The 144,179-nt window shown below is 33.9% G+C and overlaps 13 protein-coding genes, 1 non-coding gene and 3 pseudogenes across 15 annotated transcripts; 6 read left to right on the plus strand and 11 right to left on the minus strand.

Moving 5' to 3' along the window:
- Positions 1–4,783: 4,783 nt before the first annotated feature.
- Positions 4,784–5,368, minus strand: LOC145557335 (uncharacterized). The gene has a single exon (XM_081618525.1). It carries the CDS (start codon positions 5,366–5,368, stop codon positions 4,784–4,786), a length of 585 nt encoding a protein of 194 aa, XP_081474651.1.
- A 5,687-nt stretch (positions 5,369–11,055) lies between these two features.
- On the minus strand, positions 11,056–11,640 carry LOC145557336 (uncharacterized). The gene has a single exon (XM_081618526.1). The coding sequence runs from the start codon at positions 11,638–11,640 to the stop codon at positions 11,056–11,058; it is 585 nt and encodes a 194-aa protein (XP_081474652.1).
- Positions 11,641–30,380: 18,740 nt separating this feature from the next.
- On the plus strand, positions 30,381–36,158 carry LOC145558281 (26S proteasome non-ATPase regulatory subunit 11 homolog pseudogene; annotated as a pseudogene). Its single transcript, XR_014092423.1, has 2 exons — positions 30,381–30,522; positions 34,571–36,158. The product of XR_014092423.1 is annotated as a 26S proteasome non-ATPase regulatory subunit 11 homolog pseudogene (transcript).
- An 872-nt stretch (positions 36,159–37,030) lies between these two features.
- Positions 37,031–37,594, plus strand: LOC145557338 (cytochrome b561 and DOMON domain-containing protein At5g47530 pseudogene; annotated as a pseudogene).
- A 92-nt stretch (positions 37,595–37,686) lies between these two features.
- LOC145558282 (GCN5-related N-acetyltransferase 9-like) lies at positions 37,687–42,541 on the minus strand. The gene is made up of 6 exons (XM_081619476.1): positions 42,302–42,541; positions 40,157–40,228; positions 39,974–40,061; positions 38,660–38,792; positions 38,520–38,558; positions 37,687–38,101 (listed from the first exon to the last, which is right to left on the minus strand). Exons 1-6 carry the CDS (start codon positions 42,474–42,476, stop codon positions 38,021–38,023), a joined length of 588 nt encoding a protein of 195 aa, XP_081475602.1. The 5' UTR covers positions 42,477–42,541; the 3' UTR covers positions 37,687–38,020.
- Positions 42,542–46,671: 4,130 nt separating this feature from the next.
- On the plus strand, positions 46,672–48,080 carry LOC145559427 (cytochrome b561 and DOMON domain-containing protein At2g04850 pseudogene; annotated as a pseudogene).
- A 302-nt stretch (positions 48,081–48,382) lies between these two features.
- Positions 48,383–48,463, minus strand: TRNAL-CAG (transfer RNA leucine (anticodon CAG)). The gene has a single exon. It is a non-coding gene; the product is annotated as a tRNA-Leu (tRNA).
- A 1,067-nt stretch (positions 48,464–49,530) lies between these two features.
- Positions 49,531–56,722, minus strand: LOC145558283 (heterogeneous nuclear ribonucleoprotein 1-like). The gene is made up of 5 exons (XM_081619477.1): positions 56,148–56,722; positions 55,885–56,015; positions 55,403–55,628; positions 53,980–55,180; positions 49,531–50,169 (listed from the first exon to the last, which is right to left on the minus strand). The coding sequence occupies exons 3-5, from the start codon at positions 55,622–55,624 to the stop codon at positions 50,156–50,158; spliced, it is 1,437 nt and encodes a 478-aa protein (XP_081475603.1). The 5' UTR covers positions 55,625–55,628; positions 55,885–56,015; positions 56,148–56,722; the 3' UTR covers positions 49,531–50,155.
- A 2,591-nt stretch (positions 56,723–59,313) lies between these two features.
- Positions 59,314–66,486, minus strand: LOC145558284 (heterogeneous nuclear ribonucleoprotein 1-like). Its single transcript, XM_081619478.1, has 5 exons — positions 65,912–66,486; positions 65,649–65,779; positions 65,167–65,392; positions 63,744–64,944; positions 59,314–59,947 (listed from the first exon to the last, which is right to left on the minus strand). The coding sequence occupies exons 3-5, from the start codon at positions 65,386–65,388 to the stop codon at positions 59,934–59,936; spliced, it is 1,437 nt and encodes a 478-aa protein (XP_081475604.1). The 5' UTR covers positions 65,389–65,392; positions 65,649–65,779; positions 65,912–66,486; the 3' UTR covers positions 59,314–59,933.
- Positions 66,487–69,078: 2,592 nt separating this feature from the next.
- LOC145558286 (heterogeneous nuclear ribonucleoprotein 1-like) lies at positions 69,079–76,254 on the minus strand. Its single transcript, XM_081619479.1, has 5 exons — positions 75,677–76,254; positions 75,414–75,544; positions 74,932–75,157; positions 73,509–74,709; positions 69,079–69,712 (listed from the first exon to the last, which is right to left on the minus strand). Exons 3-5 carry the CDS (start codon positions 75,151–75,153, stop codon positions 69,699–69,701), a joined length of 1,437 nt encoding a protein of 478 aa, XP_081475605.1. The 5' UTR covers positions 75,154–75,157; positions 75,414–75,544; positions 75,677–76,254; the 3' UTR covers positions 69,079–69,698.
- Positions 76,255–81,388: 5,134 nt separating this feature from the next.
- LOC145559428 (thymidine kinase-like) lies at positions 81,389–83,142 on the plus strand. Its single transcript, XM_081620848.1, has 4 exons — positions 81,389–81,625; positions 82,000–82,144; positions 82,399–82,520; positions 82,610–83,142. Exons 1-4 carry the CDS (start codon positions 81,462–81,464, stop codon positions 82,884–82,886), a joined length of 708 nt encoding a protein of 235 aa, XP_081476974.1. The 5' UTR covers positions 81,389–81,461; the 3' UTR covers positions 82,887–83,142.
- A 1,424-nt stretch (positions 83,143–84,566) lies between these two features.
- On the minus strand, positions 84,567–87,000 carry LOC145559430 (putative serine/threonine-protein kinase WNK11). The gene is made up of 3 exons (XM_081620849.1): positions 86,910–87,000; positions 85,738–86,296; positions 84,567–85,269 (listed from the first exon to the last, which is right to left on the minus strand). Exons 2-3 carry the CDS (start codon positions 86,239–86,241, stop codon positions 84,841–84,843), a joined length of 933 nt encoding a protein of 310 aa, XP_081476975.1. The 5' UTR covers positions 86,242–86,296; positions 86,910–87,000; the 3' UTR covers positions 84,567–84,840.
- Positions 87,001–94,841: 7,841 nt separating this feature from the next.
- Positions 94,842–96,700, minus strand: LOC145559431 (uncharacterized). Its single transcript, XM_081620850.1, has one exon. The coding sequence runs from the start codon at positions 96,499–96,501 to the stop codon at positions 94,996–94,998; it is 1,506 nt and encodes a 501-aa protein (XP_081476976.1). The 5' UTR covers positions 96,502–96,700; the 3' UTR covers positions 94,842–94,995.
- A 1,696-nt stretch (positions 96,701–98,396) lies between these two features.
- LOC145557339 (putative B3 domain-containing protein Os04g0346900) lies at positions 98,397–105,050 on the minus strand. The gene is made up of 3 exons (XM_081618527.1): positions 104,627–105,050; positions 104,353–104,495; positions 98,397–98,888 (listed from the first exon to the last, which is right to left on the minus strand). The coding sequence occupies exons 1-3, from the start codon at positions 105,048–105,050 to the stop codon at positions 98,397–98,399; spliced, it is 1,059 nt and encodes a 352-aa protein (XP_081474653.1).
- Positions 105,051–109,553: 4,503 nt separating this feature from the next.
- Positions 109,554–112,672, minus strand: LOC145557340 (putative B3 domain-containing protein Os03g0621600). The gene is made up of 5 exons (XM_081618528.1): positions 112,577–112,672; positions 111,335–111,830; positions 111,008–111,132; positions 110,458–110,635; positions 109,554–109,738 (listed from the first exon to the last, which is right to left on the minus strand). The coding sequence occupies exons 1-5, from the start codon at positions 112,670–112,672 to the stop codon at positions 109,554–109,556; spliced, it is 1,080 nt and encodes a 359-aa protein (XP_081474654.1).
- Positions 112,673–129,817: 17,145 nt separating this feature from the next.
- Positions 129,818–135,722, plus strand: LOC145557341 (uncharacterized). The gene is made up of 9 exons (XM_081618529.1): positions 129,818–129,845; positions 129,944–130,051; positions 130,187–130,283; positions 130,389–130,513; positions 130,696–130,873; positions 130,971–130,987; positions 131,580–132,305; positions 132,394–133,780; positions 133,868–135,722. The coding sequence occupies exons 1-9, from the start codon at positions 129,818–129,820 to the stop codon at positions 135,720–135,722; spliced, it is 4,521 nt and encodes a 1,506-aa protein (XP_081474655.1).
- A 3,121-nt stretch (positions 135,723–138,843) lies between these two features.
- On the plus strand, positions 138,844–140,813 carry LOC145557342 (replication protein A 70 kDa DNA-binding subunit B-like). Its single transcript, XM_081618530.1, has 9 exons — positions 138,844–138,987; positions 139,072–139,333; positions 139,426–139,525; positions 139,611–139,741; positions 139,814–139,892; positions 140,024–140,135; positions 140,225–140,385; positions 140,466–140,586; positions 140,676–140,813. Exons 1-9 carry the CDS (start codon positions 138,844–138,846, stop codon positions 140,811–140,813), a joined length of 1,248 nt encoding a protein of 415 aa, XP_081474656.1.
- The last annotated feature ends 3,366 nt before the right edge of the window (positions 140,814–144,179 follow it).

Raw genomic sequence — 144,179 nt, forward strand, 5'->3', positions numbered from 1 at the left:
AGTTGTTGCTGTTGAAGGATCTGGTTGGCTTGCTGAAACACCCTTTGGCTTCCTTTTTGTTTGCTTCTTGGCTTGAGATTGTGATTCAACACCCATTGCAGCCTTCTGTTTACCAATTAAGCCACCTTGGCAAGTTTGTGAGTTATGACCAAATTGTTGGCATTTACCACATCTCACAGTCCTTGATCTCTTGCCCTTACATTGCTCTCCTTCCTCTCTTCTCCTGTTTCTAGCTGGCCTTCCAATCCCTCTTTTCATAGCTGGTGGAGCTAATTCTGGATACTGACTATCAGGCCACTGTTCCACATCAGGTACAGCCTTGATGGAGTTTCCATAAGTGAGCTTATACCTCCTGACTGAGTACCACTCACTGATGTACTTTCTGGGGTCATCATTGGCATGTAGTATGACCCTCATTGCATGTTTGCAGGGTAGGCTAAACAGTTGCCATGCATTACAAGCACAAGTCAGTTCTTTAAGGCTCACGGGAAGAACTGACCTGCCATCCAACACCTCATACTCCCCATCTCCAAAACTTTAGGCATTTACAACTCCTTGATTCATGGCTTATCACCTGCATCCTTTTCATGATGTTAGGACAGATGTCATCCACCCATCCCTCACAAACTTCCCTTCTTGTAGCCATCCTTACCATTGTCACCCTCCTAATCCCTGCAATATTTACATTATTAATAAGTTTGCTCAAATAAATGCAATGACAGAAACAAGCTAATAGATTGCACATGAACTGTACCTTCTAGGAGAGTCAACACTGGTCTGTACCTATCAACCCCCAAAGTGGAATTGAAGCTTTCCACAAAGTTAGACTTGTTTGTGTCATACTTAATAGCTGGGTTAAAAGCATGTTTTGACCAAGTTGGCTGTGCTCCAAGTTTTGATAGCCACACTAGTGCTTTGGGATTGGCCTTTTGCAGTCCTTCCATTGCTTTTCTGAAGGTGAATGGGTTGTATGCCCTAGCTGCTTTCCAAAAGAGCTGGAACATCAAAAGTCCAGGGAAGTGCACTTTGAAATTCTTCACCAAATGCTTACAACAATACTTTCTTCCCACTTTTGGCCATAACTCAGTCAAGGCAACATCAATACCCTTAGGAAATGAACAAGTATTAGACATGTCAAATAAGCTTGCAATGAGGGACAAAATAAGACAATTAAATCAATCATAAAGTCATACCTTTTGCCTATCAGACATTATGCACCAATCATCACCTCTGCCAGACTCTTTTAGTGCATTCTTCAAATGCCACATGAAAAATTTCCAGCTATCACTGTCTTCTGCTCCCACTATTGCCCATGCAATTGGAAATATCTCATTATTTCCATCCAAACCAACTGCTGAGAGTAACACTCCCCCATAATTCCCCTTAAGATGAGCCCCATCCACACCAATTAGGCTTCTACATCCAGTTGTGAACCCATCTACACAACCCTTAAAGCATATGAAAATGCTGCTAAACTGAATAGGCCTCTCTGGACTTGGTTTTGTCCAGGCACAGTTTGCAAAGGACCCTGGGTTTAATTCTTTCAGTACATCACAATACTTGGGCATATACTTATATGAAACATCATGGCCACCATGAATGTCAATCAATGCTTGTGTTCTGACCCTATATAAGGTGCTGAGAGCCATATGAATGCCATACCTCTGAAATAACAAATCATTAAGAGACTTGGCAGGGATATCATTATTTGCCCTGATGTCATCTAATAATACTCTCTTAGCCCATCTCACATTCACCATGTTATTCCTTGAGTCAAGCCCTTGGCATGTATGTTCTGGGTTGTGAATGGTTTTGATGGCCCATGTTGTGCCATCTGCAAGTAATGATGCATGTAGCTTCCATTGACAATGAACATCTGAGCATCTAGCACCATACCTTAAGTTGCTAGCATAGTCCAAAACAACAGCAAACCCACACTGAATGCAATAATCTCTTACAACATCCCTGAGATGTTGCTTATCAGTGAACAGTTGCCACTCCTTAAGTACAATCTTCCCAAAACCCTTATCTTTGTACACTTCACCATTATTATATAACTTGGTCAGGTAATTATCTTGTTCATTCTCACAGTCAAAATCAGGATCCTCAAATGGATCATAACTGTCTTCAATCCTAGGCATATCATCATCCTTCTCAAATATGTCTTCTTCTTCAACACTCTCATCATCTGTCTCATCTTCCAAAGCATCATCTGGGGTATATGTGTCATCTGCATCATCACCATAACCTCCCTCATCATTCAACAGCACCATACTTCCTGTCTCAGTGTCATCTCCTAAGCTAATAGACAGTTCTCTAGCAATGTCATTCCCACCACCATTGTTCATATCATTCTCCCCCCTACTAGTACTAGTGCTTATGACAATGTCTCTCCTTATGGCAGTGCTCCTAGGAAATCTACTTCTATTATCCCCAGTAGCACCCATATTGTTCACATCACTCTCCCCTCCACTAGTACTAGTGCTGATCATAATGCCTCTCCTTTTGGCAGTTGTCCTTGGTAATCTTCTTTGAAAAAAAACTGAAACTCTAGAAGAGGTAGAAGACACTCCAGTCCCAAACTCTCCAACATTTTTCAAGGGTGGTATAAGTGTTTGAGTTGATGGTTGGGGTTGTGAGTCTTGGATAAATAGTTCAGTTGGGGCTTGGTACTCAGGGACTTGGGTATCAGCTTGGTCAGTTTGGTGAGGTTGCCATGGGGTTGGGGAGATGTTAAACCAATTCTCTAGTGCATTCCCCCTCCCTCTCCCTCTCCCTCTCCCAATTTCTGTCCCTCTCCCTCTCTCTCTCCCTCTCCCTCTCCCTCTCCTTCCACCTCTCCCTCTGCCTCTCCCAGTATCAATCCCTATCCCTCCCTGAATCCCTATACCTCCCTCAATACCAACTTGTGTTTCAATCTCATTTTGTGCACCTATCTTAGTTTGTGTTTCAAGCTCTGCCTCAATCCCAGATTCTCCCTCAATCCCATATTGTGTCCCAGTTTCTCCCTCTCTATTACTACCCCTTCCTCTACCGGGCACCCTCCCACTACCCCTTCCTCTAGTAGACCCTCTCCCTCTACCACTTCCTATCCCTCTACCCCTTCCTTTCACTCTCAATATGTCTAACTCCTTATCTTCCTCTAGTCTTTGTTCAAGTTCAGGCCAAGTTTCATCTGGATCAAAAGTTAGAATCTCAGTTTCAACTACTTGTTTTATAGGTAACCCCTGAACATGCTTATCAAATTCAGCCTTAGACACCACTTCAGCTTCAACCAAATTAGGGACTTTCTTCTTCCTAGGGGTTACTTTTTTACAAGCAATAGGTTGGTTAGGTTGAACAATTAGACCCTTTTCCTTAACAAGTAATCTAGTTGCTGCAACAACCTTAGTGTCCTTTAAACCATCCCCTATCCATATATAAATCTCTTTCTTATCAGGCAAGTTTACAAACATTTTCATCAAATCACTGTCACTCTCAAGACTCACATGTTTCATTTTGTACACATAATTAAATGTGGGATTTTGGGGTGTTTCTACATTGCTTTCATTTGCTTTTTCCCAATACTCCACAATAAGGTCTATCAAATTCACCTTATCTACATCATCAACCAACACAGGCACATCTTTACCCCTATATTGAAACTGTAGCAATTTTTTTTCATCCATTCTGCAACAACAACAACACAAACGAACAACATATAATCACTACTTAGGTAAGAATTATACCCTAAACAGAAATCACATCAACAAACAAATACAATAACTTTTACAACACAATCATGCAATTCTAAGAAATACAACAGTAACAATATCAACTTCAGCAATTAAGATTGTCAACGTGCTATAATTCACAATCAAACATTCAAACATTGAATATTAAAACCCAAAAACAGAGCACAACATAATGTAAAGCAAAATTCGACACATACCTGACTTCAATTGCCACTATTAGAGGTCTCAAGCTTCAAAAGATTGAACTTTGTTCACCAACAACCAATCGTCGACGAAAATTCACCAAAAAAACCCAGCAATTTCTCGCAATTTGTATGTTAGAATTTCGAATTGAAAACCCCGAAAAAAACCCTCGACTATACCCTTTACCATACAAAAATTTCTTCAATAATAATACCCAAACCCAGAAAATCCCAGCCCTAATGCAAAGAATTCATCACTCTCTCTCTTTCGATGCTTAAATTCTTTAAAAATGGAAGGAGATGAATCAGTCACGCATAAATTTTGATTAGACATAAGTGGGTGGAGGGGATATAAATGGGGGTAATTTGGTCATTTCATTTTTTAAAAAAAATAAGCCTTGACCATGGTTAGATGAAGGATTAAGTGTTTACCATTCGCTTAACATAATAATTTGAGGTTTACCATAGATATTTACAAAAAATACTGTTTACCACTGAGGAAAGTAATAACTTAAGGTTTACCATTGAGAATTTCCCAAAAAATTTTAATTCCCTCTAGGTTTTGGGAAGATTTCCCCAAGTCAACAGTTTCCACATGAGATGCGGATATTGCCAAATCATCTCCTTCCAAATCAATCAAAGGAGCGTTATTTTTATCATTATTTTCCTGATTATCCTCTGTTTCCAAAACGGCAAATCTTGAACCTTCAGCATTTCCATTTTGAGCTTGGCCAGTTTTTGAATTCTTGCCATGGTTATCCTTCCCCGCAAATTGCGTTCCTTTTTCCGGCCTCGGTGGTGGTTTCTTGACAACCATCCAATCGCCATAATCTTGTTTCTCCATTGTTGTCCTGATTCTTTCATGGACTATTTTTTGCGGAATATTTTATTCACAATAGAATCAGAGAGATCCATGTCTTCCTTCTCTTTACTGGAACAATTGTTATCTTGATGACCAATCTTCCCACAATGAAAACATATCATTCTTATCCCTTCATACTGAATTTGCCACACACGACCTTTCAGCCAGAATTTCGAGAGCAGCGGTTTTGTAAGATCAAGCTCAACACTTAATCTGGTAAATTGACCTCTTTGTGCTAAAGCAGTGTTATTATCAACTCTGACCACCTTTCCAATCTTACTTCCTAGTTTGTGTAAAAACTCCTTGTCAAAATATTCCACAGAGAGGTGCGGAATACGAACCCAAGCAGTGAGATACCTTAGAGGAGCATCATCTGGAACGAAATTGGGGGTCCACTTGCGGATAGTAAGATAATTATCATCTAACATCCAAGGGCCTTGGGTTAGAACATGATTGTAATCAGCAATATTGGAGAACCTTGCTATGAAATAATCATGTCCAATATCAGCTAGAACAAGACCTCCTGCTAATTCCCATTTCTTCTTGAGTCTCTTCATGAGGGACATGTATCCAATCTTGCTATTAAACATCTTGATTATGAGAGTGTGCTTCCAAGGTCGGCGTAGCCTAAGTTTTTCCTCTTTCGAAAGCAAAATAATAGGACATTTTGGATCATCAACTACATTTCTGGTAGTTCATCATCATCAGAAAAATCATCATCTTCTTCTATTGATAGGTTAATGCCTACATTGCCCAGTCCTTGGGTAGAATTAACCATATCCTTGAAAGAAAGATTGATAGGGATGGCAGGGTTCCCATTTTTGTTAGGCAATGGGGGAAATTGTTGCTGTCCCTGGGAGTCAGGAACAAATTCTTCATTCTCATTCGAAAAGATTAAATTGGTGATTTTGCGTTTGGATTTTTTTATTGATTGATCAGAATTGGTTTCCCTCACTAGAATTGGTTTTAGGTTTTGCAGATTTTTAGAGAGCATTTTTAGAGTGAATTTCAATAAGAATAATTTTGTTTGTACAGTACTACCATAAAAGTATTGCTTATGATTCGAACCCGTGACCTTGCGTTTGACATGAAGTTTGTATTATCACTGATCTACTGAGACTTATACTATATAGCATATTGGATAAGTGTAAATGGTAAGTTATGTTCGAGTTTCTCCAAATAAGTTGGTAATATGTAAGTTAGAGTCCAATCAAATGCAAATTGTTATGCTTTTACATTTTTAAAAATATACTCCGTATGGAAAAGCAAAGGACTTGAAATTCAAGAAATTGTCAAATTTTGAATTATAAGTGGACATTACTTAAATCTATCTATCACTTAACATAATATTTTATTCTCATGCAAAATAAATAACAAAAGTACGAGTCGTGTTACACTCACCTATGTATCGTTCAAAATTTACATGTGCCCATCTATACATTTTATAGCAGTTTGATGATGAGCATAAATTAGTTATAGTGTTTAAAGTTACGACAATCAGCTTCATCGTTAAGATTAGAATTTTAGTTGTGGTGTTAGATGATCCTTGTTACTCACTCTCATTTGGGGCATGGTATTCCACACAAACATTTATCAAATCCTTCTCAATATCTACTACTTGATCCGTGTGGTTTTGACTTCATATTATTATAGTGGTTGATGCATATATGATCACTATGATGTTAACCAAAAAAGTTCTAGAGATGGGTTTAATATATGATATCTTTATTCTTAACTAAGGTATACAATAAACTTGTATGTCCTAACTAATTAAAGACCATATAATTACCAAAATTATTGTGTAGAACGGACTCATGTGAGTCCGTTCTATTTACTGGCCCGCGCTCGGCCCGTTTACTAAATATTAGCCCGCGCGTGGCCCTATACTTAAAAAGGTCTTTTTTTTTTCCGTCGTTCCGCCTTCCTCCTTCTTCTTCTCACCCACGATTTCTTCTTCCACTCCATTTCTAACAGTTACACTCCATTACTATCGACTTAATTTCACGTTTCCGACTCCCCATCTCCAAAACTTTAGGCATTTACAACTCCTTGATTCATGGCTTATCACCTGCATCCTTTTCATGATGTTAGGACAGATGTCATCCACCCATCCCTCACAAACTTCCCTTCTTGTAGCCATCCTTACCATTGTCACCCTCCTAATCCCTGCAATATTTACATTATTAATAAGTTTGCTCAAATAAATGCAATGACAGAAACAAGCTAATAGATTGCACATGAACTGTACCTTCTAGGAGAGTCAACACTGGTCTGTACCTATCAACCCCCAAAGTGGAATTGAAGCTTTCCACAAAGTTAGACTTGTTTGTGTCATACTTAATAGCTGGGTTAAAAGCATGTTTTGACCAAGTTGGCTGTGCTCCAAGTTTTGATAGCCACACTAGTGCTTTGGGATTGGCCTTTTGCAGTCCTTCCATTGCTTTTCTGAAGGTGAATGGGTTGTATGCCCTAGCTGCTTTCCAAAAGAGCTGGAACATCAAAAGTCCAGGGAAGTGCACTTTGAAATTCTTCACCAAATGCTTACAACAATACTTTCTTCCCACTTTTGGCCATAACTCAGTCAAGGCAACATCAATACCCTTAGGAAATGAACAAGTATTAGACATGTCAAATAAGCTTGCAATGAGGGACAAAATAAGACAATTAAATCAATCATAAAGTCATACCTTTTGCCTATCAGACATTATGCACCAATCATCACCTCTGCCAGACTCTTTTAGTGCATTCTTCAAATGCCACATGAAAAATTTCCAGCTATCACTGTCTTCTGCTCCCACTATTGCCCATGCAATTGGAAATATCTCATTATTTCCATCCAAACCAACTGCTGAGAGTAACACTCCCCCATAATTCCCCTTAAGATGAGCCCCATCCACACCAATTAGGCTTCTACATCCAGTTGTGAACCCATCTACACAACCCTTAAAGCATATGAAAATGCTGCTAAACTGAATAGGCCTCTCTGGACTTGGTTTTGTCCAGGCACAGTTTGCAAAGGACCCTGGGTTTAATTCTTTCAGTACATCACAATACTTGGGCATATACTTATATGAAACATCATGGCCACCATGAATGTCAATCAATGCTTGTGTTCTGACCCTATATAAGGTGCTGAGAGCCATATGAATGCCATACCTCTGAAATAACAAATCATTAAGAGACTTGGCAGGGATATCATTATTTGCCCTGATGTCATCTAATAATACTCTCTTAGCCCATCTCACATTCACCATGTTATTCCTTGAGTCAAGCCCTTGGCATGTATGTTCTGGGTTGTGAATGGTTTTGATGGCCCATGTTGTGCCATCTGCAAGTAATGATGCATGTAGCTTCCATTGACAATGAACATCTGAGCATCTAGCACCATACCTTAAGTTGCTAGCATAGTCCAAAACAACAGCAAACCCACACTGAATGCAATAATCTCTTACAACATCCCTGAGATGTTGCTTATCAGTGAACAGTTGCCACTCCTTAAGTACAATCTTCCCAAAACCCTTATCTTTGTACACTTCACCATTATTATATAACTTGGTCAGGTAATTATCTTGTTCATTCTCACAGTCAAAATCAGGATCCTCAAATGGATCATAACTGTCTTCAATCCTAGGCATATCATCATCCTTCTCAAATATGTCTTCTTCTTCAACACTCTCATCATCTGTCTCATCTTCCAAAGCATCATCTGGGGTATATGTGTCATCTGCATCATCACCATAACCTCCCTCATCATTCAACAGCACCATACTTCCTGTCTCAGTGTCATCTCCTAAGCTAATAGACAGTTCTCTAGCAATGTCATTCCCACCACCATTGTTCATATCATTCTCCCCCCTACTAGTACTAGTGCTTATGACAATGTCTCTCCTTATGGCAGTGCTCCTAGGAAATCTACTTCTATTATCCCCAGTAGCACCCATATTGTTCACATCACTCTCCCCTCCACTAGTACTAGTGCTGATCATAATGCCTCTCCTTTTGGCAGTTGTCCTTGGTAATCTTCTTTGAAAAAAAACTGAAACTCTAGAAGAGGTAGAAGACACTCCAGTCCCAAACTCTCCAACATTTTTCAAGGGTGGTATAAGTGTTTGAGTTGATGGTTGGGGTTGTGAGTCTTGGATAAATAGTTCAGTTGGGGCTTGGTACTCAGGGACTTGGGTATCAGCTTGGTCAGTTTGGTGAGGTTGCCATGGGGTTGGGGAGATGTTAAACCAATTCTCTAGTGCATTCCCCCTCCCTCTCCCTCTCCCTCTCCCAATTTCTGTCCCTCTCCCTCTCTCTCTCCCTCTCCCTCTCCCTCTCCTTCCACCTCTCCCTCTGCCTCTCCCAGTATCAATCCCTATCCCTCCCTGAATCCCTATACCTCCCTCAATACCAACTTGTGTTTCAATCTCATTTTGTGCACCTATCTTAGTTTGTGTTTCAAGCTCTGCCTCAATCCCAGATTCTCCCTCAATCCCATATTGTGTCCCAGTTTCTCCCTCTCTATTACTACCCCTTCCTCTACCGGGCACCCTCCCACTACCCCTTCCTCTAGTAGACCCTCTCCCTCTACCACTTCCTATCCCTCTACCCCTTCCTTTCACTCTCAATATGTCTAACTCCTTATCTTCCTCTAGTCTTTGTTCAAGTTCAGGCCAAGTTTCATCTGGATCAAAAGTTAGAATCTCAGTTTCAACTACTTGTTTTATAGGTAACCCCTGAACATGCTTATCAAATTCAGCCTTAGACACCACTTCAGCTTCAACCAAATTAGGGACTTTCTTCTTCCTAGGGGTTACTTTTTTACAAGCAATAGGTTGGTTAGGTTGAACAATTAGACCCTTTTCCTTAACAAGTAATCTAGTTGCTGCAACAACCTTAGTGTCCTTTAAACCATCCCCTATCCATATATAAATCTCTTTCTTATCAGGCAAGTTTACAAACATTTTCATCAAATCACTGTCACTCTCAAGACTCACATGTTTCATTTTGTACACATAATTAAATGTGGGATTTTGGGGTGTTTCTACATTGCTTTCATTTGCTTTTTCCCAATACTCCACAATAAGGTCTATCAAATTCACCTTATCTACATCATCAACCAACACAGGCACATCTTTACCCCTATATTGAAACTGTAGCAATTTTTTTTCATCCATTCTGCAACAACAACAACACAAACGAACAACATATAATCACTACTTAGGTAAGAATTATACCCTAAACAGAAATCACATCAACAAACAAATACAATAACTTTTACAACACAATCATGCAATTCTAAGAAATACAACAGTAACAATATCAACTTCAGCAATTAAGATTGTCAACGTGCTATAATTCACAATCAAACATTCAAACATTGAATATTAAAACCCAAAAACAGAGCACAACATAATGTAAAGCAAAATTCGACACATACCTGACTTCAATTGCCACTATTAGAGGTCTCAAGCTTCAAAAGATTGAACTTTGTTCACCAACAACCAATCGTCGACGAAAATTCACCAAAAAAACCCAGCAATTTCTCGCAATTTGTATGTTAGAATTTCGAATTGAAAACCCCGAAAAAAACCCTCGACTATACCCTTTACCATACAAAAATTTCTTCAATAATAATACCCAAACCCAGAAAATCCCAGCCCTAATGCAAAGAATTCATCACTCTCTCTCTTTCGATGCTTAAATTCTTTAAAAATGGAAGGAGATGAATCAGTCACGCATAAATTTTGATTAGACATAAGTGGGTGGAGGGGATATAAATGGGGGTAATTTGGTCATTTCATTTTTTAAAAAAAATAAGCCTTGACCATGGTTAGATGAAGGATTAAGTGTTTACCATTCGCTTAACATAATAATTTGAGGTTTACCATAGATATTTACAAAAAATACTGTTTACCACTGAGGAAAGTAATAACTTAAGGTTTACCATTGAGAATTTCCCAAAAAATTTTAATTCCCTCTAGGTTTTGGGAAGATTTCCCCAAGTCAACAGTTTCCACATGAGATGCGGATATTGCCAAATCATCTCCTTCCAAATCAATCAAAGGAGCGTTATTTTTATCATTATTTTCCTGATTATCCTCTGTTTCCAAAACGGCAAATCTTGAACCTTCAGCATTTCCATTTTGAGCTTGGCCAGTTTTTGAATTCTTGCCATGGTTATCCTTCCCCGCAAATTGCGTTCCTTTTTCCGGCCTCGGTGGTGGTTTCTTGACAACCATCCAATCGCCATAATCTTGCTTCTCCATTGTTGTCCTGATTCTTTCATGGACTATTTTTTGCGGAATATTTTATTCACAATAGAATCAGAGAGATCCATGTCTTCCTTCTCTTTACTGGAACAATTGTTATCTTGATGACCAATCTTCCCACAATGAAAACATATCATTCTTATCCCTTCATACTGAATTTGCCACACACGACCTTTCAGCCAGAATTTCGAGAGCAGCGGTTTTGTAAGATCAAGCTCAACACTTAATCTGGTAAATTGACCTCTTTGTGCTAAAGCAGTGTTATTATCAACTCTGACCACCTTTCCAATCTTACTTCCTAGTTTGTGTAAAAACTCCTTGTCAAAATATTCCACAGAGAGGTGCGGAATACGAACCCAAGCAGTGAGATACCTTAGAGGAGCATCATCTGGAACGAAATTGGGGGTCCACTTGCGGATAGTAAGATAATTATCATCTAACATCCAAGGGCCTTGGGTTAGAACATGATTGTAATCAGCAATATTGGAGAACCTTGCTATGAAATAATCATGTCCAATATCAGCTAGAACAAGACCTCCTGCTAATTCCCATTTCTTCTTGAGTCTCTTCATGAGGGACATGTATCCAATCTTGCTATTAAACATCTTGATTATGAGAGTGTGCTTCCAAGGTCGGCGTAGCCTAAGTTTTTCCTCTTTCGAAAGCAAAATAATAGGACATTTTGGATCATCAACTACATTTCTGGTAGTTCATCATCATCAGAAAAATCATCATCTTCTTCTATTGATAGGTTAATGCCTACATTGCCCAGTCCTTGGGTAGAATTAACCATATCCTTGAAAGAAAGATTGATAGGGATGGCAGGGTTCCCATTTTTGTTAGGCAATGGGGGAAATTGTTGCTGTCCCTGGGAGTCAGGAACAAATTCTTCATTCTCATTCGAAAAGATTAAATTGGTGATTTTGCGTTTGGATTTTTTTATTGATTGATCAGAATTGGTTTCCCTCACTAGAATTGGTTTTAGGTTTTGCAGATTTTTAGAGAGCATTTTTAGAGTGAATTTCAATAAGAATAATTTTGTTTGTACAGTACTACCATAAAAGTATTGCTTATGATTCGAACCCGTGACCTTGCGTTTGACATGAAGTTTGTATTATCACTGATCTACTGAGACTTATACTATATAGCATATTGGATAAGTGTAAATGGTAAGTTATGTTCGAGTTTCTCCAAATAAGTTGGTAATATGTAAGTTAGAGTCCAATCAAATGCAAATTGTTATGCTTTTACATTTTTAAAAATATACTCCGTATGGAAAAGCAAAGGACTTGAAATTCAAGAAATTGTCAAATTTTGAATTATAAGTGGACATTACTTAAATCTATCTATCACTTAACATAATATTTTATTCTCATGCAAAATAAATAACAAAAGTACGAGTCGTGTTACACTCACCTATGTATCGTTCAAAATTTACATGTGCCCATCTATACATTTTATAGCAGTTTGATGATGAGCATAAATTAGTTATAGTGTTTAAAGTTACGACAATCAGCTTCATCGTTAAGATTAGAATTTTAGTTGTGGTGTTAGATGATCCTTGTTACTCACTCTCATTTGGGGCATGGTATTCCACACAAACATTTATCAAATCCTTCTCAATATCTACTACTTGATCCGTGTGGTTTTGACTTCATATTATTATAGTGGTTGATGCATATATGATCACTATGATGTTAACCAAAAAAGTTCTAGAGATGGGTTTAATATATGATATCTTTATTCTTAACTAAGGTATACAATAAACTTGTATGTCCTAACTAATTAAAGACCATATAATTACCAAAATTATTGTGTAGAACGGACTCATGTGAGTCCGTTCTATTTACTGGCCCGCGCTCGGCCCGTTTACTAAATATTAGCCCGCGCGTGGCCCTATACTTAAAAAGGTCTTTTTTTTTTCCGTCGTTCCGCCTTCCTCCTTCTTCTTCTCACCCACGATTTCTTCTTCCACTCCATTTCTAACAGTTACACTCCATTACTATCGACTTAATTTCACGTTTCCGACTAATTCGCATAACTACTTCATTTTCTAGCTTTAATTTCCGACTAATTTTTACTTCTTTATAAACCCTAACATTCTTCATTTTCGACTCAATTAATGTCGTCGATTAAAGATACTTCTCCCTTAAAAGTTTATCAGAAACGAAGTAAAGAAGCTCGAAAAAAAGAGAATACAGTTGCAATGGCTGAAAGGTTTTTATACTTCAGTTATTTTCTAGGTTATACTTCAGTTATTTTTTTCTAAACAATCATTTTTATAATTTATTATTCCGTTTTGTAGGGTCGATTCAGAACCACCATTGAAGAAGCGTGGTCCTAAACCTGGGTCTAAACGAAGTCGACCTGTTAGGTGTGAAATTGTATTCTATTTATTTCGCAAAAAGACATAGCATTTTGTATTTGTTGTTTCATGTTGAATACTTGTATATTTTATTGGGAAATAAACACACATGTGGTTATAATATTGTATTTTAGTAAGTCGGGAATAAGATTATTATTTTTAAGAAATTACAGTTTTTTAGCCAAAAATTATGATTGTTTAGTCATATATTAGATAGTGTGCTTAAGGAATTGGTGAATTCAAGTCAAACATATATTAGTAAATTTATATCAGGAATTGATCTAGGTTTATCAGTAATAAAAAAATAAATTAATCAATTGATGATGTCAATAGTTACAGTTTTGTATTAAAAAATTTGAAGCCAGAAATAAGATTATTATAATCAGGAATTAGTTTGCTTTCTTCATATATTAGATAATTTAATTAAGTTCTTTGTCTATTCTGGTCTAGCATAACATTTTTATTAGACAGTAATTAAGATTGTTTAGTCAGATATAAAATAGTGTGTTTAAGGAATTGGTGTATTCAAGTCAGACATATATTTCTAAAAGTTGGAAATTATCAAGTTTTAGTTAGATGTTAGCAAATTTATATCAGGAATTGATCTAGGTTTATCAGTAATAAAAAAAATAAATTAATCAATTGATGATAACAACAGTAATTGATCTAGGTTTATCAGACATAAGATTAATATAATCAGGAATTAAATATTATTAGTCAGGAATTAGAATGGTAAGAAAATAAATTTCATGCTTTGGTGAATTTTATTCAAGAATTAGTACATTTTAGTCAGATATTACATAAATTTTTTCAGTTATTAGTCTTTTATTTTACTTAGAGTGTTTCTCATTACTGTGTGATTTGGTTAAAGATTTTTATCTTAAATCTTTATTTTTTTACTTTATAAACTTTCAGAATTCTTAGTGAAGATGATATTGAAGACTTAGAGCTTGGTAATAAATTTGGTCCTAGTCATCTTTGTCAAATCATGGAAGATTTAAGTGATGAGCAAAAAAAGGATGTGAAAGATAATGGGTTTGGTGGGTTGCTTAATATGAACTTGAAGGATAATATCAGTCACCAGTTGTATGGTTATATGGTAACTCATTATAATCCTAAGGCAAGAAATCTGATTGTTGGTAAAAAAGAACATGCCATTCATATTGACAGTTCTGATATTGCTGATGTTTTGGGCATTCCTTTTACTGATATACCTATAAAAGAGATTTCCAAAAACAAAAAAGGTTTTAATCCTGATGATTATTTGAAGTCAGAGTGGAGAAAATTTTTAGGTTTGGATGGAGATGAAGATTTGGAAAGAGAAAATGAATCTGAAAGTAACAAAAAAAAGAAGAGGAAAACTGGTGATGAATCTAAAAAAGGTATTCAAAGCAAGAAGAAGGAATATGAAAGACCAGCTCAAAGTAAGAAGAAGAAGACATATGTTAATTTTCTTACTTATCAATCATTGTTTGAGAAATATAGGGGTGGAGGTTATGAATTTAAGAAACTCTTTGTTATGTTTGCTGTTTCTAATTTTTTGGCTCCAATTGGTGATAAGTCCCCTAATTTTAATATCATAAAGTCTTTGGAAGATGTACGTTTCATAAAGACTTTCAACTGGGCTGGATATGTGATGGATTGGTTATGTACATCTATAGCAGAGTTTCAGTCCTTTGTTTTGAAGAAGAAGGAAGGACAAGAATTGAAAAGTAAATCAAAACAAGTAAATGGCTGTTTGGTTGCCTTTATAATTGCTTTTTTGCAAAAGTTTGAGTTTGGTACCACTTTAGATATGAAGCCATTTGTAATGAATTGATCATGTGAATCTCTTAATGAGCGGATTAAAGCGGTTGCTGAAAATATTGATTATGGTTCTGTGAAATTGTATCCTCAGACATTACCATTACAGTATGCTGGCAAAAGTGAACAGGAGATTCTTAAATCTTTTCAGCTGGATAAGAATGAGTTTAAACTTGAAGATACCGATGATGATGAAGATTCTGTTGGTAATATGGAAGGTCATGGTGTACAATCTGGCCTAATTGATTCTGGTAAAAATATGGTTGGTCAGGGTTTACTATCTGCTCCAATTGAGTTCAAAGCTGATGATGACAAAGCTAGATATGTCATGTACAAAATTCCTAAAGAATACCCAACTGATGATGAGATTGATAAAATGGATATTGATGTAAGTTTAAATGTTTTTTTTATTTATTAATTTATTAAAGCTTTTAATTCAACAGTTCATTATTTATTATCTGTTATTATGCAATAAATTCTGAAAGCTTTTTTATTATAACCTGTCATTAAGTTTAGTTTAGTTTAGTTTTATTAGGAGTAAGAAATTTGATATCATTATTAATATGAGAATATTGATCAGGAATATTTTTTTTTTCAGGAATGGAATAATTTTAATCAGGAAATAACTTATAATTCTAAAAGTTAGAAATTATTAAGTCAGATATAAGAATATTTTTATCAGGAATTTATATATGTTTATCAGTAATAAAAAAATTAAATACCTAATTGATGATGTCAATAGTAACTGTTTTCTAATTAACAATTTTATTCCAGAGATAAGATTATTATCAGGAATTATATATTATTAGTCAGGAATTAGGTAAACATTATTTTTCATTAGAAATTATATTACTTTTAACATGAATAACATTATTTTTGTCAGGAATGTGTTATTTTTTGTCAGTAAATAAGGTATTATTTTCAGGAATAATGTTGTTTTATTAAGAAATTATTTAATTTTTATCAGGAATTAGAATATTCAGTGTCTTTTATGTTGGATATGTTATTATATTTAACTCATTCATTTTTTAAACTCAATTTTTTTTATCAGCCTGTGAAGAAGAAAATGATGAAATTTGGTCGTGACTTGAAGATTGTATCAGAGAACCAAATTCACTTTGCTACTAACTTGAAGGATGAGGCAATAAAAAGTTCACAAGAATCTCAATCTCAAGGAGAAGATATATATTCCAATCCACAGTTCTTAGCTAAAATTGATGAAATAGTGTTAGCTGCTATGAAGAGCAAAAAGTTAGCCACTGAATTGGATAATTTTGATCTTAAACTTAAGTCTGATGAAATTGTAAGTTTAATTACCTTTATCTTTAATTTTTATATGAAATTTAACTTAATTTTTATTTTTTATATTAATGTTTATTTCATACAGGTGAATAATGTTATTGCTGATCTTGATTTGTCAAAAGTCTTTAGTCAAGATATACCTGAAGAAGATAGAAATGAAGAAAAAGAATCTGAAGAAGAAGAAGAATTTGATGTACCTGAAACTGGTGTCCCTGAACAGATACCAGAAAAAAATGAAGATGAAGCTGATGTTTCACTAGGTTCAGAAGCTGCTCCAGTTCACCAAGGACCTGTTGCTGATTTTTCACTTGGTGCAGAAGTTTCTGCTGTTGACAATGTAATTGATGTTCCTGTTTCAGATGTTGAAACTACTGCTGTAAATTCTGATCTTGTCACAGCACCAGGTGAAAATATGGTTAGTTCAGTTGATAAATAGGGTGTTTTTGGTTCTTCAACATCACCTCCTAGGACACCAAGAAAAGCGAGGGGACTCAATGAAGTTTATTCTGCGGGTTTGAATGATAATCAGGCTAGGATTGTGCAAGAAGGTAGAAGTTTTTCAATGGGAGATCAATCTATGCCAAAATTTAATTTAATTACCCCTACTCCTCCTTCTCCTCAACCATCAGAGGAGCAAATTGCAGAAGTTACCGAAAAAGAAGTTTCGGTAACTGTTGAAGAAGAAACAAAAAATGACAAAGATGATGACAACACATCTAAGGTCTAATATTTGTATTTTATTTGAATAATTTATGAAAAATACTAGTAATTATTGTATTAAAATTGAATATTTTATATAAATAAATTATTTATTTTTTATTTCTGTCATACATATGTTTTCAGGTTTTTACTAAGTCTGATGATGTTGGTCAGAGCAAAGTTATAGAAGAACATCAATCAACTATTGATGCTGTGAATCAGGTAATTTTTTTTGTTATTTTTCACGAGTTAAATTATTCTGGTCAGGAATTAGAATTATTTTGTCATATATTATTTTAGTTTTGTCAGTAATTAGAATATTTTTGTCATGATTTAAAATATTGTTGGGTATTTAATTAGATTTACTGTATCAGGAATAATTATATTTTATTCAGTTATTAGATGATTTGTGCAAGAAATGATAAAATTTTGTTCAGATGTAAATTTTAACTCTAGTTGTTCATCAGGAATAAAGTTTTCATTGTCAGTTATTAGAATAATTTAGTCAGGAATAATTAATTTTTTATCAGAAATTTACTAATTTTTTTCAAAATAATACATTCTTAATCAGGAAAAAGATTTATTCAATCAGCTATTAAATTAATTTTGTCAGTAGTAAGAATATTCTTATCAGGAATTAGAAATTTTAGTTCAATAAAGTTGTCATTGTCAGTTATTAGAATATTTTAGTCAGGAATAATAATTTTTTGATCAGAAATTACTTCTATTTTTCAAAATAATACATTCTTTATCAGGAAAAATATTTATTCAATCAGCTATTAGGTTAAATTTGTCATTAATAAGAATATCCTATCAGGAATTAGAAATTTTAGTTCAATAAAGTTGTCATTGTCAGTTATTAGAATATTTTAGTCAGGCTTAATAATTTTTTGATCAGAAATTTACTTCTTTTTTCAAAATAATACATTCTTAATCAGGAAAAACATTTATTCAATCAGCTATTAGATTAATTTTGTTTGTATAGGTTATTTTTGTTTGTATTTAAGTTATTTGTTTTTTATTTTAATACTTTTTTTTTTTTTTTTTTGTAGGAAGCTCAGCCTAGAGATACAACTGAAGTTTTAGATTTGTTGAGAAATAAATATGTTGAAACGGAAACGGTTGCTAATGAATCTGTTCCAACTGAAGTTGTAAAATCTCCTAGTGCTCCTCTTTCTACCCTTATTGTAATAGACAAAACTTCTACTCCTACTGCTGCTGAATCATCTCAAGATGAGTTTATGGAAATAGGACCTCAGCCTCCTAAAACTCAAATTTAGTTAATTGATGTGGACAAAGTTTCTACTGATAAAAATGTCCCTCCTGAAATTGAATTTATTGCTGCTGATGCATATCCTGAAAAAAAGGCTGAGAGATCACAATATCTAAGAGATAAACAGCTGTTGGAATTACAGGCTAATTTGGAAGAATCTAGTTTGGATTCAGATTGGGTAGATCCCCCTATTGATAAGATTCCGATTCAAAATCGAGAAATGATTGTCTCTAGGAGTTTGCAGAAAAATAAGCCTTTGTATCTGAAAAATTTTACTGAGCATGAAAGATATATGTGTTACTTCCTCTTTTTTAGAAAATATGATGAGGAGTTTGAGTTAGATCCTACAGATGAAGATGAGGGTGTTAAGGCGCGTAACAGGAGACTGTATGTGGAAGATATAGGTGATGTTATATGTCAGTTTAAAACTGAAGATCTATCGCAAAGCGATATTATTTTGGTGAAAGAGGAGTTTTGTTCGGTGCGCCCCTCTGTCTGGATTAATAGTGCTATTCATGATACTTGGGCTTCTGCTTTGAATCTTGAAGAGAGCAAAATAACTGACAGAGAAATATTTCAGTACAAAAGATTTGTTTTTTTTACCGGAGTTGTTGTAAGTTTATTTTATTTTATTTTTTTTTATATTTCTACTGATAATGTTTATAATTTATATTTATATAACATATTATATGTTTCAATTTTTTTGTTTTGTAGGATTCTGTACGGAGATATTTAATAAAGAGAGAAAATTACAAAAACAATGTCAAGGAGATAAAAGAGCAGGAAAAAAAATTTGGATTCTTTGGAAAATAATCCAGAAGAATATGCAACTTTTAAGAAGAAGTTGAAAAAATTAGAGCTCAATATGGAATTGAAAAAACATGATGCTAAAGATATTATTGTTGCTATTCAAAAATGGGTTGATCGTTTTCCAAATTTAAACATAGCAGAAGCAGAGTTGGTAAGTTATTAAATTTATTTTTTCATGTATAAAGATATTTAATGTAGTAGTTAGACAATCTTAGATTTTACACTGTTGGATTAACATTACAATATTCTATCATAAATTTTATAATTATAATCAAGAATAAGATTTTATTAGTCAGGAATTACTATGCTTAGTTAGATATTAGATGATTTATATCATGTACTGTTGTATTTTGTCAGACTTAACAATTTAAGTGTTGAATATTATTATTCTATTCAGGAATTAAGGTATAATGATTAGGAATTAAATTTTAGTCAGATATTAATAATTTATACTGTAAGAGTTCAACTTTTGGATTTAACATTGTCAAGTTTAAGATAATATATTATTATTATATTTAGTCAGAAATTATATTATTATAATCAGTTATTAGATATTTTTAGTCAGGAATTATCAAAGATTTCAATATTTTGTCAGGAATTTTATTATTATAATCAGTAATTAGATATTATTTGTCAGGAATTATCAAGTATTAGATTATTTATGTCATTTATCATTCAGTCAGACATTGTAATATAAAACACATATTTTTTTTTTTGTTTTATTGTTGCAGTTAATCTTTCCCATTTGGTACAAAAATCACTACACTCTGATGGTTTTCAATTTTATTCCTGATATAACTCCACGTATAGATTGGATTAATAACAGGACTGACATTGTTCGATCTGACTTGGATTTAATTGATAAATATTTGGTAAGTTTGTTGTCTAGTAACTATTTCATTTTGTTTCTTTAATATTACACTTTTACATGTTTATATATTAAAATATATATATATATATATATATATATATATATATATATATATATATATATATATATATATATATATATATATATACATATATATATATTTACATATCAGAGTTGTTCATCTTTTTTTGCAAAGTAAAGGTCATCCTTTAGCAGATAAGGTTCCTACCTTGACATGGAATACTCCAGTTTTTAGTTGGAAGACTAGCCATGAAAATTATGATTGTGGGCTTTTTGCATTAATGTGTATGCAAAAATACAATGGATTTGATGGAGCACTCATTGATTTAAAAAGCGTAAGTGTTTTTCTGTCTTTATTTTTTATTTTATTTTAACTAATTTTTTTTTAGTGTTTTTATTTCTTTATTTTTGTATAAATTTGCAGAAACAAAATCGGAAATTGTATAGATGCAGGGTAGCATATAATTTGGTTAATAGAGAAGACAATTTTTTGCGCAAGCAATTATGGAATTCTTGCATTGAATTTTCTATTAACAAAGACAAAATTTTAAAAGCTCAACCTGCAAGGAAGAAACTTGAGGCTCAATATAAGAAGGATGTGCAAGCTATAAAAGATGAAAAAGATAGGACATACAAGTTGGAGCAGAAGAAACTAAAGGAAATGCAAAAACAGAAAAATATAGACCAAAGTTAGATAATTTTATTTTGTATATATATTACCTTTTTGTAGTTAAATATTAGGTTTGTTTTGGTTGATAAACTTTGTTTATACAATTATTTATATATGTATATATTTTGCTTTTCCTTAATATTTATCAATTAGGTGTACATGCGTGTTTTTGAATAAGTTAGCTTATTTTTATCAAGGAATGAGTGAATATTATCAGGGAATAAATCATATTAGTCAGTAATATCATTACTATGTTCAGAAATTATATTTAAGAAATAAGTAATGTCAATTATATATTTATTTTCTTCAACAATTATAGAACAATTTGATTTATTTTAATCAATTTTTAGAAAATATTTATCAGGAATTACATTATATATTAGGAATTAGCAAAGTTATAGTAATTTCTTAGACAACATAAATCAAATAATTTCATTATATAGTCAGATATTAGATATAGGCAAGCCAGTAAAAGGTGGTGGCTTGCAACTGATATTATGAGGCATAATGGATATGGCTTTCATAATTCAATGGTTCAAGATTGGGCTGAATTTCTAGATGGGTTGCGATGGCTATTTAGGGATGAGGAAGATATGTGGAGTAAGAAAAGAAAGAGAGAGGAAGCTATTCAACCTGGAGGGCCGCAGAAGAAGATTAGACTAGCTTAAATGCCCTGTAAATATGTTTTTCTTTAATTAAAAAGCAATGTTTTGTATAGAACTGTTATGATCATATATAGTTAAAGTGCCAGTGTTCATTTGTTTTTGTAAGGCATTGTCATAAGTATGACAAAATATTATGAAGAAATATATACTAAATTGGACTTATGCTTTTGTTTTTGTTAATTTTCTTTTATGTACATAATGTTATTCAGCTATTATTATATTAAAGTCAGATATAAAATGATTATAGACAGATATTTCTATATTTTAGACAGGAATTAAATATTTTCAGAATTTAATTAGTGTTATTTGATTTATCAGTTATTAATCTCTTTTTGCCAGAATTAATAATATTTTAGTCAGTTTTTAAATTATTTTGATCAGAAATTACATGAAATTTTTAACTCAGAATTAACGTTGATGAATAGTAATATTTTTAACTCATAAATAAGCTTAACTTAGACAGGAATTAGTGTTTATTAGTCAGTTGTTACATTTTTGGATTATTTTTGTCATGCATTATAATATATTAGTCAGCATTTAAAGTATTATTCGCCCGGTTTAACTCAGTTTTAAGTTATTCCATTGTATTTAAAATATTTTAACTCAGTTTTTAGATTATTTTGATAAAAAAATTACATGAAATTTTTAACTCAGAAATTATTTTGATGCATAATAATATTTTACTCAAGAATAATAATATTTTAGTCAGGAATTAAAGAGTAACAGTCAGATATTATATATTTAACGTTAGTTATTCTTCTATTTTTGTCATGCATAATAATATACTAGTCAGCATTTAAAGTATTATAGTCAGATAATAGATTAATAGTTTCATATAATAGGAATTAACGTGATTAAAGTTATTCCATTGTATTAAAAATCAGAAATAATATTATTTCTTTCACGATTATTATATTTTTACTCAGGTATTATATTATTTGATTTGTCAATTATTAATCTCTTTTTGTCAGGAATAATAATATTTTAGTCAGTTTTTAGATTATTTTGATCAGAAATTACATGAAATTTTTAACTCAAAAATTATTTTGATGCATAGTAATATTTTTAACTCAGAAATAAGCTTAACTTAGACAGGAATTAAGTTTTATTAGTCAGTTGTTACATTTTTGGATTGGTTGATTTATGTTAGTCATAATAATATTTTACTCAAGAATAATAATATTTTAGTCAGGAATTAAAGAGTAACAGTCAGATATTATATATTTAACGTTAGTTATTCTTCTATTTTTGTCATGCATAATATTATACTAGTCAGCATTTAAAGTATTATAGTCAGATAATAGATTAATAGTTTCATATAATAGGAATTAACGTGATTTAAGTTATTCCATTGTATTAAAAATTAGAAATAATATTATTTCTTTCACAATTATTATATTTTTACTCAGGTATTATATTATTAAGTGCAGGAAATAAATTATATCTCTCAGAAAATTATTTTTGTTGTGTTTTTCTAAAGAATGATAAAATTTTATTCAGCTATTATTATGTTAAAGTCAGATATAAAATGATTATAGACAAATATTTCTATATTTTGGACAGGAATTAAATATTTTCAGAATTAAATTAGTGTTATTTGATTTGTCAGTTATTAATCTCATTTTGTCAGGAATAATAATATTTTAGACAGTTTTTAGATTATTTTGATCAGAAATTACATGAAACTCATAAGGAATAACATGATGTTCAAATACTTTCTTCTTATAGTCAGATATTAAATAAGTAATTGCAGTAATTAATATATTTTTGTCAGGTATTAAAGAGTCAAAGTCAATTATTTTATATATCATATCAGTTATTAATCAATTTTTGTCAGGCATAACAATTTGTTAGTCAGGAATTATAGTGTTTTAATTACATATTAAATATATAATGTCAATTATAAAATTTATTTTCTTCATCAGTTTTAATAATATTTTCATCAGATATTACATGATATTTATTTGATATTAGTAAAGTTATAGTCATTACTTAGACAGAAATCAAATAATTTCATTTTACAGTCAGATATTATATAAATCATGGCAGTAATTGACTTATTTATGTCCGGTATTAAAGAGTTAAAGTCAGATTATTTTATTTGATACAAAACATATCCTAATATAAAATACAGAGACTGCTTACCTCTGGTATGGCGTTGCTCATTGCAAGATCTTGATCAGTGAAGATTGTTTTTGGTTCAATTCCACACATTGACTTTTTGAAGATTGAAAGCAGCCAAACAAATGTATCGGTCTTTTCATCGGTTATGAATGCACATCCAAACATTGCTGTTTTCCAATGATTGTTTATACCAACAAATGGATCACATATCAACCCATATTTGTTTGTTCTGTATGTTGTATCGAAGATTAAAACATCACCAAAAGCTTTGAAATCTTCAAGCATTTGGGAGTCACGCCAAAAATAGCTCACAACATTATTTTCTTCTCCAAATTTCAATCTATAAAAGAATGAGGGATCTTGATCTGCTCTTTCTTGAAGAGTGTCTAACACATTCTGCATGTCTCCTCCTTCAACCATACTCATTTTCACCCTTGATACGTAATTAAGGTGATCTATCTTAGTATGACCTACACATTCTTCTCCTCCAGCTTCATTGCTTATATAATTATAAGCATCCATTGGTTTAATACCACTCTCAATCATGCTCTCAATTAGTTCACCCATTGGCGCTGATATTTGCCTTTCTGATCTTAGATGATGTCGTTGAACTGCTATAACCAATTCATGATTATGCTCCAACTCATGTGTAACAACTTCGAAATTTCCTTCTTTGTTTTTCTTGAAACGAATATGGGCTTTACATCCAGTTCTTGTCTCATTTACCTCCCTATCTTTTCTCTTTTTTGCATCAGTTTTACCCAATAAGGGTATTTCCACAGCATTTTGTTCAACTGTTATCTTCATTTTACCCTTTGTATGTCCTTCCTTAGAACATCTAAAATAAAACTCATACATTTTATCATTGGAATCTCTTCTCTTTGTTGATTTTCTGACACTGAAACCAACAGATCTTGAATGAGCTTTGTATAACACATATCCCTCATTGTAGTTTGATACTGTATAACTTGCTAGACATTTACTTATGTTTTCATCCTTGTCATATTTGTAATAATCTGCAACAAAAGTATACAAGTTGTCATTTATCTTCATATTTGTAATTATCTTCAGGAATTAGATTATTTTTGTCATTTATTAGATTTGTTTTGTCATGAATTAAATTCTGTATGTCAGGTATAAAAATGTTTTGATTAGGAATTAATTTGAGTATATCAGATATTATATTATATATTTCAGTAATAAAATTGTTTAAATTAGAAATTAAATTGAACAATTTTATTAATTTAATTTCAGTGACAAAAAATAGTCAAAATATTACTCAAAAAATAGTCAAAAAATTGTTTGTATTAGAAATTAGATTATAATAGTCAGGAATAAAATTTATAATACTTATGAATTACCATGTCTTGATCAGGAAATAGATTATTTAAATCAGGAATTACTAAATACTAGTTAGGAAATAAATCATCTCAATCTTGTTTAGGATTATATTAATCAGGAAACAGGTAATATTGGTCAGTAATAAAGTTATATCATTCAGAAATAGTAATATTTGTATCTGATTATATGTTGTTCAATGTTCATTATCTTCAAGAATTAGATTATTTTTGTAATTTATTAGATTTGTTTTGTCAGGAATTAAATTCTGTATGTCAGGTATTAAAATGTTTTGATTAGGAATTAATTTGAGTATATCAGATATTATATTGTATATTTCAGTAATAAAATTGTTTCAATCAGAAATCAAATTGAACAATTTTATTCATTTAATTTCAGTGGAAAAAAATAGTCAAAATATTACTCAAAAAATAGTCAAAAAATTGTTTGAATTAGAAATTAGATTATAATAGTCAGGAATAAAATTGTCTAAGTCAGGAAAATAGATAATAAAATACTCAGGACATAAATGATATAGTCAGGTTTAAGAAATTATATTCAGAAATAAAAAAAAAAAAAAAAAAAAATTATTGCACACAAGAATTAGAATTTGAAAAGTCATGACCTTCCCTCTTCTAAAACATCAACACTCAAAAGACTCAAAAAATACGTAAAATCATTTAAAAGACATAAAATTAATTGAATAAAATTAAATGTATTTACTAGAACCGAGGTTAATTATAAATGAAAAACACATATTTGAAAAGGCATGACCTTCCCTCTTCCTAAACTCTGCACTAATTCACGTTCTAAACACTATATATAAGATACCACAGTGTACAAGAAATTATACTAAGAAAAAAAAAAAATCATATAAAAATATAAATTGCTTCAGTTTGAATTTTAATCATTTTTATAAGAATATAACTACTGCTATTACAAAAGGTATATTTTTTTTCATTTTATGATCTTACATTTGTTAGTTTATTTTATTTTGTTTTGTTATGATTTATGTGTTTATTTTTTTTTTTGGGTTAGATGGCTAATCATATTGCACACCCAGTTGATGCCTTAGAAGATGCACATCCAGCATTAGCTGTTGAAGAGATATTATGCATGCATATTTTTCCTAGGTGCACCTTCAAAGCGCAGGCAATGATTAATTGTACATGTAAATATTATAATGAATTATGGTATTACAAATTTTGGATTCCAGAAATAGTAAGAAGAAATCATAATTCAAATGAATGGTGGGTTGCATATGACATTATGAGGCATAATGGTTATGGTTTTCACAATGGAATGGTGCAAGACTGGCTGAATTTCTTGATGGATTACGTTTAATTTTTGAGGAAGAAGAAGCCAACAAGAAAAAGAGAAAAAGAGAAGAGGCAATCCAACCAGGTAGAGAGGAAAAAAGAATAAAAATAGATGATGTTATTAGTAGTTTATGTTCAATGTTTTGCAGTTTATTATATTTGAATTAATAATCATAACATTTCAGTAATATGTAATTTATTTTTAAATTTTAATGATTTTATTTTATTTTTTGTTTTGTATGACGTTATTAAATTATTAAATGTTTTTTGAAGTTTATAATACTCAGGAATTAACATATCTTAGTCAGGAATTAGATATTTTAGATCAGGTATTACAATATATTAGTCAGGAATAAAATTAACTCATTCAGGTTTAAGATAATAATAGTCAGTAATTTTATTATCAAATATATATATAGTAATTAAATATTTTTAAATTTATAATACTCAGGAATTAAGAAATGTTAGTCAGGAATTAAATAATGTTATTCAGAAAACTGATAAAGATAGTCAGTTTTAGGATAATAATATTCAGATATATCATAGCATACAAAAATTTTATTTTTTTATCAAATCAAAAATTTTTTTCTGGTCAGAAATTACAATATATTAATCAGGAAATATATTATTTTAGTCAGGAAATAGATAATGATAATTATTAATTATAGGAATTGGAAAGAAAAGAAATAATATTAAACAGGAAATAGAAAATGATAATCAGGTTTAAGTTAGTAATAGTCAGTTTTAAAATAATTATAGTTAGGTTTACATTATTTTCACTAATTTTTTTTTAGGAAATAGGTTTCCATAGGAATAAAATTAATTCAGTCAGGATTCATATAATATTAGTCAGGAATTATATTGTCTGCAACAATAAATTACAAAGCATTTAATAAATTTACAGAACATAGTATACCTATTATACTTGCAGCATCTTCATCTCTTTCTTCATTTATATCGTCTCCTAAAATTACATTATCTGCTGCATTCATCATTAGTGTTAGTATATTTGGATTTCATTCTAAAATTATCAAAAAACTGGATTCAAATTAAAATTTATTTTTCTGCGACATGTAACATATACAATTCGTGAAATATAAATTAATCCTGATTTCAAATTCGATTGGAATATAAATTAATCCTGATTTCAAATTCGATTGGAATATAAATTAAGCCTGATTTTCAAATAAGTCGAAATTAACTACGATCTGAAATTCGATTGGCATTGATTGCTTATAATAAGTCGAAATTAACTCGAATTTAAATACGATCTGATATTAAATCGAAATTTACTACGATTGGAAATTCAATTTGGCTTGCATGCGAATTATAAGTAGAAATTCATATTTCAATTCAAATTCAAGAACTATATAATTTTGAAATACAATCTGAAATCATTAACTATATAATTTTGAAATTCTTAAATATGATTCGAAATTGCATACAATCAAAATTATGAACTAAATTGTACCTTTTTCAGCAGTAATTGAGCTAGAAATTGATTCAATAGGTGAATCAGAATCTCCTTCAATCATCATTCTATTATTTGATTTCTCCATTTTTTTTATGAAATTTGAAGATTTGAATTCTTTGAAATTTGAGGAAATGAAGTGGTTGAAATTCGACGAAATGAAATTTCAGTAAATGACGACGCACGAAATTTTATAAAAATGATGAAAACGAAATCGAAAATTCAGACACTATATAAAATGGCGCGCGGGCTTTGGTCGGGTTGATCAGGCCTGCGCCTTTTTAAATAAGGAGCCCGAAGGCCCGCACCTTTTTAAATAAGGCCCGGACTCACGTGAGTCCAGTCTCACGCAAAATGCTTTGATATAATTATATCAAAAATTTAAGTAATTGAATTGGTTTGCCATCGTTATTAATTCAATTAAGAGCTCTTATTTTATTTTCACTTATTTCAGGTGTAAAAAGTTTAGATAATAATAGTTAATTTTATGTTAGTTCAGTTCAGAAAAAATAAGTTCAAATAAGGTTATCTAAGTACAAATTATAACTAAAATAAGTTTTTATAAGGTCTAATAAGTTTAGATTTTCTCAGATAAGATTAAATAAGTTCATATAAGTAAAAATCAGATGAATATATAGAGCACACCCTTGATTGATCATATGTTAAAAGAAAGACTATGTTCAAAGTTGTTTCTCCATGACCCATCTTAAATCCATTGTAATTACTAATCTTTTTGGGAGCATATATTGTCGATGAATCGATGATGCTTGTACAATTTCTATAATCGCTTTTCCTTTGATAAATGAATGTATGCATCCTTCCTAAACCTCCTATTTGCGCTGTACATTGGTAAAATTGATAGTTATATTCATCCTTTTTTCTTAAGATTGGAACAAACTAGCAACCTTGATGTTCTGTGGTTCAATGTTTGTTTTAGACGAGATTGCTCAAGCTAACATATACAACTCATTCTCTTCTTTGGTTTTTCTAATTTTTTGTGATCTCTTCCTCTATGGATTATTAGTGGAAAATTAGTTTTTGACATTCCAAATATAATATTGGTAGAACTTAAGACTGGAATTGAGAGTTGGCTATCATACTCGTACAACCTAAGAAGATTCTTAGTTGTTACATAAGGGTTGAGTAATGATCTTGTCATCGCAAAATAGACATTTTATTAAAAATTAGAGTACAATCCAAGATTCCAAGTACGGAGTACAATGACTCCGAATTTCCAAGTAGAATTAATTTACTAAATAAAGAATTCCTTACTAAATAAAAGATTCCAAATAATTTAAAATAAAATTACAAATATTATGATACTTCATTACGTCACGCATAAGTATAATAATGACCAAGTAACTCCTGTAACATTAACCGAGTAACCTCTATAACACTAATCAATTAAGCCTATAATACAAACGAAGTAACCCTTTAACATTGATCAAGTGATCCCTATAATGGCTAACCACACCCCCACATATAACAATTTGTGGTAATCAAGCTATTTCTGTCAAACTAGTGTATTGACATATATGTCAGTTGTCTAGTTAATTTGGGACGAAGGGAGTATTATCGGTTTAAGAATGAGACCACAATGCAGAAGAAATGCCACCATGTGTACAGTGTACGTACGCCACGAATATAAAAAGAGCGTGGGAAGTTGACCTGTTAAGCGGTTTGGGAAGTAGGTGCAACCGATAGAGAAGTTGGATTTGGGCCCAAGTTCTTAATATTTATTCTAATGTGTTTACGCGTACGTAGAATGATTTGTTGAATGAATCATATGCGTTTCGCTTTTCCAGGCTACCTGCGTGTTTTATTGTGTTCCCACTTTTGTGTTCCAAAGTTTTTTAATCATACTCACATAGTCACATTATATCTGTTAAGTTATATGGTTATAATCTTAACTTCTTAAGTCATGAGCCTAAATACATCAGTAACTCAATGGCAAGGTTAACTCGATCTTATAAAATTATTGGCTTCTACCTAATTTGTACCCCAATGATTAAGGGCTAGTTTGCTTATCACACATTGATAGACGATTAATTTTTTCTTTTGGTATAGACAATGGTATTGGCAAGATTTTATCACAGATTTAGCATAGAACCCCAATTAACTTTTTTTTTGAAACCACAACCCCAATTAACAAACTAAGCTACAATTATGAATTATTTCCATTATATTTTTGTTAAATGTAGTTTATGTTTTGCCGGACCCAAAACTTGTATTAGATTTTGATGAATTTTTTTAATTTTCTGCTAATTTAGGAGTATAAGTTTTTTTTTTTTTTTTAATATTTTAAATGAGCAAAAAAAATAATCTTGAATACATATCTTTATGCACAACCGGATACATAAAATATTACTACCTCCGTTACATGTCATGTGCAACTATTTGACATAAAGCAGAGAGGGAAAATGTCTAATCGTTGCACATAACCTGTAACAAAGGTAGTATTTTGACCGAATCGAGATCAAATAACTCGAGACAGCCCCTTGAGACATGCCAACAAACACAATACACAATTGGGCTTATATTTGGGTATTGTATTGAAACAAATCTCTATCTTCCCATTTAGAGCCCAATCAAAGTCCAATAATACTACTTCACTGCTTTCATCTACAATTGTACATAGTGAGAGAAAACTCAGCAGTTGCTCCTTCAGCAAGAAAACTTGACAAAACCCAGAACAACAGGAGAGAGAAAAGCGGCACACGCACTATCGACGAACAACTCGATTTCCTCGAATTCAGGTATTTCATTTTTCTTCAATTCAGTCTTTCATTTTGATTTCTACTGATTTTTCAATTTTAGTGCATCTTTGTAATCTTAATTTACTTGTTAGATCTATCATTTGTTCATTTTTATTTTCCAGAAATTGTGATTTAATTGCATGATCTTTAGGGTTTAAGCCGCAATTGAATTAATGTTGAATGTTATTTTGTGAAATTTAGCCGAACTTCGTAAAATTTGCTTTAGAATTTTATAATTATATTATTTATTTTTCCTAGATTTTGTTTTTGTCACATATGAAATTGTATTTGTTTGAATTGTATATCAAATCTATTGAATGTTAAAGTATAATATGTCATTTTCGAATTTGTTACTAGTTCACCTCAAAAGATATGGTCACATTTTTATTTGGGATTGATTGCTTTACGAATATCATTTGGTTTAAAAGAGGAGGAATTAAGTTGTTAAGGAGATTGCAAATGTCTCAGTTTAAGGGGAGGGGAGTCGCGGATGAAGTTTCGGCCATCTTGTTAATCTTCTAATACACTTTAGACATTTGACCTAAGTTTTTACTTCTATTTAGGTTATTGGGTACTTTGAAATCAACAAGTGATGTATGAGTTCTGAGGAATAAAAGATGGGCCTGATGGTGGGTGGTAATCTTTAGGATCTTATATAACTTTGGATTAGGATAGCTCAAAGGAGAGCTAAGACAAGCTCAGATTAGTTTACGAAGTATTTGATTATAAAAAGGGATTTAAACTTGTTGATGTTGTACTGCTAATTTGATGTCAAAATCACTCTCCATTTGAAGCTATTCTCAACAATCAACATCTTCCATATTTCCATCATCTTTCAGTTAGGGACCATTGGTATGAGTGTCATATAGGGGAATGACTTGACGTGGCTCAAACTTAGGATATGGAGAATTTCAAGTAAAATTGGATACTCTTGTTGGACACAATATAGTACTCCGACTACTCCCTCTATTCCTAAATAATTGCTACAATGACATTTTTCAATGCACTAGTCTATGCCCATTAATATTTGTAATGAGTATAATTGTTAGTAACGTACTTGAAAAATATGTATTTAGACTAATTCAATACTTGTTACTCATATATTGTTCCCCCTAAGCTCTCTTCTTTTCTTTATTGACTCTTCTCTCGTCTTTGCTAGGGATTCATAGTTGCGTCGTTGCATGAATTATCTATTTGTAATGTAAAGGGTTGAGCATGGGTTCATGAAACATTGCTTTGAGAACAACCTTTATAACAGTGTATTGGACATACAAATGTGTAACAGCTTTATAACAGTGTATTACATCAATATCTAATAGCTTTTTTTCCCCTTCTGATTTCCTAATTCCTACTGATATTGCTTTAATAAGCTGCTACTGGGCCACAGTTTTAAATATAAGTAGTGAGAAGGCTTTATGTTATGAAAAGTTGTGTACATAGTATACATAATATATGAAGTTTGTAGATATTGAGATTGTTGACAATGTGTAACATTAACATAATAACAACTGCTAATGTTTCTTAAACTTCTACAACTTTATTTTGAAAGTGTAGCATAATTAGTTTGCAGTTAAGGATTATCCTTGTCTTCCACTAAAACTTGTAGTTCTTGGCTTTTTGGAATTATAGAAATCTTTTACATGAAATGCCTGAAATGCGTTCGAAATGTCCCAAAATATGCCATCTTGGCATCTCAAACATATCTGGTGTAAAAAGATCTGAATAAGAGTTTGTTGAAACAATCTGAATAAGTGTAGCATAATTTACCTTTATGCTTGCCAATTTGTGTGGGGATGGGAAAACCTGAACCTTACACGAAATGGGTTTTGGCTGAAATCTTCAAATGTCAACCCAAACCCAGCCTAAAAATTAAATGGGCTAGGTTTAACATGAAAATTTTTTAACTCACTAAGAGCATCCCCATCAATTAGCATTTTTTTGCTCATGAGCAAAAATGATGAGCAAAAATGGTAGAAGATGTTCCCCATCAATGAGCATATTGAAAAATGCTCATGAGCAAAATGAAAATTGCTCATAGGATGAGCATTTTTTGAGATGAATAGTGATCATGTGGGGTCCACAATGCAAGTAAAAAAAAGAATTAAAAATAATATTGTTGAGAGAAATATAAAAGGGTATTAGTAAAAAGTAAGAGAGAAGATGTACTAGAGAGAGAATGAGGAAGAAATTTTTTTTTGATCATTGGTGGGATAAAAATATGATCACAAAAATGCTCATGGCTTGAAGGAGAGATAAAGTGGGTAGAGAGAGAATGAGGAAACCAATTTTTGCTCATTGTTGGGAATGCTCTAATAACTTGCTTAAGAAGTGCCTAACCCATTTAACTTATTTGATCAGGTTCAAGTCGAAATCCCGAACTCAACCCGTTGAATTCACCTTAGTGATATGACTTGTGAGTTGTGACCTAACCTATATTGGCCTTGATTTTAAATTTAGGGCCAAGCCAAATTCCTTATTTTGTACAAGTATTATAAAAAAATTAAAAATATATATATGAAAAAAAAAAAAAAAAAAAAAAAAAAAAACTTACTGTACAAGACTACGAGTATACCCTAATGTCTGGGTCATTTTTCCGCTCTTGTGCTTCTAGCTCCCCACTCTCTCTCTTCCCTAGTTTCAATTTCTAGATTTAAGATTGATCAAGTGAACTAGCTCGATTTGACCTCTGAATCGCTACCGATTATCTTGAATTTCACTGTAAGTTCTTCAATTTTTTGTAGTTTTCGTCCCAAACTACTGTTTTTGGGTGTGGATTATGATTAATTTATTTGTATAATTCGTTTGAATTTCATTCATTTAGCTTGTGAGGCTGAAAATTGATTTATTTGTTCATTTCTTCTATTAGATCTTGTATGTTTGTTCATTTCTTGAGATCTGAATTAAGATTGTTGATTGAAATTATCGCCGTCTGAATGTGTGTTATGGTTTTGCCGGTTGATTTCCACATATTTGCTATCTGAATCTGAGTAGTTGTATGGTTCTGTTATTCCGTCACTTTGATGAGCAATTGCTTTAATCCCTTGAAAGCCCTAATTCTTCTAAAGCAACCCAGATTGCGATTACCCAGAAACGAATTCAACAAGTCCATTTCTCTCCTCTAATCAGCATGAGAATTATTGGGTTTTAAAGATGATTTGAAGGATGAACGAACACTTCATACCCTTTGTGGGAGGTTAATCAAGAGTGGTTCTGTTGTTGATTTGAATGTTGGGAACTATGTATTGAGTCAAGCAAAATTTAAAGAATTTAGATTCTGCCCAGAACCTGTTCGATGAAATGTTTGAGAGAAATTTTCGTACTTGGACAGTTTTAATTTCGGATATTTGCTCCAATTGGGTTGTTTTGAGTTGGGTTGGATATTTTTCTTGAATGCTGATGGAGGGTGTTTGTCCAAATGGGTTTACACTGTCTAGTGTATTCAAGTGTTCTTCTATAGGTTTGGTTTATAATGATAAGGCATTAAGGCAATTGTTAGCTTTTCTTCTTAACTGAATTCAGCTTTTCCAATTTACTGCCTAACAGGCTATGGTTTCTGTGCTATTGGGGGATTCCTGGATTAAAACTTTTATTTTTAATTTTATTTGATTTAAAAGCTTTTTTAGATGACCATGCTTTGAATTCAGGATGATGATGGAGCAGAACCCTGCCCGGGGGGGTGGGGGGTTACTTGCCTGTCTTGTTTATGATCCAACAATATGTTTCTTATATTCTATGGTCCACAACTTAGGCTTTGGAAAGTTTATAGTTTGAAATCAGTTATTGACCTCCTTGCCAACCATTTTTTTTCTCTATCTTCTATTGTTACTTTGTTGCCATTTTAATTGATATTTATTTCTTAGTATCTTGTAATGTAATGCAGAATTAGTTTTCCTTGCTCACTCATTTGAAATTCCACTATGTATTGCGCGTACCCCAGCCTCTTTCTTTCTCATTTTTTTTTTTGGGTGTGCATGGGGATTGTACCTATACGGCTATACATATATTGTTAATAACTTAATGCTAATATTGCTTTATTTTGTTGTCACAGGACTTTATTTGATCACCAATACTAAACAACAATGGCCAATTTTCTGCCTGCAACCACAGAATCCCTTGAACAGGCTCTGGAAGCAAATAGCGCTGCAGAGTCTATTACCATTCTGCAGCGAGTGCTTGCAGATCCATCTTCTTCACCTGATGCTTTGCGCATAAAGGAACAGGCAATCACAAAGCTCACTGATTATCTTAGGCAAGAAAACAAGGCTGAAGATCTTCGGATTCTTTTGACCCAGTTGAGGTCCTACTTTTCTATGATTCCCAAAGCTAAAACTGCAAAAATTGTGCGAGGAATCATTGATACAGTGGCTAAAATACCTAATTCAACTGAACTCCAGATCTCCCTTTGCAAAGATATGGTACAGTGGACTCGTGACGAGAAGCGAACTTTCCTTCGCCAACGGGTTGAGGCCAGACTCGCTGCTTTTTTGATGGAGATCAAGGAGTACTCTGAAGCGTTGTCTCTCCTTTCAGGTCTGATAAAGGAGGTCAGAAGATTAGATGATAAACTTCTCTTAGTGGACATTGAGTTACTGGAGAGCAAGCTTCATTTCTCTTTGAGAAACCTTCCCAAAGCAAAGGCTGCCCTTACTGCAGCTAGAACAGCAGCCAATGCCATATACGTGCCTCCAGCTCAGCAGGGGACAATAGACCTGCAGAGTGGGATACTCCATGCCGAGGAGAAAGACTATAAAACTGCCTACAGTTATTTCTTTGAAGCTTTTGAGGCCTTTAATGCTCTTGAGGATCCCAGAGCAGTATACAGTCTGAAATACATGCTTTTGTGCAAAGTCATGGTGAATCAAGCTGATGATGTTGCTGGTATAATATCTTCAAAAGCAGGCTTGCAGTACTTGGGCCCTGATCTTGATGCGATGAAAGCTATTGCTGATGCTTATTCAAAGCGTTCTCTGAAACTCTTTGAGGCTTCATTGGTAAACTTTAAGGATCAACTGCAAGAAGATCCTATTGTTCACAGGCATCTATCATCTCTTTATGACACTCTGTTGGAGCAGAATCTTTGCAGACTGATCGAGCCATTTTCAAGGGTTGAGATTGCCCACATTGCTGAATTAATCGAACTTCCCCTTGATCATGTGGAGAGGAAACTATCTCAGATGATTTTGGATAAGAAATTTGCAGGGACTCTTGATCAAGGTGCAGGATGTCTTATTATCTTTGATGATCCCAAGACTGAGGCTATTTATGAAGCTACGCTGGATACCATTTCCAATGTTGCAAAGGTTGTCGACAGCCTTTTCGTCAGATCTGCTAAGATTATGGCGTAAGGGTACAAGCCTTAGGGTCTCAAAATGCTCCTGTTGTGGTTCTATGAAAGCTATTCGGAGTTATAGTCTGCCATTGTCTTTAAAAACGAAAATTTGTAGAAACTTTTTTTGATTTCTGTGTTTGCATATCGTCTCAAATCTAGCTTGAAATAGATATTTACCAGTCGATGTCTAATTTTGTCAACGGCATTTGAAGAATTGCTTTTGTTTAATAGCAAGGGCAATAAATATTTGTAGGTGATGCTGCTTGACGTTTGCTTTCTATTTGAATTGCTATTATTTCAGGTGTTACATCTGGTATGCTGATGTGCATATAAATATTTCACAAATGGTTTCAATTCTTCTTTAACAGAAGAATTATGAATTCTGTGTTACATTTGTCATTTCAAAATCACCAATTTTTTTTCCCTGAGACATTTGAAGTTCAGACCCTAATTCATCCTTTACTCATTGATGTTATACCAGTTAATGTAGTATTTCATTTTAGGATAGCTACAACGTTTCAGAGATTATCTCCTTGTAGTACATGATATCACTTGAAAAGTTGAAAGGAAAGGGAATTAATTTCAGCTATCAGAGTACAGCTTGTTGTGTAACTGTTATTCGGTAGCACTTACGTCATCTGTGCAGCTGTAGGAATACAGAATACTCCATAGTCCATATTACTACCTCTATTAATTTTTATGTGCAACTTTGGAGTATTATTTGTGAGATATAAAATATTCCAAAGTTGCACATAAAAATTAACGGAGGTAGTATTAGCAAAGGTAATAATCTGTGGACTTTCCCACATTTTGCAAGACAATGATAAAGACATGATAAACAACAAATAATGGAGCATGCACCCAAGACTGAGTTTTTCCAAACTCGATGACCATTTCTTGCAGTGCTTAAACTATGAAACATTCAAATTGAAGCAGCCAACTACTTCAATTTTAAATTCTTCGTGATATTTATCACAGCTTTGATTTATAAAAAAGAACACACCACCTTAACATGAAAAAGATAACCTATACTTTGAATTCTTAAACCATGAAATCCTTTTTATAAACAGCATTTTCTAAACATCAGTAAAAACTTTCGATTTTCCATACTTTCCCATCAGAAAATTCAAAAATAAACGTAAAAAAAAAAATCAGTATAGAACTATAGAAGTAGCTATCATGGCCATCAAAAGAACCATTCTGATAGTCTGTACCATTGCTTCGTTGTCTCTTGTGTCTTCGGCACAAACTTGTAAAAACTACAAGTTTTCCGACCAGAGGGATTTTCAGTCATGCGCTGACCTTCCAGTTCTAGAAGCCTATCTCCATTGGAACTACAATTCCACGGCGGAAACAATTCACATTGCATACAGAGCAAGCCAGACACCTAGAGGATGGATTGCATGGGGGATTAACCCAACTGGAAGCGGTATGGTTGGAACACAAGCACTGGTTGCCTTCCAGGATCTCAAAGGCAATATGAAAGCCTATACTAGTCAAATCAAAAGCTACAACCCTAGCATGAAACCTGAACCTCTTAGTTTCCCGGTCTCAGAGCTTTCAGCAGAGTACTCGAACGATGAGATGATTATCTCTGCTCTTCTTGGCCCGCTAAGCAACGGAACAACTTTTAACATCGCCTGGCAAGCTGGGAATGCAGTGTCAAATGATATTCCCCAGTCTCATCCACATTTCGGACCATATGTTAGGTCATCTGGAACACTGAATTTCCTGTCAGTATAGATCAAGCCTCGAGGTAGTAGCCCTAATATAGGGTTTTTTTTTAGCAAATAAATACTGTAACATACCCTTAGTAGAAGAATTACTATAAGCACTCCTTGTAATTCACACACAGCATATCCTATTCATCACCAAAAACACTAGTACAATAAAAATAAAAAAAAGTTCAAATATGTAGTGTGTAAAAGCTATCTATTCCTCATTTAATTTCCTTGTTATCTGGCTGGACATTTTTAGCTACACTAATAGATAAATTAATTCATATAGTTTCTACAAATGTTTGAGAAATTGCAGACTCCTCAGTGTGTCATAAAAAGAAACCATCTCTTTCTTGTCATTGAGTTATTTTTTTATAAGTCATGACCAAGAGAAAGGGAATTTGCAGTTTCCCTGCCATTCAGAAGAATGTATCCAGTCAAGCGATGAAGGCTAAGAATGAGTGACCATATTACCAACGCTTTGCAGCAACTCATCCCTCTTGGCGTTCGTTACTGGCATCTCTAATGTCCACTGCAAAGTCACAAAAGAAGTTGAGTGCCAGTTCGCAGAAATGATATTGTGAAAAAAACAATTTACATCAAAATGGATACTAATTGCCAGATTTGGTGAAACTTTTATAGTTCTGTAGTGAAAATCAACCAAATAAATCAAGATCTGTACTACTCCAGCCAAATGATTTAACAATCCTGAGGATACAGTGACGACTACTACAGTTTCGGTTACCACCCCAACGTCCCAAATTACAGCAATTGATTGACTGCCAGCCATCTTATGTCACTATATCGACCAGATTTAGAAGAAAGAAAACAGAAAGTAGTAAAGTCTAAATCCAAAAAACCCTAACCGATAACCACCAAGACTAGTAATAAACAATTTGAAAATTAGTTATAATCATGATTTAAGATCTCAAAGTTCCCCCTGATCTCACCTCCTTAAAAGCTTCACTGAACGAGGAGTCCTGAAAACCCTGGTGCCAAAGAAGATATCAACCAAGTAAGAGGAAAAAAAAAAAAGGTTGTGTGAAGGAGTAATTAAAAAAGATACGCAAGTGGCAGTAAGAGGGCAAACCAATTTGCGGAATAGAAGAAGTGATGCTTGATTCGACTCTCCGATTTTGGCACGAAATGTATGGATCCCAACATTCTCAATAGCAAAAGCCATCATCATCATGACTGCTTCCTTTCCTAGTCCTTTGCCACGACTATGCTACCAAGAGAGATTACATAGCTTAAGATATATTTGTTGTGAATTTCTCTAGTTAATAAAATAAAACATTTGCAGTACTTAAGTGATTTCTACTTTCTAGTATTACTCAGCATAGCCATTTTGTTTTGCTTCTTGACTGTTAATTTACAATTTTGCATTATTTTAGTGTCAAGTGAAACCTGACAGAGATGTCATCGCTCTCAGTAATACAAACTGCAATTAAATATACAAGTCTGTAGCTGCATAGTCATACCCAACAATCCAAGGCAGCACGGTGATCTAACACTCCCAATCTATATGCCAATACACATAAAATGCAAGTCTATACTGCACAGTCATATCCAAAGCAGCATGTAGACAACAGAACACTCTCAATCTATATGCACATATACATATTATGAGGTAAGGCAAGAAGACAACTCAATTTATTCTAGACATAGCTTACTAGTCAGAAGTATTGTGATTAGTTCTACTACGGAGATAATTACCACAATTTCAAGCAAATGGATATACTGAAGAACCCCAGGTGGGTACAAACATAATACATTGAGACAATGTTTTCATGTATTAAGTAACGAAAACATCATATGCACAAGATAGCCACATCAGAATACGTTTCACATCAATCATTTCAAGTATAGATATTTGGGTTCAGATATAATCAAAACTTCCAAGATTTTTCATCTATAGGCTGTACCAGTCTTGTATGGAGAAACAGACAACCTGGGTATCAATTATAAGGCCTTCCAATTCTAGAGATCTAACCTTCACTTATTCTTGTTTTATACTTCAACAATTACCTTTCTTATGTAGAAATCATCATCCTGAAACTACCTTAGATTTTACAGTTATTCGCACTGTCTTAAAGAATTCGCTCACCTTTCAATTAGGGTTTCTCCCATTATATTCTTTTCAAAGGTGTATAACCTATTTCTAACATTGAATTACCAAAAACAAGTGATACAAATCATGCAATATATATATTTTTAATATCTATACAGAAGACTAACAATTGATATACATGCACAAGCCTCAACTTTTTTGGACATCATGTCACAAATAACAGTCTTAAAAAACATCTATATACTGCTATTAAATGGCATTTAACTTTTTGCAGGGGTCAACCAGGAATTTCCAAATCTATCGAATGTATTGAGTAAATAATTAAGGACACACCTTTTAGGCTCAGCAATCATTATCTCAATCTCCGCAAAACGAGGGTCCTCAGGATCATTCATATATATATTAACATCACCTACCATAGCTGAAGATAAAGAAAGAAAAAAAAAAAAAAAAAAAAACTCAGGATTCAGGAGCATAAATGTTCCAGTCATGAGAATAATTAGAGATTAAATCTACCTTCAATATGGGGTTGGCCATGTACAATTTTCCCCTCAATCATCTGCTTATCCAGAACAATGAAAGTGCGCTCTGAAAGATATCCATACCACAACTTAAAAAAATGAATGGAGTATTATGCAACAGAAATGCTACCAAACATCACAGCACGACAAACCACACAAAAAATAACAGAATCTATCAATTAGAAAAGAACTACAATAATGTGTTTCTTTCTCCTTTTTATATAATGTCAGCCAGGGCTCTTTATTATTTGACTCTTCAATTTAAACTTGCACATATTATCAGAATGTCAAAGCAGCTTAAGTACCAAAAATCCGAGATTCCTTTCTCTTGTACCCTCTTCTTTCACCCACACAACTTCTTCTCTGCTCCTATAACTCATTGAAATTCATAGATGGCCTGCATTTGAAGTATCCTTTTGTATTATCTACTCAATATCTGTTGTACTGTCTGTCACAAGTTCACAACATGCAGTGCTGATGCCTACCAATTTAACCTCCATTTCTATTTACTTCTTCAATACCAATGATCTCCATCAAAGTTTGCTCTCTATTATGTAGCCCCTCACATGTTTTCCCAGTGTTCCTTTCTTTGGGTATAACCAAATCTGTATTTACCCTAAATCTTTCATTGTATATACACTATTCATAAGGGCTATTCTAGCTACTCAAAAGATCCATATACTCCATAACCATTACTATGACTATTTGTTGTATTTAGAGTGGGTCATCTCCTATAATCAGAAACATGCCATTGCTTCACTATTCCATCTCCATACTTCTAGTATCTAAGTGGTATCTTGGACGTCTACTATTACCCCCACACTGCACGGAAAGGAAACAAATATACAAAATAGGTGAAATGAATCCCGACCTTTTTACAAGTCAACAGTATTACTCCCTCAACCTGTAAAAGATGGCAAAAAGATTCCTAAGTATGGGTAAAATGATAAAGTTAAATGTGAAGTCCAATAGTATCTTAAGATTCAGGCTGAGAAGTGCACTCTAATTTGTTATTTTCTTTTTCAAAATATGAACATTCTTGACACCATGTGTATGCTTCATGCCTTCATCTTCACACTAGAGAACCCTAATGCTACAATGCTATATCCACTGGCCATTGCTTTTTGAAACACATTATCCCTCTCAGATAATAGTCCACAATGCAAATGACAAGACCATCGATTGAGTATGATGCGTAAGTTTTCCAAGCAGTACACGCCCATACTTTGCATCTTCTTGTTAATTTTATCTGCATGTATTTGCTGAGCATCTAGAAGAATGGCCTATCATAATATGTAATATCATTTTAAAAGCTTGAATCAACAATCGAGATGGCATATGAACATTAGGCAGGACTCATTGGTGTAAAATGCTCAAGTCTAAGGAGGTTTTTGCCCCTAAATCATCCATGGACGCTTTATGTTCGACAACTTCAAGCATATTTTAGCTGAAACTTGGTCCTTCCGTCCAACACTAATCTAACTTTACTATGATATGTCATGATCATATAATAATTCAACAAGCAGTTTCCATGATCATCATGGCAAACAAATTTCTCGACTATCATTATCAATGGAAATGAGCTACAGGAGATAGCCTATTAGTTTACCAATTGAGAAAAAGCTGACATTTTGACTAAAGATTTAACAGTTTGACACCACAAAACTTCATTTGCTAAAACCAATCTATGGTTGTTCCTTCCCAAACTCATTCAAATTGAGGGGTTATTGCAATATTCACAAGGATAGTAAGATAAAGCTCCACATTTTTCTTCTATATTTCATACTAGTTCAACAATAATAAATCCTAAGGCAACTAATTAGTTGAGCCATTTAATCATAAAATTGCAGACAACCTATATTAAGTCAATCATACATAAAACTCCAAGCATAACAACATCAATAACAATCCCACAAAACCTAAATTAAAAGCTATCCCACAAAATGCATCCACAACTGAAGAATCTTACAAAATTTTAAGAACCCACCATATATTATTCCAGAAAAATGCATCCAAGTATAAAAATTACAACAATTACACAAAATTAGCAAAACCCATCAAGTATTATGCAACAAAAACCTGAAAATTTTGAGAAAACAAGAATAAATTGAAAGAAGAAAGAGAGAGAAAGAAGCAGTACTGAGGGGGTCTTGGGACCAAGAGAGCTGCATTTCATACTCCTGATCAAGGGTAAGTGGCTCGGAGCCAGTAACAAAGAGAAGGTAAGGATCTTGCATCCATTGATGGTAATTGGGAACATGTTCTTTCATGTAAGGCACCAATATCACCTTTTCTCCTTCCAAGCTTACTCCCATCGTTGTATTTTCTTCTACTTTTACAATTCTGCTGCTCGGCAACGCAATTAATTGAAAATGTTTTGTCTATAACCCATTTCGTCCAAAACGGGCTCAACTTTATTTGTCCGATACTTCTTCCGTTCCATTATGTTTGGGCTCGTGTTTTATTTATGATTTTTGATTGGGTAGAGTTGATGAGAGCGATAGACCAAAAAAAAACTCTAAAAAATTTTGTGATTTTGATGCTTTTTTGTGTAAGCGAAATAATAATCTACTAGATGAAGCCCGTGCGATGCACGGTTTGTTTGATTTTTTTTAAATAATATTTTTTTTGTATTTATGAGCCTAAAATTTGTTGTATATTTAGATAAAATTTCTAATATTAAAAGATAATATATAATATTTAATTAATTTAAACTTAAAAATCTCATTCGCCAATTTTGCTTACATGGCATTTAAATTATTTAATTCTAAAAGAAATTAATAATCTCTTATTTAATTGGCCACTACTAAGATTTATAATCCTACGTGGCGCGCTGAGAAAATTAGATCCTACGTGGCTCTCTAAAAACTCGGGAAAAAACTCCCCTTTATATATATATATTAGATTTTGAAGAGATGGAGTGATATTTCCCCTTAATTTAGTTCAATATGGAGGATCTTTATATGCAAACACTCATGAATAATCGTCATTTTTCCATGAGAGTTCTCTTATCCACGGGTAAACTATTAGGCAAAGTTCATTTCCTCTTAGCATCTCTTCATTTAAATTGTGCCTTGCACATCTTAGTTACTCTCTTCATACTTCAAAATATGTCTTGTATGTCCAATCTTCACATTATTAGGCCCGAATAAAGTTTATACTAAGTACTCCCTCCATCCTTTTATTAAAGACCTGTATTTCTTTTAAGGCAAATCAAAATTAAGGACTTATTCTGAAGGTAGTACTATTTGAGAATATTCTCTACTTTTTGATGAGTTGTCATCACTTAATAATGACTTTTTACATTAATTTACAATGCTTTCTATCTCCCTCTCTTCAATCATTCTGAATAAAATCCAAATATGTCCCTAATATAGAGACGAAGTATTTTATTAATTTCATATTTTCTTTCCTCCCATTCTCTCAATTACTTTTGCTTTTTTTTTTTTTATTCTTTCACCTACTCCATTAACTCCATATTTTATTTTATTTTTTCCCAATTATCCTAAACTCTGCACATGGAGAAATAAAACAAGTATTTAAAAACGAAGGGACTAATGTACTCCCTCTATTTTTTATTTAAACACCCAATTTGACTGGAAAATTTGTCAATGTTGCATTTTGACCAATGATATCTTTAATAATCAATATGTACTCCCTCCGTTTTTTATTTAAACACCCCAATTTGATTGGAATATTTGTCAATGTTGCATTTTGACTAATGATATCTTTAATCATCAATATGTACAAATTATAAAATTAATATTTTAAAACTATATACTCCCTCCATCCCCAAAACTTCGACCCTTTTGGGTTGATTTTGCGGTTATTAAGAAACTTAAATAAAAAGAAATAAAAATACATTGGAAAGATAAATTTACATGGGGTTTGTAAAAAACTGAAGAGATAAAGTATTAAAAAAAATACATGAAAAAACAAAATTTTATATGGGGAATCTAATTTTGAACAAATATTATTGTAAATTTATGGGTATTTTAATGCAAATGGGTCAATCATTATGGGACTAAAATTAGGCCAAAAGAGTCGAAGTTTTGGGGGACGGAAGGAGTATATTGAGATAATTTTAACAAGTATTCATTAGATCTAAATCTCTTTGTAGATGTCGTATGACTTTACTTATGAATCAATTTTATTTCAAAAAAAAAAAAACAAGTATCAACGTGGAATATTGTTTACTTAAAGGAAGTTAAAAAAATAAATAAATAAATAATGTGTGAAGTTCTTGGTATAAGCACTCAAGCCCACTTATTAAGCCCATCAAGTATTATTCAATGTTGGCAATCAGTCCAATCGCCCACAATTTGATTGTACAAGTCAATTTTATTTTTTATTTTTTAAATTAAAAAGTACAAGTCATAAAATATTATAGAGTATTATAACTTTAGAAGTAGCCTATAGTAAGACACATTAAATCCATCTTAAGAAAATAAATGCAGATTAGTGATGTCTTGTTGTACATGTTAGACTACTCGAGATAGCCTAGATCAATTATACTCGTAAAAACTTTTTGACAACCTAAATCATAAGAACTACTTATTATCATGTGTATTTTGAATTATGGTCCCTAATTACATGTCATATTAATAGTACATAAGATTAGAGTCAATTGAGTCATGATCCTTAATTATTTAGTTTGTTCACTTTTTTAATGTGTTATACTTGAACTTGAACTCTATAGATTTATTAATTGTACTTATCAACAAATTACTGAATAGCGCCTTCTCCTGTTTTATGAAAAGGGGAAATTAGGAACTTTTTTATTTTTCACCATAATATTGTACATACTCTCCCTGTCCCTTGTTTACCTTATCATGTAAGAGCAACATTGATCAATAACTTCATAATATACTTATTAGCGTAGGAAACATCAATAGTTTATATATAATTAAAAAAAACGTATAAAAATACAATCCTGCTCTTATGATGTACTCCGTATTATTAGTGGATGGATACATTGTTATCAAACATAATACGGACTACAGAGTATGTATATATAGTACTAGTACTTATTTTACCCATTAATTAATCTTTTGAGAAACTATAAGCCTCTTTAGCTGAACAATTATGCAATAACAAGTGTATATTACTCATAACAATTTCCCTTTTATCAATATTATCATATGAAATATGGTACTCAATAATTTTCTTTGCACCAACCACATAAAATGCTGATTTTAATAACCTTAGTGTAAGTACTAAATATAGCTAGACTTGTACACCCCTCTACTTTTTTGTTGTTGCTCGTTTTTCATACATAAAATTTGAACTTTTGTTTGTTGAATAATATTTTCATGATTGTTAGAGAAGATTGTTGGTTTATTAACCATCAATCAATATTTTGGTGTACCCATTATGATGACTTGTGTATAACGAGTCTTCTAAAATTATTTCTTTTCAAAAAAAAAAAAAAAAAAAAAAAAAAGTCTTCTAAAATTATTTATATATATTTTACCTTTTATACTAAAATAATACAGGAATATCTCTTTATCCAAATGCTCCTAAGGAAATTTATCATCAACTTTGTTGGAGAAAAAAAAATCTAAAGCTTTAATCATGTAAAATAACGTAGGATACTATGACGAAAGAATAAAAAAATTTTAGGCGGGTTTTTTACCAAGAGAACAAGTCAATTAAGCGGGTGATATTTTAGAGTAAATAATATTAGGAGTTTATACGTGAGTTAAGACTAATTGTCTTATACGGAAATTAAAAATTACTCCCTCCTCCATCCCTTATTTACATGCTTATTTTTCTTTATTATGTGAGTAATTAATGTTAAAATTAGGCATATAAATAAGAGATGGAGAGAGTAATAAATAGAAGAAGTACGTACAAATTATAACACTGGTGGGTTGCTTCTACTTCATTAATTTATTTTATGACGGAACGAAGAAATATAGGACTTTGTAGCTCAGTTATTAGTTTTGTACGTGATAAAACTCGATCTCACATGTTATGAACTTGTGTATGGTCCAATAAATTAGATAAACTATCATAAAAATCAACAAGTTATACGTACACTGTTGTATAGATCCGAGTATATTATGTTTTGAGAGGATCATATATATCCGTTCTTAATGTTTGCTTGCTTGAAAACCAAGCACAAAGCGACCTAAAATAAAGATATTGTGCTTTGATGCATCTTTTTTCCGCAAAAATGCGTCAAATGTTGCAACAAACATAGAGCTCATCATCATTGCATGAGTTTTGCATCCCAAGCAATAAAGTTGTTAGGATAAATATGAGCCATCATTATTAAAACACACCACCAAACATCATTGTATTGAATGTAAACATATATATAATCCACTAATTTAAGTAACTTTTTTCACTATTGTCTTGGCTTCAAAGTTAAGCATGCATTATCATGTCCTAGACATTATTTTCCCATCTAATTATCACACACACTCATATGCATTTATTTTCATCATCAGAAATCATGAACACTAAATATATCTTCAAATTTTTTAGTATCTCCTTGCTCTTCCTCTACCACCATGATCCTTATTCTCCTATTTTCCCTAGTCTTCTCCCCTCAATTTCGACCCGTTATATCCTCCCATTGTACCACAATTACTAGTACCAAAAATTTTGAGAAATGTATGACACTTCCTAGCCAACAAGCATCCCTTGCTTGGACTTACCACGCGCATAATGCCACCCTTGATGTTGTCTTCTTTGGTAACTTCATATCCCCTTCAGGATGGGTAGGTTGGGGGATCAATCCTACTACTGCAGAGATGACAGGCACTCGAACCCTAATTTCCTTTCCGGACCCTAACACAGGCCAACTAGTCCTCCTCCCTTATATTTTAGACCCAACGGTTAAACTCCAAAAGGCTCCATTATTATCACGCCCTCTTGATCATATCCACTTGTTAACATCATCAGCAAAAATGTATGGTGGAAAATTAGCCACAATACATGATGGAGCCCAAGTTGAAATATACGCCACAATCAAGCTCTCCCCTAACAAAACAAAGATCCATGTTGTATGGAATCGCGGTGTTTATGTCCAAGGATATTCACCTACCATACATCCAACTACGATCAATGACCTATCTTCTGCAACCACCATAGACCTCCTTTCCGGTGTTGCAAGACACGAAAATGACCTAAAAACCTTGAAAATAGTACATGGTGTTATGAATGGAATATCATGGGGAGTCATGCTTCCAATAGGTATAATCATGTCACGTTACTTAAGACATATAGAAGCATTAGGCCCTACGTGGTTCTACGTGCATGCCGGCATGCAACTCACCGGATTCTTCCTAGGAACCATTGGTTTCGCGATAGGGCTTAAACTAGGGGAACTATCACCCGGAAAAGTGTATGGATTGCATAGGAAGCTAGGGTTTATCGCGGTATGCTTGGGAAGTCTACAAACGCTAGCATTGTTATTTAGGCCAAAGACAACAAACAAGTATAGGAAATATTGGAAGTCATACCATCATTTTGTAGGGTATGCTTGTGTGGTTTTAGGGGTTGTGAATGTTTTTCAAGGGTTTGAAGCAATGGAGGCAAGCCGGTCTTACGCCAAATTGGCCTATTGTTTGTGCTTATCTACCTTGATTGGTATATGTATAGCATTGGAGGTTAATAGTTGGGTTGTTTTTTGTAGAAAAGCCGAGGAAGAAAAATTGAAAAGAGATGGAGTCATAACACATCCAAGCTCGGAGAAAGCTAGTGGTAGCTTCAATTGATGAACAAATTTTGCTTTCTACTTTTTGTATTTTCTTTTTTAACAAATTCTTTTTCGCAATTTTTGAGGTTTAATTTTACAAATGTATAATCGAGAAAAGAAATTACTACTCCTTTGTTCATCAATTGAAGCTATAATGTCCATAATCTTCTCCAATTTTGACAAATAAGGGGCCTAATAATAATCTTTCTTCTTTATTATATTTCTTACTACAACTAATATTTTTTTTCCATGTATGTTACAAGATTCAATTATTGATAGGAGGAAATGAATACGGTGATCACGAGAGGATGTGAGAATATTTATCATGCCTTTCTCATTGATTAAACATCAATATATATACAAGGGTACACTATAGTTAAAACTAAGGATACATTTGTAATATACAAACTAATAATATGCACTAGATTAATAACATAATCTAACATCGGCCCAAAGGATGAATCAAGCAGTGGATATTTTATCTAATCAAGCTTACAAAATTTAAAAATAAGATGTCAAGAATGGGATTCGAACCCATGCCCTTTCGGACCAGTACCTGAAACTGGCGCCTTAGACCAACTCGGCCATCTTGACTTTCTGTTATATTTTACAGAGTTTATCTATATTAAACTTATTAGTTATGACGTTCTCCAGAATTCGAAATCTTTTACCGCCAAAAAATCATTTATTTATTTATTTATTTATTATTATTATTATTCTTTTTCTCTGGCACATAAATTTATCTTTAAGATTTATCTCATTTGGGTTGATCTTTCTGAAATAAAGCTATTGCCTAATGCTATTAGTTTTTTGTCATACCAGTAGGTTTGATTGCAAATTAAAGCACATTGTTCATTCAAAATTAACTAATTACACTTTCAAGTTTCTAAATCAACTTGTGTAAATAAAGCCAAATCGAGTTCATATAGAGACGAGTAATTATATTTTCTATCTTATATGAAATCGTTAGGTTATCCCCATTTTCAACTGCTTGACTTTGATCACTAAACTGTGTCGATCACAAGTTTATAAGAAAATTACAAAAATAGTGATTTTAATAATACACGTATAATACAACATTAAATTGTTACTCCTTTAAGAACATATACATATAGTTTTAAACATTAAAATGGAAATTTTTTTTTTCTCTACTCTGTGTCTGTGATTTTTAATGACCAACAAATACTTGTGTTTTTTGTAAAATGTCAAAATAACATATTTTCTCCTACAATCAATATCAATAATGTTCGAAGTATATAATTACACATTAGTATAAATTAAGAAAAGGTAATATTTTGAAAATATAAAACAATACGAATTTGATATAATTGCAAATGAGTGTATATACCAACTAAATAAAGGATAGAAAGAGTGAAATTTGGATTAATAAATACTCAGTACGTATAATTTGATTCTCCAAATTCTTCTCCTAGTAGTTTTTAGAGGAGAGATCATTTCAGGCCAATGCATCAATTCTTCAAAACTAACTGTCACAAAGCCTGATGCAAGTTATCTTACATTACAGTCGATGGAAACTGAGAGACTGTTTCATGCTCAACCAACACCTATACATGCATGTAAACTCTAGAGTTGCCTATATTATGAGACAGAAAATACAAACATTGCAAAAAAAAAATTCTCATCCATTGGCTATTAAGAGATAAGGAAAACAATGAGAATTATTCATCAAGTCATATCGTAATAACAATTAAGTTCAGCAGCCACATGAAGTTTCTACAGTGAATGAGGATCAGAAAAATATAAAAAGAACCTTATTCATGAGAACCCTAGTTGGGTTCCTTCAATAGTTTCACACTAGCAAATCAACAAGAAGCCCCCATACAATCCAAAAGAAACATGAAAATGTACTTGACAAGAACCCGCGCTTTGTCATAACTATTACAGCACATAACAAAATATATGGAAAAAAAAAAAGAAGAAAGAAAAGAAAATTGATGGTAAAATTGGAAAAGAGAAAAAAGGGGGGCTTGTCTATCCTTTACCATGTATCCCAACACCTCCCGGAGATGAATGATACAATTTGACTATATCCCGCAATCTGATTTTACACCTCACTCAAAAACCCTAGAATGATGACTCAAAATACTCAAGCCACAAAAACAAAATCCCTTACAACTTCCCTATTGCTACGTAATCTTCAGAATAGGCACTCCAGTCAGTTCTATGTAAATTAACTTTCAGAATTTAAACTGGACTATATTTAGTCACCTTTCATCTGCATTGCCAGATTGCTCCATCTACAATAATTTCCTGATATTTAGCCTTCTAGCTAGGAAGTCCTGTCAAGGGAGAAGAAAAGCAAATCAGAATTGATATGGAACATCAACTTTCTGGAATTGAATTACATGAGATCAGAATAATTCGAAAAATGTTCGAGAGTATTCACTATTAATGATTGATAAGCTCAAGGAAACACATAAGTAGTATTAACAAAAAAAATCAATGTAAGCAATTCTTAAACATGATTACATATTCAAGTTAGATCAAAGTGATTCATCTGTACACATTTTCTACAGTTAGAGTTCATAGGAAGATCTACAGTACAACTGCCTGTAAGTAATTGAAATCTGAATATCACAGGAACAGGTTTCTAGAGCAAAGAAACAGTATAGCTAGGGTATAACTGATTGTGTATGAGGTTCAATGCAACCATTAGAAGAAGAAATAGAACTGCAGCTTTAGTAAGCAAAAGCTCTTCAATTTTAGTTACTGGATACATGCTATGTATCCGAAAAGACATACTTTCCAATGCCAATGATGCAACAGTATGCAATTACATCATGTCCTACAATAAATTGTTTACCATTTAACCACTTTTCTACACATACTAAACATTAATTAATTTGTAAAAATTTCAGCAATAAGAACTCAATGTCACCAGGGCTTCAAAGTAAGTTCAGAGAATGAATAAAATTTTACGGTTCCACATTCAGCAATGTCAGAATACTAAATGGAACATATATGAGCTTATCAGCAGCTGCTATATACACATTATGGACCTTTATGGCGCACCATGTTAACAGGTAACAATCAATAACATTATGGACCTTTATGGCGCACCATGTTAATTGAAGTTTTTCTTTTCAAAATTATACCTAAAATTCTCACCTCCGAATAAATTTAACCAAAAGAATACAGCACAAGGACCTTCTGAATAAAAACATCTACCATAGTCCAGTCAGCATGCTTCCAAAAATTTTATCTACTTCTTATATCACATAATAAAAGGCTCTTGATTATGCCCTTGCATCACTCATGTGTTGTCAATGAAAGAGTAGCAAGTCCTCTTCCATCAACAAAACACCATATTCTGTTCCTCAGCTAAAATTTTTTACTCAATCATCTCAAGTGTTCATTACTTCTTCTCATATAAACATAGAGCACATTAATAGTCCTTGGCTCAGAGAATCCACTTTCTATCAATAAAACAGTATATGTTCCTCAGTAACCGCTAGGGCCAAGATAGAGAGCACTGATGAATAGTGACTGCCTGAATAAACACTTCTTATTCCAACACTGACATCAGAGCAGTGTACATAGTGTACAAAAAAAAAAAAAAAAAAAAAAAAAAAAAAAAAAAAAAAAAAAAAAAAAAAACAGTAGCAGCACTTGGTAAAGCCTTAACAAAAGAAATCATCACATTAAATCCACAGCATATGTAAGTTTTGGAAGAATAAGGGGAGGAATTTCCTTTGAAGATTGGCATGCCTAGTTATTCTTTGGGTTTTGTGTTGATAGTAATCATCAAATGTGCAGGATTTAGTGGTTTACACTCAATGAATTTTTCCTTCATGCCACTCTGTGGAGGTTGTCCTAGATCTCATAATGTTAAGCAAAATTGGCAAGCCACTTATTAGTACTCAACTCTAAAAAAACACACTTTCCTCTTTGGCAGAACATTTTTCTTTCTTCTTAATACAATGCCCCCCTATTAATAATAAATAAAGGCCAAAGGACAGTGAATCAATCAGCTCAGCTAAAAATTGATTGAGCACCTATGTAAGTTTATTCTTTGAAAAATATCCACTTTTGGCCATTAAAAAGTGCACTAAGTCCATCTGTACATCAACCTAATGCATGAAACGTCTGTGGGTCAACTGCAGGCAATTTTGCACAAATTGCAGAGAGAAAAAGCAGCAAATACACATCAGTTGATGCTTGAACCAAACAGACTAACAATTAACAAATTCTCAAATTGAACTTGGCATAATATCAAATAATTCATATAAAAGAAAATACTAAGTGCACCTCGAATTAAGCTTCTCTTTTCCCACAGTAACCCCCAACATGTAAAAATCCATCCACCAATACCAGCAGAGATTCAGCAAAGCTCCAAAATCAAGATATGGCAAGTAACCCAAACTTAAAGTAACATCTCATTTGTGCAGTTTGAACAATCAACCTAATTGATCCATATCCTAAACATTCACTAACTCCTTAGAGTGTTTTGAAACTTCTACTCACCAATTTTTAGGATGCAGGTCTTCACTCACCAAGTCACCAGTCTCCAACACTCATGAAAAAGGTTTACAGAATACAAAAAGTTCTTGATAAAGAGCCACTGAGAGGGAAAAACAGGTGTAGAAACTAGAGCACAAGCAAACCAATCTACCAAAAAGTTAATTCTTAATTCCTTATAGGTAGATGACCTCTTAGCAATATGATCAAACTATACCTTTAGCGGCACGGAAAAGGGTCTTTCATCACACATATTGTACCTCGTCAAGAATGGGATGCCGTGGATATATGAGAACATATCAGTATTTTCTACAGATGTACCATAGCACAATACTCACCAACCCTCACCCAGACCTCCCAACAAGAAGATAAAGGGACTACAATAGATCTTTTCTTAATTTTAACCATGGAGTAAGTTTCTAGAAATAAACATGAAAGATGTATATCATGTTATATCTTTTTTAACTTTTTAAGTATGATGAGGAATATCAGAAACACACTTCCATGTTCATGATAAGAATACCTTCCTAGAAAAGGATCAGAGTCCGATATAGAAAAAGCAATATAAGACCAACTTAGCAAAACTGTCCACTCAGAATATCAGATACAGCTAAAACCAAATCATCATCCTTCTGCATCCAAATTTGAGATAACCAATTGGAAAGAAAAAAAAAGTTTGACAATAATAAAGTTTCATCAATTTAATTCAGTTTAAATAAACACTTTAAGTCTATAGCCGATTGATGCCTAGTGGATAGGCTATGTTAATTTTACAAAGAAGCACAGCCAAGGTGCAAAACTAAGCACTTTCTTAGTAAAGAGTTTCAGGATGAGCCATTGATATCTAAATTCTAACAATTGAAGGTCACATCAAACCATAGCGCACTAAAATGAGACAAATTAGTCTGGTTATATTAAGGAAATATACGGGCACCCACTGCCAAAAAGTTTTACTCCATATTGATTTAAAAATCTAGATTGATATAATAACAAGGTCATGGTACAGAAAATTAACTAACAAAAAAGGAAAATAAAATTTTAACTATATACACCAAGTGCTTTTGGGTTTCAGGTTCACGGCTGCTAAGGAAGAGACAAGAAGTGAGCATAAAACGACATGTTCTTACTGGGCATTAAAATACTCCATCGAAAATCAGCTTCTAATGTGTGAGTTTTTAAATTTTCATATCCATGATTTTCTTGTATTGGCAAGATATTTCAGTTATACAAACTACCACTTTCAGAGGGTAAAGTTCTTTAGGATAAAAAATCACCATTGGCTATAATGTGTAATAAACTAACTTAGGAGGGGCACTTTGGGAAGTTTGGTATTATTAAGTTAATAGTCTTTAGCCTTAGTATAAATAGAGAGAGAGGAGAAATGAGAAGGTAGGCAGAATTTTAGAGTGAATCCTATTGAGAGTTGTGACCTTAAGTCACTAATTTGAGATTTGTAGGCTAAACCTACTACCTTATGTAAGAAACCATTAACAAGTTTCATACAATATCAAGATCTAATCTTTACTCATTTACAGTATTAAATCAAAAATACCAGATCAGATTATCAGTCTATAACATAATGCAGCTGAAAAAAGGAACAAAAAAGAATAATATTCATCATAAAATCTTACCTCTGTTCGGTTGTCTCTTATTAACACTATATCCGCCCACAAAACCAGCAGACCCTTTAGCAGATACATCTGGACCGGCATTCCCGAGCCCATAACTAAAAGAGCTAGAACCATCTCTCTCAGGAGTTGATGCTCTCCAAGGAGAGTCTCCGTATATCGAGCTACTGCCATACAAGTCTGTAAATGCCCCATCATACCCACCACCATTTGATGATGCATAAGATGATGATGTTGGGGCTACATTATTTCCAGTGTTTCTTCCATAGCCTCCACCACTCAGATTATAACTGGTATCAGCCCCAACATAATTCAGATTTCCGCTGCCAACAGCATTCCCCCCACCTTGGCCAGACACCTGTGAGGAACCCCAGTTCACATTGCCACTTCCAAAGGATCCTCCAACATTACCAGTCCCTGACCCAGACCCATTAAAAGCAGCGGATGTAGAAGAGTTTGAGCTATAATTAAGTCCCCCGTTTCCCCACAGGTTCCTAGATGAGCTAAACAGGGATGAGCTTCCCCCATTTCCACCATCATAGCCAACCGGACTACCAAACCTATTTGAGCTGCCCATAAAGTAGGGGTTCACACCACGTCCGTAGCTGAGACTGCTACCGAAGTTAGCGTTTCCACCATAATTAGCATTTAAACTTGGCTCAAAATTCATACCCATTCCATAACCAGAATTAAACGGAGGGAACCCACTTCGTCCACTTGCAATTGCATTGAATCTGCCATCCATTCTTACTCCATAACCTCCAAGTGCACTTGGATTGTATCCTTGAGTGTAGCCATTTAGGAAGTTGTTGACCCTGTTTAGACCATAATTATAACCACCAATTGGACTACGACTAGGACCAGGTGATAACTCTTTAGGGACTGCACGCTTGACCTCAACCATTTTACCATTCAGTTCGTGGAATGTTTTGATTAAAACCCTATCCACTGCTTCCTCTGAATCATAAGTAATGAACCCAAAACCTCTTGGCCTCTGTGTATTATGATCGTACATCACGACAACATCTGTAATTGTACCAAACTGCTCAAAGTAAATTTTAAAATCACTCTCGGTAACAGTGGAAGCCAAGCCTCCAACAAAAATCTTCCTAGTGCGGCTTGGACCTGGAGAGCCATGTGCACTGCCACTAGTTCTACTTAGAATGTTTTGATCATCTCTAGGAACAGCCTTCTTTGCCTCAACCTAAAGTCCGAAAAACCAAAATCAGCATGAAAGCATAGAACTACACATATATGCAAACCTTTCAGCATTCATCCAAAATTGATATTAACTGACAAAAATCAAACCTTGGAAGCTTTAGAAGCTAGCCTCCACATCAAAACACAAATTCAAAATGCAAGATACATTGAAAAAACAACAAAAAAAATATGTATAAAAAGCTCAAAGTATATGCCAGTTGATTACCATTCTTCCATCAATGTTGTGCTTCTCCTGGACAACTCTATCAGCAACAGCTGGGTCTGAAAAGACAATGAAACCAAAGCCCCGAGCACGGCCAGTGGTCCGATCCTTCATGATCACAGCTTCTATCACCTCCCCAAAGGTGCTAAAATAATCCCTAAGACGTTCCTCATTCGTCTCCCACGAGATTCCACCAATAAATAGCTTACCAAGGTCGGATTGCATATTTCTACAAACCAAATATAGAATATTTTCATTAAACCTCACAGAATTTTCAAACTCGAGCAGCTAACAAGTCAATCCAACACAAGCACACAACTTTCTAAGCAAGATTAAGCACACTTTCGTCGTGGATCCAATACATTTACATAGAATTCAGCTATAATCCGCAACTAACATAGTTTCGAAACTCAAATAAACAACATTTATCATTGACCAAATTCAATTCTACTACGCAAATGAATTGAAATGCAATAGAACCATACCTGGCCTAAGGAATCACAAACCCCAACAAAATTACAATGCCGAATTACAAAATGGTATGTTCTCGGATTCAATCAAAAAAGCATCGGATCCTTCATTCGATCAATAAAATCCAGAATTATGAAATAATACCCTGAAAATTACCGATCATATACATTTCAATTATATAAAAAAAATCCCAGAAAATCAGGTAGCTCAACAAAGATCAAATACCCATATCAAAATTATGAACATAGACTAATTTAAATCAAATTAAATTACCCACCGATTGAAGATGACCCGGATGCGGAATTTGAGAGAAAAATAAGGCTAAGATCTGATGAGAGGAAAGATTGAGGACATGTTAAGCATATCTTCCTCAATACAAACCTCCAAACAAAATTAAAAATGGAGTCCCCTTTTTATAAATTTATTTATTTTTTTCCAATTTTAAGTCAAATAATAATTTTGATTCAAATTTAGCTAAAAATGTCTACAACTATTTTTATTAATTTAATTAAAATTAAAAATTTTTAATTTTATATTAAGATTGGACTGACGATTGAAGCGTTTTACAGCCAACCAAAATAAATAAAAAAAAAAAAAAAACAGACAAAAATATGGATATTTTGTGTGTAGGAAAATGAAAAATGGTGAATGAAAATATATATTTTGGGGTTTTTTTTTGAAGTTTTTGAGGTGAAAATGGGTATTCAAAAAAAATAAATCAAAAAAAAAAAAGAAATGATTTTGTACAGTAAGAAAGAAGAAGGAGGAGGAAGAGAGAGGAGAGAGGAGAGAGAAATAGAGGTGATGTGAAAAATGGGACGTTCGATCTGATAATGGGGGAAGATTGCTTGTCCTCCCATTCTTCTACTTATATACTTATGGGCAATTTCATACCATTGTAATAGTACACATTACACCTTCTCTTATGTTGCTCCATCACAATCATCCCTATTATAATAATCACATGAATGAACTAAGTATAAGTATACATAATATATACTTCAAAGTTGTAAACTTGCCCCAAAAAATCCTCCTTTTACCATTTATTTGGAAGTTAGGGTTTCTCTATAACACCGTTTTAATTAATAATGTTATACATAATGTATACTTTATGAGATTTGTTTCATGATAAAATAACATACTATTAAATAGGCTATCCGAACTAATATAAAGAAATCAGTATGCCAAATTCTAAACAAATAAAAAGAATGTGTATTTATATTTACCTAATTAGCCCGACCAAATCTTTTTTCTCTAGTGTTGATGTGAATGGAAAAAAAAAAAAAAAGATGATTCTATCATTTCTTTTCTTTCGGCCCAGTTACAAGTTTACAACCATGTCCATCCAAAATATGACATTTACGATCATTTTTTTCAATTCCAACCTCAAATTGGGTCCTAAGCTCTAAAATGACCCCCAAAATCCTACAATATCATGTCTTTGTGACCAAATTCTAATCCAAGAATTTTTTAAAATCCGTTAAATTTTATGGTTTTTTATGGCATGTGTTGAAAAACAATTTATTAAATTTTTTTTGTAGTAAAATAAACTTTGAGAAGTTTGGTGGTTAAAAACAATTTTTTTTTTTTTTTTTTTTTTTTTAATTTTTTTTTTGTGCTAAAAGTCAGTTTTTTCGAGGAAAAAGTGTTTTTTTTTCTTTATAAGTGGACTTGGTTGTGTTGTTAATTAGGATGAGAGGAACATATGTGGAAGGAAGGTTTGGTGTTCATGGATCTCAGCTGTTAATTGTTTTTTAGATTAACTAATGGCTTGTTTAGAATTTGGGATCTCATTTGAAATTCTAAAATTGAACTAAATGGGTTGTTCGGCTAACCCAATAATTTGGATTTGTATTTAGCACGGAATAAGCCCAATGTAAAGAATTTGTAATCTTTTTTATTTTTTTTTTTTTTTTTTTTGTAATCTTTTTAATTTATTAAGAGGTATTCCTAACAACATCCATGTGTTACGTAAATCCCCCTCGTCACTACGTCATGTCACCAACTCAATTACTCATTACGCCATGTCAACCACTCAACTACTCATTACGCCACGTGGCTCTCCTTCTATTTGTTTTTCATTGTATGTCATGCACTCATCATAATATTTGTTTTTTTTTTAAAAAAAAAATCTCCATAAGATTTGAACACGTAACCTCTAATTTTACAACTAAGTGCCTTACCACTAAGCTTTATGATTTTTTTATGCAATTTTTTTAATACAAAATATTTACAAGTAGCAGATGACCATGTGAACAACAAATTTATTTACAAGAAAATTGAATCATAAATTACAATGTATATTAGTGATCAGTTCCATGTCAAAATTCGGGGCATCGCCCGGCCCAAAAACCAATTTAACTTCAAAAGTTGTCATTTCAAATCCATTCATTACTCTTTTAATTCTCCTAACTACTTTGTCAAATTAAATCTTCGATTTTTATTTTTTTTTACTAAATTTCTTTTTATTATGTCCCTTTTCTTTCTCCTTAGTCTCCATTGATGCCATCAAGTTAAGCTATTAACCTCCTCGAATCTTCACTCTTTTTTCCTTGATCTCAACTTCCTTCAATTTTCTCGATCTCCTTCAGTCTCTGTTCTTTCTTCAGTTTTACTCTTCCAACCTTCTCTAATCCCATTCTAATCTTCCATTGCAATCTCGCTATTTAATCTTATTGTCGTTGTCGCTGTCCTTGTCAACAATTGTTTCTTGTTATTTAGTCTTGACCTATTTAAAGATGATCAAGTGACGTGTGATATAATTATATATATGATGATGTTCAAGTGACGTGTGATAGCTTATCTCAATAATTTTCCAATAAATGGCCACGAGATCAATTATATAAGTGGAGAAGAAGTTATGACATTTTTCAACAAAGTTATCAAATCTGTAGAGCTAACATGTTCATATTGACTAAAACAACCATTTCGAAGCTCATTCGGAATTGAAGTTGCAAAAGTAACTAATCTACCAAACGACGAATGCCTTTGGAAGTCACCCTGGTTAATTTCTCAAAATGAAATAAATTTTTTTTGTCAAAAAGGTTAAATTTGTAAAATTACAGGCAAAACCACTACTGTGGGAAAATTGTTACGGAGTACTTAAAGTAGCAACTTAATTAGGGTAAAACCACTACTTCAAGTAGCAGTTTTGCTAGTGAATAGTAAAAAGAAAATGCATTTTTACGATATTACCATTTGAAAATATATTTTGTTTCTCATGTTGAAACACTCAGAATTTCTTTTGCTTTTGGATACAAGCCATTTCAATTCTAAAATTGACTTCCAATGAATTATTTTCACTTCTATGTTTTCCCAAATGTGTAAATACCATTCTAACCTAATTCCTTGTTAACCTTTCTCCCATGTAACTTCCGTGGAAGTGGATTCTCATACCAAATGTGTAAAAAAAAATTCTCATCCATTGGCTATTAAGAGATAAGGAAAACAATGAGAATTATTCATCAAGTCATATCGTAATAACAATTAAGTTCAGCAGCCACATGAAGTTTCTACAGTGAATGAGGATCAGAAAAATATAAAAAGAACCTTATTCATGAGAACCCTAGTTGGGTTCCTTCAATAGTTCCACACTAGCAAATCAACAAGAAGCCCCCATACAATCCAAAAGAAACATGAAAATGTACTAGACAAGAACCCGCGCTTTGTCATAACTATTACAGCACATAACAAAATATATGGAAAAAAAAAAGAAGAAAGAAAAGAAAATTGATGGTAAAATTGGAAAAGAGAAAAAAGGGGGGCTTGTCTATCCTTTACCATGTATCCCAACACCTCCCGGAGATGAATGATACAATTTGACTATATCCCGCAATCTGATTTTACACCTCACTCAAAAACCCTAGAATGATGACTCAAAATACTCAAGCCACAAAAACAAAATCCCTTACAACTTCCCTATTGCTACGTAATCTTCAGAATAGGCACTCCAGTCAGTTCTATGTAAATTAACTTTCAGAATTTAAACTGGACTATATTTAGTCACCTTTCATCTGCATTGCCAGATTGCTCCATCTACAATAATTTCCTGATATTTAGCCTTCTAGCTAGGAAGTCCTGTCAAGGGAGAAGAAAAGCAAATCAGAATTAATAAGGAACATCAACTTTCTGGAATTGAATTACATGAGATCAGAATAATTCGAAAAATGTTCGAGAGTATTCACTATTAATGATTGATAAGCTCAAGGAAACACATAAGTAGTATTAACAAAAAAAAATCAATGTAAGCAATTCTTAAACATGATTACATATTCAAGTTAGATCAAAGTGATTCATCTGTACACATTTTCTACAGTTAGAGTTCATAGGAAGATCTACAGTACAACTGCCTGTAAGTAATTGAAATCTGAATATCACAGGAACAGGTTTCTAGAGCAAAGAAACAGTATAGCTAGGGTATAACTGATTGTGTATGAGGTTCAATGCAACCATTAGAAGAAGAAATAGAACTGCAGCTTTAGTAAGCAAAAGCTCTTCAATTTTAGTTACTGGATACATGCTATGTATCCGAAAAGACATACTTTCCAATGCCAATGATGCAACAGTATGCAATTACATCATGTCCTACAATAAATTGTTTACCATTTAACCACTTTTCTACACATACTAAACATTAATTAATTTGTAAAAATTTCAGCAATAAGAACTCAATGTCACCAGGGCTTCAAAGTAAGTTCAGAGAATGAATAAAATTTTACGGTTCCACATTCAGCAATGTCAGAATACTAAATGGAACATATATGAGCTTATCAGCAGCTGCTATATACACATTATGGACCTTTATGGCGCACCATGTTAACAGGTAACAATCAATAACATTATGGACCTTTATGGCGCACCATGTTAATTGAAGTTTTTCTTTTCAAAATTATACCTAAAATTCTCACCTCCGAATAAATTTAACCAAAAGAATACAGCACAAGGACCTTCTGAATAAAAACATCTACCATAGTCCAGTCAGCACGCTTCCAAAAATTTTATCTACTTCTTATATCACATAATAAAAGGCTCGTGATTATGCCCTTGCATCACTCATGTGTTGTCAATGAAAGAGTAGCAAGTCCTCTTCCATCAACAAAACACCATATTCTGTTCCTCAGCTAAAATTTTTTACTCAATCATCTCAAGTGTTCATTACTTCTTCTCATATAAACATAGAGCACATTAATAGTCCTTGGCTCAGAGAATCCACTTTCTATCAATAAAACAGTATATGTTCCTCAGTAACCGCTAGGGCCAAGATAGAGAGCACTGATGAATAGTGACTGCCTGAATAAACACTTCTTATTCCAACACTGACATCAGAGCAGTGTACATAGTGTACAAAAAAAAAAAAAAAAAAAAAAAAAAAAAAAAAAAAACAGTAGCAGCACTTGGTAAAGCCTTAACAAAAGAAATCATCACATTAAATCCACAGCATATGTAAGTTTTGGTAGAATAAGGGGAGGAATTTCCTTTGAAGATTGGCATGCCTAGTTATTCTTTGGGTTTTGTGTTGATAGTAATCATCAAATGTGCAGGATTTAGTGGTTTACACTCAATGAATTTTTCCTTCATGCCACTCTGTGGAGGTTGTCCTAGATCTCATAATGTTAAGCAAAATTGGCAAGCCACTTATTAGTACTCAACTCTAAAAAAACACACTTTCCTCTTTGGCAGAACATTTTTCTTTCTTCTTAATACAATGCCCCCCTATTAATAATAAATAAAGGCCAAAGGACAGTGAATCAATCAGCTCAGCTAAAAATTGATTGAGCACCTATGTAAGTTTATTCTTTGAAAAATATCCACTTTTGGCCATTAAAAAGTGCACTAAGTCCATCTGTACATCAACCTAATGCATGAAACGTCTGTGGGTCAACTGCAGGCAATTTTGCACAAATTGCAGAGAGAAAAAGCAGCAAATACACATCAGTTGATGCTTGAACCAAACAGACTAACAATTAACAAATTCTCAAATTGAACTTGGCATAATATCAAATAATTCATATAAAAGAAAATACTAAGTGCACCTCGAATTAAGCTTCTCTTTTCCCACAGTAACCCCCAACATGTAAAAATCCATCCACCAATACCAGCAGAGATTCAGCAAAGCTCCAAAATCAAGATATGGCAAGTAACCCAAACTTAAAGTAACATCTCATTTGTGCAGTTTGAACAATCAACCTAATTGATCCATATCCTAAACATTCACTAACTCCTTAGAGTGTTTTGAAACTTCTACTCACCAATTTTTAGGATGCAGGTCTTCACTCACCAAGTCACCAGTCTCCAACACTCATGAAAAAGGTTTACAGAATACAAAAAGTTCTTGATAAAGAGCCACTGAGAGGGAAAAACAGGTGTAGAAACTAGAGCACAAGCAAACCAATCTACCAAAAAGTTAATTCTTAATTCCTTATAGGTAGATGACCTCTTAGCAATATGATCAAACTATACCTTTAGCGGCACGGAAAAGGGTCTTTCATCACACATATTGTACCTCGTCAAGAATGGGATGCCGTGGATATATGAGAACATATCAGTATTTTCTACAGATGTACCATAGCACAATACTCACCAACCCTCACCCAGACCTCCCAACAAGAAGATAAAGGGACTACAATAGATCTTTTCTTAATTTTAACCATGGAGTAAGTTTCTAGAAATAAACATGAAAGATGTATATCATGTTATATCTTTTTTAACTTTTTAAGTATGATGAGGAATATCAGAAACACACTTCCATGTTCATGATAAGAATACCTTCCTAGAAAAGGATCAGAGTCCGATATAGAAAAAGCAATATAAGACCAACTTAGCAAAACTGTCCACTCAGAATATCAGATACAGCTAAAACCAAATCATCATCCTTCTGCATCCAAATTTGAGATAACCAATTGGAAAGAAAAAAAAAGTTTGACAATAATAAAGTTTCATCAATTTAATTCAGTTTAAATAAACACTTTAAGTCTATAGCCGATTGATGCCTAGTGGATAGGCTATGTTAATTTTACAAAGAAGCACAGCCAAGGTGCAAAACTAAGCACTTTCTTAGTAAAGAGTTTCAGGATGAGCCATTGATATCTAAATTCTAACAATTGAAGGTCACATCAAACCATAGCGCACTAAAATGAGACAAATTAGTCTGGTTATATTAAGGAAATATACGGGCACCCACTGCCAAAAAGTTTTACTCCATATTGATTTAAAAATCTAGATTGATATAATAACAAGGTCATGGTACAGAAAATTAACTAACAAAAAAGGAAAATAAAATTTTAATTATATACACCAAGTGCTTTTGGGTTTCAGGTTCACGGCTGCTAAGGAAGAGACAAGAAGTGAGCATAAAACGACATGTTCTTACTGGGCATTAAAATACTCCATCGAAAATCAGCTTCTAATGTGTGAGTTTTTAAATTTTCATATCCATGATTTTCTTGTATTGGCAAGATATTTCAGTTATACAAACTACCACTTTCAGAGGGTAAAGTTCTTTAGGATAAAAAATCACCATTGGCTATAATGTGTAATAAACTAACTTAGGAGGGGCACTTTGGGAAATCTGGTATTATTAAGTTAATAGTCTTTAGCCTTAGTATAAATAGAGAGAGAGGAGAAATGAGAAGGTAGGCAGAATTTTAGAGTGAATCCTATTGAGAGTTGTGACCTTAAGTCACTAATTTGAGATTTGTAGGCTAAACCTACTACCTTATGTAAGAAACCATTAACAAGTTTCATACAATATCAAGATCTAATCTTTACTCATTTACAGTATTAAATCAAAAATACCAGATCAGATTATCAGTCTATAACATAATGCAGCTGAAAAAAGGAACAAAAAAGAATAATATTCATCATAAAATCTTACCTCTGTTCGGTTGTCTCTTATTAACACTATATCCGCCCACAAAACCAGCAGACCCTTTAGCAGATACATCTGGACCGGCATTCCCGAGCCCATAACTAAAAGAGCTAGAACCATCTCTCTCAGGAGTTGATGCTCTCCAAGGAGAGTCTCCGTATATCGAGCTACTGCCATACAAGTCTGTAAATGCCCCATCATACCCACCACCATTTGATGATGCATAAGATGATGATGTTGGGGCTACATTATTTCCAGTGTTTCTTCCATAGCCTCCACCACTCAGATTATAACTGGTATCAGCCCCAACATAATTCAGATTTCCGCTGCCAACAGCATTCCCCCCACCTTGGCCAGACACCTGTGAGGAACCCCAGTTCACATTGCCACTTCCAAAGGATCCTCCAACATTACCAGTCCCTGACCCAGACCCATTAAAAGCAGCGGATGTAGAAGAGTTTGAGCTATAATTAAGTCCCCCGTTTCCCCACAGGTTCCTAGATGAGCTAAACAGGGATGAGCTTCCCCCATTTCCACCATCATAGCCAACCGGACTACCAAACCTATTTGAGCTGCCCATAAAGTAGGGGTTCACACCACGTCCGTAGCTGAGACTGCTACCGAAGTTAGCGTTTCCACCATAATTAGCATTTAAACTTGGCTCAAAATTCATACCCATTCCATAACCAGAATTAAACGGAGGGAACCCACTTCGTCCACTTGCAATTGCATTGAATCTGCCATCCATTCTTACTCCATAACCTCCAAGTGCACTTGGATTGTATCCTTGAGTGTAGCCATTTAGGAAGTTGTTGACCCTGTTTAGACCATAATTATAACCACCAATTGGACTACGACTAGGACCAGGTGATAACTCTTTAGGGACTGCACGCTTGACCTCAACCATTTTACCATTCAGTTCGTGGAATGTTTTGATTAAAACCCTATCCACTGCTTCCTCTGAATCATAAGTAATGAACCCAAAACCTCTTGGCCTCTGTGTATTATGATCGTACATCACGACAACATCTGTAATTGTACCAAACTGCTCAAAGTAAATTTTAAAATCACTCTCGGTAACAGTGGAAGCCAAGCCTCCAACAAAAATCTTCCTAGTGCGGCTTGGACCTGGAGAGCCATGTGCACTGCCACTAGTTCTACTTAGAATGTTTTGATCATCTCTAGGAACAGCCTTCTTTGCCTCAACCTAAAGTCCGAAAAACCAAAATCAGCATGAAAGCATAGAACTACACATATATGCAAACCTTTCAGCATTCATCCAAAATTGATATTAACTGACAAAAATCAAACCTTGGAAGCTTTAGAAGCTAGCCTCCACATCAAAACACAAATTCAAAATGCAAGATACATTGAAAAAACAACAAAAAAAATATGTATAAAAAGCTCAAAGTATATGCCAGTTGATTACCATTCTTCCATCAATGTTGTGCTTCTCCTGGACAACTCTATCAGCAACAGCTGGGTCTGAAAAGACAATGAAACCAAAGCCCCGAGCACGGCCAGTGGTCCGATCCTTCATGATCACAGCTTCTATCACCTCCCCAAAGGTGCTAAAATAATCCCTAAGACGTTCCTCATTCGTCTCCCACGAGATTCCACCAATAAATAGCTTACCAAGGTCGGATTGCATATTTCTACAAACCAAATATAGAATATTTTCATTAAACCTCACAGAATTTTCAAACTCGAGCAGCTAACAAGTCAATCCAACACAAGCACACAACTTTCTAAGCAAGATTAAGCACACTTTCGTCGTGGATCCAATACATTTACATAGAATTCAGCTATAATCCGCAACTAACATAGTTTCGAAACTCAAATAAACAACATTTATCATTGACCAAATTCAATTCTACTACGCAAATGAATTGAAATGCAATAGAACCATACCTGGCCTAAGGAATCACAAACCCCAACAAAATTACAATGCCGAATTACAAAATGGTATGTTCTCGGATTCAATCAAAAAAGCATCGGATCCTTCATTCGATCAATAAAATCCAGAATTATGAAATAATACCCTGAAAATTACCGATCATATACATTTCAATTATATAAAAAAAATCCCAGAAAATCAGGTAGCTCAACAAAGATCAAATACCCATATCAAAATTATGAACATAGACTAATTTAAATCAAATTAAATTACCCACCGATTGAAGATGACCCGGATGCGGAATTTGAGAGAAAAATAAGGCTAAGATCTGATGAGAGGAAAGATTGAGGACATGTTAAGCATATCTTCCTCAATACAAACCTCCAAACAAAATTAAAAATGGAGTCCCCTTTTTATAAATTTATTTATTTTTTTCCAATTTTAAGTCAAATAATAATTTTGATTCAAATTTAGCTAAAAATGTCTACAACTATTTTTATTAATTTAATTAAAATTAAAAATTTTTAATTTTATATTAAGATTGGACTGACGATTGAAGCGTTTTACAGCCAACCAAAATAAATAAAAAAAAAAAAAAAACAGACAAAAATATGGATATTTTGTGTGTAGGAAAATGAAAAATGGTGAATGAAAATATATATTTTGGGGTTTTTTTTTGAAGTTTTTGAGGTGAAAATGGGTATTCAAAAAAAATAAATCAAAAAAAAAAAAGAAATGATTTTGTACAGTAAGAAAGAAGAAGGAGGAGGAAGAGAGAGGAGAGAGGAGAGAGAAATAGAGGTGATGTGAAAAATGGGACGTTCGATCTGATAATGGGGGAAGATTGCTTGTCCTCCCATTCTTCTACTTATATACTTATGGGCAATTTCATACCATTGTAATAGTACACATTACACCTTCTCTTATGTTGCTCCATCACAATCATCCCTATTATAATAATCACATGAATGAACTAAGTATAAGTATACATAATATATACTTCAAAGTTGTAAACTTGCCCCAAAAAATCCTCCTTTTACCATTTATTTGGAAGTTAGGGTTTCTCTATAACACCGTTTTAATTAATAATGTTATACATAATGTATACTTTATGAGATTTGTTTCATGATAAAATAACATACTATTAAATAGGCTATCCGAACTAATATAAAGAAATCAGTATGCCAAATTCTAAACAAATAAAAAGAATGTGTATTTATATTTACCTAATTAGCCCGACCAAATCTTTTTTCTCTAGTGTTGATGTGAATGGAAAAAAAAAAAAAAAGATGATTCTATCATTTCTTTTCTTTCGGCCCAGTTACAAGTTTACAACCATGTCCATCCAAAATATGACATTTACGATCATTTTTTTCAATTCCAACCTCAAATTGGGTCCTAAGCTCTAAAATGACCCCCAAAATCCTACAATATCATGTCTTTGTGACCAAATTCTAATCCAAGAATTTTTTAAAATCCGTTAAATTTTATGGTTTTTTATGGCATGTGTTGAAAAACAATTTATTAAATTTTTTTTGTAGTAAAATAAACTTTGAGAAGTTTGGTGGTTAAAAACAATTTTTTTTTTTTTTTTTTTTTTTTTTAATTTTTTTTTTGTGCTAAAAGTCAGTTTTTTCGAGGAAAAAGTGTTTTTTTTTCTTTATAAGTGGACTTGGTTGTGTTGTTAATTAGGATGAGAGGAACATATGTGGAAGGAAGGTTTGGTGTTCATGGATCTCAGCTGTTAATTGTTTTTTAGATTAACTAATGGCTTGTTTAGAATTTGGGATCTCATTTGAAATTCTAAAATTGAACTAAATGGGTTGTTCGGCTAACCCAATAATTTGGATTTGTATTTAGCACGGAATAAGCCCAATGTAAAGAATTTGTAATCTTTTTTATTTTTTTTTTTTTTTTTTTTGTAATCTTTTTAATTTATTAAGAGGTATTCCTAACAACATCCATGTGTTACGTAAATCCCCCTCGTCACTACGTCATGTCACCAACTCAATTACTCATTACGCCATGTCAACCACTCAACTACTCATTACGCCACGTGGCTCTCCTTCTATTTGTTTTTCATTGTATGTCATGCACTCATCATAATATTTGTTTTTTTTTTAAAAAAAAAATCTCCATAAGATTTGAACACGTAACCTCTAATTTTACAACTAAGTGCCTTACCACTAAGCTTTATGATTTTTTTATGCAATTTTTTTAATACAAAATATTTACAAGTAGCAGATGACCATGTGAACAACAAATTTATTTACAAGAAAATTGAATCATAAATTACAATGTATATTAGTGATCAGTTCCATGTCAAAATTCGGGGCATCGCCCGGCCCAAAAACCAATTTAACTTCAAAAGTTGTCATTTCAAATCCATTCATTACTCTTTTAATTCTCCTAACTACTTTGTCAAATTAAATCTTCGATTTTTATTTTTTTTTACTAAATTTCTTTTTATTATGTCCCTTTTCTTTCTCCTTAGTCTCCATTGATGCCATCAAGTTAAGCTATTAACCTCCTCGAATCTTCACTCTTTTTTCCTTGATCTCAACTTCCTTCAATTTTCTCGATCTCCTTCAGTCTCTGTTCTTTCTTCAGTTTTACTCTTCCAACCTTCTCTAATCCCATTCTAATCTTCCATTGCAATCTCGCTATTTAATCTTATTGTCGTTGTCGCTGTCCTTGTCAACAATTGTTTCTTGTTATTTAGTCTTGACCTATTTAAAGATGATCAAGTGACGTGTGATATAATTATATATATGATGATGTTCAAGTGACGTGTGATAGCTTATCTCAATAATTTTCCAATAAATGGCCACGAGATCAATTATATAAGTGGAGAAGAAGTTATGACATTTTTCAACAAAGTTATCAAATCTGTAGAGCTAACATGTTCATATTGACTAAAACAACCATTTCGAAGCTCATTCGGAATTGAAGTTGCAAAAGTAACTAATCTACCAAACGACGAATGCCTTTGGAAGTCACCCTGGTTAATTTCTCAAAATGAAATAAATTTTTTTTGTCAAAAAGGTTAAATTTGTAAAATTACAGGCAAAACCACTACTGTGGGAAAATTGTTACGGAGTACTTAAAGTAGCAACTTAATTAGGGTAAAACCACTACTTCAAGTAGCAGTTTTGCTAGTGAATAGTAAAAAGAAAATGCATTTTTACGATATTACCATTTGAAAATATATTTTGTTTCTCATGTTGAAACACTCAGAATTTCTTTTGCTTTTGGATACAAGCCATTTCAATTCTAAAATTGACTTCCAATGAATTATTTTCACTTCTATGTTTTCCCAAATGTGTAAATACCATTCTAACCTAATTCCTTGTTAACCTTTCTCCCATGTAACTTCCGTGGAAGTGGATTCTCATACCAAATGTGTAAAAAAAAATTCTCATCCATTGGCTATTAAGAGATAAGGAAAACAATGAGAATTATTCATCAAGTCATATCGTAATAACAATTAAGTTCAGCAGCCACATGAAGTTTCTACAGTGAATGAGGATCAGAAAAATATAAAAAGAACCTTATTCATGAGAACCCTAGTTGGGTTCCTTCAATAGTTCCACACTAGCAAATCAACAAGAAGCCCCCATACAATCCAAAAGAAACATGAAAATGTACTAGACAAGAACCCGCGCTTTGTCATAACTATTACAGCACATAACAAAATATATGGAAAAAAAAAAGAAGAAAGAAAAGAAAATTGATGGTAAAATTGGAAAAGAGAAAAAAGGGGGGCTTGTCTATCCTTTACCATGTATCCCAACACCTCCCGGAGATGAATGATACAATTTGACTATATCCCGCAATCTGATTTTACACCTCACTCAAAAACCCTAGAATGATGACTCAAAATACTCAAGCCACAAAAACAAAATCCCTTACAACTTCCCTATTGCTACGTAATCTTCAGAATAGGCACTCCAGTCAGTTCTATGTAAATTAACTTTCAGAATTTAAACTGGACTATATTTAGTCACCTTTCATCTGCATTGCCAGATTGCTCCATCTACAATAATTTCCTGATATTTAGCCTTCTAGCTAGGAAGTCCTGTCAAGGGAGAAGAAAAGCAAATCAGAATTAATAAGGAACATCAACTTTCTGGAATTGAATTACATGAGATCAGAATAATTCGAAAAATGTTCGAGAGTATTCACTATTAATGATTGATAAGCTCAAGGAAACACATAAGTAGTATTAACAAAAAAAAATCAATGTAAGCAATTCTTAAACATGATTACATATTCAAGTTAGATCAAAGTGATTCATCTGTACACATTTTCTACAGTTAGAGTTCATAGGAAGATCTACAGTACAACTGCCTGTAAGTAATTGAAATCTGAATATCACAGGAACAGGTTTCTAGAGCAAAGAAACAGTATAGCTAGGGTATAACTGATTGTGTATGAGGTTCAATGCAACCATTAGAAGAAGAAATAGAACTGCAGCTTTAGTAAGCAAAAGCTCTTCAATTTTAGTTACTGGATACATGCTATGTATCCGAAAAGACATACTTTCCAATGCCAATGATGCAACAGTATGCAATTACATCATGTCCTACAATAAATTGTTTACCATTTAACCACTTTTCTACACATACTAAACATTAATTAATTTGTAAAAATTTCAGCAATAAGAACTCAATGTCACCAGGGCTTCAAAGTAAGTTCAGAGAATGAATAAAATTTTACGGTTCCACATTCAGCAATGTCAGAATACTAAATGGAACATATATGAGCTTATCAGCAGCTGCTATATACACATTATGGACCTTTATGGCGCACCATGTTAACAGGTAACAATCAATAACATTATGGACCTTTATGGCGCACCATGTTAATTGAAGTTTTTCTTTTCAAAATTATACCTAAAATTCTCACCTCCGAATAAATTTAACCAAAAGAATACAGCACAAGGACCTTCTGAATAAAAACATCTACCATAGTCCAGTCAGCACGCTTCCAAAAATTTTATCTACTTCTTATATCACATAATAAAAGGCTCGTGATTATGCCCTTGCATCACTCATGTGTTGTCAATGAAAGAGTAGCAAGTCCTCTTCCATCAACAAAACACCATATTCTGTTCCTCAGCTAAAATTTTTTACTCAATCATCTCAAGTGTTCATTACTTCTTCTCATATAAACATAGAGCACATTAATAGTCCTTGGCTCAGAGAATCCACTTTCTATCAATAAAACAGTATATGTTCCTCAGTAACCGCTAGGGCCAAGATAGAGAGCACTGATGAATAGTGACTGCCTGAATAAACACTTCTTATTCCAACACTGACATCAGAGCAGTGTACATAGTGTACAAAAAAAAAAAAAAAAAAAAAAAAAAAAAAAAAAAAACAGTAGCAGCACTTGGTAAAGCCTTAACAAAAGAAATCATCACATTAAATCCACAGCATATGTAAGTTTTGGTAGAATAAGGGGAGGAATTTCCTTTGAAGATTGGCATGCCTAGTTATTCTTTGGGTTTTGTGTTGATAGTAATCATCAAATGTGCAGGATTTAGTGGTTTACACTCAATGAATTTTTCCTTCATGCCACTCTGTGGAGGTTGTCCTAGATCTCATAATGTTAAGCAAAATTGGCAAGCCACTTATTAGTACTCAACTCTAAAAAAACACACTTTCCTCTTTGGCAGAACATTTTTCTTTCTTCTTAATACAATGCCCCCCTATTAATAATAAATAAAGGCCAAAGGACAGTGAATCAATCAGCTCAGCTAAAAATTGATTGAGCACCTATGTAAGTTTATTCTTTGAAAAATATCCACTTTTGGCCATTAAAAAGTGCACTAAGTCCATCTGTACATCAACCTAATGCATGAAACGTCTGTGGGTCAACTGCAGGCAATTTTGCACAAATTGCAGAGAGAAAAAGCAGCAAATACACATCAGTTGATGCTTGAACCAAACAGACTAACAATTAACAAATTCTCAAATTGAACTTGGCATAATATCAAATAATTCATATAAAAGAAAATACTAAGTGCACCTCGAATTAAGCTTCTCTTTTCCCACAGTAACCCCCAACATGTAAAAATCCATCCACCAATACCAGCAGAGATTCAGCAAAGCTCCAAAATCAAGATATGGCAAGTAACCCAAACTTAAAGTAACATCTCATTTGTGCAGTTTGAACAATCAACCTAATTGATCCATATCCTAAACATTCACTAACTCCTTAGAGTGTTTTGAAACTTCTACTCACCAATTTTTAGGATGCAGGTCTTCACTCACCAAGTCACCAGTCTCCAACACTCATGAAAAAGGTTTACAGAATACAAAAAGTTCTTGATAAAGAGCCACTGAGAGGGAAAAACAGGTGTAGAAACTAGAGCACAAGCAAACCAATCTACCAAAAAGTTAATTCTTAATTCCTTATAGGTAGATGACCTCTTAGCAATATGATCAAACTATACCTTTAGCGGCACGGAAAAGGGTCTTTCATCACACATATTGTACCTCGTCAAGAATGGGATGCCGTGGATATATGAGAACATATCAGTATTTTCTACAGATGTACCATAGCACAATACTCACCAACCCTCACCCAGACCTCCCAACAAGAAGATAAAGGGACTACAATAGATCTTTTCTTAATTTTAACCATGGAGTAAGTTTCTAGAAATAAACATGAAAGATGTATATCATGTTATATCTTTTTTAACTTTTTAAGTATGATGAGGAATATCAGAAACACACTTCCATGTTCATGATAAGAATACCTTCCTAGAAAAGGATCAGAGTCCGATATAGAAAAAGCAATATAAGACCAACTTAGCAAAACTGTCCACTCAGAATATCAGATACAGCTAAAACCAAATCATCATCCTTCTGCATCCAAATTTGAGATAACCAATTGGAAAGAAAAAAAAAGTTTGACAATAATAAAGTTTCATCAATTTAATTCAGTTTAAATAAACACTTTAAGTCTATAGCCGATTGATGCCTAGTGGATAGGCTATGTTAATTTTACAAAGAAGCACAGCCAAGGTGCAAAACTAAGCACTTTCTTAGTAAAGAGTTTCAGGATGAGCCATTGATATCTAAATTCTAACAATTGAAGGTCACATCAAACCATAGCGCACTAAAATGAGACAAATTAGTCTGGTTATATTAAGGAAATATACGGGCACCCACTGCCAAAAAGTTTTACTCCATATTGATTTAAAAATCTAGATTGATATAATAACAAGGTCATGGTACAGAAAATTAACTAACAAAAAAGGAAAATAAAATTTTAATTATATACACCAAGTGCTTTTGGGTTTCAGGTTCACGGCTGCTAAGGAAGAGACAAGAAGTGAGCATAAAACGACATGTTCTTACTGGGCATTAAAATACTCCATCGAAAATCAGCTTCTAATGTGTGAGTTTTTAAATTTTCATATCCATGATTTTCTTGTATTGGCAAGATATTTCAGTTATACAAACTACCACTTTCAGAGGGTAAAGTTCTTTAGGATAAAAAATCACCATTGGCTATAATGTGTAATAAACTAACTTAGGAGGGGCACTTTGGGAAATCTGGTATTATTAAGTTAATAGTCTTTAGCCTTAGTATAAATAGAGAGAGAGGAGAAATGAGAAGGTAGGCAGAATTTTAGAGTGAATCCTATTGAGAGTTGTGACCTTAAGTCACTAATTTGAGATTTGTAGGCTAAACCTACTACCTTATGTAAGAAACCATTAACAAGTTTCATACAATATCAAGATCTAATCTTTACTCATTTACAGTATTAAATCAAAAATACCAGATCAGATTATCAGTCTATAACATAATGCAGCTGAAAAAAGGAACAAAAAAGAATAATATTCATCATAAAATCTTACCTCTGTTCGGTTGTCTCTTATTAACACTATATCCGCCCACAAAACCAGCAGACCCTTTAGCAGATACATCTGGACCGGCATTCCCGAGCCCATAACTAAAAGAGCTAGAACCATCTCTCTCAGGAGTTGATGCTCTCCAAGGAGAGTCTCCGTATATCGAGCTACTGCCATACAAGTCTGTAAATGCCCCATCATACCCACCACCATTTGATGATGCATAAGATGATGATGTTGGGGCTACATTATTTCCAGTGTTTCTTCCATAGCCTCCACCACTCAGATTATAACTGGTATCAGCCCCAACATAATTCAGATTTCCGCTGCCAACAGCATTCCCCCCACCTTGGCCAGACACCTGTGAGGAACCCCAGTTCACATTGCCACTTCCAAAGGATCCTCCAACATTACCAGTCCCTGACCCAGACCCATTAAAAGCAGCGGATGTAGAAGAGTTTGAGCTATAATTAAGTCCCCCGTTTCCCCACAGGTTCCTAGATGAGCTAAACAGGGATGAGCTTCCCCCATTTCCACCATCATAGCCAACCGGACTACCAAACCTATTTGAGCTGCCCATAAAGTAGGGGTTCACACCACGTCCGTAGCTGAGACTGCTACCGAAGTTAGCGTTTCCACCATAATTAGCATTTAAACTTGGCTCAAAATTCATACCCATTCCATAACCAGAATTAAACGGAGGGAACCCACTTCGTCCACTTGCAATTGCATTGAATCTGCCATCCATTCTTACTCCATAACCTCCAAGTGCACTTGGATTGTATCCTTGAGTGTAGCCATTTAGGAAGTTGTTGACCCTGTTTAGACCATAATTATAACCACCAATTGGACTACGACTAGGACCAGGTGATAACTCTTTAGGGACTGCACGCTTGACCTCAACCATTTTACCATTCAGTTCGTGGAATGTTTTGATTAAAACCCTATCCACTGCTTCCTCTGAATCATAAGTAATGAACCCAAAACCTCTTGGCCTCTGTGTATTATGATCGTACATCACGACAACATCTGTAATTGTACCAAACTGCTCAAAGTAAATTTTAAAATCACTCTCGGTAACAGTGGAAGCCAAGCCTCCAACAAAAATCTTCCTAGTACGGCTTGGACCTGGAGAGCCATGAGCACTGCCACTAGTTCTACTTAGAATGTTTTGATCATCTCTAGGAACAGCCTTCTTTGCCTCAACCTAAAGTCCGAAAAACCAAAATCAGCATGAAAGCATAGCACTACACATATATGCAAACCTTTCAGCATTCATCCAAAATTGATATTAACTGACAAAAATCAAACCTTGGAAGCTTTAGAAGCTAGCCTCCACATCAAAACACAAATTCAAAATGCAAGATACATTGAAAAAACAACAAAAAAAATATGTATAAAAAGCTCAAAGTATATGCCAGTTGATTACCATTCTTCCATCAATGTTGTGCTTCTCCTGGACAACTCTATCAGCAACAGCTGGGTCTGAAAAGACAATGAAACCAAAGCCCCGAGCACGGCCAGTGGTCCGATCCTTCATGATCACAGCTTCTATCCCCTCCCCAAAGGTGCTAAAATAATCCCTAAGACGTTCCTCATTCGTTTCCCACGAGATTCCACCAATAAATAGCTTACCAAGGTCGGATTGCATATTTCTACAAACCAAATATAGAATATTTTCATTAAACCTCACAGAATTTTCAAACTCGAGCAGCTAACAAGTCAATCCAACACAAGCACACAACTTTCTAAGCAAGATTAAGCACACTTTCGTCGTGGATCCAATACATTTACATAGAATTCAGCTATAATCCGCAACTAACATAGTTTCGAAACTCAAATAAACAACATTTATCATTGACCAAATTCAATTCTACTACGCAAATGAATTGAAATGCAATAGAACCATACCTGGCCTAAGGAATCACAAACCCCAACAAAATTACAATGCCGAATTACAAAATGGTATGTTCTCGGATTCAATCAAAAAAGCATCGGATCCTTCATTCGATCAATAAAATCCAGAATTATGAAATAATACCCTGAAAATTACCGATCATATACATTTCAATTATATAAAAAAAATCCCAGAAAATCAGGTAGCTCAACAAAGATCAAATACCCATATCAAAATTATGAACATAGACTAATTTAAATCAAATTAAATTACCCACCGATTGAAGATGACCCGGATGCGGAATTTGAGAGAAAAATAAGGCTAAGATCTGATGAGAGGAAAGATTGAGGACATGTTAAGCATATCTTCCTCAATACAAACCTCCAAACAAAATTAAAAATGGAGTCCCCTTTTTATAAATTTATTTATTTTTTTCCAATTTTAAGTCAAATAATAATTTTGATTCAAATTTAGCTAAAAATGTCTACAACTATTTTTATTAATTTAATTAAAATTAAAAATTTTTAATTTTATATTAAGATTGGACTGACGATTGAAGCGTTTTACAGCCAACCAAAATAAATAAAAAAAAAAAAAAAACAGACAAAAATATGGATATTTTGTGTGTAGGAAAATGAAAAATGGTGAATGAAAATATATATTTTGGGGTTTTTTTTTGAAGTTTTTGAGGTGAAAATGGGTATTCAAAAAAAATAAATCAAAAAAAAAAAGAAATGATTTTGTACAGTAAGAAAGAAGAAGAAGGAGGAAGAGAGAGGAGAGAGGAGAGAGAAATAGAGGTGATGTGAAAAATGGGACGTTCGATCTGATAATGGGGGAAGATTGCTTGTCCTCCCATTCTTCTACTTATATACTTATGGGCAATTTCATACCATTGTAATAGTACACATTACACCTTCTCTTATGTTGCTCCATCACAATCATCCCTATTGTTTTAGCCCATTTCTTTGCTTGGTTTTTGCTCATCCTTTTTTGGCCCATTTTTTTTTTTTGTATTGGACCTCTTTCTTTGCATAAGGGTTTAGGTTTCCAAATTAGTGGCGGATTGAAAAATGAGTTGATTTAAGTGTATTGTTCAAACCCTGAGATCAAATCTCGCTTGTGTATGTATATAATCCATTCTTATTATAATAATAATATTTATAAAAATAAAAAATAAAAACTTTGTTAGATTTAGACATACATATTAAGGAATTTAATAGGATGGGATGAATGTGAGAGAAGATATAGGTTAACAACATTGTCCACCTCACATGGGTTGAAAGAGAACAATTTCCAATTTTAGTAACAGAAACGTTGTATATGAATATCTTCGAATGAAATAGAGGAAGATGATACGTGGACAAAGAAAGTGTTTATATCTAAGGATCGAAGTAAAAGGACATTATGTTTCTTAAATATTATAATAATCACATGAATGAACTAAGTATAAGTATACATAATATATACTTCAAAGTTGTAAACTTGCCCCAAAAAATCCTCCTTTTACCATTTATTTGGAAGTTAGGGTTTCTCTATAACACCGTTTTAATTAATAATGTTATACATAATGTATACTTTATGAGATTTGTTTCATGATAAAATAACATACTATTAAATAGGCTTTCCGAACTAATATAAAGAAATCAGTATGCCAAATTCTAAACAAATAAAAAGAATGTGTATTTATATTTACCTAATTAGCCCGACCAAATCTTTTTTCTCTAGTGTTGATGTGAATGGAAAAAAAAAAAAAGATGATTCTATCATTTCTTTTCTTTCGGCCCAGTTACAAGTTTACAACCATGTCCATCCAAAATATGACATTTACGATCATTTTTTTCAATTCCAACCTCAAATTGGGTCCTAAGCTCTAAAATGACCCCCAAAATCCTACAATATCATGTCTTTGTGACCAAATTCTAATCCAAGAATTTTTTAAAATCCGTTAAATTTTATGGTTTTTTATGGCATGTGTTGAAAAACAATTTATTAAATTTTTTTTGTAGTAAAATAAACTTTGAGAAGTTTGGTGGTTAAAAACAATTTTTTTTTTTTTTTTTTTTAATTTTTTTTTTGTGCTAAAAGTCAGTTTTTTCGAGGAAAAAGTGTTTTTTTTCTTTATAAGTGGACTTGGTTGTGTTGTTAATTAGGATGAGAGGAACATATGTGGAAGGAAGGTTTGGTGTTCATGGATCTCAGCTGTTAATTGTTTTTTAGATTAACTAATGGCTTGTTTAGAATTTGGGATCTCATTTGAAATTCTAAAATTGAACTAAATGGGTTGTTCGGCTAACCCAATAATTTGGATTTGTATTTAGCACGGAATAAGCCCAATGTAAAGAATTTGTAATCTTTTTTTTTTTTTTTTTTTTTTTTTTTGTAATCTTTTTAATTTATTAAGAGGTATTCCTAACAACATCCATGTGTTACGTAAATCCCCCTCGTCACTACGTCATGTCACCAACTCAATTACTCATTACGCCATGTCAACCACTCAACTACTCATTACGCCACGTGGCTCTCCTTCTATTTGTTTTTCATTGTATGTCATGCACTCATCATAATATTTGTTTTTTTTTTAAAAAAAAAATCTCCATAAGATTTGAACACGTAACCTCTAATTTTACAACTAAGTGCCTTACCACTAAGCTTTATGATTTTTTTATGCAATTTTTTTAATACAAAATATTTACAAGTAGCAGATGACCATGTGAACAACAAATTTATTTACAAGAAAATTGAATCATAAATTACAATGTATATTAGTGATCAGTTCCATGTCAAAATTCGGGGCATCGCCCGGCCCAAAAACCAATTTAACTTCAAAAGTTGTCATTTCAAATCCATTCATTACTCTTTTAATTCTCCTAACTACTTTGTCAAATTAAATCTTCGATTTTTATTTTTTTTTACTAAATTTCTTTTTATTATGTCCCTTTTCTTTCTCCTTAGTCTCCATTGATGCCATCAAGTTAAGCTATTAACCTCCTCGAATCTTCACTCTTTTTTCCTTGATCTCAACTTCCTTCAATTTTCTCGATCTCCTTCAGTCTCTGTTCTTTCTTCAGTTTTACTCTTCCAACCTTCTCTAATCCCATTCTAATCTTCCATTGCAATCTCGCTATTTAATCTTATTGTCGTTGTCGCTGTCCTTGTCAACAATTGTTTCTTGTTATTTAGTCTTGACCTATTTAAAGATGATCAAGTGACGTGTGATATAATTATATATATGATGATGTTCAAGTGACGTGTGATAGCTTATCTCAATAATTTTCCAATAAATGGCCACGAGATCAATTATATAAGTGGAGAAGAAGTTATGACATTTTTCAACAAAGTTATCAAATCTGTAGAGCTAACATGTTCATATTGACTAAAACAACCATTTCGAAGCTCATTCGGAATTGAAGTTGCAAAAGTAACTAATCTACCAAACGACGAATGCCTTTGGAAGTCACCCTGGTTAATTTCTCAAAATGAAATAAATTTTTTTTGTCAAAAAGGTTAAATTTGTAAAATTACAGGCAAAACCACTACTGTGGGAAAATTGTTACGGAGTACTTAAAGTAGCAACTTAATTAGGGTAAAACCACTACTTCAAGTAGCAGTTTTGCTAGTGAATAGTAAAAAGAAAATGCATTTTTACGATATTACCATTTGAAAATATATTTTGTTTCTCATGTTGAAACACTCAGAATTTCTTTTGCTTTTGGATACAAGCCATTTCAATTCTAAAATTGACTTCCAATGAATTATTTTCACTTCTATGTTTTCCCAAATGTGTAAATACCATTCTAACCTAATTCCTTGTTAACCTTTCTCCCATGTAACTTCCGTGGAAGTGGATTCTCATACCTCCCCCCCCCCCCCCCCTCCATGCCATATTCTCAAACAATGACTTTGTATTTAAATTGACAAACATGTGAGACAATGAGAGGTATTGATTTAATGAGATCTCTTCTCCTTACCTTAAATGAATCATGGCTTTCATGGATTCCATGAGGGTAAAGCACAATAAAATTCTAGAGAGAAATTAAAAAGTGATTACTTTGAGTCGAATTTTGGAGATGTTATTCTATATATTGGTAAATCTGAACTTTTTTCTATATAAAATTCTATATATTGGTAAATCTGAATTTTTTTCTATATAAAATTTTCTTTATTTACTCTTTCATTATTCTATTTTTTTTTATTTTATTATTATTTTTTTTAAGTAAGGAGAGTTCCCTTACAATTAAGGAGAGGAGGGGGGAAATTTGGGATCTCATTTGCTTGGAGTGATTAGCTTAGTTTGTGAAGCAAGGAAGATTGCTTTTCTTATATTTAGGATACTACGTATGTAGAAGGATCCTAACTTTTGAAGTGATATATTTTTAAGGTTGAGTGTTGATAATATGATAGTGGGATCCAAGTTTTTAAATAGAGTTCCTATATCCTTCCTGCAAATAACCACTTTACTAGAACACTTATGGGTTGTTTGGTTCAACAAAGGGAATTTAAACAAATGGAAAGGAGAAGAATAATAATAGAATGTAACTCCCTTTGATTTGCAAAGTTATTTGTTTTAAATAACAAAGGGAATGGGAGCCACCATGGATCCACCACACACAACCGACCACCTCTTCAATTCTCTTTCTTTTTTTTTTCCCCTGACACCTTGAAGACCCCACACCACCCACCTACCCCACCGCCTCCCCATGCCGCCCCTCTCCATTCCCCAACTGCACCTCCTTGTCCTCGCAAACCACCCATAAAATCTCTCCTTTCCCTGAAAAAACTTCTATATTAACCTCACCTAAACTATTATTTTTATTAGTTCTCTTTTTTCATAACAATTAAATATATCTCCACTAACTATACTTTATATTATAAAATTCACAGTATAATGCCTACCCTATAAATTTCCTAAAACTATGTGCAAAGCCTTCTATTGCAATTGTTACGAAATGGAAGTAGTAAGCTTTTACGAGTAGTTTTGAAAATAACTAATTGAGAGAGTTCTTTATGCATTGACTGTAGGCTTTTAGTGAAGCTTGAGTGTGACTAAGAGGACTTCAAGGTAATTCGTGAATTTCAGCATGGAACTTGAGTTTTGTCTACAAACTCAAGTGAATAAGGAGTTCTTTTGTATTGAGTTTAGGCTTTGAGCCTTTGAGTAAAGTTTGAGTGTTATTGATAAGACTCATAGGAAGCTTTGAGAGTTTCAATTGTATGAGAAGACTCACAAATGTTTTAAAATACTCAACTTACATTATTTATTTATTTTTTAATATATTTCCTCTTACTATTATACCTTATATTATAAATAATTCATTTTAATCTGTACTTTATTATGTTTCTAAAACTCTGTACATACTCTAATGTTGCAATTATAAATAGTTACAAAAGTTGAATATGTTGAAAATGTGAACACTAGAACAATCCACTTGATAACAGATACATAAAGCTTGTTCCACACACTCGGGTAATTTACTCATTATTATTATTATTATTTTTTGACAATTACTTACTCCGTATTAATTTTTATTCATTGAATAAATGAGCACAATATTTTTTGCTCATTTATTGAATGAGCATATTACCCGGGTATACCATACACCCCGGTGTATATAACAAATTCTAAATTAACACAATCAAAACTTTTTTTTTTGAAAGCACACAATTGTAATTTTTTTTTTTTTTTTTTACAATTGTAAGTAATTGCATTTAATTTTTTTCTTAAAAGAAACGGATAATTAAAAAGTTGGCGCTGAAAATGGACTCAAAAAAACCCAAATCCCAAAATCCCACCTCACTCAGTCACTGACACAGTCACACTCACCCCTTCTCACATAAATTCTTACAATTCCCTCCAAAACCCAAATCTCAAAATTTCGTAAATCGCTCCAATTTTTTCAAACGTTCAAAACCCCAAAAAACACTCACTTCTCTCACAAAACTTCCTCAGCACACCAACACCAACACCCTTTTTCTATTTATATTTCAAATCTTCTTCCATTCTTCCCTCCATCTCCTCTCCAATTCTCTCTCTCTCTCTCATCTTGCCTTCTTCTCCGAATATGTCTTCCACTAAATCATTCGTTTCTCTCAGCTCCGCCGTTAATGGCGATGCTGCTTCTGCTAATGTTGTTCCTGGTGAGATTCATCTTATTGTGGGCCCCATGTTTGCTGGTAAATCTACTGCTCTTCTTCGTCGTGTTAAAACCGAAAGCACTAATGGCAGGTATTGTTATTTTCATCTCTGTTTTGTTTATTTTTCGTTTGGTTATATGTCTATTATTTGTGGGTTGATCTTAGTTTAGATTTTAGAAATTTCTGTAATTTAGTGTGAATTTGGATTAAATTTATGTTAGGGTTCTTGAGTAAGGATTAAATTATGATAGAAATTGGGATTTATGGAGATTCTATGTTAATTTGGCAGACATCTGATGTTAAGTTGTATCAAATTTAACAGAGAATTAGGTAATTCAATTAATAAATAAGGCTTTTTTTTAATAGAGTGTTGATTATATATAAGTAAAATCGAGAGTGTATCTTTGAAGCGTAAATTTTGAATGAAAAATATTGGTTGGCGATTGATTTTTTTTTTTTTTTTAGAACTGTGGCGATGATTAAATCAAGCAAGGATACCCGATATGCGAAAGATTCAGTTGTGACACATGATGGAGTGAGATTCCCTTGTTGGGCTCTGCCTGATCTCTCTTCTTTCCAAGAGAAATTCGGATTTGATGCTTATGATAAGGTATCCTCCCGTCTCTTTTCGATTGGATTAATTGTCGCGTTGATAGTGTAATTTGAATTAGTAACGTGACAATTAACTTCGGACTTGGTACTGTTAATAGTTCATGAATATACTTATGTACACTATTTTATGAAAGTGTTATGTTAGCCCCTGAAATTATATGACTGAACTGATGCAATATCTGAAATCTTTTATTATATCATATGTTTTGTGGTTAGATTGTATTTGTATTTTAAGCTTATGTTTGTTTGCAGTTGGATGTAATTGGCATAGACGAAGCACAATTCTTCGATGACCTCTACGACTTTTGCTGTAAGGCAGCTGAGAAAGATGGGAAAACCATTGTGATTGCAGGGCTAGATGGTGATTACTTGAGGTGCGAATGTCTGTCAAAACATTTTTCCTTTATAATGTGTTCGAGTTGATCTGAAATTCTGATGTGAATGCTGTTTTTTTTTAATACAGGAGGAGCTTTGGGTCTGTGCTGGATGTTATACCGCTTGCTGATACTGTAACAAAGCTGACAGCACGGTGTGAGATGTGTGGGAAGCGCGCTTTCTTCACACTGCGGAAGGTAGGGGAGACACAGACAGAACTAATAGGAGGAGCTGAGTCATACATGCCTGTTTGCCGCCAGCATTATGTAAACGGGCAGGCAGTAATTGGAGCTGTGCTCGAAACTAACCACATTAAGAAGGATATTGCAGTTCCAGAAGTTTTGGAAGCAACCCGTGTCTCCTAATCTGGTTAAGCATCTTCATAAGCACCCTTTTTATTAAGGGTGTGAAGGCGTGCATCTACTAGCTATCTCGGCTATTGTTGATCTAGTGGAGTATTCTTCATTGTTCGGTGTATATAGTAGAAAAGTTACTTTTGTGTGGTTAAGTAGTTAGCAGTTCCATCTTTCTTAATCACATTGCATTTGCAGCTAATGTTATATTGTTAAATTAAGCCTTATACTTTGTATGTACCTTTTGCCTCAATTTTTAAATCACAAAGTCCTTAATGTACTCATTGAGATGATGATCCAATTGCAGAAGTACCTGTTTTACTTCTAATAGTTATAAATAATACTGAGTACTCTCTATCTAGTATCTATCTATTGCTTTGTTCTCTCCTTTTTAATATACTTTTGCTTCTGTCTACTGAGAGTTCAAATGTGATTGTACTTGTATTTTGCAGATAATATTATGGAGTACCTTTAAATGATCTTTTCTGCAGTCGAAGAATATGTATAAGTTGCCAAATTTTGTTCAAAGAAAATATGTAGTACGGAATACTAACTTTCAAGTATGGAGTATTTAAAACTTTCTTTTGGTAACCAACATTTCAGTCCACTAAATTGGCAACTACATCACTAGCTCCACAATTGGAGCCTAAGATGGAAGATATATGGAGTTCAGTTGCAGCGTTTAATAGATCAACTACATAACAAAGTTGCAGTGGCTCTAAACACCCAAAAAAAAAAAAAACATAACAAAGTTGCAGATAATAAAATAAAAAAATTAACATTCAACCTGATATTAGAAGAACAATTGGAACTCTGATATGTATAGTTTGGAGTGTCTAATAGGCTAAGTGTTGTTTGCAATTCAATTCCAAGTTCTAAGCCACCAAAAACGTAAATTTAATGGAGTGATGGAGCCATGAGGTATTTTGGCTTGGGTTAAAGGCCTTAAAGCTAAAAGACACGCTTGTATGCACAACCGCGCATAGCAAGTAACAGAAGGTCAGAACACGAGACAGTCAAAGCTGAAAGGAGGATACCAAGCCTGATTCATAAGTGGCATGCCCGTGCAGATTGTTTCAAGTTCCTGCTTGTTGCTACTATTTGACGATGGGCAGTGAGACATGGCCATGCCGCCTAATACTAATAGCATGACACCATCAAATGCTTACCTTCTAATCCCCTTGTGAGTTATGATGACTAGGAGAAACAACTAAGTAAAACTAATAGATAGAAACCTAATAATGATCTACTTGAACACATGTAATTAGAATCACTCTTATCACAAACGTAATCACAAAAATTTCCATAAAATAAAACTTACAAGTAATATTAATTAATGTAAATTAGGAGTTCAAACCTAATCCAACTCTTAAAACCCACTATTAGGCCTAGATAAAGTTAAGTAGGTTCTAATTAAACAGAAACTAATGCTCTAATAAATGATCTCAAACCTAAGCCTAACTATGATGTATAAAGGCTAGTCTTTCCCACCTTAATCAGGTCTTAAATGCATTGAGCCATTGAGGCCAATAATTGATAGGATATACGATGTTCATGGCCTTACGAATTGATGATATTATAGATGCAGAGTCTTGTAGAGATAATCTTATGCTAAGGTTGATTATTAGAGTACAAAGTAAGCAACAACCTTTATGTGCTCATCAAGAGATAGCACATATCACATTCACGAAGTATAGCACTAAATTTGATTGATTGATAAAATAAAAGTATATACAAAGTAATATCTGCCTTTTCCTGAACTTGTGATTCACTCAACACAGAAAAATGCATTTCTAATTTTCTATTCAGATCTTGTTCTGGTATTATACCATCGTTAAATCCTACTGTAATTAATTGCTGCATACATGAACAATAACATTATTGGTCATCAATCCATAGATTGAGACACTTGGCTACTTTGACTTTATATACATGCTTTGACAAATTGATCAACTAAGTTGTAAAATTACGACCAGCTATTGTTACTAGCATCATCATCATCAACTTCTGCAAAGTTGTTACCATCATCATCATCATCTACTTCTGCGAAAAAAGGGTCCTTGAGGAGTTCAGAGGCAGAGGGTCTTTCCCTAGGCTTTGCGATGCACTTATCAATGAACGCTTTCACCTCTGGATCGTTCACCTTGTCAAAAGACCGGGGCTTAATTCCAGTAGTCACCTTCTTGTATATCTTGGCAATACTATCACACTCGCAGTAAGGAATTTCCATAGTCACCATCTCCAGCAAACACATCCCAAAAGAGTATATGTCCACCACTTCTGTATAGTCTTCCTCGTACAGCTCTGGTGCCATGTATTCTGGTGTACCCAGAATTGAGTGTGCTACATGGCTCTTACCCACTATTGCTGCCAAGCCAAAGTCACCGATTTTCACCTGCATAAACAAGCAGTAACAACCTGATCAATGGAAACACAAACAGGAAGTAAATTTAAGATTCGTTACATCAAAGGTTACATAAACAGGCCAATAATTTGACTCAATAGTCTCAATTAACCCCAAATCAATATACATAAAGGACAAATTAATGAAGAAATTATGGTACAGTTTCTTAATTCGATCAGTTTTCTATGCATGTGCTATATGTCATTGGATCATATTTTAGATAGCAGGTTCGATAGTGGTTATTTCAATCATAAGGGGGCCAACACAGATAGTATTGCATCTTCCATTCACAACTCACAAGATTCATTGAACAGCTGACAACTATGAAGCAATGATCATGTTTATTTATAGGCATATCGCAGTATGGCTAGCTTAAAAACACAGGACTAAGGATCAAACTCAGAAAGATGCAGTCAGAACAAAATTTTAAGAGACAGGATCACAGGATAGACTATATACCTCGCCAACGTTCCCATTTATAAATATATTGCTGCAGTTAAGGTCCCTGTGTATAACACAGGGTTCAAGTGTATGCAGGTACTCCAAACCCTTGAGCACCTGCTTCGACCATTTCTTCAAAGCTCGGATCGACACATGACGGTGTTTCTTTCTGTACTCTCTCAGGTTCCCTGAAGTACAAATCTCGGTAATGAAGTTCAATGTGTTATGCTCAACGTCCCTCCAAACATGATACAAGGTGATGATATTGTTGTTCCTCAGCTTGCTCAGCAGCTGAACTTCCTTTACAAGTCGATCAATCACTGATGGATCTTGGCTGAAATTCTTTAGCTTCACCTGGTTCCAAGCAACCTCTCTTCCTTCCTCCTGATCGAAAGCTCGATACACTCTCTTCACAGCTCCCGCTCCAAGAAGGTCAGGATACCGACCAAACCGGGCGGTAGGATCAAGCTCCTCGAATGGTTCTTTATCACCCTCAGGTGGGTCAAGACTCTCACAAGTCATCTCAGAAATACGTGATTGTTGGAATGAAAATATCAAGGTTTCTCACACAACTCTCCTACATGAAACACAAACAAACAGGTCCATTAATAACTGCTCAACTCGTTTAGACAAAAGGGTAGCGGTTTGAATCCAGATTAGTCGGAGTTTAATAGGGTTTTGGTATATGTATATCCCATAAATTTAGAGCTACCATACTTTTTCACATAATCTCTTTTCATATCAAAAATTTTAATTTTTACACATGCCCATTTATGTATTATATATATATAACATACATGTAACTTTTACAGCAATAAAAACTAAAACTAGAAAAATCATTATACTAGAATTGATGGCTAAAATTATGGCAAAAAAGTCAAAGAAAAGACATGAATTAAACTTGTCAAACAACATGAAAATTCAAATAATAAACAGTCAACAGACAATATTGAACAAAGTCAAAATTCAAAACCCCACAACATCTCATAACAAAATCAAAATTCAAAACCCCACAACAAAATCCTAGAAACATGCAGAAGAATCTTTAAAAATGTAATTACGAGCAAATTAGTGGGAAAAACACAAGTATAATTACCAGAATTAAGAAAACGAAAATAAAAAATCGGAAAAATGATGGGAAATAGCAGAAAGAAAATGATGAAATTGAGGAGAGGAGAGAGAAAGAGTACCGAAAGGCGGCGGCAGAGGAATAGTGTTACGTAGTGAAGAGAGAGAAAGAAGAGAGAGAAACAGAAGGGATGTTGTAGTTTAAGAATTAAGAGTGAAGGGTGTAGATTGTAGAAGAAAGAAGGCGTGTAAACTGCCGAGGTATTTATAGACTTGTATAGAGTGACAGAGGTTGTTTTTATTTTAAATTTTAATTGGACTTGGATTTATATTTTTTATTGCGGTTCCACAACTTTGCTACTTCGTATTTAAAACCAACCCCTTTATTTCGGGATTCTTTTATCCTTTAAAATTTGGAGTACCCTTCATTCCTATGATGGTTGGTCACCTCATATGACAAGGATTACTTTGTTAGTATAGTATGGATTAAATGAGTTACTTTATTAGTATTATAGGGTTATTCAGTCGGTGTTATAACACTTATAGAGATTACTCAGTCAGTGTTATAAGGTTACTTGGTCAGTGTTATAAGAGTTACTTTACTTTTCTAAGTGGTCACACGATGTGGCTAGTCACACACAAGACGAGTTGTTCCTAAATATAGTTTTTATTTGAGTCAAACTTTGAAAACTTTAATTATATTTAAATGTTCATATATACTCCCTCCGTTTTTAAATACTTGCTCTATTTCTCCATGTGCGGAGTTTTAGGAGAAATTGGAGAAAGTAATAAAATATAGAGGTAATGGGGTAGTTGAGAGAATAAAAAATTGTAAAAAGCAAAAGTAGTGGAAGAATAAGAAGAGAGAGAGTATTATATTGGGTCCACTAAGTGTTAGAAATGAATTAAATATTTCGTATTATAAAAGCTTTTTAAAAAAGGAAATGGAGCAAGTAATTAAAAACGGCCGGAAAAGGAAAGTGGAGCAAATATTTAAAAACGGAGGGAGTAAGTGATTATAGGTTCATGTGAGATCATTAGATTTGTCACATTGTATATTTATTAATAATATCAAGTATGATTTTTACGCGCATGAAAATAGAGATATAGACGTTTTAACATCGGCTAAAGCTCATGAGAGCTCTTGAAAACCGTAAAAAGTCAAACGAGAACTAGATTTAGGAACGGAGGGAGTATTATTTGTAATTTGGGGTATAATTTATGAGATATAATATGTTTCATAGTAGTATAAACTATAAAGTAGGATGACAATGGGTCGGACTCGAAGCAGATTATGCTAAATCCGACCCTATAGGAAGTCAGAGGCTAAATCTGACTCTGAGTGTTTTTTTCGTTATTCAACACACTTTGAGAAATTGGGCTATTTGGGCCTTTACAACCCACGTCCAATGCCACCATGACCCAACAAAAATCCACTATCTATCGGAGTTAGAGTCCGATAATCTGTCAGAATCGGACTTTTATTGGAGTCGGATTTTTTTCTCGGATTTTTTTTAAGATCCGACTCCGACCTTCCTCCAACTTGGAGTCAAATTATTTTAACGAAGTCGAACTCGAATTACTTTTTTCTCGGCCTCTGAGTGAATTTTTTTACCTCGGATCAGGGCGGAGTAGGGTCGGATCCGGATTGGATTGCCAATCCACATGTGTTACTCTTATATATTGTATATTTGCTTCATTATTTTTACAAGATATGGTATTGAAATCAACCAATGAATTACAAGTATTATTCTTTTCGTTGTTGTTGTTTCCAAATGAGCTTCTTATGCTATATGAGATGTGAAAGCATTAGTCTCATCTTAGCTATAAAGTGTTTTGGTAACACGAGCCCTAGTTACACAACAACGTAACACTAAACTTGGATGATAATAGGTCGCATCATCGCATACTAAAGGATGCCATCATTGCCATGTGTTGAGGTTATGGAATAAGAATAATCCTAATTTTATGTTTGCCATAGTCCATAGAGTTGGTGTACATACACCGCCTCTACATTTTTTATTTTCGATTAGGAAGGATTTCATACTAGACTTCAACCCTTGTTATATTTCAAGAATGTACACATAGCATATACAAGTTAGACACATAAAAAATCGTGGAGAAAGTAAGAGAATCTCTACCCATGTCTCAACCACCGCATGTCATTTTTTCTACTACCATGTAATTACGTTTTAGTACTTTTTGGGTTAAGCTAGAGCTTATAAGGGTTTAGTCATCATTCAAAGTATAATTTTTTCGCACAATGAACCCATCTCCCCCATCTTTTGTTAGAGCTTTTTGGGTCAAATGATGTAAAAAATAAAGGCCATATAATTCCAAGTTAATTGTGTACTAATTGGCAACATTTCTTGATGTATTACTCTTAATGATGATAAAATTCTACGGTACATTTTAAGTTCAATATGTAAGCCAATTTCTTATGGAACATCTTTGCTTATGACTATGCTAATTAGGCAATTAGCTAATCAATAAGGGTTTGTTCTCATACGTTTATTTTCAGTTCAGTTTAGTTTAGTTCAGTTCAGCTCTTAATTTCCTTCTCTTATAAAATATTTAGTTTAGTTCAGCTCAATTCAGTTCAGCTGAGTTCAGTCTATGAGAACAGACCCTTGGAATATTAACCGTAAAGTTCTAATAAGGTAGAAAGTGAATCCATTCAAAAAAAAAAGAAAGGTAGAAAGTGAAGATTTGATATAGGGTAAGATCACGCAGAATCCTCTTTATGAAGTACTAGCATGAGGCAAGATTTAGGATGCAAAGAAAGGGAAGAAGTAAAAAAGGGCATACAAATACAAGTTGCTTGAAGACCCATTACATAGCTTGTGATTTTATCAATTGCCGACTTTCTTTCTTACTTGTTGTGTTATAGGTATTAACAGTACTCAGTATTGATTTCTCTGGAAACACTTCAACTTGCTATAAAGCACTAACCTTCAATTCTCGTGAACAAATGTACGTTTACAAGTACTACAATTGGTTAGTTGGGTTAATCTATGATTTGTTGTTATATATTTTCTTTGATTTTTATGTATGTATACTCTTCCTCTTGTAGAGCTAGAGTGTACTCGTGATGATGCGCACAAACATCTACAAGTAAAGACTATTTTAGTAATTAGAGGTGGAAAGTTTAGTGTTAAGTATGATCATTTGGAGAGTCTGGGATATATATGTAATGTTTACATGGTTAAAAGTTTATAACTAATTCTATATTTAAGTATAGGATATGATAGAATGCATTATATGATTAACAAACTTCATCTTTTAGAACACTAATCTAATTTAAAGATTGATACAACATTAATTGATCACAAACTTCTTGTGGCTGGCTATACTATGTGACCAGCCACATAATTTTGGGTTACTTGGTTGGGCGTTACTCGGTTAGTTAAGGGTTACTCACTTGGTCAGGGGTTTTGCAGTCAGAGGTTAATGTCGTGGGTTACTCGGCCGGTTACTCGTGTATTAGCTGGCCACACACACAAAAGTTGGTAGATATGTGTTGTTTATTTTCTCATTTGGATTTGATATTTAAATTAACTAATTGAAACTATCATGATTGATTCAAACATGGTCAAAATAAAGTCTAGGACTAGGTATATATTGTGGCAACATGTAAAGTAGCAACTTAAAAAGCAAAAATCAAAGTCACGCACTGTATCTATTTATATCTAGGTGAAGCTGAATCAGTTTCCGTGGTTATGTTGCTAATTAACAAGATACAATGTATCCATACTTTCAGGCTTAAGTAAGTAAACCAAAGCCCAGATATCAGCAATCAACCAAACTATGAGATTGTGCTGTCCAAGTGCTTCTAACTTAAATGCAAAACATGTGAAATCATGTGATTTTCCTTAGTTGAACCCCCCCTTCAAGCATGAATGAATTAATTGATTAACTCTAAATTTTTGAAAAATAATCTAAAAGAAGATCAAAGCAAACTTCTGAAGAATAGTGTCGATATGCTCTCATCACTGGTTTAGATATGAATTAGAATCACGTAAACAACATTCCGTCTTAGTATATTTAGGGGCGTAGAGAGTACGATTAAAGATCAAAACTACAACTGTAAAAGAAGTAGTTAAGCCTCAATCCAATTGGGTGGAATCATGAGCATTTAAACAAACCATTGTTAAGCTAGCAGTACCTGTCACTGTAAAGTGACAAACAGTTACTGATACTGCTCAAGTAGGCAGGAAATGGAGTAACTAACTAATTACTTTTCGAAACGAATCACAACAGTACAACACCACTGGAAGCTAGAGCTCATAATCTTTTGATTAATTTGCCAGCTATTGAACAAACAAACTACAGAAACATAACATATGCAGAGCCAGCCATGATAATCTCTACATGATTAATGCGGTCCAACTACGAAATCTGAGGGCACAAAAAACTGCTTTTCAAAGGTTATGGACTCTCTGAATTTCCTACACTCATGCTTCACATGAATCACAAAGGTATATTTCTGCAGTCAGGTTTATTGATTATACAAGAGTTATCTAATGAACATGATCAACGAAAGATAAAAGGCGGTAGTCACTCATGAATGTAGTAAAATCAGTAATTTGAAGACCTAATACTCTCCTGAAAACCCGCAATCATAAAGAAGCACAATTAGTATATCAGCATGCAAAATGAACAAGTTCCAGAAAAATGGCAACCTCTCTCAAATAAGCTCTTTGCGTTAAGGAATTTCCCAGGCAAATCCCAATCTCCTCCTTAACTCCTGCTGTACATGTTTTTTTCCTACCCGATGAGAATTTGCTGTACTAAATTAGTTCCTCTGCCTTGCTAGTTCCCGAAATTTCGGATTGATGAGTTCAAGCCACCGACCCAACTAATACAATAATACGCCATTACTCACAGGATATCTATCTATAAACAAAGGACAGTAATATCGAAACTGTTTGTCATTCAAAATAGAATACATTTCTACTCAAATGCTAAATAAATATTTAAATGCACAAGAAAATTGGAAAACAGTCCACTACAACTTAATGACTTATCACTTATCCTTTGCTTGTTCCTAAATCCAGAGTTCTATATTGGACAGAGTGAGAAGTGAGAAAGGTCTTGAAGCTGGCGGTTAGGTCGGTTACTGCACGTCTAAGCTAAAGCAAGATGGACATTTCTTATATTATTAACAGGTTAAAGTGATTCACAAATTATCGCGAATCACATGTAACAATAGACATTTCCAATATTATTAAGAAGTTAAGGTCATTCACAAACTATCGAGAATCACATGTAATAAAAACTAAATATAATATCATACAGACATAACACTGAAACTCTTATTCATGAAACTTCAGCAGTAATCTAAACAGGCGCAGCTCAAGGCATGCTACCTCATACACTCTGAATTCTGATTGGGATATTGTTCAGTTCACATATAAGCTACAGAGGATATGGCTGAGGGTCTCTGCTGAAAATAGAATTGGGACAACGGAGTATTTTTGTAAACAACAGTGACAAGCACAAGTATGCTAGGCAGGAACTACAGCTTAAATCTTCCATAATTTTTCTTTCTGAATCTAAACAGAGCCACAGAGGTTGCGTCTAGTGATATTACATGTACTACGTATTAAGTAACAAATGACAATTAAGGTAAGAGAAGGCCGTCAGAGTTGATGATGATTAGGTACTCTATATTTCGACAAAAATATAACAAGGATAAAAAGAGCAACGATCCTTGAATCAGCAGAACATTTTAACCACATAATTCAGTAAGAAACATTGCTAAGGATTACAAAGTAATCCAAGGAGAATTGTAAAAGTTGTAACTAATGATTCAATGCTATAATATCCTCCAAATGGACCTTCATGGTCTAGGATTCCAAGAGGACAATTTCATAGGTAAGTTGTGTAAAGAAGTCGCAACATTAGTCAAGAGTTAAGGTGCTAGTCGAGCTGAGAAGATCACAAGCAACTCGAACTTGACTCGGTAATTGAGTTGCCTTGACTCGAACACAACTCAAAATTTTAATGAGCACGAGTTGAGCTAGCTGCCTAGCTCTAACTCAACTCAATAAGCTCGTGATATTTTAAAGCACTTAAACTTTAGAAGGAAGAAAGCTTTGATGAGGAGTCAGGCAAGGAATGGGTGAGAAATTTTAAAATTTCGAATTGAGTCGAGTTAGGTAACAATCAGCTCACAATTGATTCACTATATATCATACATGTTCCTAACCTGATACTGACTGGTGGAGGAGAGAATAGTCCCAACCCAAATTTGACCTCAGGTTCTAGAGAACAGCAGCCTGTCACTACCCTTGACATGAAATGAGATCCTAAAATCCAATCTCCATGGGTTTACTGGCGTCTCAGAGTCTCACTCCAAGTAAAAGCTCATCCACAGTGAGCAGAAATCATAATTCTAATAAAGGTTAAAATCTACAACAAGTTTACGTGGATATTCTCTAAAGAGGCTGACTCCTCTATAAAACTACTTTAACGAATACTGTCAAAAGCCAGAACCCTGAAAAAACTCAGAGCTTACAAAAAGAAAACTGAGTAACAAACACCCAGTTAACACAGGAACATGCAAAATATCTATAAAAGCACATAAGACACTCTGAGCATATGACTGGAAAGCAGGCAGAATTAGCACAAAGTGCAAAATTATTGAAGCAGTCGTGTTGGACGATCAGTGTAGTCCACAAGCACTTGCATTAGAACTATCATCATTTTTTGGAAGCCACATAAAATGACAGAAAGAAGATTACATATCTTGGAGCAAAAACATATCAAAAGATCATCAGATTGAAACTCCAGGAGCAGCAAACAGCAACTCTACCTGGTTTGTCATCAAGGTCATCAATGCAGGAAGTGGGGGTCAGGCCAGCTCCTGATGTGTTTGATCTGACAAGCGGGAGAACCTCCAAATTTTTCGCTCACCTTTTGTTAGTTCTCTATCTAATGTTGAAGAATGAAAATCCCTCAAAAGGAATCAAAATTAAACTATTTAAGCGGCATATTAGACACCTCTTAGCCTGAACATTGCAAAGTGATCAATGTAGACGGCTGAAAATTTCTGCTCTACTGCAATACTACTATACTAGTATACATTCTTAAGAAAATACGGCCAAGGAAATTCACACATGTACATAGCAGTATAGCACTAACCAACAGTCCAACAGTACTTGAATAACAAGAAATCATTATTATCTCGCTGCACCACAGGTCCACAGCACATATTTTTACGGTAAGTTGAGTTTTGTGCTCAAATAAAAGGATCATGGCATAGAGACCTATCTAACAGCACCCCCACAGGCCCAGATGACTGCCAGGTTGGCAATGCCCTAGATCTATAGATAAATAACTAAACTATTTAAGAGGTATATTACCTCTTAAGCCTGAACATTGCAAAGTGATCAATGTAGACAGTTTAAAAATTTCTGCTCTACTGCAATAATAGCATACATTCTTAAGAAGATATGGCCACACATGTACATTCCAGTATAGCTCTAACCAACAGTCCAACAGTACTAGACTAACAAGACATCATTACTATCTCGCTGCACCACAGGTCAACAACACAGTTTTTTTATGGTAAGCAGAGTTCTGTTCTAATAAAGGAATCAGGGCATAGAGACCTCCTATCTAACAGCACCCACCACAGCCCCAGATGACTGCCGGGTTGCCAATATCAGCCTTAGATCTATAGGTAAATAGCCGGAATAATGTGCTCTTACTCCATACTTTAAAATATACTAGTTTCTACTGCATGAAATTAAAATGTCACTTCAACAAGTTAAATAAAAAATTCATATGAGAAGGAAACCAAATTTTATACTTCGTATTAGTCTGTAGCATATCCCCTCTTAAGTACTTTCATAACTTGAATACACAACATATGAAAAACAACAGAAGGCTGACCGAAATTGAAAACAGCACAATAATACAATTTTAAAGCACCACGCATAATAAGGTAGAAAACAGGTATACATTTTTGTGATGATATATCAGAGGTACAAAGGCATCAAGCACTCTCAGCAAATACAAAGAAACAGATAAAATAGACAAATAAGAGATCAAGATGATATAACGTGTATTTCATGAAACCATAGGGAAACATAAGTTATCAGATACAGATGCTGAAGTACAACAAAGAGATCCATACCCGAGAATTAATGTACAATGGAACTTGTTACCCTAAGTTGTAGTTACTACAAGCCAATAAACCAATTACCAAGGAGGATTAGAACCTTCTCTCACAGAAGGTGACAAGGCAGAATCAATGGTTCCATCTCTAGCAAGCTTTGACATGCTCCTTCCCGGCTTAGGAGTACCTGGGCCAGGGCTGTTGCCTCGATAACTAGCACGCAGAGATTCATCAACGGAAGCTGATGATTTTGCCATTGCATTCCTCATAAACTTCTGAGCAGCAGGGGAAAGAGTTCTCACACTGGGACTGGCACTTCCACTCCTCATAGGTGAAGGCAGGGGTGGTTTCTCATACATCCTTGACCTTTCCTTTATCTTACGAGCAGCCTCACGCGACAAAGAATGAGCTTTCAAATCCCGTGTAGGTGGCAATGGAATCTTGAAACGCGACCCATCACCACTACCTCCAATATCAAGTGGTGTATCCTCGTTGTCCAACCTCAAAGGTGTTCCTTCAATTTCACCCCAAGTGATAAATGGCGATTCATCTCCACCAGGAGCAGGTGAAGGAGTCTTCACAAAACTGTAACCATTCTCAGCCTTTTTCTCAGACTCCACATAAAACACATTAGGAGACTTCCTCAAATCCTCCAAATCATACTTCTTGGTCTTATCCCTATTCCTATCAGACATCACCGGTGTACCACCCGCTACCATGTTATAAAGAACCTCAACCTCATTCTCCTCTTTCGGTCCAGAATCCGACATCTTCCCATGAAATCTCGTATTATACCGATCAACCTCCTTTGTCAAACCCTTCAACCTCTCAGCCCTCTCATCCGCCGTCAATGGAGCTTCACCCCTATCAGCAGGATGATACATTATCAAATTCTTAGCACAATACTTCCAACCCTCCAACGTACTCACCGGTTGATCGGAAGTACCATATCCATCCGTAATCCTATCCCTCTTTACATCCTCAATCCCCTTAACCTCATCATCTTCCTCCTTCTCACCTTCCAACAAATACCCATACCTCTCCTTCCTCTTCCTGTTAACTTTCTCCATAATTCTATTAAAACTATCATTATCTTCACTAGTATACTTCCTAAAAAACTGATCCAAACTCAAATTAACATTAACAGAATTCCCATCACCAACCACCTCCCCACCACCCAAATTCCCATCAATTACAGAAGGGGTTCGATCAAAATCAAACGGGGTAACAGAATTTTTGAAAAAAGTTGAACCAGGAGTTCGAATTTTACCTCCATCAGTGGGGTTCAAACCACGACGACGCTCAAGAATCTTCAACTGGGCATCTCGAATTTGAACAGGATCCCGAGTATTGACGGCTTCAAGCCAATCGATACGATCACGAAGCTTCGGAATGTCAGGGAAGAAGTCACGCTCGATGATCTTCTCGATTGCGGCGACATAGCTGTCTTCGTCGAGAACTGTTGCAGATTTTTTAGGGGGGTTTTGTTGTTGGGAGGAAGAAGAAGATGGGGGATCGGCGGAGGAGAGAGAAGGAGATGGGGATGGAGTAGAGAGGTGGCGAGGGGAGTGGCCTGGAGAGAGAAGCATGGCGAATTTGGGGGAAAAATTAGGGTTAGGGTTTTGGGAAAATTGGGGATCAGAGAAAATTGGGGCAGAAGATGGAGGAGATGTGATTGAATTGGTGGATAACGGTGGTTTTAGCCCTTTCAGGGGCGTTACGCGGTTAAAGTCGGTGAGGGTTTATTTATTTTATTTTTGCTTTTTATTTATTTATGAGCGTTAGTGAAAAATCTTAGTATTGTTATTAATTCATTGTTTTTATTGCAACTGAAGTTGGGTTTAAATAAATCAATTAAAGATTTGAATTTCATCACTGGAGTAATTAAATGGATGATTGGGAAGTTAGAGTAATATATTTGAATTCCTTAATTTATATGATTCCAAGGAAGTAAGCTTGATTATTGTATTTAAAGAAGTGTATTACTAAAATTTAATCGCTTTAATATCATTATTGTTTTGGTTACTTGCTTAGTGATTATTTGAGTCAGTTTAATTTGTCAAACCACGTCTCTTTAGATTCAATCCTTCCTTGCCTATCTACATAGTAATGGTCTTGTTAGGTTATTTTTGTTAAGTAGGCGACACGCCTATCAGCTAGAGACGAGCCAAAATAATGGAAGTCAATAAACAATGTCATACCTTAATCATATAACGCTAAGAGACGTACAAAAACTCATATGTGTGAATATAAGTTAACTCGTATCTATTAAGCTTGATTCTTTTTTTTTTTTCTTTTTTTTTATTATTTTTTTTTATTATTTTTTTTTTTTTCCAGATGGTAGTTTTTTTATAAAAACAAAAATGAGACTATGAGAGGGGTTATTTTTGGAGCCCTTTCACTTTATACAATATATATATAGGATAAAGCTTGATAAGTATCACTTTCAAGTGATCATATATACTTGTATATAACATACAAAAGTACGTTTGACAAATAGCATCAGGAACATAGTTGGGAACTTTGAATATACTGAGACTCATGATTTATATAGTCTTCAGACTCTTCAACTTCTTTACATTAGTCTGAATATGCCCTTTGTTTTTGGTCTTCAAAACTTTACCAAACTACAATATACACAAAAACTCTACATGACTACATTGTCAAAAATTAACCTGCCTTACTACTTAGCTAGCTAGCCGCGATATATAGAAACTTTGTAAAAATTGGGCTTACGACTGACCAGCTCAAACATACATGCATCTCCAACCTTCAAATGATTATCCCACACGAAATGCTTCCATCCGCTCAGAAGTTGTGCATGTTTCTTCCCAAAATAATATCCGACGGCATGGTTTTTACCAGTTGGCCCTTTCAAGATGATCTTCTCAGATTTATCACTCGGGAAGTAAGTTGAAGCATGGCTGTTGAATGGAACACTCTACACATCATATAGACTACACATTAAAATCATGAGATATTATAATAATTTTACAAGAAACGTACACAAAAAGAAAAAAGAAAAAAAAAAAAAAACAGATATATAATCTTACCAGGGTGTATTTGTTACCAACATGTGAGGGACACATAATGGATTTGAAGTGAGGATATTGTGATTTTAAGCCATCAAGCTTTTTCTTGAGATTTTTCTTCCTCATTTCATCATTCCCTTGATATAATCACATGCAAATTAAAGAAGAATTTAAATATACATCAACTGCTGAATTGATTTTGTTGCATTGACATAATTTATCGTATTTGAGGATTTAACAAGGGTTTAATTACTATGGAAACCATTTATTAGTTCCTTGACAGGAACGTGACAGTACCAATCAGTAGTACATGTGACTATTATTTTCCGACAAAACTTCTACTTTTCTTATGTAGTGCAGATAGTTAAAACACTTTGTATTAGATAAAAGATACTACTTGTAATAGTATAGTGTATACTGACTGTGACAAAGAGATGAGAAAATTTTGCATACTATATACCTTTACTTTTGAAGCTTAAACCTTCTACATCATCTGAATCTGAATCTGATGTATCAAGATTTATAACTGAGTCGATTGTGTTGAGTTTTGGAGAGGATTCATCGAACGTTTCCAAGGAGACATCATCGGCCTCCTCAGTGTGATGGCTGTGATCTTCTCTAACACCAATCTTAAGCTCCCTACTGTCAGCACTTCTCTTTGATACATGAGAGCTTCGAACAGGATAGTCTATCTCCGTACCACTCTTGTCAAGTATAACGACATAAAAATGTGATTGTAGACCCCCATCTAGCCTAAATACTAAGAGATGCCCATATTCTAAGTTATAGAACTCCATAAACTCTTGCCAACCTTTTCCTAAGGACATATCAGTGTTTTCTTTCTTCATTTCCACTTTCCATGGTTTTTCAGAATTTGGCACATTAAGGTACACGTCATCAGATAATTGTTCTCCATATTTCTTCACAAACACCACCGGAATCCTCTGTCATACGGGTGAAACAATGACCATGTTCAATTATTGTTAAGATAAAAAAACCGTCTCCTAATCATGCAAGGCAAGTGTAGTCTAACAGGCTAACAGCATTACAGCAATACAGCATTCATACACACAAGAAGATGAGATGACATAATTTACACCAAAAAGTCTAATATAGAGTACAGGGGAAAATTACAGATTGTAGTGATTCACTAACATCAGCATAATACGAAGTAACAAAAACGAACAATACACTCTAGTACCAACATTTCATCAGCCTCCTACAGTCCTACTCGTAATACTAGCATTTGTTTTTAATTCAATGATTCAATCAGTCCACCTCATTTCTCATACATGGATTATAGTAATTAAAGACACCCCCGATTCTATCAATACTAAGACCAACTCTCCACCGAGGGTACATTTAGGAAGACACCCGATCCTAACATTTTAGATCAAATCTTACTAGAAGTACTTCTCATACGTCTACCTAGGTACACCCACTTCCATTAATTTCAAAATGAGTAAAAAGGAGGAATTGTTTTTGACACACTCATTGTAAGAGCACATTTTTCTATGCTCTCCTCACACAGGCATATACCAAAATCATTTCGCGTAAAAAGGGTTATCCCTTATCCTAGTCAATTTTTGGTAACAGAAAAGCGGCTCTCAAATTAAGCATACTTCCTTGTCCTCCTATTTTTAGGACATGCTCCATGAAGCATGGAAACTTCTAGGACTACATGAAGTCTCAAATTTCAACATCCCAATCGTTTCAAAGGCTGATTTTTAAGGGTTAGTCGTTTTCGAATTTCGTGCTACATTATTTGGAATTACGGATCACTTTAACCCAAGAATCATACATTGATCACTCAACTCCCCAAAATATTTAACAACCTCTAAAAAATCGATAATCATCAAAGTAAAACCCCAATTGAATTTGTGGCAAAATGTAGTAACCCACATGAAGTAAATCAATTTCAGTACATTATAATTCAACCAAAAGCCAAGAAAATCATATAATATACACTTAATAGTCAATATAACAGCAATTTTTGCTTTAATCTTAATTACACAGCACTAATGTTATTTACCCAAAACAAAAAAACACACTTTATACATTCAAGATCATAATATTAGTAAATTTAAACATAAAAATGGTATATACAAATACTAACAAAAATTTAAAGCAATAAAAAAAATAAATAAAATAAGTACTTACAAGATTGGATTTTTGAGCAAGGGGAGAAACAATGATTTTGAAGAAATAGGGATTTCTTTTCTCTGAATCAAACCCTGTTTTTGTAGCGTTACTTTCTTCAAGCGCTTGCCTTTTCTTAATCATCATTAGACGACTACTTCTCATGATTTTCAACTAATTATTACTTTTGTCCGAAAATTAAATGAAATATATGGACTAATTATATACTAGTACTGGACTACTGGAGTAGTGTGTATTTGAAAGGTCAGCTGAATGGCAAAATTTTTAGTATTCCTTTATCTGTTATTCTGTATTATATTGTCTAAATACTAGTATTATTAGTACTTTTTTTTTTTTTTGAAAAATAGTATTACTAGTATTATTAGTACTTATATTAGCTGTAAAATGAATCAATATTCAATAATTACTTGTGTATTATACTGTCTTAATAACAAATTTTAAAGAGAAAAATGTAAATTGAAGTTAAGATAGCGTTTTTAAAGAGAAAAATCGAGGAAAAAAATCAGCCTAAAGGGTCAAATAAACGTTTGGTCGGGTCCACAAACGGAAAATCCACCGGATTTTTGAAATGGGTGGTAACCTGAGCATTTATTTAATTTAAAGAGTGGTAATTTAAAATAAAAAATTAAACGGGTGGTTAGTTTGAAAATGGTTACATTTTTTTGTGGTAATTTAAAAATTTTCCTATTTTTAATAATACAATCATTGATAATTTTCAAATAATACAATCTTTAGGGGTATTAATTTTAAACAAGTCAGTGGGTTTTTGGTGATAGAAGAGGAAGGAATATCCCCCCTTTCACCACCAAAAACTCATCTCCTCCCCCTTCCTAATCTCGAAATCCACTCGATATCCGATTTTAACCTATTGAAAATTAACACTCCCTAAAATTTGTATTATTTAAAAATAAACAAAAGATTGTATTATTAAAAAAGAATGAGTCATAGGTTGTATTGATATTAAGAACATTCTTTCATGATTATTGTGCAGTACGTAGGTGTGTATTGATTTATTTTTATTTTTTTATTTTTTTTTTGAAAACTAAACAATAAAGAGACAAATTTTAGGACACTATCAAAATTCAAAAATAGGGAAGATAAATTTTAGGACACTATCAAATAAATAAGACAACTAAAAGGGTTCCCTAAAAATGGCTAGCTATGGCAATTCACGCGTTAGCTACTTTAATGAGAACAAAGTACATTTTTAAAAAACTAGATGTATAATGAAATATTGTACATCCACTATGAATTACCTTAAAATGATCAAAAGTTACTTTTTTTTAATGAATGAAAGTTACCCATTATATATATAAGTTGCCATGATAAATAAAGTTATTTATGATTTTTTTGATAAAAGTTACCTAAAAAGTGTAAAAGTTACCCTAAATTTAACAAAAGTTACATCGATACCTCGGATGTATACAAAAGTTTTTTAGACTACTTTCAATGGGGTGTTGTTTTTAATTATATATATATATATTTTTATAATTTCTAAACATGGAAAGGAAAAGAATATATATATTAAAAAAAAAAAGTTTCAAAACGTTTTTGCAAGCCTAATATTTCCTTTATTTTTTTTATTTACATTTTTTTAATCATGTTTTCCAAATTGGATGATATCTCTAATTATTATCCGTAAATAAATTTATTAAAAACTGATGTTATGAAAATATATGTTAGGGTGCGTTCTATTCACCTGATTTTTACTTATTTGAATCTATTAGCCCTTATTAAAACTTATTTTAGTTATAAATTAAACTTGGGTAGCCCTGATTAACCCTTATCACAACTTATTTGAACTTATTTTTCATGAACTTATCTGAACTTAATTATAAACCCTTATCTGAACTTTTCTGAACTTATTAACCCTAAAATAAGTGGAAATAAGGTGAACATAATAGGCTTTAAGGCGATTCTAAGAATATTTTACATGAGTATATTTTATCATAATTATAAATTGTTGTAAATAAAGGAGTAGTCTATTTCAAATAGTATAAAAATATTAAGCAAGACCGAAAAATTGATCTCACAAAAGTAGGAAGAGTACGGTGTGTCGTGAAGCAAATTCACTGACTTGAAAACGAAATTCCGACGCAACCGGGGTGCTCAATTGTATTCGTCGGCACGTTCCCTAAGGTTAACACACCACTTCCACTCAAAGGCACTTTTGGGTGGAAGGTTGGAGCCAAGTAACTTATGTTCAATATAGAGTATGTGTTTAGTTTGTGTTTGATATGTATTTTTTTTAAGTGTATTAAACATAATAAAGACATATTCTATTTATAGAAATGCATAGAAGAAGAATCCATCAAACATCAAGGGAGGTGAATAATCAGAATGATGGAGGTGATTAATCTCCTTAAACTTTCACATAAAAGTGGTGTTATGAAAATTATTCAAGAAATTAAGAATGGGAAGTAACGCGTTGAATTCCCTTTCTTTATTCCAACATAAATCATAAAAGCTAGTCAAAGTAGAGATTATAAATAGTGTCAAAAGATGAAATGTGCCGGCTTAAAGGTAATGACCAATAGTGTTAGGCCTTGTTTAGTTCACCTTATTTTTACTTATTTCAGAAAAAATAAGTCCAGATCAGATCAAATCAGAAAAAATAAGTTCAGATCATATCATCGTTTTATGCGTAGTTTTTTATCACTAAATATCTTTAATTTCGTAATTAATAAAATTGTGAAACTTACACATATTAAAATACACATTATTAAGAATTTAACAAGATCTCATTTGATACTTTTTTTCCTTATAGATTATCGTGTATTTAAGGTCAAAATTTAGTCAAATTAGACAATCAGATCTGATCATATTATATCAGACCACACCAGATCAGATCATACCAGATCAGATAAGCAAAAATAAGTTGAACCAAACAAGCCCTTATAAGACTTAGTTATAACATAGCCTCTTAACCATTTCTTAATGTTTTTTTTTTTTTTTTTTTTTTTTTTTAAAAAACAAATAAAATTGGAACGATTGTGGGTATAATTGTACGCCCATAGAAACAATCAGAAGGTTGTAAATAGATTCTTGAACATATAATAGTGTACAATTGTTGTTGATTGAGTGACTTGGTAGTTCAAATATTTTCTCCATTATATTAGACAACATCATCAAATTTTAATATATTAAATATCAACAATACTCCTAGCTAGCTCATCATTATTAGTTGCATGCACTCGTGCAGTATATTGGAAAATTGAATTTCATAAGAAGATGTGATGCAATCCTACTTCATTATTGTTCAAATAAAATGTCTTGGGCAGAATTGAGTGTTACTCAACTAGGCAACTTTAATTTCATGCAATCATCAATTAACCAATACCTTGAGAAAAAAACAAGAATGGATGAGGGTAACATTGCAAGTCTGATCTAACTTCACAATCGGGATCTTGCGTTCGGAGACTACTACATCTACTCGTCTGCTTATATCTATTTACGCACATTACAAAAATGAAAATGAAGTTAGTTATTACCTTCGTTAAATGTTATGTGCAACTTTTGGATATTATTTGTGAGATATAAAATATTCCAAAGTTGCACATAACATTTAACGGAGGTAATATTTAAAATGAGTTGGCCAGATTCGATCTACTAAATTTGAATGACAAAAGGCGGATAGCATTATTGTAATCGTATAGGGTGACTCAAACGATACATCATCTCTTACCAATTGGCTTCATATAAGAATAACCAAACTTTTAAATGTTCAAATAATTTCAAATTCTAATAGAAATCTACTAAGAAATCAAATTAAAGAGGAGAAATAGTTGACAAATCCATAATACATTACATATCAAGTCAATACAAGTAATGACCGAGCAATATGCAAAAGGAAGAAGTGAGGGAATACTTTAGTGGTTCGGATGACGAAAGATGGTAGCCTTATAGGAATTGCTCTTAAGATCGACGAGCTCGAAAACACAAGCATCTCCTACGTGTAGCTTATTGTCCCTTACAAAAGTTCGCCATTCAGATCCACCAATACTCGCCGATGTTCTTAACTTGTAATAATATGACCTTAAATTATAGCTCTTTTCATCATCGGGTCCTTTTAAAATCAAACCCCGTCTATGTTTATCTTTAAAAAACACTTTGGCATAGGCAAATGGAACACCCTACACACAAATAAGGATATATATATATATATGATGAATCATCAACTAATCTTATTAATTCATGTACTAATTTTATAATTAGGTAAAAAAATAACCTGCTACTTGCTTCTCTTACCAATATTGGACTTTTATTACTTGTAATAAGTTTCATTTTCTGATATTCCATGACAACTTTGAAATGAGGATTTTCTGATTTGAAAGCTTCAAGACTTTCTATAACACTTTTGTTTTCATCATCCACAACAACACCCTTTGCATCTACATTAACAATAAAAAGTGTATATTAATTAGACACGATACGAAAATGTTAAGGACTTAAGGGTGGCTTCACCTTATGTCACATGCAAGACTCGCAACTAATAAAAAACGGAGGAAATAAAACACATTACCGGTTGAAATGACACCACGATCATTATTGTCATCTTGATCCACCCCTTCTTGTGATGAAATTTTTATCAATTGTTGATCTTTAGTATAATTGTCGAACTCTTGATCATACTCTATTTCGAAACAAGTCGTATCGAAAATAGTGACATGGTATACATAATTAACCTCATCATATCTAAATAGAAGGAAGTAACCATATTTAAGTGAATATTTCTTCACAAAACATTCCCAACCTTTGCTAAGCCACACTTTGCCACCTTCTTTAAACAACTCTACTCTCCAAATTTTACCATCATTTACTCTTAGGGTAACGTAATCATTTGCTAATTGCTCTTCATAATACGTCTTCACGTATTTTTCGGGTATTTTCTGCCTCCCATAAAATGAAGTAGCAAGAAATATGTCATTTATAAGATAATTAATCATTAAAAACTAGCAACAATATAATTTTGTATGAAACCTAAGCTAAATTATTACATTAAATAAAAGTAAAAATAGAAATTAAAGTGAACTTACAAGGTTGTGAGTTTGAGTTGAAGGAGCTACAAAAATTTTGTAAAAACAAGGTCCAATTGCATGCAAATTGTCAGGGATTATTTCTGGAAATGTTGTTGATGCAATCTTCTTACCCTTGTTTTTGTTGCCTTTTTTAAGGACCTCCATTTGGTAGATTATGAAGTAGTGTACACTAGTTATTATTAGGGGTGAGCAAACCGGGTACCCGGTCAAAATTTTAGGACCCGGACTTGGAATTGGTTGAAACCGGGTCCTAAAATTCGGAACCGGAATTGGAATTGGTTTAACCGGGTCCTAAATTTTAGGAATTAAAATTGGAACCACCGGGTACCGGTACCGGTTCCGGGTACCCACTTATGTATGTAATTGTTAAAATATAATACAAATTATAATTCTTATTTTAGTTAGTATCATTATTAGTGTTTAATACTTATATTTATATATGCATTAAGCTATTTGTATTCATGTTAGGCATTAATTTTTTTTTTATTGCACAAATTACATACATTTAACATATTTTTATTGTTTAAAATTTATTTAGCTTAGGATATATTGGGTAACCGGGTACCCAACCGGTTCCGGGTCCAAAAATTTGAGAATTGGAATTGGAATTGGTTATAACCGGGTCCTTAATTTATTACCCAGAATTGGAACCACCGGGTCTAATCTCGGTTTCGGACCCGCCGGTTCCTAACCAGTTCCGGTTCCAATTCCGGGTACCCAGAATTTTTGCTCACCCCTAGTTATTATAGTTATAGCCAAGGCAATTATAAGATATGAACTTAAGAAAGAGAGTTGTTTGTGGATTATGAAGTAGTGTACAGTACAACCAAGGCAATTACTACATTTGTTTTTTCAGTTGAGACCGTTTGACTTTTACACTATTCACACACTACACTTTGACTCACTTTTGTGAATTATAGACACGATAAAATATGATTATGTGAGATCTTATTTGAATCATCTTGATATATATTTTAATAATATTCTTTTTTTTTTATATATATAATTTTAGAATATTATTGATAATTAGATATATACTAAATGTTAAAAACATGTGTTTGCAAGCATGATAATAGAATGCTGTCAATTAAAAAGGAGGTAGTATAAGATTAGAAAGTATGTCATCGTTCATCATAAATGCTAAACTTTGTGCAATATATGTCAGTCCGTCATGTCCCTAACCCTTCGTACCACTTAGCCACAGCAAATACAATTTTACCAGATTTGATATCCTCGTGTTTTAAAATACTCCCTCCATATTTAAATAATCGAAATATTTTGACTTTTTGTACTATTTATATAATTCAATTTGACTAATGTTTGTGATTTTTAAACATATAAATAAATATAGCTTGTGAGTACTTGTTGGAATTCGAATTGTCTCAATCAATAAATTGTTTATTAATATATAATTGTTATAATTTTTACTAATTGATAATTAAAGATATTTTCAGTCAAAATTTTACATTGACATACGTATTCGAGAAAAATGTGTCACTTATTTGAATACGAATGATGTAAAATACTCCCTCTGTTGTATATGTAATGCTTTCTCACTCTTACTATCCTAGACTAACTCTTATTTTCTCTCTCCATCGTTTTTCTCAAGTTTGTACTTCCCATAACTAACCTAATGAATATGATTGGTTCTTAATTTTCAATTAGAAGCATGCTTTTTTTTTTTTTTTTTTTTTTTTTTTTTTTTTGCAAAGGATTGATGACATGACATCATTAATCTATCGTTGTTTTACTCAAAGACATCATTTAATGTTTTGTATTTTCCATTGAAATATTTCATTATTGTTATTTGTCTTATTCTTTCCTCCTTAATTCCCGTGTAATTTTACAAACAGAAGTGTAATTTAGGGACGAAGGAAATAAAAAGTTTTGCAAGTATACAGATAAATGGGACACATGTTACAAGTATTTCGGGAATCACGGGAAAATGGAAGAAGCTCCACTTTATTACCTTGACTCCTTGAGTTTATTTGTCAAGTGGCAAAATCGCAAATAAATCAACAAAAATTAAACTTAATGTATAGTTTAATTTATTTAATGTATAGTTTTCAAATAACTATGAAAGTTATTTGAAAGTTAGCTTTATATAACAAAAGAGGTGTCACTAGATTCATTTAATGTATTGTTTTCAAATAATTATGAAGGTTACATAGCAATAATTTATAAATAAAAAGACCTGCTCCGAATCAATCAATAACTTAATAGTAAAACAGATATCGGGAGTGACACGTGTCACATCCTGGTGCTGTATTTTCCCTCCAAACCCCCTTTTTCTTTTTAACCTTTTTTTCTTTTGTTAATATTTGATTCTATAACAATATTATTCCAAATCTTTTATATTTTCTTTATGACAAATATATATTTCTTTTTATTTGGTGTTCATTATTATTCTATCGTTGTTTACCTAAATAATTATTTTATTTCTTAAAAAAAATTATTATTTCAACTCCTTTTAAAATATCTTTTAAATGGAGTAGATTTTGCCAAAAAAGTTATAATAAGGGTCTATTCACATTTACTTAATTTCAGTTAAGTTCAGTGCAACTCCAATCAGTTCAGTTCAGCTCCAATAAGTTCAGTTCAGTTCAGTTCAGCTCCTAATTTCTTTCTCTCATAAAATATTCAGTTCAGTTCAGCTCAGCTCAGTTCAGCTCCAATCAGTTCCGTTCAGTTCAGTTCAGTTCAGTAAATGTGAACAGACCCTAAATTGATTCATATAATAGATTTAAAGAAGTTACTTTAAAACATCACTTACTTTTTTTTTTCAAATACCTCTAGCTAATATTTTATTTCAATTTTAATTCTATATAACAATGTATTCAAGTTAATTACAATTTTTTTTTTGAAATTTTACTAATATACGTACATACTATCACAAAATGATTTATAGAGAACAGTTTAGCTATAAAATAAATGTTGTGTTTGACAAATGATTTTTTAGATATAAAGGTGATATACGGAGTATTATTTGTAATTTTGTGTATGTTTGCACTTTTGCTAATAATTTTAGTGGAGATTTTAGTTTGTTGTTGGATTGAATTTTATTTTATTTTTATTTTTATGTTTATTAAAATTATATTTATAAATAAGTATTCACTAATATGGCCACTAGACCTAATCAAGCTCCACCTGAAAAATTCTCGAGTTCTGCAGACTAAAAAAATCCATTTTTGAGATAATTTGTTGTTTTGCCTATTAATATATATTATGACATTATAATTTCTATATATTTAATTTGTATATTTTATCAAATTTTATTTGTTGGATATAATTAATTTTCTTAAAAAAAATTAGACTTACTGTGCCACTTAAGCTAGTTTGATGTGATCTGGTCTCATTTAATCTAATAACAAAAATTTACTTAAAATTTTATTGGTGATAAATTACTCCATTTAATTGATCCACTTTTTCTCACCTAAGATCTTTAAGTCAATAGTGGATCAGAGTCGTCATCTTTGTTGTCAAATATTAGTTTCTTACATGTACTCTTTTGCCTTTTGCTTGTCTAACAAGCGAATAGATTGAATGGGTGCAGTCTAATTAAGTACTACAGTAAAGGCTTGATAAGCTTCTGTAAAGTTTAGTTACATAAAAGTGAACTTCACCAAATTAAACCAATCACGAGAATAGTGGCACAATTGCAAGTGTAGTTACATAAACAAGTTAGACAATTAGGATTTAAAAAAGATTGTTAGTTAGTTAATTCAATAATGTGGGCCACTTGGCCTTAATAAGCTCATTGGAATATTATCTATGGTAATGATATTGTTATAACTTAACTTCCTTTGTTTTTTTAGTTGACACATTTCTATTATCACATTTGTCAACACATGTTTTTAACCCTTAATAACTTCAATTATCAACATTGTAAAATTATAAAAAGTGAATGTTAATAAAATCTAATACATACATATATATATATATATATATATATATATATATATATATATATATATATATATATATATATATATATATATATATATATATATATATATATATATAAATATATAAACACACACACATACACACATATAATTATTTTAAAAAATTCAAACAAACCATGTATCGCACGGGCTTCATCTACTATACATATAGACGATTCAAACAAGATCACACATGATTATATTTTATCGTATCTATATATCACAAAAGCGAGTCAAAGTGTAGTGTGTGAATAGTGTAAAAGTCAAATGATGTCAACTAAAAAAAATCGGAGGAAGTATATGTATTAATGACATTTTTTTAAAAGTAAGAAAAAGGAAAAACATTAGGAAACCCTCCTCACGAGGGGAATTTCTAATGCATATGAGGAAAGAATGAGAGTTAAACTAGAGTTATTACAAGGTATAATATCCATATTATCACTAACTAATAAATGACCTACATTTGCTATTCAATGTGCACCTCTATTCGCCTCTCGATAGATGTAGTGAATGCTCCAACTGTGAAACTGAGAAAGAAGAGCTCTAATATCAAAGATAATGTGGTCAATCTCCCATGAAATATACCAGATAGGCGGATACCTTGAACTGCGTTGATAACTATATGTATTGATGACGTTAAGTTTGGGTTGACTGTAATAAATTTGAAAACTAATACTACAGTAGGGTAGAAAGTAGAAAATTATTAAGCTCGAACTTGGTACAAATGAACCAAGCTAAGCCAAGTCCAATTAGTTTTGAATTGTACAACACCCCTTGGTACTTCACTACTACTCGTTGGTCCGATTAGCTAAGCTGCAAGTCCGATTAGTTCAATTACCTTGATGCAATCCGTGCTTTAGCCCTTAGCTTGATGTTTCAATTTTCAAGTCTGATTTTCATTAGATTATTTTTGTTGTAACAATTAAAATCCCTAGAAATATGGTAGCAAAGGTCCATGATCTAGCCACTAAGGCTAGAAAATCGGCTTAGTTTACCTTTGGTTTTTTCTTTTATATGCCAAAATAAAAAAAGTCTCGTGTGTGTTTAGAGAACCACAAGGACAAGGTGAGAATCGATCACATGATCACCGGAAACCGGGAGCAAAACTCTAACCGCTATCCCTCACTCACAAAAAAAAAAAAAAAAAAAAAAAAAAGTAATTGCACATACATCAAAATGGAGTAATTTGTTTATTTGGTCTACATTGTGCACATTTTAAAAATCTATCTACTATAATAACTATAGAATCACAAAACCTCTATCTTGTAGTGGGATATGTATATATTTAGAATTTGTAACAAAATTAAGCTAGCTACGAAATATGGAAACCTTATAAGAATAGGAGCAAGGATTAATGAGCTCAAACATACATATATCTCCAATCATTAAATCATTATCCGATACAAACCTTCTCCATCCACCAATTAGTTCAACACAAGCTTTCCCACTATAAAATCTTACATGATGGCTCTTCCCATTTGGTCCTTTCAAGATTATCTCCTTTGATTTTCTTGGAAAGTAAGTTGATGCATGCTCTAATGGAACACGCTACACATAACATGCACAAAATAAATCATTACATTCATGACATATACATTCCTCAATTTTTTAATTGAAACATTATTTATATTTGTCAAATCATAAATTCAAGTTATTACATTTAATTCTAATAGTATTTTGAAAACATTCATTAAAAGCAAAATTTAATAGAATTATAAATCACAACAGAGAATATAAGTTGATTATATGAAAAATGTTAACCCATCTACTAGCTATATAATGAAAATGGAATGAAAACAATAAACTACTACCTAATTTTCATATTTTTTTACAACTTTGTAATATTTCATATCTCTAAAATAATATCTTAAAGTTGCAAAAAATATAAAACGGTGGTAGACTGGTAGTAAATAAACTTACCAGTTTTTTTTGGTCACGGACATTTGAGGGATACATGATTCGTTTGAAGTGAGGATGCTGTGAGGTAATGTCATCAAGCTTTCTCGTAAGTTTCTTTTTCAAATCAGGAGAGATATAATCATACCCTTCACAACACAAAAATTTCGATGTTAATCATAAGTAATAATATTAGCTAGGCATGTTAACTAGATCTACATGCATTAAGGATCTTCTTAACATCATGTCACTAAAATAAGTTCAGTCAAAATAAGTTGAATCAAACAAAGAGTTATATATTGAGACATAAACACGTCACAGTGACACAATTACATTTATTAGCTCGCGTACCTTTGCTTATGAAGCTTGAACTTGCTTCATCATCAGTACTCGAATGAGTAGAATCTAACGTATCATCAAGACTAGCAATACTTGCAACATCGTTGAGATTTGGTTTGATTTCATCTATGATTTCGACTGAGACATCGTTTTCCTCAATCTTTTCTTCTTTTTCATAATTCCTCTCAAGATGCTCGGAGTTGTAATTCGTATCAAAAGAGCTTGATGAATTTCGAACAGGATAGTCTATCTCCGTAGCACTCTTGTCAAATATATAAACTTGGAATTGTGGTTCTACTAAGCCTCCATCAAATCTAAATAGTAAGAAATGTCCATATTCTATGCTATAGAATTCCATGAAATTTTGCCAACCTTTCTCTAAGAATATATTATTATTGTTCAATGTCTCTAATGTCACTTTCCAAGGATGTTCAGAATTTTGAACATTGAGGTATATGTCATTGGATAATCGTCTGCCATATTTCTTTACAAATTCCACCGGAATTCTCTGTGGAACGAGGAGAAAAATATCCGAGATATATCATCTTTAATTTAAATTATACATGGTAATTAGTCAACTACATTAAAATTGCAAATTATATACAAGGATGCGCGCGCAACAAAAGAAATTATACTATCTCAATTTCATATCAAGTGTTAATCAATTAATAATGATAAACTATTGACCTATTATAAAGGATATTTTGAAGATTACTCCGTAATTTATAATAACCCTAAAGAGTCCGAGTGGGGTTCAATCTATACAAAGTACTTACGCATCAAAATCTATATTACACCAAGAGCTAGTAATTATTAGGCAAAATCAATACTCATATATAAATTGGAATATTATTATGAATTCACCTTCATCTAATTATTAGGTGATTAGGGACGCTTATTATTCTAATTCTAATAATAGTATAATACCGGGAACCAATAATTACGCAAAATTTTCGGATATTGTACTCTTGATTATTGTATGACATACATTAATTTTAATATAATCACTTTCTAGTAATCTTCATATATTTCACGTACATAAACATCAAGAAAAATTAAAATAATACAGAAATAATTTATTTATTTATTTTGATGTACTCCGTAAAATATGATTGTTTTTTCTATCAATTAATTTAATTTAGGTTTAAAGGTCTAATTTTTGATATGTTCATAATTAAATCAACAGCATAATTTGATTTGATTCTGTTAACTAATCACTTGGAATAATCTGAAAAGGTAGTTAAAAATACTTACAAGCTTAGATTTTTGAGCGAGTGGAGAAAGAATAATCTTGAAGAAATAGGGGTTCCTTTTCTCTGAATCATTGCTATCTTTCTTAATCTTCGTCATTAGCCCAATCTTTCTCGCGTTTTCTTTGTTTAATCGCGGTCTTTTATGCCGGTTATTAATTATTATAGGCAATTGAACGTATACATAGGTTTCGTGCGTTTTTATTTTTTTATAATATATTTTAATAATTGGCTACGATTTTCCAAATATAAGGTTTAATTAAAATACACGGGGTATTCCCTCAAAAAAAAAAAAAAAAGGGTAAAGTAAACAAAATCTTTCCTAGTTTAGTCGGAGTATGTGTTAGGCTTAGGCAGTCTTTTGTACAAGTATTTTTATTAACGTTTTTTTGGGACCAATTATTTATGCCATGTTTGGTTATGGTTCTTTTAACAACTGGGATACTGGGATTAATTAAAGTATTTGGCAAGCTAGTTGTGATCAATAATAGTGTTTAATCAACGATTGCTAAACGTTCACGTTTTGATCTTGGAAGTAATAGTGGCCTCTAAGTTTAAATATACTAGTCTCTCTATTCCATAATTCTATAAAGTTGTGGTCGTTTATCTTGTTATGTCAGGTAGTTAAGAAATTGAGAGTTTCTTTAATCGTCCATGATTAGTAGTATAAAAGTGCATGTGGGTGTACTTTATTGCATTATAACCAGGCCCGTCCCTAAGGCAGGGCAATAGGTGCCATCGCCCGGGGCCCAACTGAAGGAGGCCCAAATTTACATTAAAGCCAGATTTAAAAAAAAAAATAAAAAAAAAAAAAAATGAAAAGAAAAAGAAAAAATCTTAATTAATGATACTACCTACGCATGCTTTTCTCCAGTTTTCTATATCATGTTCATCAGTTCATATTTCCAATTCCCAAATCACAAGTTCTCAACTTCCAATTCCTATATTCATTCCTAATTAGTTTCCCAAAAATATTTTAATTGCGATTTTCCAACTCCCCTTCCTAAATAATCTCTTTTCAGCCAAATTCAATTGATCTTCTTCCCGTTTTTTTTTTTTTTTTATATATATATTTTTTTTTATTTTTTTATTTTTGTAATTTTCAACCACATTAATCTCCAAAAATAACTCTAATTCAATAATCAAACGGTCTTCTTCCTTGATTTTCAATGGAATTCGCCTCACATTATTCACCTATAAATAATCCCCCATCCAATTATTCTACATCTCAATTCAATTTTCTGATTTATTTTCTTACTCTTTGTTTTGATTTAAACACTTGTAATGGGTATTACGGTGGACGAATATCGGAAATTTGGAGATCGATTTTGCTATGCTCGAAAAATCTGAGTCCTTTAGGTAATGTCAATTTTTTGTTTTTAATTTTTGAATTTAAGATTTTGTACAGTAATTTATAATTGCAAATTTTTTTTTTTGGTCTTGGGTAAAATTTAAATCAATTCTTTTGTGTGAATTATTTAAATATGTTAGAGCATATTGATGTCGACACTATTATTGGTGATTTTGCATCTAGAAATGCTCGTAGACAATGTTTTGTATGATGATTAATAAATTTTAAGTTTACTGTTTTTTTTTTCCTTTACTGTAAGTTTTCAATTTTTTTTTTTTAATCATTTAAAAAACAAAATTTATTTTTCATTTTTTTACTTCACTCGATAATAAGGGCCCCAAATTTTCATTTCGCCCATAGGCAACCAAAAAGCTAGGAACGGGCCTGATTATAACATAAGGTAAACACGTATATCTTCTTTAAGTTTTTCCATCCTATTTTAATCATATACATCAATCTAACGTTGACCCTAAATACAACCAGAAATACAAATGTATGGAGTATAAGTTTTTGAAACACCAAATAAGGAATAGACACAACTTCATGGAATAGAGGACTAGTTGACAACTACATAGTACATACTAGGGATGTCAGTGGGGCGGGATGTCATACTAGAGACCCGCCCCATCTCCATGGGTTTCAATTTGGCAGGTAGTGGGACGGGGATGAGGATGGAAACCATACTCGTCATGGGTGATGAGGCGGAGTGGATTTTATGTTGTACCCGCCCCATCCCCGTCCCGCCCACCCGCCCCACTTCGTACCCCACCTCATACCCATATCTATATATCTTTTAAAACAAAATTATATATTTTTATACTATTTTATAAAATATTTATGTAAAATAAAATATTAATTATAATACTTTGTAATGCACTTAGATTATAAACAAAAAAAAAAATGTGTAATATTAAGAATGATTTTTTTTTTTAAATGTATGTAGTCTTTATTAATTATGTAGGATTGTGTATTTGAAAGGTGGAGATTAGGTGGGTCTTTGGTGGGGATTAGACGAGTCTTAGGCGGGGATTAGGTGGAGGTGGATATTCATGTGGGGGGTGGGACGGGGATGGTTTGGGAATTGTATCCGCCAGATGGGAATGAGGATAAATTTAGACCCGTTGCGGGGATGGGGATGGGGATGAATCCAATGTGAAGGTTTATCGTAAAAATAAAAGCAACAAAAAATGTAATGTAGCTGCTTCGCTTATTTATTGAATTTTTTTTTAATTCTATCTTTTAATGTGAAACACATAATACTCACATAATAATACTTAGCAACATTAAATAATACAAGGATCCAAATTCCAATTGCTACACATATATGTCAATTTTATATACATATATGTCAATGGGCTTATTGGTCATTTTACATAAGTAAATACCTATCAGCTAATAGTAGTTTACCAAACACTTTTATCTAATCAGCTAATACAATCAGTTAATACAATCAGCTAGTCAAAATCAGCTAATACAATCAGCTTCAGCTTTCAACTTTCAGCTTTTCACCAAACAAGGCCTATGTAAATATAACGCATCACTTATGAGTTACGAATGATTGTAACCTTGTACATAGCGGTCCTAGGGTCGATCAGCTCAAATACGCAAGCATCTCCTACGTGCAACTCATTGTCCCGTACAAAATTCCCCCATCCAGCGGAGCCGACTTGGGCGTGATTATTTTTGGCGTACACATTTAACCTCAAATTGTACCACTTCTCGTCTACTGATCTCTTCAAGATTAGCTTCAACTTCTTGCTCACAATCGTCAAATTCTCTCTAACGTGGTTGATTGGAAATGACTACAACATGCATGTATTTGTGTATAAAATAATTAAATTTTAGATTTCTCATGATTTCAATTCATCTCATTTATGCTTATCAACTAGGAAAATAATTATGAGCGTTTTTAATGATGAAAGACAAATAATGAACTTTTTCACTAGTATGACAAAGAGATGAAAGAGTACGAGTGTGCTACAGACCTTAATTCGATCTCTTAGTTCACTAGTGTTAAATTTCCAAACAATGTGAAATGGGCTTGGGCAACCCGAACGAGGATGAAGAGAGTTTGGTCCACAAACAAGACAAATACCCAATTTTTTTGAACGGCCCAACAAACCTAGGCTCTGATACCATGTTAAATTTCGAAACAATGTGAAATGGGCCTGGGCAACCCGAACAAGGAGGAGGAGAGTTTGATCCACAAACAAGGATTTGGAGTTTCCATACTGAAACAAATTGGCAATAGTAGGAGTAATTCCTCTACCTTATAAAGTGAAACCACCTCTCCTCTTTCTCCAATGTGGAACACTTACAAGTGGGATACAATGGATTTCAACAACTAGTGAACTAGTTCTCTATATCTAGCCAAACTACGTACTCTTTAAAAATGAGGCTACATACACTTACCAGTCGATATTGGTTAGAGACATTATTATGATGCATGACAACTTTGAAATGAGGCTTTTGAGGTTCGAAGGCTTCAATTCTATGCATAACACTTGTCGTCTCTGTCTTTGTCTCGTCAATAGTATGAATATCCTTGGCCTCTTCATAGATAAATCAAATGAATTCATAAGACATTAAGACAACATTATATATGAAAATTAATTAAAACCCGTTTATTATGTTACGAGTATATAATAATGTATAAACATAATTCGGTGTTAAAAATCTAGTTAGAAATATCGTACCAAGTGAAAGGTCATCATCATTATCACAAGACGAAATTTCTTGGACTTGTTGAGCTAGGTCAATAATACGATTTTGGAACACTTGATCATAGTCGATTTCACAACCAGACATATTAAAAATGGTGACACAAAACTCAAAATTGGCTTCATCATACCTAAATAGGAGGAAATCACCAAATTTAAGAGAATAGCTCTTCACAAACACTTCCCAACCTTTCTTAAACCATATTTTGTCACATTGTTTTAATAGCTCTACTCTCCAAACTCTACCATCGGCTACTCTGAGGTTCACATAATCTTTTGCTAATTGCACCTCTTTGTATTTGTTCACATATTTTTCGGGTATTCGCTGCCATCCAATAAAATAAAATTGAATTATAAATATTGATCAATTAATACGAGTATATAAATATATAGTACATTAATTATAAAGATGAGTTAGAAATTTTCAAATGACATATAATATACACTAGCGAAATTTGTAGACACATAAGTCACAAATCAAGTGAAGACATACTTTTGACTAGTAAAAGAATCGTAGAAACAACTCGATAAAAAATTTAGTATAGCACATTAACTATTTAAAATAAAAAGAGTAGAATTCAGTAAACATTTAAATTAGCACGAGTAGAATCTAGTATGATGAAAATAGAAACTTACTAGAGTGTGACATTGAGTTGAAGGGGAGACCATAATTTTGTAGAAATGTGTTCCCATAGTCAATAAATTGATAGGAGTTGTTTATGGAAATATTGTTGATCCATTTTTCTCAGCTCTATTATTCTTAAGTCTTAACTTAGAAATTACTATCATCAGAGAAGTCAAGCTAGCAAATAAATATACTACAGTACTCCATAGTCCAAACTACGTAGTATATCACAGTTATAAAGTTGGAAGTTGAATTAAATTGTAGGGTAGTTGAAATACAATAAAGTTGATAACTGATTGGTGCTGGTAAATGCTAATTGAGCAGATAGTAATTGTCGCACTGTTGCCGGTTGCACTGCCCCAAGAAACTTGCTTAAGTCACATTACTCACATACTCGTAATGTAGGATCCAATTTTTTGCATGGAACAATTTGTAGCTTGATTACCTAATTAATTAAAGTTTCGTTTTCCTCCCCTAAAAAAAAGTATGTAGGATCCAGTACTCGTACTAGAATTTTTTTTGGGTTTTTTTTGGGTATTTTTCGTACTAGAAATTATTAATGTCAATTATTTTTTTGGATTTTTTGACTTTTACCACCAAAAAAATCACAAAATTGTTTTTTATTACAAAAAAAAAAAAAAAAAAAAAAAAAAAAAAAAGTTTTTTACCACCTGTCGTCAAAAACTTAACGAAATATTTTAAATTCTTCGATTTTCGTGTCAAACACATCATCTTTTGGGATTTTGGGGGGCATTTTGGGCATTTGGGTCCAATTTGAGGTTAGAATTGACACAAATGATCGAAAATGCTTCCTTTTGCGTATTTAAAATTACCTCGGTTTGCGTGAAATACGCAAAACGAGGTATTTTCGATCATTTTTTTGTCAATTCTGGCTTCAAATTTGGATTCGTAGGTACTAAATGCCCCCCAAAACCTATGGACAACATGTTTTGCGCACGAAAATCGAAGAATTTTTTTAACCGTTAAATTTAACGATTTTCTTACCGGTAGATGGTAAAAAACAATTTTTAGAAATTTTTTTGGTGGTAAAATAAAACTTTTAAAATTTTTTGTAGTAAAAAAATTTGTGATTTTTTTTTTTTTTGTGGTAAAAGTCAATTTTTTTTTTTTTTTTTTCTTGTTAATTGACTCATAACGTTCCTTTTTGTTCAATTCATTACACTTGGTATATATCATGTACAAGTACTACACTTTGGCCCTGTTCTGATTTAGTGAACTGAATTGAATTTTTTATGAGATAAGGAAAATGAAAAATGAACTAAACTGAAATTAAGCTGAAGAGAACAGACCTTAGTCATAGATTGTTACTAATTACTAGTACTATTATTTATTCACTTTTTTTTTAAAAAAAAATGGAAATAATCCTCTCTTAAGTTTTTAAGGGCCTTTGCGCGGATTCCTAGGCAAAACTTTTAAAGAGTGTTTAAGTGAGAATAATTGGAAAAAGGCATGTGATTAAGCAATTAAAAGGGAGGGGAAAAGGGGACCCGGTTTTTTTAAAGGGGATGAGAGAGAAACTGATTTTTTGGAGGTTTCAACTTTCCCACCTAAATTTCATCCACTTTTCAAACTTTTCATTTTTACATAGCAAATTTTTCCCTCCATTTGAATTTTTCATTCAAGGGAGGGTATATAAACAAGCAGAGAGTATCTTCACTTCAAAATATTCATACAGACCAGAATTTTTAGTCTAACCAAATTACACCATGTTTACATGACAAAAGCAAAAGTTAAGCTACCCTTCTACAATTAAACCCAACAACTCTAAGGTTAGTAGCAGCATCCTTCATCTTCTAAGGTAAGTCTGGTTCTGCTAGAGCTTCCAAAAAAATACAGCAACCCCCACTTCATCACCAATCTTCATCTTTGTAAGGAAGAACGGGAATTTTTTTTTAACAAATGGCAGAATTATTCGATGATGACTTCTTTAGCTTAGATCAATTGCTAAGTGAAGAAGCCATTATAGAAGACAATGACTCAAACAGCAGTGAAGAAAGTCATGACAGTAACCAAAATGAGATTCAAGAAGAAGCACCACAACAACCAAAAAGCAGGCAGCAACTTAGTGTCAACAAAAAAAGAGAGCTTGTGGATGCAATTCTTCACAAGTTAGATGGGGATGATTTGCCAAGAGGCTTTTTATCACAACTAGCTAGAAAGTTCAATATACACAGATCAACCACACAGAGGCTTTTCAAAGAAATAAAAAAACAAATGGCTGTTGGGAATGTGATAGATGTCAGATCTAAAAAGCTGGGCAGAACTGGACCAAAACCAACTGATCTGAGTATACAGATGAGTTTCTGCAATCAGTTCCTCTGTACAAAAGGACATCTGAGAGAAGCTATGCAGCTGCTCTCAAAATCTCACATGTTACCATTCACAAGTTGAAGAAAAAAGATAGGTTGTGAACACATACAGCTACCAATCACCCAGCTCTGACATCCAACCACAAAATTTCAAGAATCAAATGGGTTTTAAGTCATCTACTGCCTGCTGAACAGAATGCTGACCCAAAGTTTGAGGATATGCAACAACTCATTCATATAGATGAAAAGTGGTTCTACTTGAACCCAGAAACAAGGAGGTTTTACTTGCTCCCTAATGAACCAAATCCATACATGTGCCAACAGTAAAAAAGATTCAAGGTCAAAGGGATGTTCATGGCAATGATTGGTAAGCCAATTTTTTACAGTCATTGACAAGTATTACATGATGGAAAGTATGAAATCTTTCCATTTATCTATGAGTCCATTGCAAAGAAAAAAAGCAAGAACAGAGAAGCTGGGGCAGTAGGAATTAAGGAAAATCAGAATGTAAACAAAGATGCAATCAGAGAAATGCTACTCAACAAATGCATTTCAGCAATCAAAGAGAAATGGCCACCCCATCTGCCTAAGGACATATGGATTCAATGGGATAATGCCAAACCTCATCAAATTCCTAAGGATGAGGAATTCAAAGCTGCATGTCAGTCAGATGGGTTCAACATTCAGTTCATCTACCAGCCAGCACAGTCACCAGACTTGAATGTGCTTGATTTAGGCTTATTCAATGTTATACAATCCATACACTACCAATCATTTCCTAAGAATTTGGGGGAACTCATAGACAAGGTGAAAGAGACATATGATTTGTTCAATCTAGTGTTGAACAAGCACACTTGGATTACACTACAATGTTGTATGGAGGAAATCCTCAGACATCTAAGGGGGGAATAATTTCACCCCCCCCCCCCACACACATAAAGGAAAGAAAAGGCTGGAAAGACTTGGGTTGCTTCCAAAAATACTACATGTGGAGAGGAATTTGGTACAACAAGTTGTTGATTATCTCAACACTTTGTTCATTTCAACAGGTGAAGGTGAAGGCAATGAAGAGGATGAAGGCATGCAGGTAGATGCAGATTAAAGACACAAAAAACAGAAAGTGATAGTGAGACTGCCACACATAACCAATTAAGAGCATTGAAGCAAATGGTAAAATGGTTGTGTTACGTGTTTTGGGTTTTACCATGTTTTGACACTAATTGGTTATGTGTATTTTGTTTAACTACAATGTTGTATTTATTGTAAGGCAGTCTTAGCTAGCTTATGTTTAACATGTAAACCTTTTGAACAACTTTATGACATGAATTATGGCTGTTTTATGTACATGTGCTAATTACATCAATTTTGCCATTAAGATACACAAAAACACATAGACTTTAATCCATCAGAGGGGTGTTTTTTAATCACATAAATTGTGTAGTTGGTTCCCTCAACAACAACTTACTTTTGAAGTTGTTGGAGCAATTCCAACTTCACAATTTTGTAGTTTCAAATGAGTCCCTTCATCATTTGGATTTGTCACAAATCAATACACTCACTTAAGAGACTCATAAATCAAGTAGGACCACAATACTCATGAAGGGACTCAGAAAAGTACACACAAAGGAAGCCAAAATTATTGTTCTCTCTTAGATTAGTCATTGAGAACACACATTAAGGGACTCATGCATTAAGGGACAGAACTGGCAGGAACATCCATTAACATTAACAACAGCCTACAAGTTCATCATCATTCATCATTTCACAATTCCCAGAGCCATACACACTAGTGAGCACAAGGCCAAACACTCAGTCATAACAAAGTAGCAAACCAAACTCAAAACACAAGCCCAACACTCACTCATTATTTAGCATCACAGTACCAAAGTATGTACACAACCCAACATCACAGTACCAAAGTCCTAACACAACCCAGCAACACAACCCAATAGATGATCCAAAAAAAGACAGAGGATCCAACATGTTACCATTAATTAGCATCAAAGTACCAACAAAATCATAACTTGGGAAACACAACAGCTAACAAATCATCCCAAAAATAGATACAGGATCAAACATCTACCATTAATTACAACCAACAAACCACAAAATACCAAATCTAACCAACAATTATCCAAATTAAACCCATAATTATCCAAATTAAACCCAAAAAGTTACTAATAAAGGGAAAATTTTTTTGTTGCAAATAACTATTAGCACCCATTTTGGGTAAATGTTGCAGATAAGATAACTGTTAACGGAGGAAGTATTTAAGCATTCTAGTCCAAACATTTACTGACTGTTGAAATGTTGGTTATATATAGTTTTAGTGAATGAAATATATAAAAAATGGACTCAAATTTTTTCTGCAAAAGGTAGGAACATTTTTAAAAGGAGAATGTTATACATACCCCTTAGAACTATGTAACAACTTTTTGGTGAGTAAGTTTGTCCAAAATTTTGATGTAAAGAGACAAAATTCTAAATGTAACAAATTAAAAAGCACAAAAATTAATGAAATTCTTTTCTTCTTGTCAAAAAAAAAAAAAAAAAAAAAAAGTAGACACAAAAACAATTATTTCATATGTAAGTACATAGATTAAATTAAGAATAATGCTAAGGGCTACATATAAATATTAAATACACTCTTGAAAATTGTATAAAATTAGGAATTCAAGACAAACACATGCGCAAATCAGTGTAATTAGAGTTTATAATTTTATGATTTCCATTCCTAAATTTATACTACGATTTTCTAGTGTTATGTGTAGCCCTAAGGGCTATATACAATCATTAAATATATTCTTGAAAATTGTATAAAATTATGAATTCATGACAAAAACACGAGTAAATCAGTGTTATTACTGTTTATATTTTGATGATTTTTTAATTTTTTACGATTTTCAAGTGTAAATTTAATGCTTATATGTAGTCCTAAGGGCTATGTATAACATTTTCCTAAATTTAATGCTTATATATAACCCTTTCCTTAATTTAAAAAGAATGGATGGACCGATGAAGAAGTGATTATGACTTATATTTGTTGTTTATTGAGGTTTGAAAACCATATACAATTACTCTTTTTTAAACCATTATACTCTTGTGTCAAGAAAAAAAAAAAATTATACTCTCTTCGTTCCTGAAAGTTTGACTCATTTGCAATTGCACGATTTTCAATGAACATCTTTGACCATGAATAACTCCGACTATATATATAAGGGAAAATTATAAAAAGTTGATATTTGGATTATTTATACAGAGTAATAGGGAGAGTTTAATAAGATCTTACATGCTGATTTATACCTATTGCATAACTTATAAAATGTGCTCAAAGTTTTTCTATTTGACCACATAAATAGTAAGTGAGTAGAACTTTCAGAAACAAATGTAGTATCACCAAAATACCAAATTAGCAATAATTATTCTCAATCCTCGAAAGTCAATTATTCCAATTCTCTTTTGACCTATATCAAGAGTAAGTTGACCCAATGACCCAACTTCATTTTGTGTTGCTTATGAACTAAGGAACGTAAATTAAAAGAGGTCTCTATAAGAACAACAAATGACATGTAATAATAATTTAAGGATTGGAGATGATAATCATCAAGGAGAAGAAATTTACATTCAAAATATACTTCATAGAAAGAGGTTAATTAGAGCTAAATCATACGGATCAATATGATAGAGAATACTTGTATTAATTTACAAAATCAAAGTCCTCCGTAGTTATTGGGAATGAGTACACCATTGCACATTAGCACCAAAAAAAAAAAAAAGAGGTTAGAAAACACCATCTCTCCGTCCCATACTCTACATAAATAAAACGAAAATTTGCCAATTACTACCGCAAGTTAATACTACTTTGTAAATTACTACCGCAAATTTAAAAAGTTGTGAATTACTACCGCAAAAAATTTTAAGATGTTGCAATTACTACCAAACCTCCATTAAACCCAACTATGACGTCATTATATCACTTTAACCCATGGTTAAAGCCCTTAATCATAACGTCATTATATCCCTAATCCATTTTCTTTTTTTTTTTTTTTTTTTTTTTTTGGGGGGGGGGGGGGGGGGCTGGTTAAAGCCCTTAACCATGGTCAAACACGGGTTAAAGGGATATAATGACATTATAGTTGAGATTAATGGGGTTTGGTAGTAATCGCAACATCTTAAAATTTTTTGCGGTAGTAATCCACAACTTTTAAAATTTGCGGTAATAATTTACAAAGTGGTATTAACTTGCGGTAGTAATTCGCAAATTATCCTAAACAAAATATAAACCAACGTTTATACATTACATACCTATTTTGACAATGTTTTTTTTTTTTTTTTTTTTTTTTTTTTTTTTTTTTTTTTACAAAAATAAAAAAAAAAACTTAAAAGGGTTTTTGATTATGGATTTAGTTAAGCTGAGCTAGGCTAGGCTAACTTACTAATCGGCTCGAAAGACGGTCACCTTGTACATATTGCTACGACGGTCCACCAGCTCGAAAACACAAGCATCTCCTAGCTTCAACTTATTGCCATGCACGAAATTTCGCCACCCAAACCGAAGTTTTGCTATCATAATTTTCTTAGTAGTCTTTTTCTTATACACATTTAATCGTACGTTGTAGCTCTTCTCATCTGGTCCTATGAGGATTAGCTCCTTCTCATTTACACCCTTTAAATGTTTTCTGAGGTCGTAGCTCATTGGAATTGTCTAGGCGTATCACATATGTACATGTTAGACGTTGTAATAATATTTTTACATGATTATAGACATATTCTAGAATAAAATATAACCAATGAATTAATCTCATGGCTAATAAAAATGGACTGGAAAATTATATTATATGTAAGATTTTCTTACCATTCGATATAACTTGGAGACATAGGTAGGACGCATGATAACTTTGAAATGAGGGTTTTGGGATTTGAAGGCTTCGAGCCTTTCCATAACACTTATCATATCACCGGCCACAACAACTAAATGGAAAAAAAAAAAAAAAAATGAAAAAGGGTAAGGAGATGTATTAATAGCCTCGTTATAACACTTTTCAATCTCTTTTCAATCTTTTCCTATGTTTATTAAGGCTTTCTATAATAACACTTTTATCAATAGATTAATAGATCTAACATGACCCAATTCAAACAATGCAAGAACAGCAAAGTAACAAACTGAATGAACCAATTCCACATTCAATTCGAACTCTATTATTTAACCCCAATGAATTTGCACATTAGTGACATTATGTACTACGTATGACCTATTCAAAACTCGAAAATAACTTGATCCACCAATATCTAACTAGTTACAAATTTTAAAGATGATCTGACTAAATTTGTTTTGTTATGAATTTGAAAACACTCAGCACAAACTTATTTAAACACAAATTGACTAAGACCGAATCCGAATTTGTTGAAATAATAAAATAGAGATGAGAGAAGGGAAAGAATAATAAAAGTTGTATTCAATCCATTTTAAAATTGTACTACATTGCAACATATATATAGTGCAAAATCTTTACCCTATAAAAGCACCAACACTAAAAAAAATGGATTTCCTTATGAACAGTGTGCTGTCCAATTTGCCCCTATATTTGTACTACCATTTCCTTATCTACAGTGCTGTGACTGCTTTGCCCTCGAAAAAATGCATGTGCAAGTACCTGCCAACTCACTGGCCACGTGTAGGGGTGGGTATAACGTGTCGGTTTCATCTTTGCTTGATTCTGGACAGTTACCGTTGCTAATCATTGATCCAATTTGAGCCTTGCTTGATTTTTGGACGCTTACCGTTGCTAATCGATGATTCAATTTGAGCTTACTTGCATTTGCATGAATCTAAGGCTCGATTAGAGCTTAGTTTGATTTCTGGACACTTACCGTTGCTGATTAGTGATTCAATTAGAACTTGCTTGCGATTTGCATGAATTGTAAGGTTAATTCCTCGATTTTATTTATTTGTTTGCTTAGCTGATTACTTTTTGCCTATGGTTATTTCTTTGTTTAACTATTGATTAATGTACTTTTGTGGGATTTACAGCAGTTCATCTATTAGCATCAGGGAGCCCGAGGAAGGCGGCGAATTGCCGAGGGTTCCCCCACCACCACCACAATCTCCGCCGAAGACCCCTTCCCCACCTCCTGAGATAGAGGTGGACCAAAAGACTCCCGATCCCAAGGGAGGGGTCCCAGCTGAGGGGATTGAAGATAGTGCCGAAGGGCACGGTGCTGAAGGTGTTGACAAACCCGCTGCTGAGGGTTTCTCAGCTGATATTGCTAGAGAGGTTGAGGCTTTCGTCCTCAACCCCGAAGAAGAAGCAGATGTCATCATCATCGACTCTGCTGAGAAGGAAGAGAAGACAGCTGAAGAAGAAGAAGCTGAACCTCAAAGGGTTCAGGAAGTTGCTGAGTCTTCCTTCCCTTCATTCTAGACGCTGCACTCTGGAGATATGCTGTCCAATTTGCCCCTATATTTGTACTACCATTTCCTTATCTACAGTGCTGTGACTGCTTTGCCTTCGAAAAAATGCATGTGCAAGCACCTGCCAACTCACTGGCCACGTGTAGGGGTGGGTATAACGTGTCGGTTTCATCTTTGCTTGATTCTGGACAGTTACCGTTGCTAATCATTGATCCAATTTGAGCCTTGCTTAATTTTTGGACGCTTACCGTTGCTAATCGATGATTCAATTCGAGCTTACTTGCGATTTGCATGAATCTAAGGCTCGATTAGAGCTTAGTTTGATTTCTGGACACTTACCGTTGCTGATTAGTGATTCAATTAGAACTTGCTTGCGATTTGCATGAATTGTAAGGTTAATTCCTCGATTTTATTTATTTGTTTGCTTAGTTGATTACTTTTTGCCTATGGTTATTTCTTTGTTTAACTATTCATTAATGTACTTTTGTGGGATTTACAGCAGTTCATCTATTGTGAAAATTGATTTGGGAGGACTTAATTGTTTGATCCTTTTTATGGTGAGCTTCTTAGTTATCCATTGATCTATTGCTTTGCATGATGTGTGAGCGGGTTTAAAAGAGATTAGGCTATTGTTTGGTTTGCTCAAGTGTTGGGAAGTGCGGTTAATGTTTTAGTTTTGAGAGGATTAATTTGCCGTTTGGCTTTTCAAATCAAAATTAAATCATTTTAATTTGTGGTTGCAGCTGTTGTTCAAGTGTTGGGAAGTGGGATTAAGGTATGTAAAAAAAATACCTTTCTATTTTTTGAAAAAAGCAGATTGTTCATTTTTCCTTTTTGTGAACTACATTAGATTCTGTATATTTAGTTTGGGGTGTCATGATTGCTTTATTTGATTTTTGCTAAGGCCTTTCACACAATTTTTGCTTTTACAGCTGTTTCTTTTATGCTGGCTGCAGCTCAGGCTTTTACCCAGTGGTTTTAAGATGGTGAACTTTATTAGCCATCGGTCTAACAGTTTCATACCAATGGGTAAATGCTTTCCTCTTCTAAGCCAATATTGATACAAGGCTCATCTAATTACCTGCTATGCATGGCTTAGTTTGTTTGCATTTGTTTGTCTTCTACTGCTTTGTGTTAGCATAAATTAAGGATAGAAGCCAGTTCATCTGGTCTCCCTCATCTTCATTTTGCAGCAAACACAAAAAAAAAAAAAAAAAAAAGCCTACACACACCATAGCATATTCCCATGGAGGAGGTTACATTAGAGGTAATCATGGAATTGGATAGAGGCTTCTTTGCTGTAGTAATGACATTACATCTCTGGAAAACTAATCTTTGATATCACTGACCATGAACACAGAACATATATGAACTTGCTTGAAGGATTTCTTCAGAATCATGACATTTTTAGTCACTGACCATGAACACAAAACATATATGCACTTGCTTGAAGGATTTCTTCAGAATCATGACATTTTTAAACTTGACAAATTGATTACATTGTTTGGATTTACTTGGCACGGTTAAATTGGTAGCCATTATTAAAATTAATTGGCTTCTGTGCACACAATATTTCACCAGCTTGGTTGCTTAACAAACTTCGTGTGATTTATTGAACAACAGTTAGTTTAAGTATAGTCCATATATTAGTTATGAAGTAAAGATTTAGTGCATTTGTGTTGGTAAAGGATGGCTAATTAGCCTGGCATTTTTGTGTGTGGGCTGTCTTTTTTATTCTTCTTTCGTAAAGTGAGTGTGGAATCTGGAATTTGTAACATGGGCTACCTTAAGCTATGGTTTACATGTTTATATTGTTGATGATAAATCATGCAATTGTGATTGTAAAAGGGATCAGTTTTTGGTGAAGATATTGGTTATTAATTTTGCTTTTTGCTATTTCTGTTGCAGAGTTATGAGCTTGCAATGGGTGGAGGTGCAGGTTCTCCTGTAAGTACTCTATTATTTACAGTTATATTGATTTGCTTTGTTTTTTTTGGAAAGGGGGTTTGGAGAATTGTATTGCATTGCTGTTTTTGTTCAAGTGTTGGTTTGGATGGTTTTAGTTAGTATGTGATGACTTTGTTGTGTTATCTATATCATGTGTTACATGCTTTGGTGGGTTTGTTTGTTTTTGTTTTTGTTGCCTTATCAAAGGGCCAGCTATATTGATTTGCTGTTTTGTGTATTATGTGTGGCTTGGCTTGGTAATTTGCTTGTGTTAGTTAGTATGTGGAGAGTCCTTTGTTGTTTTAAATGGGGTATGTTTTGTATGCTTTAGTAACCATCTGTGTTGTTCTTTTGTGATATAATCGCATTAGCTATTTAGATGATTTTGTTGTGTGCGCTTGATTTAAATTAGCCTCTGTCTGTGTCTTCCATTTTGTGATGTAACCAGCCTTGTTCAGGGTAATGTCTTGCGTGCTTTGGTAATCAGCTTTGTTGTTCTTCTGTGATGTAATTGCAACAACTATTTAGCTTGTTTTTATGTTTACCATGCATTAGCCTTGCCTCTGTCTCTGTCTTCCAACAACACATGTTTCACTACCTTACACCTGTAGCTCAAGTGATTAGATGTCCCTGCACCAGTGTTAGCTGCAACAGCATGTTTCTTATGTTATGGTATGCACACAGGTGGGTGGTCCTGCCACTCGAAAAGTGTCTATTTCTTTTTCCTGCCTGCTCCAGCAAGTTGTGGAGTATCTGAAAATTCCTCAGCCAGCTTACTACTTGGTTGATGCAAGGAAGAATGCTGTGAAGCTTGTCGTGGAGACTGACCCAGGCTTGGGTTTCTATGTTTACGAGGGTGGCCCAGCTAAAACAGTAGGAGAATTGCATGAAATAGCTGCTGAAAAAGGCGTTCGTTCACTCCGGATGGAGTACAGCATTCAGGTTGAGGATTTGACTTCTAAGAAAATTAAGAAGCTCCAACGTTGTGAATTTCTCTACCAGATGAAACACATTGAGCTCGAGTCAATGGAAAGGGGGGCAGGGAAGGTGCCAGTCAAGTGGCCAGATGTGCCAAACCACAAGCGTTGCAAGAAATATGTGTGCATTGATTACATGGATGTTCTGCGCACTCTAACTGTGGAGACTAAAGCACGTGTTTCAGCTGTGAACACTTTCAAGCTTGGACCAGAAAAGTTTATTTCATGGCTTACGATTTATGCTCCTACAATTGCTACTGGAATGGAGTGTGTTTTTAGTGCTACTCGTGCTGACTGCAAGGCTACCAAACAAGAGGCTGCTAGGAGAGCTGTAGATTTCCTGTGCACTGCATTCAATCCTGACATAGTTGATTTGAACTATGGCAATGGGGTTTATGCTGGTATTAAGTGTTCCTTGGCTAGGGAAAGTTACTTAGCGGCTAAAGAACGTGTATTGGGGATTCAAGGTGCTCTGCACTTAGCTCCTTTTTTAGGTGAAGATGGCTGCATAACACCTAAGTCTGCTGTGCACAAGATTCCAGCACCTGCTCTTCCTCCACCTCCACCTCGCAAGCCAAAAGCTAGGCCATCTTTTGGGGGCCGCTTCACTTATGAACCATTTGCAGTTCCTCCTGAGTTGGACACCTTGTTTAAGCGGAGGAAGTTTGATTAGGCATCAGACTGAAGCTGCATAAGACCTTGTTTTGCTGGCTTACATGTTTTGTTTGTCTGTTCCTGTAGGGCCTTAGATATGGCATATTAGCTTAGTGTGCTTCTTGTATTCCAGCTTATTTTGTGCTGCTTTATGTGTTAGTTTTATTGGCAAGACATGGTGGATGTTTCCCCAAAATTTAATGTACTTCAGCCTTTTGAGCTTTGATTAATGAAGTCTAATTTTCTTGCCATTGATCGTATTTTATAAAAATTCTTGTTCTATTTTTAAGTATGCACAGCATGGTTAAGCATTAGATTTTTTCAATTTGATCAGAGTTCAAATTTCCCTTTACAGGTTATATAGCTGCAGATGCATTGTACACTGTTCCATTTTTCAAAAGCCTCTGCAACGCCTATTTGCAACTTCTTGCTGTCACTAGCTCAGTTTATATTCTCACTATGCGTACATCCGAGTTCCTTTGCATGTTTCATTTGTCTTTCATGCTATTAGAAGCAGCTTATAGATTAACTATTACTATTAGGCTGCAATCATTGTGTTTTGTTTTTTTTAAAATAAGTATGTTTTCTTGGTATCCAGATCGTGCTTTGGTTAAAAAAAAACCCTTGCAAAAAACTCGGGTTAGCAAACGTTTACAGATGATACAAGCTATGTCTCAGACCCCTGCTCCTATGAGGTGTTAGCTTGTTTTCCTTATCGCATGCTAAATAGATATTTTTGTTGCTCTGAATTTTTAGGTCTTTGCTTGTTTTTAGCAAGATTTTCCAATTGTTCAATGTAGGGAGTTGGATGAAACAAGTTCTGCCACACATCAGCAGCAAGAGGCTGGACAAATTGAGCCTGAAGTTGCTTATGTAGGGCATTCTACCAACATAGTGGCTGGAAATTCAGCTGTCCAGTTTAACAGTAAGCAAAGTTGTTTATGTTTGGTATTTGCAATATTTGGCAGAATTAACTGAGTGAGGTTAGAGACTGAGCTAGGTAAAACAACTACGCAGGCTGCCTGTGTTTAGATAGCATTAAGGTAAAGTTCATTGTAGCTAAGATTATTTAGCTCTGCATTTGAATAGCAAATTTTTCGTTTACAGGCCCACACCTTTTGGCTGTTGATTCAACTGTAGCTAACATAGCACAGGCTGTGAGGACAGATATTAGCAGCGCTCCCTCAGAGCGGTTCATGTTGTATAGGCAACTTCCTGAGAATTCAAGGTCTAGCAAACGTAAGCGAGCACTATCAGCTACGGAACAAGAACCTGTGTCAGTGAGGTGCTTTACTTTTGCTTACCACAAGAACACATGACTTGCTATATTTCTGTGTTTCTACTGATGTTGGTGTTATGCTGTTTTTTCGTTTGCTATACAGAGAAATAGGTGGAACAAGTACCCAGTGCAGCAAAAAAACCCAGGGAACAAAACAAACACAAGCAAAAAACAACAGTAAGGCTTCCTTAAATCAAACTTTGTTTTTTAAAGCTTCTTTGCCCATTTGAAAGCAGGTTAATGGTCAGGTTTATTTGTTACAAAAATAGTCAGCTCATTGCATACAGAAAACTTACTCAGTTATATGAGACAGATTAAGTGAATATTATATGATGCCTAATTACATTAGACCAACTTAACCACTAAATGTTTAGTGTTTCTGTAACTTAACATGTCATTTTCATATCACAGAGAAAAATACTGCAGCTTCTAAAAAAAAAGGAGTCAAGCAAGCCACAGTTAAAAAGCCCAGTACGTTTTCCTATGCATATTTTTACTGAGTTATTTGCTTATTTTCTGTAATGTACTATGCTGATCGATTGGCTTGGCATGCTTGGTTGAATATCAGAACCTCCAGCAGCTGTTGTTGGCTTGAAATTGCCTGCAGCACCTCTGAAACTGAAATCCCCTTCCATTTGCCCACATTGAAGTGCAAAAAAATTTGAACATGAATCGCTTCATTTCTGCTGTGGAAATGGATCTGTTAAACTAGCCACTAATGAATACCCCCCTGCACTGTATAGACTTTTAACATCTGATGAGGAAGATGCATTACACTTCAGACAATACATTCGATTATATAACAACTTATTTGCATTTAGCTCATTAGGTGGTAGATATGATGGCAGCATACACAAAGGAATATATGTTTTTAAATTGCATGGACAAATTTATCATTACTTGCCTGATTTAATCCCTGATGAACTAGGCCCTAGATATTTACAGCTCTATTTTTATGATGGCCAATTTGAGTCAGCTGCTAGAGCAGATTGCTTTAAACAAGTAAGACAAGATATTATAGACATACTTATGGAAGTATCTGCTCAAAATCCTTACGCTCGCTTTTTCAGATCATTAAAAGACCCTGACATTCAAGAAGATACACAAATTACTATCAATAAAAACACTGTTTTAGACCAGTGGGTTTATAATGCACCCACAACAGATGAAGTGGCTGCGATTTGGCCTGAAAACAGTTCATCAAGCGAGTCCAATGGCCCATACATCACAGTCAGAGGAAAGGCAACAGATTCTCATCGCATATACCATAATTATGGATGCTATGATCCCTTGCAGTATCCACTTCTATTCCCACATGGTGATTGTGGCTGGGGTCAGGGTCTTGCCAAAGACAGCGGTTCAGGAGAGCAGCAAACAGACCCCATTACATCTTCAGCAGTGCATACAGAGGAAGATGCCCTTGCACAGGAAGCTAACCGTGAGTTTCGTCTGCCTGAAGTTTTATTGCAGAGTGTCTTTTTCATTTTATGTTGCTGTTCACACACATCATGCTTCTATAAATGCAGGTTTAGCGGATGCAGGTGGTGCTTCAACTCGGCATATTTCTGCCCGTGAGTACTATGCTTACAAATTGCAATGCCGCCCAAACAATATGCTCCTGCGTGCAGGCCGATGTTTGCAGCAATATATAGTTGACATGTATGTGAAGATTGAGAATACACGCTTAGACTACTTTTGCCACAATCAGCAAACAATCAGAGCTGATTTGTATCAGGGGATTTTGGATTCCATTGAAAGTGGTGAAACAAATCCCACAAATGTCGGACGGCGGGTTATTCTGCCCCCAACCTTTATTGGTGGTCCACGAGACATGAAGCGGCGTTACCTGAATGCCATGGCTTTGGTTCAAAGCTTTGGCAAGCCTGATTTGTTTCTCACCATCACTTGTAATGCAAACTGGCCAGAGATCAAAGCAGAACTAGCTCCTGGAGAAGCAGCTCAGAACCGTCCAGAACTTGTTGCCCGTATATTTCGATCAAAATTAATCTGTTTAAAAAAACAAATCATGAAGAAAGAAATTTTCGGGAAAGTGGCTGCTATGATATATGTCATTGAATTTCAAAAAAGAGGTCTTCCACATGCACATTTCCTTATTATCTTGAAACCTGATTACAAATTGAAAACACCTTCTGATTTTGATCAATTTGTATCTGCTGAGCTACCACCCCACAGCTCCCCAGATCTTTGGAAAATAATAGTGCGCCATATGATGCATGACCCCTGTGGAGAAGCAAACCCTAAATGTGCATGTATGGTTGCGAAAGATGATAACTCTGCCTCATGCAAATATGGCTACCCAAAACAATTCTTAGAAGAAACAACAAACCATAATGATGGATATCCAGTGTACAAGAGACAAGATACAGGAGAAAGTGTACGAATTCGAGGTTTAAACCTTGATAATCGCTGGGTTATTCCATACAACCCATACCTTTCCGCGTTGTTTGACTGTCACCTCAATGTAGAAGTTTGCTCATCTATTCAGGCTGTTAAGTACTTATACAAATATGTTTACAAATGGCATGCCAGAGTATCTTTTAATGTTGTTGGTGAAGAAACTCAAGCCGTAGATGAAATTCAACGATTTCAGTCTGGACGATGGGTTTCACCATGTGAGGCAGCTTGGAGGATTTTTGGCTTTGACTTATTTGAGATGCACCCCCGTATACAGCACCTTGAAGTGCATTTGGAAAACATGCAAACAGTTCAGTTAAGAAGTCATGAGCAGCTTGATTCTGTGGTGTTGAATGAACGAAGATCGAGAACTCAACTAACAGAATTCTTCAAAGCAAATGCAGCCTCACCTCGAGGTACAGGATATCTCTATAGTGAATTCATTGAACATTACAGGTGGGATGCCACTGCAAAGGCATGGTTTCAGAGACAGAACAAGTAACTGGTCATCGGTCGGCTGGCATGTGTTACACCTGCAGAAGGAGAGCGTTTCTTTTTGCGGCTGCTTCTTGGCAATATACGCAGCCCTAAATCGTTTTCTGACCTCCGGACTGTGAATGGAGTGCTATGTGCCACTTTCCATGAAGCAGCTATTAAAAGAGGGCTCTTTGAAGAAGACAATGTTGTTTATGCTTGTTTGTCTGAAGCTGCAGAAATTCATATGCCAGGAGCCTTACGTCGGCTATTTGCAGCTATGTTGGTCTTCTGCGCTCCGAGCAACCCACGTACACTATGGCAGCACTTCTATAATGATTTATCTGATGACTTTAGGTATACCTTTCCACAAAATGAAAGGCAAGTTTTGCTGCTGACAGTACAGTCAATTGAGAAACACTTAGAGTCAATGGGCAAGTCATTGGCTCATTTTCAGCTTGAACATCTACAAGAAGAAATGCCAGAAGAACTACAGAGGACAAAGGATATTATTGATGCTTTGGATGCACCTATTCCTCAAGAATCAATTGATTGTAGAGATCAGCTAAATTCAGCTCAACAAATTGCCTTTGACAAAATCATTTCTCATGTTCAAGCACAAAAGCCTGGTTATTTCTTTGTTGATGGCCCTGGAGGGACTGGAAAGACCTTTCTGTACAATGCTCTGTATGCAGAAGTGCGCTTGGTAGGGAAAATTGTGCTTCCGACGGCAACATCAGGAATAGCTGCAGCAAATATACCTTCTGGCAGGACATCACACTCACGATTTAAAATTCCACTTGATTCAGAAACATCGCTCGCTTGTGATGTTCCTAAACAAGGCAGCTTAGCTGCTTTGATTAAAGAGACAGCATTGATTATTTGGGATGAAGCTTCAATGGCAAGAAAAGAGAACATTGAATCTGTTGAGCTCCTGCTCCGCGATCTCTGTGATCCAGATCAGCCATTTGGTGGAAAAGTTGTAGTCTTTGGTGGAGATTTCAGGCAGGTTTTACCAGTTGTTCCTCACAAGACTCAAAGAGAAGCTGTTGCAACAAGCCTGGTTACTTCACATATTTGGCCCTGGTTACAAAAGCTACATCTGACTGAAAACATTAGAGCCAAAGCAGATCCCCCATATGCATCTTTTTTGCTGGGTTTGGGAAATGGCGAGCTTCAGGCAACTGAGAATGCTTTTGTGAAGGTTCCTCCTCACATTGTCAATTATTATCAAAAAACCGAGGAACCTATTGATTATCTAGCTGCTGCTGCTTTCCCTGAATTGCAACATCCTGCCTTTACACCAGATATTTTCACAGAAAGAGCAATTCTAACCCCATTAAATGATGCAGTAGACTCAATCAACAATTTCCTGATTGACAAGTTCCCAGGAGAAGCAGTTGTTCATAAAAGTTTTGATAGCATTCTAGATGATAATTGTGCTATCTACCCAACAGAGTTCTTGAACCAGCTTGCCCCAGGTGGTATGACACCACACGAGTTGGTCCTAAAAGTTAACAGTCCAGTAATCTTGCTGAGGAATATTGATCCGACTGATGGCTTGTGCAATGGCACACGTCTCATATGCAAGTATTTCAGAAGAAATGTTATTGTTTGTTCAATAGCAATTGGTCATCGTAAAGGAGAGCTTGTATTCATCCATCGTGTCAACCTCCGGCCTCCATCATCAGCAAAATATCCGATTCAGTTTGAGCGTATACAATTTCCTCTGAAGCTCAGTTTTGCAATGACTATCAACAAATCTCAAGGGCAAACACTAAGCCAAGTTATGATTTATCTCCCACAGCCATGTTTCTCACATGGTCAATTGTATGTTGCATTGTCAAGGGCTAAGAAATCGGAGAAAGTGACTGTGATCACACCCCAGCCTGTTGAAGTTCACAACACACCAGTTCTGAAAAACATTGTGGCTTATGATGTCTTGCGACTATCTGGCATAACATGATATAATATAATGTAGGTATTCTGGGATTGCTTCTATACTTATTCATAAAAACAAACAGCTTTTTCTTTTTACTAATTTAATTTTGCTATCCTATTATGCAGATTTGATGTTGTAGATCTTTAGAGCATCATTTTGGTATATAAATCTTTTTTTTTAATATTTATTTTACAATCATTATTGATATATAAATATGCAATATTATTGAAATGCCTTGCAGTGTGTTAGAACCACTATTGTTCTGTTAGTTTACATGCTTCTATTCAAATTGCAGCAACACTATTGGACAGGGTTACTTGCTAGGAACATACTTTACATGTACATTTCTGTTTTCTGTTGCAATTATTGATTCACAAACATGCTTTGACTAAGCAAAAAAATGATATTCAATGCACATCTATTGTATAATGCTCAGCGCAAACAAAACATACTACCAAGAATTTAAAAATAATTTGGATATAATTGTTATTAAACTAGATGTTGAGCTGATGTAGTAAATAATGAGCTAAAATTTTCTATGAAATTACAAATACTAGGGAAAAAAAAACAGCAGGATCAAATACTGTCTTATTTCAATTTTTTTTACAGTAGGCCTAGAATAGCTACTACAATCTCATTTGTTGAAAAACCCTTTTTTTTTCCCCTTATTACATTGTTGTATATAGTGCCCCTTCATTCTATCACCCTCAAGACAGTAAAGAAACATACTTTCAACTTAACAGAATAATCTTATTAACTGGTGGACAATACATTGATTCAAATCATGAATACTTTTAGTGCAGCCCTTTCTTAGTCTTTCAAACGGGTCACCCTCAAGCTTTAAAAAAATGTTTTTTCCCTAGATAACTATAATTATAACAGCACTTCTTTTTCGGCTGCACCCATCAAGCATCACAATAACAACAGATAATACTTAAATCCTAGGTTTATATGTGGCCCACAATAATGATTTCCAAAAAGAAACTTCTCTTATTTTAAATTCACATAACATCTTTCTTTTTATAGCTAAATTAGATCAGTGATTGATTGCTCTATTATCTACTTGCACATGTAACCTTAGTTTATTTCACTACAAACAACCTATTAACCACTAGACACAACTATGTTTTAGTGCCTATGCTTTTATTACTTATAATATCACTTTAGATTTTGCTTGTATAATTATTACTCTGCAGATTTCCTTGGGAGAGATTACTTACTACATCTTTTTATTCGATAGACAATAAGCTGTATCAGGACATTCTAATAACCACTAAATTATAAAGGCCATTCAGCTTTAACTTGTCAATAGGCTATTTGCTATTTAAGATTCTTATACTTCAAGAGAGCATTTACTCTCCTTCTATTCTCTGCTGCTTTGCTCTGCTGTTCCCGTCTACCCCCAAATTCTGCCTGCCATTCCAGTTGAAGAAGGTAAGCACTTTAATGATGCTTTGCTGAACTTAACATCTACTTATGCATTAGCTTCTTTTCTTCTCATTTATTTACATGCATGCAATAAAACTATCTGAATTGCTTTTCATGTGGCCTTCTGTTAATCTGAATTGCATATGCACACATGTTTTAATTAGCTATTTATTTGTGCTTGCTTTGCATTCAGACAACCTATGTAGCTATTTTACATGCAGTTCTTTATACAGAAAAATCTCATCCTTTAAAATTTACTATCATCTTGCCAGTAGTTAAGCCACATGTACACACTTATTTTGTATTATGCCTTATATTGTTGCCTATATAGAAAATTCTTATCTTTTTAAGCTTATTATCATCTTACCAGTTACTAGGCCACATGTACAGCAGTTATTTTGACTTATGCCCTTATATTTGTTACCCATGAGTTGAAAGGACCATGTTCAGTATAATATATGACAAAAAACATGTCTTTGAAAAAATTGGTACATGGACATAAAATTATAAAGGGACTTTGGTAGAATCTGTGGTTGGCCTACTGTTATTAACTATATTAGTAAGAAATACATCTAAAACTTTTTAAAAACCTTACTCTTGATTAAGGGCTGCTGAGAAAGTTGTTTAAAGAAATAACATCAGCTAATTATATGACAAGCAGTATATTATGATATAAATCAGCTCAAACTACCTATACTATGAACAAAAAGTAAAGTAAACATATTAAAGAAATTCAAGCTTTCATTTAAACCACACAAGGCTACTTAGAACATTCCACAACCATACACTGAGCACAACTTACTAATCAACAACATAGTACACATAACTAGAAGAAAAATATTGTTCATTACTAGAGCAACAACATAAGCCTCTGACTACTTAGAAACACAACTAGATTTAGACTGCAAATGCCTTGCAATGACTTCAGATACTCTTTAAAAACAACCACCATAGGAAGCATCACTTTCAGGAGAATATGAAGGGCTGGAGTGGTGATAGAGGTCTTCCAACTTAAGCATAGGCTGGGGACTGTATTTACTGGTCCCCTCTTTTGGTGTCTGGTATTTTGGGCTAGGCTGCTTATCTTCAGGCTCAAAACAGAGAGCAGATACCACAGCCTCTAAATCTTCCACCTTTTTCTCTAAGGCAGTGATGCGCGCCTCCATTACTTCATAGTTAGTCTGTTTAGGAAGCTCATATCCACTGCTAGGATTCACCTTATCTTTACCCTTGCTTGCCATTACTCTCACCTTAAACTGAAAAAAAAGACTAGAGAAATGTGAATGTAAATACAGAAATGGTTTGTGAAAATATTGAAGCCTGACCATCCTTTTATATATGCCTGGGTAACACTCCTTTGTCTAAGGGATATAACCATGCAATAATTAGACTTCTTTAAAAGTCATACAAAACTTGCTATGTGATTAGCATTGTATAGCACTGAACTTAATTTGTAATTACAAGTCACTTCATTGAAGATTCCTTTTTATATTTTATTATATTGAATTCTAAATGCATGTACACCATATAATACTATAATTATGCATAGACTTATGCCAAGGTTGTTTATAATATCATAAAATAATAATATTATGCTTTTCTGTTTATATAATATTATAATATTATACAGGTCAGTTACATGCATAGACTTATGCCAAATTTGTTGTAATCAAGTTTAAGCACAAATGACTAAACTAATTGTCTTTGTATACTATAGATGAAACCCGACTACACGCCTTTGAACAAGCTGTCACCTGTAAGCAAAGCATACAAAGTACGTGTGACAGTGAAAGAAAAGTCTCCTATCCGAACTCCTCCAAACAAGAAAAAATTTCAAAAGCTGGTTTTTGAAGATGAAGAGGTGCAACCTTACCACTCCTCATCATTTCATAGTTATTGAATGCTTACAAATCCTATACATGACTTTTACATTTACATGATACAGGGTAACAGCATGAAAGCTACTTTGTTCGGAGCTGAATGCGACCACTTTCAGAAAGTCTTTGAACACAAGAAGAAGTATGAGATAGCTAATGCTCCAGTGCGAACAATCAACTCGAAATTTAGTTCATTCCCAGGAGAATGTGAACTTACTTTCGGCGGAATGACTAAAATTCAACCTATTGATCGAACAGAGGGACCTGTTTTACCTGAATACATCTCCATAGCTGATGTACCAAACACAAGTGGACCATCAGACCGGTTTGGTATCATCTAAGCCTTATCTAATCTACACATAATAATTAAAAACACATCTGCCTCTAGACAATAATGTGCCTATCCATCACTTAACTGACAGATTTGCTTGGAGTAGTAGTCCACATGGAAGACCCCCGACAAGTGGAATACAAGTCAGGTAGAGTAGCTGATGTACGTGATATCAGCATAGTCGATGAAAGGTTGCTACTACCCTTTTAAGGCTCCCAAATGTTGCCTGCATTATTATCAAAACCTGCATTCACTAACTTACATTTTGTTTTGCAGCACTGGTTCTCGCCCAATGATCATCTCTGCATGGGGACAATTGGCCCTTTCTGACTGTGAGAAGCTCAAAGACTGGGCAACCACTTTCTTAGTTGTTAGCTTAACTTCACTGAAGCCTGCTACCCACAGAGGTATAATTTGTTCACCCTTGATCATTGTTTACATCATGTGAAAATCAAGTATCCTTATGCAACTTTTCACAGGTTTCTCATTGCAATCAAGCATGTCCACAACAATTGACCCAGCCCCCAGTGGTGAAAAAGCTGAAGCTTTGCGAGCTTGGTAATCCAACAACTTTTAATAGCTAAAGACCATTTACACCAATACACATTCACACTTTATTGTACCTAATTCAAGCTTAGTCTAAACTCCTATGCTAAATCAGCTATGTCTTCCTTTGTGTATATTGCTAGGGCTCATGCACATCCAGACATAATTAGTGATTACATGTCAAGGCAACTCGAATTCATGACTATTGGTGTTGAACCGGTTCCAACCACACTTGACAACATCAATGGCAAAACTGTGAGTGCACACACACACACAAATCCTTTGACTAGCTATCTGGTTTTATATACTAACACAGCTTCATTCAGGTTGACAATATTATCCAGGAAGAAATATACACAGTAACAGTCACAATTCCAGATGCACAGCTAGACAATATTATTGCTTATATTGGCTGCGATAATTGTGGAAAGCGTTGTGGCGTTGCTGCAAATGTGGCCTTCTTTTGCCCACATTGCCCTGACAAAAAATGCACCTCCACTGAGAGGTTCGTTCTGCATTCTTATGTTGACAGCCAACTAACCAAGTCGTAATGTCACTTACCATGATTTCATACCACAAATGCAGGGTCAACTTTAGCTTTGATGCTGAAGATGACACTGGAACATGTCGCCTCACTGCCTTTGGCCAAGTATGTGAGCAGATATTCAAGCTCACAACACTTGAAATTTTTGAAAGAAAGATAAAGGTTCTCTTCCACACCTATCATAACCCTACATAAAATTATGCCATGCAGCTAGCTATCCTGGGTATAACAACACTGGTTTTTGATTTCAGGATGACTGGAAAGATTTTGATCGTGTTGCTGCAGCTCTGAAATCCACACCAATGCACATAATCCTCCACCCATCCCAAGCACTGAACAGGGCAGGGGTGCTGCGGTGGGTGGTCCAATCAGTTTCTCATTCTTCTTGAACACTTGTTCTGCCAATCTGCAGCTTCAAATCAGAACACATCATCCGCGATAGCTTTGGCTTATCATTTTGGATGTGTTCTTATTTGAGGCATCCTTGATTATCCTTGCTCATATTTGCTACTCAAGCAATTTAACAAGCATTGTCTCTTTAACTATGAAGTTATATCTTCTTTTGCTAATGTTGGTCATATAGAGCAGCTTAAATCTGCTTAGAATTAGGCTTACAAACAATGCCTTTTTTGCTTGCTCAATCCATTGAATGGATTAAACAATTGTCTGTAATTCAAACTTAATGCCTTTTTCACGGAACACTTTGTTCTTTAGATTATTGCAGGAATGCAATATCTGCTTATGGTTCAGCCTTGCTTATTGTGTGAATTTTGCTGGTTTCCTTATCACAAAAATGATTATTATGATTATCATTTAAATTGCTTTATTTGTGCATATATTAGACACCTATCCTCAATTAGTCATCCATTTAGATTATTAAGTCACTAAATGCATCAATATCCTGTCTATGACTGTCACTAAATGCATATTAGGAACAAGGTAACAACAACTGCTTCCAGAATCTATGTATCTCATACTCAAGTAATATCTTGCCCCTCATTCTGCACCCCAATCTCAGTATTCCCTTCCTCTGTATTCTTTTCTTCACCTCCACCTTATTTCAGCTCCTCCATCTCTGCATCACCACCAGCAAGTCTTCTTCCAACCCCCCCAACATCCCTTTCATTACCACCTCCAACATTCCCACCCACACCGCTGGCCCTGTCTTCTTCAACATCAGCAGGTTCTACATACCCAACATAACGCCCAATTCCTCCCATCCTTGCATAGAACCTTCTACGCCCTTCACTTAACCTCCAAAAAAACCCAGACATTCGTTGAACACGAACCCTCTGAACCTCATCAGACAGAATTCTTAGTTCTTCAAGCTTACTTCTATACGCTGCCCTTAAACTTGCCAATTCTTCTCTCTTGACTCTTTCCTGTTCTGCAATTGCCTCCATTTCTGCATACAGCGCATCAAGGCGCGCTTCAGCATCCTGAACTCCATCCCATCTGCCATTGTTGCTTAGACAAAGTTTGATAATAAAAAGTATGCGTTTTTTTAGATTGCAATTATAACTGAAATTGTAATAGATAGAAAATTAATTTGCTAATCCCCTACACCCAGTGATTGAGATTTCAGAGAGGAAGAAAAATAAAAAAGAAAGGGGAGAGTTCGGGTAAAAACAATGGGACCTTACCGAAGGTCCAAATAAGGTGGTGAAGACTAGGCTCGGTCCAAGTAATGTTGGGCCAGGGATTTTCTGCACAGCAAACACACGTAAACTAGCCTCGGGGGTGTTGCCGAGGAAGGCCCCTCCGATGCTAAAGTTAGTACAATGTGTAGAGAGAGAGAGCTATGCAAGAGAATTAATTGCTTGAGGCTTTGTGTGAATGAATGTACAAATGTAATATTGATGGCTTTTATAATTTATACCTTTGCATATATGGGAGAAATGGGCTTTTGCCCAATTGACTTGCCTTGTGGAATGATCTTGACTTTAGCACTATTTGGAGAGATGAACCTTGACCTTGGGCTTTTAATTAAACAGAAAATGGAGGGAAGTAAATGATTTAATTAATCCAAACAATTTAAATTTAAACTGCCATTAATGAGATAACGGCTGTTGGATGGATAATTTGTGGAAGTTGGACGAATAATGGGTAGTTAATCATTGGGACGTGTGTTTAACGGTTACTTAGTGAGGTATTTAAGAAGAAATTAAAAGCGCGGCCCCTCAAATTCCCATTTCTGGAAATAAAAACAAAGAAGCGCACTATCTCTCCTCACTTCTTCACAAACACGAACCCATCTCGAGAGAACTCAAAAATCCGCATCAAAACTTCGCTAATTTCCCCGAGCATTGAACTTGGAAACTGAAATTCGTCACTACCATCTTGTAAATCGGCAGATTCCGCTTCAGAACAAGGTAATTTATCTCGAATTTAGTTTGCTTTTCTTCGATTTGAACTCTTTCCCCCTCTTTTTTGACTTTTTTCTTCAAAAACATCAACAATGGTGAGAGGAGAGAGAGGTAGAACCCGTGCTCCGAGGAGGGCACGGCAGCTTCCCGACCCTAGGAACGGGACGGGAACATGGAACGGAGAGAGAGTGGGACCTGACCCTGCTGAGGGGATTACGGCGGTCCCAATATCATCGGCACCTCCTGAAGGATCGGAGGGGCCCAGCGTCTCTGGCCGGGACGAAGGAGTTCCCGCCAGTCTTTGGCCTGTTCTCCCTGGGTATCAGGAGTGGGAGGACCCCGAGGTTGCCTCGGCCATGATAAAGAATACTCCTTACTCTTGGTGGGTAAAGCGTGCCGAAACATATCGGTTCGCAGAGCAGATTGAGCTACACTACGGCATTATGGAAGCCGATGGATACTGGTGCCGAATGCCTGTTGCATCAGATAGGATTCATCGTCCACCCCCGGAGTATGTGGGGGTGTACACTAGACAGCTTCAGTATGGGCTGAGGTTCCCCTTGGACATATTCGTCCGAGATTTGCTGATACACTACAAGATTTCCTTGTGTCAGCTAACTCCTGTCAGCATCCGAAGGGTGATGACATACCTCTGGGTTTGCAAGTTCATGAGATACATCCCCAACTTGCACTGTTTTAAAAAGATCCACAAGTTGGTGCCGAACATCCAGAGTAGACATGGGGACCACGGCCCTGGGTGGTTTAGGATCGAGGCTCGGCCAGGACATCTGACAATGTGGCCGAATGACTCTTCGGACAAAGAGTGGAGAGGCCAATAGATTTGGGTTAGGGCACCCACAGATCCTGACCACCCTCATGTCTTTAGTGCGCCGAGATACCTCTCCAACCCTGACCCAGAAATGCTCAGCCTGAGTCCCTTAGAGAACGATGGCCAAGGTGATCGAAACCTTGATCAGGCCAACATCTTTGGGAAGACTGAGAACCCAGCTGGGAGAGGTCGTCTGAAGACCATTCCAGCAGTTTGGCTCCCTGACTATCATTGTATCTTTCAGGAGCACATGCTCGCTGCTGTCGGCCTCAGCCGAAAGTTCAGAGATGGTAAGCTATGTCGGCTGAGGCCGAAGCCCTTTATTTTTTTTATTTTTTCGCTTTCGCACTTAGACTTTATTCTCTGTTTTGATGTTGCTGAACTAACTCGTGTTCATTTTCTTTGTTCAGTGTTGAACGAGGTCACTTCCAAGGTTGACTACAATCGCCTCGGCGTTGACCAAGAAATGACCATCTTGGACCGAGCCCCTTCTATTACTCCGTCCAAAGACCGAGCCGTTCATCTGAGCTACACTCACTCTCAGATCGAATCTTCAGACC

The sequence above is a fragment of the Chenopodium album genome, chromosome 9 (genome assembly GCF_948465745.1).
Source record: "Chenopodium album chromosome 9, dcCheAlbu1.1, whole genome shotgun sequence".
In the NCBI taxonomy this organism is placed as follows: Eukaryota; Viridiplantae; Streptophyta; class Magnoliopsida; order Caryophyllales; family Amaranthaceae; genus Chenopodium; species Chenopodium album.

Coding starts and splice junctions, on each gene's coding strand:
- LOC145557336 (XM_081618526.1), bottom strand. CDS start 11,640: ATGTTTAATAGCAAGATTGGATACATGTCCCTCATGAAGAGACTCAAG.
- LOC145559431 (XM_081620850.1), bottom strand. CDS start 96,501: ATGCTTCTCTCTCCAGGCCACTCCCCTCGCCACCTCTCTACTCCATCC.
- LOC145558283 (XM_081619477.1), bottom strand. CDS start 55,624: ATGCAATCCGACCTTGGTAAGCTATTTATTGGTGGAATCTCGTGGGAG. Junction 55,181..55,402: donor ACAACATTGATGGAAGAATG/GTAATCAACTGG, acceptor TTCGGACTTTAG/GTTGAGGCAAAGAAGGCTGT.
- LOC145559428 (XM_081620848.1), top strand. CDS start 81,462: ATGTCTTCCACTAAATCATTCGTTTCTCTCAGCTCCGCCGTTAATGGC. Junction 81,626..81,999: donor ACCGAAAGCACTAATGGCAG/GTATTGTTATTT, acceptor TTTTTTTTTTAG/AACTGTGGCGATGATTAAAT. Junction 82,521..82,609: donor CTAGATGGTGATTACTTGAG/GTGCGAATGTCT, acceptor TTTTTAATACAG/GAGGAGCTTTGGGTCTGTGC.
- LOC145557335 (XM_081618525.1), bottom strand. CDS start 5,368: ATGTTTAATAGCAAGATTGGATACATGTCCCTCATGAAGAGACTCAAG.
- LOC145559430 (XM_081620849.1), bottom strand. CDS start 86,241: ATGACTTGTGAGAGTCTTGACCCACCTGAGGGTGATAAAGAACCATTC. Junction 85,270..85,737: donor TAAATGGGAACGTTGGCGAG/GTATATAGTCTA, acceptor TTGTTTATGCAG/GTGAAAATCGGTGACTTTGG.
- LOC145557342 (XM_081618530.1), top strand. CDS start 138,844: ATGAAACCCGACTACACGCCTTTGAACAAGCTGTCACCTGTAAGCAAA. Junction 138,988..139,071: donor TGGTTTTTGAAGATGAAGAG/GTGCAACCTTAC, acceptor TACATGATACAG/GGTAACAGCATGAAAGCTAC. Junction 139,893..140,023: donor GCTGAAGCTTTGCGAGCTTG/GTAATCCAACAA, acceptor GTATATTGCTAG/GGCTCATGCACATCCAGACA.
- LOC145558284 (XM_081619478.1), bottom strand. CDS start 65,388: ATGCAATCCGACCTTGGTAAGCTATTTATTGGTGGAATCTCGTGGGAG. Junction 64,945..65,166: donor ACAACATTGATGGAAGAATG/GTAATCAACTGG, acceptor TTCGGACTTTAG/GTTGAGGCAAAGAAGGCTGT.
- LOC145557340 (XM_081618528.1), bottom strand. CDS start 112,672: ATGACGAAGATTAAGAAAGATAGCAATGATTCAGAGAAAAGGAACCCC. Junction 111,831..112,576: donor TCGCTCAAAAATCTAAGCTT/GTAAGTATTTTT, acceptor CTCGTTCCACAG/AGAATTCCGGTGGAATTTGT. Junction 109,739..110,457: donor TTTAATGATTGGAGATATAT/GTATGTTTGAGC, acceptor AATTTATTACAG/TCAACCCAAACTTAACGTCA.
- LOC145558286 (XM_081619479.1), bottom strand. CDS start 75,153: ATGCAATCCGACCTTGGTAAGCTATTTATTGGTGGAATCTCGTGGGAA. Junction 74,710..74,931: donor ACAACATTGATGGAAGAATG/GTAATCAACTGG, acceptor TTCGGACTTTAG/GTTGAGGCAAAGAAGGCTGT.
- LOC145557339 (XM_081618527.1), bottom strand. CDS start 105,050: ATGATTAATTATCTTATAAATGACATATTTCTTGCTACTTCATTTTAT. Junction 104,496..104,626: donor TCGTGGTGTCATTTCAACCG/GTAATGTGTTTT, acceptor TTGTTAATGTAG/ATGCAAAGGGTGTTGTTGTG. Junction 98,889..104,352: donor GTAATAAAAGTCCAATATTG/GTAAGAGAAGCA, acceptor CCCGTATGACAG/AGGATTCCGGTGGTGTTTGT.
- LOC145557341 (XM_081618529.1), top strand. CDS start 129,818: ATGAAGTCTAATTTTCTTGCCATTGATC. Junction 130,052..130,186: donor AGTTTATATTCTCACTATGC/GTACATCCGAGT, acceptor CTTGGTATCCAG/ATCGTGCTTTGGTTAAAAAA. Junction 132,306..132,393: donor CCTTGCACAGGAAGCTAACC/GTGAGTTTCGTC, acceptor CTATAAATGCAG/GTTTAGCGGATGCAGGTGGT.
- LOC145558282 (XM_081619476.1), bottom strand. CDS start 42,476: ATGGGAGTAAGCTTGGAAGGAGAAAAGGTGATATTGGTGCCTTACATG. Junction 38,559..38,659: donor TTCTTCTATTCCGCAAATTG/GTTTGCCCTCTT, acceptor CTTTGGCACCAG/GGTTTTCAGGACTCCTCGTT. Junction 38,102..38,519: donor TCAGTGAAGCTTTTAAGGAG/GTGAGATCAGGG, acceptor GTGACTTTGCAG/TGGACATTAGAGATGCCAGT.